Source organism: Varroa jacobsoni, unplaced genomic scaffold (assembly GCF_002532875.2).
Source record: "Varroa jacobsoni isolate VJ856 unplaced genomic scaffold, vjacob_1.0 scaffold_1406, whole genome shotgun sequence".
NCBI lineage: Eukaryota > Metazoa > Arthropoda > Arachnida > Mesostigmata > Varroidae > Varroa > Varroa jacobsoni.
This window is the reverse complement of record NW_019214308.1, coordinates 20,116-148,883: the sequence shown is the minus strand read 5'-3', so window position 1 is coordinate 148,883 and position 128,768 is coordinate 20,116. Positions and strand designations below refer to the sequence as shown.

At 39.6% G+C, this 128,768-nt stretch overlaps 4 protein-coding genes across 6 annotated transcripts in view; 2 read left to right on the top strand and 2 right to left on the bottom strand.

Moving 5' to 3' along the window:
- Nucleotides 1–29,101: 29,101 nt before the first annotated feature.
- On the top strand, nt 29,102–56,231 carry LOC111269680 (uncharacterized). The gene is made up of 8 exons (XM_022849464.2): nt 29,102–29,107; nt 32,022–32,879; nt 40,233–40,430; nt 43,464–43,868; nt 44,373–44,579; nt 50,384–50,704; nt 52,318–52,467; nt 52,850–56,231. The coding sequence occupies exons 1-8, from the start codon at nt 29,102–29,104 to the stop codon at nt 53,447–53,449; spliced, it is 2,745 nt and encodes a 914-aa protein (XP_022705199.1). The 3' UTR covers nt 53,450–56,231.
- Nucleotides 56,232–57,796: 1,565 nt separating this feature from the next.
- On the bottom strand, nt 57,797–82,127 carry LOC111269684 (uncharacterized). Its single transcript, XM_022849472.2, has 9 exons — nt 81,933–82,127; nt 79,039–79,328; nt 78,741–78,890; nt 76,210–76,433; nt 75,261–75,540; nt 63,783–63,895; nt 63,349–63,484; nt 63,014–63,186; nt 57,797–59,182 (listed from the first exon to the last, which is right to left on the bottom strand). The coding sequence occupies exons 2-9, from the start codon at nt 79,325–79,327 to the stop codon at nt 58,982–58,984; spliced, it is 1,566 nt and encodes a 521-aa protein (XP_022705207.1). The 5' UTR covers nt 79,328; nt 81,933–82,127; the 3' UTR covers nt 57,797–58,981.
- Nucleotides 82,128–82,538: 411 nt separating this feature from the next.
- On the top strand, nt 82,539–91,550 carry PCNA (Proliferating cell nuclear antigen). The gene is made up of 3 exons (XM_022849476.2): nt 82,539–82,728; nt 84,472–85,024; nt 90,970–91,550. Exons 1-3 carry the CDS (start codon nt 82,653–82,655, stop codon nt 91,124–91,126), a joined length of 786 nt encoding a protein of 261 aa, XP_022705211.1. The 5' UTR covers nt 82,539–82,652; the 3' UTR covers nt 91,127–91,550.
- Nucleotides 91,551–102,287: 10,737 nt separating this feature from the next.
- The window catches only part of LOC111269689 (uncharacterized), a 42,163-nt gene continuing 15,682 nt past the window's right edge, over nt 102,288–128,768 (bottom strand). For 2 of the 3 annotated variants that reach the window (XM_022849477.2, XM_022849478.2), the window contains exons 6-7: nt 123,099–123,359; nt 119,869–120,582 (exon numbers count right to left, since the gene is read on the bottom strand). In XM_022849477.2, the coding sequence (XP_022705212.1) occupies nt 120,447–120,582; nt 123,099–123,359 (397 nt within the window). In that variant the 3' untranslated portion in view covers nt 119,869–120,446. Of the gene's footprint in view, nt 102,729–119,868; nt 120,583–123,098; nt 123,360–128,768 lie in introns of those variants that run through there. The other variant, XM_022849479.2, reaches the window with a different exon arrangement.

Below are 128,768 nucleotides of genomic sequence, written 5' to 3'. Positions count from 1 at the left end.
GGCTAAACTAGCGAGATACAAGGTGCCACTGGCTGCTGTCCCACCCCCCTCCTAAATCGCCTGCGTTTTGATCAGGACTGACCATAGGTTAATGCAAAGTCTGTGATGGCTGCATGAAAACGGGTTAGAACTTGCTGCACTTAGAATGTGTTTGACCCGGATATAACTAAATCGTCTGTATACTAGATGACTTGATTTGTTTGATCCTCTTGTCCAGTTAGGGAGGGCCTTCACCAAGTGAAGAATAAGCATGGGCTTAAGTCATCTCCCTAGGCCAGGCCGGTTGCCTACATGAAGGAATCCGCCGTCGATAGTTATTCTGTTCCCCTGTAGAATTGCAGCAATTAGGTTGAACATATTCGTAGGGTCGACGACTTCGGCCAGCGTGAGCGTAACCTTGTCCCTAAACATCGAATCGAAAGCTACCTCAAAGTCGATGAGTGTCACCTATAGCCGGTTGCGTGACGAGGCCATTGTCCTCTTGACGTCGACTATGAGGACCCTGCACGCCGTTTCTGTGGAGCGTTCTCTCTGGGATCTATGTTGTTCTATGATGTACGCTCTTCAAGTGGCAGTTTCTGAGTCAGCAGATCAAAAGCAGCTTTCCCCGCCCTGATATCGGCGGTAGGGTCGCTCTATCCTTTAGACATCGCCAATAGAGTAGTATCTCCCCAGTAAACTAAGAATGTACCAGTATTATTACTAACTCTTATTAAATAGTGCCGTCCAGCACCGGACCTGAACGACGACGCATTTTAGATACTTGCTAAAGACCCTATCTGGACCAATGGCTTTCTTACCGCATAGGATAACAAGGCTTTGCATTAGTTCCTGCACTGTGAAGTCTTGTCGAAAGATACCGCGTTATACTGAGGTTTTCTTTTCCTATGGTGCGGTGAAAAAGAGCACCGCGCGTGATTTTGTATCCTGTAAGAGGAGCTAACAGAACAAATGACCGAATTATCATGGTGCATTAGCCACTGATATGGTTGACGTTCCGCATCGGCTCTCGAGCCGCTCAAACTATTATTGCTTTTTTCTCCTTTTTTTTTCTTTGCTCTTTCATTTTTTTTGTCATTCATACGTTTTGCGATAGATCCTTCAAAAAACCTAAGGCTAAATGGTACAACTCAGGCTTTAATTTGAAGGCCATTTGGGCAAGGTTGCAAATACAGTCGAACCACAAAATATATATTTTATAAATATCCAATAGAATAGTATCATATTGATTTTAACGAGATATAAGTAATGAGTTATATCTATATATATCGTATTTCAACTAGTAAGACACATCCGTTATTTTACGTCTATACCTATGTGTAGTGGTAGCTGTGTAGCTAAATCTATAAAATGATCAGTTAACTTAGAGAATAGCCTATTCTTAGATAACTGAAAAGATAACTTTTGTGTGCGATAAGTTTTCTCTCGTTTATTTTTTGTTAGCTTTTATCATTCCACATTTGATTAGTTTTAGCGCTTTGCCGGTACATGCGCCACGATTCAAAATGGCGATGGCGACTAGCCTTCCCTCTCTTCTCTGTGGGTTTTATAAATAACGTTGTACGAGATGGTACAATGGTAAACACCTTCCGTGACCCTTTCGAACTTCTGTTTTAAAGTGAACTAGTCACGACTGCTGTACAAGATCAAGCTAAGTTTTAAAGCAACGGTCTGCCGACGACCCGATTCTTCTACTTAAGTTTAGGCATACAATTTGCTAATAACAAAGGCTGTACCTTTCCTACTTTCCAGTCTGTTAGCCCTTTCACAATACCATCTATTGATTGGACATTACCAGTGGTAGTTAATTGACTGAATTAGCGATAGGAAGAAACATAAAGTGCGCAGTAAATAGTCGACAAAGATTGAACTACATAATAGTAAGATGATAGAAGCGTTTCAAGGGAGCAATCACAATAAAAACGCTCAGCGTTGAAACAAATAACAGCCACCGTTCTTACATTTGAGGATGACTATGTTTTTGATTGTAAAATATGATGGAGTAAGCGGCTCACTTTAATAACAGCATTTCTTTGTACCTTAAAGTCTATGAATAGTAACTGATTTGCACGCATTGTCATTATAGGCTAACGAGCATGTTCAGGCGAAGCAGAGCCTTGTCCTAAAGTCAACACGTAATGCCACTCACAACCAATCAATAGTGACAGTATAGATAGTATGAGATCATGTCTTCACATAGCGCCAGTATAAGTTGCTTTCAACATTTCCAACTTCTGAAACTTTCTTTTAATTGGCAATTTAATCATATTTTGCTATATATTAGGAACTGTCTTTGAGGATGATAGTCGTTACCCAATAGACGTATCGGGCAAGAACGTTGGAGCTTACCTCCATCTCTACGACTTAAGTAGTTTGTTTCCATGTCTATATTTGTATCCAGCTTCTTTTGAAAACATGTGACACACTCATAAGGAATGAACAACGTATTTCTGACAGAGACAAGAGACTACAGCTGTGGCTTTGTATTACTCAATCCTTCAGTGATACGACATCTATATTTTTCCTTATTTTATCTAGATGGGTAGAGTTTGATTTGACATAATGATAACTAATGTTTCTCTTTTTGTTTCCAGGTAAGCAAATCAGTCTTGAGTGATTCGCTGACCACTCAAGACAATTACGATGAGCCATATACAATAACTGGTTCCCTGGCGCCGGCGCGGTGCGCCACGATTTATCGATATTTACTTCGTTTTGATCAATCCATTGTAATCGTCTTCATCTTCGGGTAAAGCTCAATGATTTGGCTTCGTTTATTTTTTCGTTCTACACTGTCATCAAAGATTACGTAGAGAAAATGGCTTCTGAGTGAGGCGTAGCTGTATCAGACGCTGAGTGCAGTAGCGTTGGGACAGTGGCATTAGACGAAAATCTTTTGGAAGGTCTCTTTTCGAGCGTCGTTCCGTCTCATAACCATCTTCCCTAATTTAGCTAATTCATTACGGAAAGGAGATGATTTCAACAACCTAAAGCTCCGGTCGGGGTGCATGAAGACATTTGTATGGAGGCCTAAGGTATGATCGTACAACTCGGGTCAATGCGCGGGATGTCTCTGTTCCACACATTGTATTCGGATCTGGAAAAGTCGGTCTGCTCACATATCCTATTGTTTGCATGCGTCCGTCCTTCACAGATTACCACCATTTAGATGCTACCGTATGATTAGGCCGTCAATAACCGAGATCCGTTTCGTCACACTGAGGTCTCTTTCCACTTTCCGTATTGCAGTTGTTTTCGTTCCATCTCGCACACTTAATTTGCTCGACTAGTAGAGTTAGAAAAAGACTAGAAGTTAGAGATTTAATTTCCCCATGTAATTGCTATAATGGTGGTTTTTTTGGGCTAATAAGAAACATAAAACAACTAAATTGCTCGCTTGCAGATGAATATAAGGACAACGATAACAAAGTAGATAGCCATAAATGAATGAGGTTCCAATAAGAATCTCCCTTCTGATCAGTTACTATTAAACAAACACTACCATCTTCAGCCGTATTTTGGCGAAAGATCGATTATAACGAAACCTTTATACTATAATATGCGAATATATATATAATTGAACAATTAGTTTAAATGAAAGTTGTTTTTACGTGAATATGTAATTCCTCATTATTTTATAATTACTTCGCTGAGCCAGTACTCCTTTGCATACAGAAGTGTGTTGTTTAGAAGGCCACGACAAGGACGCTATTCAACTGCTATGGGTTGTCATAGAAGTTTTATATGAGCGGGAACGGCAAAATACGTTACGTATATAATAGGCAGGTTGAGGGTTTACCTGTTTCATCTTCTAGCGTCTGGATCGTTGGAATTGTTCTTGCTATTTGTTACATCGTATTGAAGGATACTGGTCCGTACAACAATACTATAAAGCAAACCTAACCTGGTATCGCGAGAAGGTCATCCATTAAAATCTACAATTGGTCAACTAGTTTTCACGCCAGTGAGTTACGATGAAAGCGACTTAGGTAATAAGTCGCTTAAAATAAAATTAGAGATACGTTCAATATTGCGTATCTCTAATTTAGGCGGGTGTAGTTTTAGATAATTTGTTTGCTTTGCCCTTGTTCCAAATATATGAAAACACTTGCTTAAAAGTGTACCGGTTTGCAGAAAAAGAAAATACCGTTTAATTATTAAAACTGGCTACCATGTTTCCTTCTCTGATGTTTTCAAATGGATATCCTTCCTAGGCCTCCTAGAAAAATTGACGCGTGTGATAACAGTCGTTTAAGACACACTTGTTTACTTTTTTTGCCACTAGGATACAGCTCTGAATAGCAGGATTTGTAAACGAAATATTTCGAACGATTTTTCAACGAGGTGCTTACACGTATCGGTCTTCTTCGTCGTTAAAGGTTTAGATACGTATAAGGTAAGGTGATTCTAGACTAATCGTATACAGTTTTAAAATCGTGTTGAACAGACACAGATCGAAGGCGTGAAAGCAGGGTAGTTCTGGTCCATCAACGTCCAGCGACCCACATCCTACTTAGATAATAAGGACATATCAAGTGCAACTGTTTTTATGGCGATGTCAATAATTTACACCTAATACGATTGCATATCTGCAGTTCTTAACACTCATGGATCCAAAGAATTAACGAAAAAACATTATAGCTTCAGCAGTTGCTGATTAGATACAAGTGGTAGTGTGGTAGATAGCATTTATTATTACGCAGCAATATACCTGACATTGTTGAGCCGTCCTGGTCATAGTTCGTGTAATAATTCAGTAACGATCGGCAGTTATAGTCGACATGACCTAGACCACGGACGGAAATATAACCGATTTTACTTTATCATTGTGTGTCACTCTTTGGTGGACATTATCACCATTATCATGCCTTGAAACATAAACGGGATATCTTATAACCCGACGCGTATCTGTGTTTTTATTTGGTAAGTTTAGACTATCTGATCCACCTGTGTACGAACGAGATCGCTCGGTACATCCAGGCCTAACCATCTCAAATAGAACACTAACCAGCTTGGGTAGAGCCAGCAATTCAATTTCATTGTAGGCCTTTCTCTATCTATATTCCCGTCGCCTGAAAAGCGGCCGTCAATGGCAGAGGCGAGGACGGCCGTGGGTTGACGGTAGCAGTAGCAGCAGCGATTCGTAACGGTGAATGAAGCGGGGAAGGGACAGTGTGAAACGTGCGATTTGTGCCTGACGTGCTGCTGCTATTGTCGTGGGCGGCGAGGGCTGCATTGTCGACGGCGCTGTGGTAGACGATCGGCTGATGTATTGTGATGCTAGCGCGCTTATGCAGCTAAACGTTCAGCTGGCAGTCAACTATTTACGGCTGAGGACGAGGTGCAGGTCTGATAGTGAATGGTTGTGGCAAGTTTGCTCCTTTGCCCGTCGGCTACGGGTGGCAAATTGGGTACTGCTGTTCGGTGCGTTCCATCCTAGTGGAACAGGCAGACAGGCAGCACAGAACAGCATAGTACAGCAGGGGCTAGACTTTTAATAATCCTTTGAAACGGACGAGAAAGGGGCATTACCCAACCCCTTATGGTGAGCGACCTATCGACGACGGCTATCGTCGTCATGCCATTACTACGATGTACGATGTTTTTCCAATTCGCTATCGATGACTGTACCGTCAAACCGAACGTAAAACACACAAATATATAATCGATCGTACGCGATCGTGGGCATAAGAAGCGAGTATTCTATTCCTACTATTTTGGTGGAATACGACGAACAAGTACTTCATGGACCTCATAATCTTCTACACTGACGTCAATATCGTGTCTTGATAAATTCTAACGTCGAAAATAGCTAAAGCGGTTAAATTGTTCTTCGAAAATGGAACGAGAAGTAATTTCTATACCAGTAGTCCTATACGTATGCGCTGTTCGAATATGAGACGACGCGACGTAAACTAGATCTATGAACATCCACGGCAGATTGACTTGTATAGAAGCAATTTCATTGCGTCTGCTTGGATTATGACTACACAACAAATACGAATGCCCCTTATGCAATCAGATATAATGCTGGGTCACCAAAACATCGGTTTGGTTTGGCTGACCAGACTTGCAAATCGAATACGTCTAGCCACATCCGCTGTAAGTACTAAAATGCCGCCGAGCATCGATCGATTTTCCTAACACAGTTGAAAACCTAGAGTAAGATCAAAGCTAATAAAATGTGTAATCGATCGAACTGTCTTTGCAAGAAGAGCAAAAACGTTAAGACCGAGCCAAGATTTAAGGACAAAAAATATGGATCACTAGGTAACTGCATATCAGGACAATTGCACGATTGTGTAAAGCAATGGGGCAATCTTGATGGAACATGGCAACGAATTTGATTTTACAAAGTCATGTATCATTTCTTCCAGAGCCAACGTAAATTCCTTAGAATGATTTTGCATTGTTGAGAGCTTGTCCTACTGGCAAAGACACGTTGTGAAGGCCTTAATAAACTGAGATACGCAACGCTCCGCCTAAAGGGGATTAGACTTTATAAAACAGATTTAAAAAACACTTTTTATTAACTCATCTTTTTCAAGCCGACCATCACGGTCTTGTCCTTTATAGATTTATTGTTTTGATTCATGCATGTTCAGTTATAAACTAGGTTTATCGCAACCTTAATAGGGAACAGCGAATAGACGCGGAAACAACATATATTGTAATCTCTCCGCTAGAACTCAACTTAATTTTACGGAAGCCATATTTCTACTTAACCGCACTGGCCGTAAAAACGCCACTAATTTACGAGCGGGTAAAAAAACAACTACTTACTGAAGACGAACAAAAATATATTAGGAAATGTTTGTGGAATTAAGATGAAATTTATGAGGAAAGAGACAGATCCAAGTTGTCGATTCTAATTTTTGTTCTATTGTTACGCCGTCTTCTATAACAGCGTTGCAGCTCTCCCACAGATCTTTGAAAAGTGATTGGCTACCATCTGATATGCTTATTTGTAAGCAGATTAATTGAGCGGGAATTTTATTGTAAGCTTATTATTAGTGGTTACCGCCACAGGCTGGTCGTTCCTTCTATAAGAAGGCGAACCCGACCGCTGAAACAAAAAAAAAAAAAGAAAAGATAGCGATGACTGTCTTTCCCCATAGGATGATATTCAATGATGCCGCTGATACTGCTGGTGGTGGGGGGTTGATGATATACGCATAGCGATAGAAAAAAGAAACAAAGCAAATACGAACCCGCACGGACAGACAAACCAGGAGAATCTGCAAACGCGTCGTGTCGAAAATGACGAGTCGTGAAAACGCTAATGGTGGGGCAACAGTTTCTCTCTGTGGTGGAAGGAGTTGAAGGACATTATTCGGTCAATCGGTTGTATCGTCTTTAACATAGAACCATCCGGTCTCTCTGTGGTATTTTACGAGTGTGTGCATGTTTATGAATGTAAGTGCATTTAATTGTCAGTGCTGTGGGAAAAACGCTCGAAGGCGCGGGAAAATAAGTATATAAGGATAGCAAACGAAAGAGGAAATGTCTAGTGTGGTTCCTTTGACGACCGGCGGTAGTGGAAGTAAAACTATCTTACTTGTAGGATCAATAGCGCGGTACTTTTATAATCATCATGGTTATGTAAGTACTAGCTCAGTTTGATGTTGCTACCATTACCGTCGCGATGATATATATTATGAAGCGGGCTTTTGTATCAGTCGAGATGGACTCACTTAATCGCTGGTACTGTTGGATCAAACTTTGGAGTGATCGTCGCATTGTTATTTGGGTGCCCAGCTAAGCTTAAGTTTTGGTTTAACTCTGGCAAACTTAACGAAAAAGTTTGCCAGGAAGGTTTCGATAAGGCACTAAACGACAAGTGGACAATAAAAGAATACCACCGATTTTCGCGTAACGGTCCAATCAAATAATGGCGATCAACTGGCGGAATCCATATGAGATAGATAAGGAACAAGAAAGCGAAGGTGGACACGCTATTATAAGGGTGAGTGAACAAAAGCGCAGGAAGCATGACAAAAGAATGTATCTTTTCATTTGTCCTCTTTCACCTGTGCGCCTGTCTCCGAAAAGGCAACATGTAACACAGTGGCGGTAACGGTGAGGGCGACAAAGAAAAATAATGGATAAAAATTGAACACCTGGAGAAATAGTAAAATAAGAGTGACACGAGACAAAGCACCTGGGGGCAACGTTGTCTGTTAAGCCTCGAGCATAACGCGATGAACCTAGTCACACGACAAGAGAAATCAATAACACGCGTACGCACAAACCCTAAACAAACAGACAGCTAGCAATAGGATATGTAATTGTTTTCTATTTTCAAATCCCACTGCTAACCTTGCCGGTCCCCACTCTCCGTGTTTTCGAGTCTTACCCTGTTACCCAGCAGATTTTGGATGTATTTATACTGTGAAGCCAAAGCGGCACGATGCTCTGAGTCGACTAGGGCAAATGTCAAATTCACTTTATGAACAACGATGGGATCCTTGCGCCTTGGTCATTTTTCGAAATATCATCATCGAAATCATAGATGAGTAAAATAAAAATGGCGTTGATAGACACTAATCGTTGGATACGGTAGGAAGAATTGGCTTGGGTTATAATTGTCGATACGAAACATCGAAAGCTTTCAATATACCAGAACTGGTTGGTAGCATCCGATGACATTTGCAATACGATCCCAAAGCTTGTTCGAAAAAATTCGCGCGAAAAATAGAGGGCGCTATTCTGTCCAGGCTATGAATATTATTATATGCAAAAATAATAAGAATTACGCTCAATTAAAGTCAGAGATTAAATCAGTTATTCAAAATGAGCGATTCCTGAACAGCCATAAGTGGCGTTGCGTTGGTTGGCGTTCGCTTCCATTATCGAGTCAGTCATTGTGATTCACTCAACGACCCAATATTTGTCATAGTCATCATGATTCGGGGTTCGGGTACAACCAGACGTATACAGTTATTTAGACTGTATTATAAAGATAATGTATTTTTACGGCGATATCCATTCGTTATTAACTGGGTTATCAGTAGCCAGACCATTTCCGAATTGATTGGCGTACTAAAGTTTGTAAGTGCCTGTTGTGAGCGCAAGCTATTATCGCTACCACAAGCCCGCACCTAGCTGCTTATCAGTTCGACACCGAACTCGTATTGATGTACGGCAACTGCATTTACAACGACCACAAGGTCTACAATGACTTGCTGTCAAGATACATTATATCGTACACGTACAGGATCATCAGGGGAATACGAGCTTACTTCCTTAATGTCCGCTCATTTGAAATAGTATATTCTATGATAACAGGAACAAGTAGTTGACCCAATGTGGATCTGGGTCAATATTCTCAATTTATCGCATCACAGCATATTCTTTCTTTTCTGCCTTCCGACTATTATGGTAGACGGCAGAAAAATAATAAAACGAAGTTACCGGCCTCGTGTAATAGCTACATAGACCTCTTCTTATTTAACGGGTCACAGCGTCGCGTTGGCGACAGAATACGGGCCTCAAGCAACCCGTATGACCCTCTGTACTCACCCATTTCGATCGTTACGGTAAAGGGCCGTTAACGGGCGATTCGACGCGACGCGACGCCACGCCACCGCCTCATTACGTCTGCAGAATGTACCTGATTTCATTTCAAGATACCGTTCATGTTGTTTTTGCTTCTTTATTTTTTCCGCATCAACATTGACACTCCTGTCATCTCATATCAATTCACGGTGCCCACATGTATTATTTCTGTATGTTTCGTATTGTTTTCAGCGGCTGTAAAAAAAGCGGATAACATTAACAATGATATTAAGTATAATAGCACTTGTTTTCAAGAAAGATAGCACCCTTCAGGTGCAAGCAGCCCCTTGGCAGGGCTTCCATGTTGAACCACTCAACTTCCGTCAGTTGCAGCAATTGAAAGTCATTCATCTAACAGTGTAGGATGGTAGCACTATATATAAGCGATTTGCTTACATTTAGTAACTTCTAGCTATTCCGATAGGGCAGCTTATGCTTATATTGTCTTACAAGACCTTGTATGCGTATCAAACAGACAACTCGAAATTTCACTCTTCAGTGTTTCACTGAACCACAAGTATTTCTTTCAGAATGCAGTAAAGGGGGCAAATCGAGGTCACATCGAGTACAAGATTTTAGATATGTATAAAAAATTGATTAGACAAAATGACTGCTTTTTCTGAAAAAGATCTAGCTCAATAACAATAGTTTTCCTCTCTTCAGCCACCTTGTTCTACTATGAGCGCACATATGGTCTATGTATCCACGCTACAATTAGCTGTAGGCTGACAGTAATTTCGATACCGTACTACTAGTGCTACTAGTGAAATGATTTCAAAATGAAGTTAAAAAAAAAATAAGATGAACAGAAGCTGGCCAAATGTCCCAGAAGGCGACGCTAGGCACACACAGACGCGACGTATATCAGCGCCAAGCCTCTCGTATAGGTGAGATACGCAAAGCTGTCCTATAAAGACACTACATAGTGGCAATAGTGGCTGATCAGGTTAGTAGAGATGCGCAACTGGGTTCGTCTCAGTATGCACCAGAAAGGAACGATGTTCATTTAAAAGCCCTTACCCGAATTATGAGACTAAAAACATCTCTGTACAGTTGTCGCGTTGTATAAGTCTGATCAATTATATTAAGGTACCACAGTTCTGGTGGCCAGCTGGACGAGTATATCCGTTCTTCCATATGATGTAATGCATCTAACGATATACTCATAGGAAAGTCAAATTAGCTTGGGGCAACTACGTGTTCCTTACAGCAGGTGACGTGACCGTTTGCAGATGAACGAAAAACAAAAATCTATTTTCGTTGTCCTTCTGGGCCCGTATGACCCATCTGGACCCGTATGATCCTGCTGGTGATGTGGCATAATGCATTTCAATTGCCCCCTGTCAGGAAAATAGATAAGCAAATCAAACGTTCACCGGAACAGGAGAGCTTGATGAACTTATACTTAGCTGGGATTATAGTTAAGCAAAGGATAGTCAAGGGCAAAGGGTAGCTATTTGCGACATGGCGTTACCGAATAAGAAACTAGTTTGCGGTTCAACTTGGTGCTAACAGAGCAACGCCGACAGAAACTAATAAAATCTAGCCGAGAAAAAGCCCTTCTCTCTTACTGCTAATGCTTTCAAATAAGCGACGACCAAGGGGAACATTTTTGCTAGACTATAGAGCTACAAGAACATAACGCATATATGCTAGAGAACATAACGTTTTGTGAATGGTACATTTGAAAAGTTTTGCGTTGAAGTACCTAGAGGCTAATTTTTTAAACACACGAAATATTCTTTGATAACGGTCCGAATTTCCTGAACTATGAGAAAAAATGATCTGGATACATTTATTTCTAATATGGGCAGAGAAACACTATCAAGACCAAGAATAGCAAAGCTTTTACTGAATAAACTCTCGAGCATGAACTGGAAATGAGTCGCAAGGCACGGTCTTAAGATGGCCAATACAGATAGAATATGCATTTTCTGCTGTTACCTACATGAAGATAAGTACATGAAGATAATCCCTCTTGCACAGTTAGTGAAGTGCATGATGCGAAATCGAAAGTTAATTTAGTGTGAAGTTTCGGGACGGAGCTTTAATCTGAGCTTAAATTTTTGCAGTTGATGCGGTAACATGCTTTCGTTAATTGAAATCACGTATCACACTTTCATAGTAGTGTTCAATGCATAGTATTTTTAACAAATTTGCCCACGGTTATCTAAAAGTACCACAAACACTGTGTCTTATAAAGTCGATGAACGGTCTTTCTTCTATAATTAGTAATGTAATTACTGAACTGCAAGCTCTATGCAACTATCGATGTCTATTGTTTTACGGAATTTTTTTTATGTAAAGCCCTATTATATAAGTACGTACTGAGCTTGTTTGGCCATAGCAGCATTGCAGTTTATCGTCTCATTGCTTGTATGTGCTTAATCATAGGTATCGTATAGACGGTGTTACGGCGATGGCGCTATTGACGCTACGAAATATCGAGAAATAATAAACGATCAAAAATAACTAAGGAGTCTACCTAGGGACAAACCAGATTTCCTCGAAATGAAAGCCCTCCATCATATGAAAGACTAGCTTATCTTCCTACATTTGTACAATAGTTTAAACGTTTTGCGTAATCTTCTTTTTGACAGGAGACAATGGACAGCATCAAAAAATGAAAATAACAAAATGTCGTGGTCACCGTAATATTGTTATCATTACTATTCTCAACGAAGCTTCTAGCTCACGAGTCTGAAACATCTATGCATAGGTATACATAAACTTTTGTTCCATGACGACTCTCTTGGCGTAACACAAGCTCGTCGTAGGCCCGTAACCCATCACTTACCACCGGTGACCATGTCAGTTGCAGAAGCAATATATCCCCCACACGCCTGCCCCTATACAACGAGAGCAATTACGAGTTCCGCAGGGGCGGCGGTAGCAGTGTTCATTACCGCATCAAATGCGATTACAGTATATCGCCGAGTGGGACATTTTTTAAATGTCCCACTCGGCTACTACACTCGCTACTAGTTCTGTATTTGCTAATATCCTGGCCGCACCCTCATTTTAACAAACGCAAGATAACTGACCACAATATCATCTAGCCTTGCCATGTAAGACCACAAAGACAAAATTCGAACGAATGGTTGCCGGCTACTGAACTTGGTGCAGATATGGACGAAAATCTCGTACCGCTGCCACCTAACGCTGGGTGGCGGAAAAGGCCTCTGTTTGGCTGCAGCCTGCGGTTGCTCGAGGGCATTTGGCGGCGTCAGAAGCGGTATCGCCGCTGACAGCAGCGACATCAGCAATGTTGAATTCGTATTGTTCAATCATCGCTGAAACAGCATCGCACATAACAGACAAACGTTCGTGGACAGCTGTTTCGACTTATACCAGCTGGATTTATTAGAGGTGCGTCTTAGAGGACAATTTTAGTCATGTTATTACTATTTCTTCTAGCTGCCACTTATCTTCTTCATTTAGTCTGATTGGCACCTAATAGCTTGACTCATATCGTTTGTTTCTCGACATAATCTCTTAAGTCTTAACGAACTAGCCATTGCCATGTTTTAGCGTTCCTCAGTCAACATCCTTGGTCTCGGCACCCATATTTGTCATCAAGGCTACGATTTATAATCGCAAATACAGTAGTCGCCCGCGTCACCCCAAAGGTCCTGAGTGCTCAATCATACAGGTTATTCATTCATGTAAACATTATACTAGGACTCAATCGGCACGAATCACAGTAAACATATGACCGGTGTTGATCAAACTACTTCCTCGCTGTTGAGTAATGTGTGTTCGTGGTACATTAAATAGCGAAAGTAGTTGTATTTCCCACGAGTATCCGATAAAATGCGTAAATCCTGACGTCATCTGGTAACACTCGGACGTATTCAGTTGAAATTTAAATAGAAATACGTCCGAGCGAACGCATGGTACGCGCTCGTTATCTATCGATACGATGTGACGGCTACGTCAATAGCACGATGAAGAAGACGGTTTGATAATGTATACAAAATAGTAAGAAACAGAAGTTCGGAGGTTAGGCTGCATAGGCAGGGAACCGATTGCTAGAACAAGGTGCTTCTTTGTCACTTCCATATTATCGAAAACGATCTTATGGTGATTCACGGGCGGCTACACTTGAAGTACAATCATTAGAAGATGCAACGGGGTGTCCGCTGTCATCTAATGTCGTACATTTTAACAAATATGAGTTCAGTGTGTAGCGGTGTTTCTGCTCGTTTAATTTTGCATAAACCCAATTGAGATTTACCAACACTTCGTGACATTCAACGGTTCGTTCCGACGCCGCAACATAACTGCAGATAATGGGCAGACACGATCCTGTAGCAGTATATCTAATTTGCTGATTGTAGATTTATATAAAATGTATATGTATAAGTAACTTTGAATATAACTTGTCTAAATTATTCACTTTAGTGATCACGTCTTTTTTTCCCTAGAGCGTTTGCTTTTCTATAGGTAAGATATATAGACACAGACAACACTCGGATCGGCAGATACTAGATGTCATGTTAAAGAGTTATTTATTATATGCAAAAAACTATCCAAGAATCTTTATCAAATACTATCGGCAATACCGTCATATAATAATAAAACTGGAGTCTAATAATACCTATATTTTGCCTTACATCTTTTCGCGCCACCAAGTCAAACTGACGTTGTTAGATTTCGAGGGTTTGTCACAGAGTCGTCTGCTTCAGATGTGGAGGATTCAATTGTTTATCATAATATTCGTGTATGTGAACATCGAGCAGATGTCAGATATGTATTTAGAACACTCCAACCAATTACATTAAGAATGTTGAAGGTACATTTAGAAAATGCGCGTTTATTACTAGAAGAATTAATTTTCTTGGTTCTCTCTTATTAAGATATTTTTATTTTGCTTTATTCATACAAATAGTGTAGCTGTACGAGTGCGCGACTTCGTTTCATACATTGAAAATAAATCTAATTTTCCTTATGAGGCGGGTTGAAAGAGAGGACGAGCTGATGATAGCAGAGTAGGCCATTTCCTGCCGTATTAGATTATTATAGAGTTAAATCAGTACCAGCTCTGGCGATGCCAATAATTAACATGAACGACCGGTCATGAAGAACGTAAATTTGCGAATACATCAGGGTACATAGATCGGTTCAAAGATCTATCTGATGGACATTTTCTATTCCGTAATAGATAAAGAAAAAATGTAGTAAACAGTATCTGAGGTACGCATTGACAGTTGCCGTAATGCTCCATACAAGTTTTGGCACGGACAGAACGATGGCTTTCGTATCCTGCTGTCCAGCCAAACGAGATTCACTTCCCTTTGTACCTCTTTACGGGTGATGTGATAAACCGAAGTGACCGAAAGTTTGCAATTTTTTCCTTCATCATGTCCGCGAAGGCCTTTCTTTTTTGTGAAACTTGTTGCTGTAGTCTTTTTTTTTTTCTACCAATTTCTGTACATACAAATATCCATAGCTTTAGCTACGCTGAACGTTGTTCGACACGGCCGTCCAGTTTTCCACTGAACTCTCCGCCTACGTAATGGAGCAATTTCGTAGCATCCTGGAACTGATAGTGCTCCGCTGGATTCTATCGAGATCCTGTTTTTAAAAAACATCCTCGTCAAATTTGCGACAATTCGACATGCAGTCGTTGGTCCTTGATTGAACTTATTTTCCTAAAGGGATCAGTTTGACGAACGCAGAAATATCGACTTGAACATCGTCGTTGTCCTGTTTGAGAAACGTACAACTCTGTTCCATCTGCTCATGAATAGTAGCTTTCCAATACTTACGCAAAGGCTACTTCAAGCAGCCACGCAAATGCTCCTTGCTCTATTAGTGACGCCATAGGAAGATAAAATGTTAGCAGGAACACATTTCGTTGGCTCTATATATATATATCAAGGAGACATTACGGCCACGATCAGATGGGGAAAGCGATTTTCGTTGTTCTTCAATCCTAATTCTATCTGTTAACCGCAATACGAGCCTTGCGTAAGTCATCATAGCGTCATCGTGCGGACAAGTTTATTCATCTGAAATTTCAGTGCTACTCTGGTTCCGTTAAGTTTATTCCATCGTTGGTTGAGGCACGTTGATAGGGTGGGGTTGTCCCCGAGCCTGCGAATTCGTTCAGCACGATACGTTCACTGCTTTTAGGACAAAATGTACCTAAACTGCCGAAACCTAGCTACAAAATTGACTACTGGCACGCAGAGAATCTGCTTTAACATAAGTGTCGGACTTGACTCTGCTGTCTCACAAGAGCATGCCGACTGGCGTATAAATGCGCAGCGGCAGATCGAAGTGGAGCTATATTCAACTTTTCTAGGTTCACTTCTATGGGCGCTTACAAGAGCCTAACATGAATTCAGCCCTGTCTTAAATGATCTTCCATGTTTGTGCATTGAACCGCCGTCATCTGGAGCTACATTAGAATGGCATTGAAGGTGGTGCTCGAATTCCTTCCAACCGTAACCTTCAATGCCACAGAGGTTGGTCTGATTGCGTTTTTCTTCCTCTGCTCAGATGCACTCTGATTTCTGTTGGATTATAGATCACGTTTCGGTCGATCCACTGCGGAGCTTTCCGCCATCGTATCTATTCCTTCCCATATCGCCGGATCTATAGGGCGTCAATGATTCAGGAATCTGATACACTCTCGAGTGTACATCGAAATCGAAATTACTGATTCGTAATTAATTGGTCAAAGCTGCTATCGCATTTGCCGATCGTACAGGCGACCGACATAGGAAATGTTTTCAATCATCGAATATTTGTTTGTTGCAGAACATTTTTTGCCGCGATTAGGTCACCTCTCTGCTACCTTTCTATTGCAGTGTTCACTACAACTATTTCGCTCCACAAGGTGGTCCAGCAGCGTATTTTGGCGTATATCATTTTTTATAGTTTCATGAAGAGTTTTCAAGTTATGCACATATGTATTCTCAGCTCTCAGGACACGTTCTTTTCTCGAATATAAATAAACATGTCTAGCAGTATGGTATTATCTATAAAATCATTTTTTCAACAATCAATCCACCCCCGTCGATTCGATACAATAAGCTTGCATAAGCATATAATTAATTATATGTATTTTTTTATATATTAATTATATGTATAAATCTGAATTTTTACCACATCGTTTTACCAGGATATGGTACATTTCGTGCTAGGTACTGCGTAGCGCACGAGGCCGAGAAATTTGCTGAATTTCTCAGTGTGTAGCATTTCCGTCGCGAAAAGCGTCATACGTACTTCGCTTTATAGCGCAAAATCATGTATCCACTAGACAAGACAAAACACCTATTATTTACCGGATGTTAGTAACCAGTCACAATTGTCAGCAAATAAATTCCCATTTGTTTGTTTCTGCTTCCCAGATTACCAAACACAGTGACAAGATGTCAATAGCAACTGAAGCACACACTCTGCCATCTTGTTCTCTTTGCAAGAACTCTATAATAATCTACTTGATGTTCCAAATTGATTTTTCTAGTTGACACGCGCTTCATTATCCTGCCTTCGCGAAGTCAGAGGTTAACAGAGCGAAGACAAAAATATTTTTAATTACAGGTCCACCGCAAGTCGACAGTCATCAATAGCCTTGAAATTGACCGCAACCTTTATACTTCACTTGAAAAGCTATATTGTTACTTTTTTATTCAATTGATTTTTTCTTGGAAGAAATAAGCAGAATTTTGGCTTCTTGTTAGTAGATTTCACTTCCGTCAAGTCTCAAGGCTGGTTTATCTCGATTCTGTTATCTATTCACATTTGACTGCTATCGAAAATTTCAGTCATCAACTAGAGATGTTTGACAAAAAAATATCGGGCTTGGGTAAATCTTTATCGAAATCCCGTAACACGGTATATAATAGTAGCATATTTTATAACGGCCAAGCTACCGTTGCATAGCAATCGCTCGTTTTTCTATACAATTGAAATCGATAAAATGAAGGGCGTCGTCAACTGATAGTATAAACGGGAACATCACAGCAATACAGAAACAGGAATTGTATATAGAGCAGCGAATAGTCGTTTAGCATACTGTATTTTCGGTTTCAGCTAGAAATAGATATCTTACTTCATTGCCATACTTGTATCCCAGCTCGTCATGTGGTAATTCACAAATAAACAAGAAAAAACACTACATGCTATAAGCAAACGACAGAGCACCACGACTCTGTCCGGTAGGAAAATGGGCGCAGGCTGCAATTAAAATTCACTGGCAATTATTTTAAAGCTATCAAACAAAAATCACAAAAGGACAGCCAGGCATGCAGTCACCACCCAACAATGTTGTGTTATATCGCTTTTTGGCTTAATTAATTCGAGTTACTAAAATTCAAAATTAGGAAAAAGGCTTAGCGAAAAGTGGCAGATTGGTATGGCAATAATAAATACAAACGGGTCAATGGAGTAAATATCCGTTGAAAGAAATGCTCTAAAGCTACCTCGAATTTAAGATAGGCTTGCTCTAAAGTACTGCATAGATTTATCGTAGATTGGCGTTGCATGTATGATTAGTCTTCATTTCGTTAAAGTTAAATGTGGCGCGCTGGTTCAGACGAAAATCTGTCGGATTCATGAGCTCTTCCTATAAGGTATGTCCACTGTGCAAGTAAGCGGGAGCTCTTCGTAGGAAAATCCAAATATGTGTATATATATATATATGTATATGTATGTAATGTTAGGGCCATATGCGTGCCATTAACAACAACAACAAATCGCCGCCGACGTCGTCGTCACCGGTAAATACCTTCTGACTCTACTTGACTTTTGCCAGCTGGCTCATGTTGTCGTTGCATGTATGTACAGTTATGAAATCGATTTCGATACACATTTGTCCAAAAGTTACACGCATCCATAACACTGAAAGCGCCTATCACTCAGCCTAAGTTACTGCTCATTGAGAACCTCGCTGCGTCTAAAACGTATACATGCTTGGCAGCGAAGACCTACTAAGACCATATATATATATATATATATATATATTAAACCATGTCAGCAATTCCTCTTCGCAGAGGAATATTGCTCCGAAATCAACAAAGAAAAAATTGCTTAGTCTTTTTGGTCATTTGAAAACCTACACGCTTTCGGTTTCGAAGTTATACAGTCGTAACGTCATGTTATGGCTTGGACACTTCGTGTCTAAGAGATGCAATGAGACCAAATACGAAATTACTGCCTGTAGGCGAATGTTTCCGTTGTTGTTCTATTTATGCTACTGCGTGCAGTTTCTTCAGTGGTGGCTTTTCTCTAGAAACTTTGGGCGTCCACTGGCCTCCATGGTCGGAAATCACCGGCATGACTCTTGCTTCTGTTGTTGACGACGCCGATATTCTGCAACCTCTTACAACGACGGCAGCTGCTTCTGGCATTATCCACCCAGTCTACTGCAGCAGCGAACGACAAACGCATTACCGACTCCAGTGCTCGCGCACCGCCGTTCGACCGAAGAGCGGCAGCAGAAGAAAGAGAAGACGGAAGAGAGCATTTTGGCATGGTACCAACGAAACGCACATTTAGCGTAGCCTTTTTACATTGTATATGTCGAGGACTCGGAGCATCGGTGTGGTTAGCCGTGTCACACGTGTACACACGCACACCATATATATACAAACAATAACGCATTGGGCTGTCACAGATTGCCTGCAACTGAAAGCGCTTACCATTTCTCTATTGATGTATGAAGCGCGACACGGTGAAGGCATACAGTCAGTTCAGCGCACTCAGTAAGCGTACCCAGAGTTTTTCCACGGTCGTTCAGCAGAACCCAAGACGGGTTTAGATACCGGATGACTGACAAGTGTTTGAGTTCATTATGTAAATTAGCGAAACTCAATAAATTGAAGCGTAAGAATGGAATAGTGTATAGCGATCTGAACCGCGAGTACCATAGTCGCTTCCACTACTCATATGGACGTCGCTGCTATGGCTGGGGAATGGAGGAACCTCCCACGCGTGGTATTTCGACTTATCGCTTGCATGCTGTATCGCGTATTCGTTTAGCAAATAGTCCATGCGTTTCTGGCGCGAGCCATTACCTTGTAATTTCTATATTGTTTGTTATTGTTGCCGTTGTTGTTGTCCTTGAAATTATACGGCGAAAGCTTCAGATGGCTTTGTGGTGTTCACGGTAATAGCAGTAGCAGTGTTGGCATCGTGCGCAATATATTGTTCGGTATGATAACAGGGACAGGATGAATTCCGCCGCCTCATGTGGTACATACAGATGTATGCACGGCATTATCTATGCAGACGATGTCACCCGTGGCTTGCGGCCGATTCGTGGCCAACAGTGCCATTGAAATCGTGCTGCGTGAAATACAAATCAAATTGTCAGTCACTGTCATTTTGCTTTATCTTCAACTATCGACCGATGATCACACAGCCCCACCCGTGTATCTGCTGTTGTCAGTCTAGTCATTGTAACTTCAATCGGAACGGTCTGATCACACGCGATAGCAATGACGTCGTTAAACGATAAATCTCAAGTCATAGTGTAAACGGCTGTACTAATCCAGCGATCATACCTCTTTCGCAATGCCAGTCGTGAATGAAGTCAATCAGTTTCGACCCTTCGCCTGACTATCTCACATTGTGACGGAATAGATAAAACGTCATCACGGCACTCGAGAAGTGTTTATAGCTCAGGCTAACCATATGATTGTTCTCGGATTTTGACATCATTTTGTCTACCTGTATTTCACGCTTGGCTTTTTTTTTCAAGATCTCCAAGACGCTCACGTGTCAACAAGTGACGTAATAGTGAACTTACGGATAGGCGTTTCATGGCGTTGCTGATCGGAGGACATTCTTTCACAAAGCGCACTTCTACCAGCCTCTGACTGACGTTCTGTCCTCGAGCGAAACATGATGACGCGGCTTGTTTTATGGTATAGGATTATAGGCGTATGCTTTATTGTCATTGTTTCCTGCGAGGGCTGGTCTCCTAGATAAAATAAACTTGAAATTCGATTGCCCGGTGTTCATCTTAGGCCATCTATTTCGAAACAACAAGAGATCGAAATATATTATTAATATATCGGAATAATATGAAAAATCAAAGAAAGATATAGTTCACTTTCTCCTTTCGCTGTTCCGCTTTCTAGCATGTAAACCTAATTTGACCCTTCTGCTTGCCTATCTGCTCTCTGGCTATCAAGTCAGTCCTGAGGATTGTTGCATGCATGTCAAGATGGTTCGCCATTTAACATCACAGAACGGAAATAGAGACAGAAAAATCTTCTACTATGGAGAGCGGAGGTTTTAAATGCGCTAAAGTATATAGGCTACGGTATCAGGCGGCCATACAGTTTTATAAATTTAATATTTTTGTTCACTTGGAGTAGATAGCGAATCTGCTTGAGCGCTTGGCCTTATATGGAGTACCTGGCTTGAGTCACTTGTTGACGGTATGTTCTATCTACGTAATTTATTTTTGATACATTATCAACTTTTTAATGATGGTTGGCGTCACCTAATTGCCAAACAAGGCCTTATTGTAAGGTAGAAGCTTACAGAAAGCTATACTACATCAACCGTTTCAGCTTAAAACGCTCAAGAAATAAGTTAGTCTGAATTCGTCTAGAAAATGGTGAATTTTATATTTGCCTCTTCTCTCCCACGAATGTTTGTATTGCTTTACTAGACCCATTAACATATTATTCTATAAAGACAAAATTGTGTAACAAATAAACCCCGAATGTCTGGGAAAGCGTTTAATTTGCCTACTCCACGCGCGCTCAATAGCAGATATAGGCTACAGTTGATATATATTCTCGCCAAAAATCCCACACACACACACACGCAAAAAATAAGTTGACGTTCTCAACCAATGGTCTGCTTTGGCATACGTAAGAACTTCATCTGCCAAATTTAAGTAGCGGGTAGTGACCTACTATCTATCTATATATATGTACCACTATAGTTGTTGGAACCGCAACTACTGCGGCTAGTGTAGAAGCTTAATTTGACGCTGCCGGTCATCAGCAGCTTTTTTCCTTTTTGATGTGGAATGAAATGATTCAGTTAGTATTCTAGCTACTGGTCAGCTAGTAGGAAGGACTATGTGTAAGGAAGTGGTCGGACGATAGACTGGCGAAGTACGCCATACCATTTCTACTTCCACTGTCGACCGCAGAGTGTTCTTCTTCCCTTTGAAGGCTCCTGTTCCTTCCTTGTTCTGTGAACCGTTGCTTCTGCTGACGTTGTTCTCGCGTCAACAGAGCCCAAACCCCTGCGTCAGTACACGACTCCCACGAAGGACGTTGTCCCCCCTATGATATGCTGCTGCTCTTGCTGCTTTTTCAGTGGCGGGCGCAAACGGGTCACTTTCATGCCTCCCGCTTGAGATGATGGCAGCGGCAATCCTGATGCTAGTAAAAGGCGGTCTAGCTACAGCATAATGACTAATCGCTACCTTACCGCCTGCCAAAATGTGTGACGACTGGTCGATCTGCCGGGCGTCAGCATCAACCGAATCAGCTTGCCAGCGTCGGTCAAACATTGCCCAAGAGCCTCCCAGCTCAGTGGATAGCTGTAGCAGCTGGCGTTCGAACTAAAAAGAAAAAAGCGGCTATAGGACTGAGGTGAGTCCAAAAGTCCTATACTGCTGGCCCTAGGAGGGCAACGAGAGGTCTACCACACTGTGTTTGCTACACGCTCAACAATAATTCGTTGCTGCAGCTGCTGCGTCGATCTTTGTGTATGTGCGTGTTCATGCGTGAGTGAGTACGCGTGCTGATGTTGAGAAGAAACCGGCGGTGAGCTACCGAAATCGTTAACAGAACTGTTTAAAATGAGTCGAACAAAATAACGACGAGAATCCCACACGCGCGGAGTATAATTACTAAGCAAGAAGTAAATCTGACAGCGCTCCGAAACTGCTACCGTAGTTAATCTTTGCACCCCTTCGGTCCTTTCGCCCCCTAGAAAACCTGCCTTTTAAGAACTATGTCACAACGATGCCGCTGATGACGAGTTGCCCTGCTATTGTAATTGCCATTGCTATCATTTGAATAACACGGTCTCGAAAGAGATGTTTATTCTGCAATTTTTTTTCAATATTTATATTTGTGCACGCGCTTTCCAACAGTGTTCTTCTTACTGTGTAAGTGAGATAGATCTTGTGGGCGTATATGAAGCTTTTCACCGAATGACGAATTTTATCCAGCCGTAGTTTAGCGTTGCTAGACAATAAATGTCGCCACTGTTGTCGGCGTCATTTATTATCTAGCAGCGCTAAAGTAAGGCTAAAGTTATTGCAATTAGCCTGTTCGATGTCCGTCTCTTTACGCTAATGAGTATGATGTAGCGTTGAATGTTAGCGAAGTGGTGATAGATAGACAGCCTGATAGTTTTTCGTTTAGCTCCTTTTTTCAGATAGAATGCGCCTTTTCTATCGCTCTCCCATGCCAAACCGAAATTAGGCCGTCAGTCAGCCAAACAACAGCCATAGCACCTACAACTAACAGCTACTTAACACATCGTCAGTATGAACAGCAGCGGCGGCGGCGGCGGCGGCGGCAGCAGCAGCAGCAGCAGCAGTACCACACAAAAAACCATAACCCAAGCGGCTTAAGTACTAACACGACGACAACACCAACAACAACAGGAATAACAACCACTGACAGAAGCCATATCATCAGTCGGCCAGACGGTGGCTACTATGATTGCGAAGTCGCCCCGTTGCCTCCTTCGCTAGGTCTCGCTTGCCTACGCGAGTGGGCCAGGGCTCACGGGGATGGCGGCGGCGGCGGCAGCAGCAGTGACGGCGACGATGGCCGCTGTTTCCGTGCTAGTGGAAATTTGGAAAGAAGCAAATTAGCTTGGGGGAGGTGATGTGTTTGATCTCCTTTGAAAGTTCGCTCGAAACGCGTTGGCCACGGCACTGTCTAGACATCGCGCGTGAGCGTGTAAGGCCATGTTGTGTGAAGCTCGTCAATTCGAAGTCTGCGGCTTGTCACACAGTGTCAGATAAGATGAGAGGGAGAAAAATGTGGAGGCCACGTGTCAGGGACCATACACTCCGCTGGTTGTAACGACGTGTAGTTGTGTGTTATAGTGAATTTTCGTGATCAGTGTGCTGCTTATTCGTGGGTCTATTTCGATTAAACTGTCCGTCGACTGGCTGTTCAGCATTGTCCGAGTGGATTTACTGCCCGGCCACTGCTTTAAACAATGAAGACTGATAAGTTCCACTCGACCTAGGATGACCTAAGGATCTTCCGTGTGTAAAGCACTATCGGAACAATCATCCAGGGGTCCTAGTGGGCGCGGCGCTGGGGCGCGGCACCCTCAAACGCACCGGGCCAAACTGGGCTTTTGGTTTGCTGTCATTGAATATCTTATGTCCCTTATCGGTTCGATTTGGCTCTGGGTGGTGAGTTTATGTGCACGCGTATTTCTCTGTACACAATGATTAAATATCAAATCTATTTGGTATAGTGGCAATATTAAGCACTTATTTGCTGTGCTTATTAAGATGTGCACTTATTTGAATGTTGTCGACGAGCGATGCGTTTTGTGGCGTGATCTAATTGTTCATTAATAATTTTCGTATATTTTTATGCGATATGCTTGTCGTAGCTGGCAATTACCCAAGTATCGGATATATGTTTCGTGCAATTACTTTATTTGGTCAGAGTTGGTGGGTATCGTTAAGTAATTCAAAAAAATATGTAAGATCTGTTTTATAGCCACGCGAGTACGAGGCCACGAGTATGAACGACTATAATAATATAATAAACAACAGATATATATAAATTTCATACAGTTTACCAGATACCAGATTGCTTGACTAGAGCTGCTGTGACGAGAAATAGGGAAGCATTGTGCTGTACGTCAATGACCTTCATTCGAGCTAGGGCTAATCAACTATACGAAAAGACATGAGTTAGTGTTTTATTTCTACCAAATGCTATCTGCGGATAGGCTATCGACAACTTGCTTTACGTGTTGAAATCCACGGCCATAGTCCTTCTATGGCCGGTGGGAAAGAAACGTTCGGCTGCATGGTGTGGCCCAGTATGAATTTGTCCATCGTATCGTCATCCGCTCTCGTAGGTGGATTAAACAAGAGATTAACCTTACGCGGATAGTGTACAGACATGCTGTGTTGAGTCACCACCGACCCACCACGAACCAAAGGTCATCGTCGGTTCGTTAGAAGTATTTCGTCATGATTTATAGCAGCAATCTTCTTTACGATAGACCCAACAGATTTCCAACAGGCGACGGAGTAGTCAAAGACCCATACACTTCGGTGTTATACAATGAGATTTGTGAATGTGTCGTCGATCTTAGCGTAATCTAGATGACGAACAATAATTGTGATTTCCGTTAAAGCAATACCACTTTCTTCATCAGTTACAACAATAGGTCTAGCTAGTCCTTTCGGTTGCTCATCGTAGTCGCCTCTCATTTACTTTATTTTCGGGTGCCTGAATGTTTTTACTTGAAAGAGAGATGTGCTTGGTCTACAGGTTTGTCCTTCCTGGTGGCGCATTGTGCCAAGCCAATGCGCAACACTCGTGAACGCCACTTTAGCACAACTAGCGCCACAAGCGGACCGACCGAACAGAACTAACGGCCTGCAAAGAGTCTACAACGACAGCGATAGAAACGTTTAATCTTAGAAGCGGCCGCAACTGTTTAACGAAAGACGAACGTCGTGCGTTCGTTTCTGATTTCCCTGTTCGCTGCTGCTGCTTTCGCCATCCACCGTCGCCTGTCGGATCTGTCTATAATCCATCTATCTGTATCGCCATGTCTGTCTGTTTAGCTTAGATGAATCTGTGTTGATTGATTGACAGTTGGCAGTCTGTCAGGTACGACGTCAATAATGAACGAAATACAAATCAGAATAAGATGGAAAAAAGTGTTTTGCGACTTTGGAAAGTTATCGTTTGCGACTGTTCGCTTGAATCCGTGTCTTTGTGCACTAAGACTCGCTGTCTTACCGGTAGCGCTATAGTCACCCAACAAAGCGACGGGTAGCCTGAGCGAGGACCTTGGACCGCCAGGAACGCGATTAATCAAAAGGCTAACAATCTGCCATCGGTTCCCTTACCTTCGTCGGCTCTAAAGGTGTTTTAGTATCGATAATTTCGTTGATCGAGCACGAATATAATGGAGTTGCAACCAATAACCAGACAATCGTTGCTCCTCGCTAATTACATTGACTCATAGTACCAATCATAGTCAAGGGGGAAAAGCAGCAGTCAGAAAAAGAGCCCGTTTGTCACCGGTGGCTCAACTCCACGCAACTTCGAACCCAGAACCCGATAACAATAACCTTTTCGTCGGAATATAGTTTTGAGCAGGTGTTGTTTTCGAGCTCTCTCTTCGTTGATGTCAACCTGCTAAGCGATGAATTAGGACAAACGGGTAAAATGCGCTAAATATGCTTTTGAACTATCGCCTTTCGGCGAACATAACTGCCGAAAGAAAAGGACCACTGGAAGTTAAGTGGATCTAAGGTCTGGCCTAACTGTGTTACGCATCTTCGTTGGCCTTGCGATTCGATCTCGCCCCAAAAAAGCGTTCAGAACCATTGAATCCTGGAACATGCGTATTGCTTGCATAGGGTACTCAATGAACAAATAAAGGCAGCATGCAAATACCCAGCTTTTTGAGAGCCCTTGGGACCAGGTTGCATGAGCTTTACTCTCTGTGCAAGCGCAAAAGACACCTGACTTGCGAAGTTATTTTAGTAGACGCACTCTGCAGAAGGTTTACGTAAGAAGGGATACGCATCCCTATTAACTAAAACTTAGAAAAACGACAATATACGAAATCCTGGATAGCGAGTACGCATTCTCCTTGACCGTGTCTGGGCGCATGTAAATCGAAATTGTACCTAGTGTTTTCTACACTGTCCGGTTCTGGATCAGTGAAGGCTGTAGTGTTATTCTGTCTCTCTGTTTCGAGTTTTGTGGGCGGTATCGCCGTTAGGCATTGCATCAAACGCTTGGTTCCCCGTGCTCGAACCCAGACCACAACGCGTCCGTAAGAAAAACACTCGAAATACGAAAAATGTATGATTTTACCTAGCAGTCAAAATGAGAAGAATATGAATCTGCTATCTCTGCGATACATATCCATATATGCTTTCCCAAACGACTAAATGGTAAGAAAGAGTCTCAAACTCATGAAGTCTCACCCGGCTAAAAATCTCACTTGTAAAGTGTCAGGCCAAGCAGGCGACGTTGAAGAGGCCCAACGTGTTGAGTCGCATAGACATAGGCTTATTTTCAATTCATTCCGGCTTTCTGAAGCAACAAAAAAACATATTGGAGTGACCTTATTAATAAGATGATCACCGTCATTCAATAATAGTTAACTGCAACATGCTTTGATTCTTATCTCTCGCACACAGATATATATATATATATATATATATATTATACAGAATTCAGCTGTCCTTGTCAGCTGAACGCAGCGTAATAGCATTCTTTGTTCGAAAAGTCCCTCCGACGATCTTTTCCCTATCATACATTTGTTATTTTAGCTTGCTTTATAATGGAGACGGCGAACACGTGGGAATGTTAATGTCAGTTTGTCAAGATATTGCGTTTTTGTGTACTCACTCTGCGCATGTAGGATATTTATTGCAAAGACGTGTGTATCATGGCCAGCAGCGACAGATTAATCGAAAAATATAAAAGTGATAAACGAAAGGCCAATGGCTCAAGAGTGCAGCACAGATCACCTTGCGCGCTCACCGAAAAGTTTACCGAAAAAGAATGTATTTTTATTTAATGATTACAGTAGAAATCTCATTTAACTTAATCTAGTTTATATGAATGCTGCGTTTCCATAATTTAGTTTTTTGCTCTGATTAACTGAGCAGAACACAAAATAGCATGTCAGCCCTTTTACATGTTTTTATCATTGTAGAAAGCACTGGGCGTCATGTTCAGTGCGGCGGAGGACAGCGGACCATTCAAAAATCGTGATGCTAATTATGATAAATGGATTACGCGGAGCAAACGACGGCCGAAGGCCGCTATTGCCCGACGTCTTCATCAATTTGGCCAACAAATGTACAACAATTACTTGTACGCACTTCAGCCAATAAATCACAAAATGGTTGCGTTCGGTTAGAAAAACTATCAATTTCTAATGCTGTTTGTATTTCGTTGTTGTTCCTTTAATTGTTGTTCTCCCTATCGTCCTGTTCTTGGTAAAAAAAGTTAAATGCTAAAATGTTCCTATCGTTATTACGCGTCGAGCATATTCTAAGAAAGAATGAGGAACTGAAGAGAGAAAGCTGAAGAAAATCAGCGTATTACCCAAGTCCTATTGTCGTTGGCTTTCTGTACGCAGGCAGAACAAGCGAGCAGAAGCATGCACAGGTAACGCTGTAGCGTGAAGTTCTAATCGGCTGTTGACGATTAAAGCGATGCCGATCATAAAGCATTGTGATAGTCAGGGTTCGAATGTGGCGGCACAAATCTGCTCTCGTCACTGTCGGCCGAAGGTGCCAACAAAGTGCCACAATGGCATGGCGCCATCATCTGTTTTTTAAAGTCAAATAGAAAGATTGTACTTGGCGCTGCCACTAGTAGTTTGTAAGTAATTATTTTAGCCATAAATGAAAATATCAACTTGTGTCGCAGTTATCGAATAAAAGCTAAATTAGCTTCGAATATAAACACAATGTGGGAACAGCGAGGCTCCCGTTTCGTGAGCTCTTTATTTAGCTTCTGCTATCAGAGGGTCTATTTGGACGGTTGGGCGACTATACGAATTGCGGATTGGCAATCTCTGCAAGGTTCTACATCGTCACTTATAGTCCTTCAACTGCACTGTTGTATCCGATATTTTGCCCTTTTGGATTGGCCTTGTGAGCGCTCGTCCTTGCCCTCATAGTAAACTTATCAATTCAATGGCATACCTAATGATTGATTCGACGCAATAGCTTGGTACTTTGGCATGGTGCTCAACCTTCGCATCAACTCATGAATAAGAAAAATGTCATCAGATAATGCTCGACGGACATGATAATGACATTGCAAAAATCTCTTTCATTTTTATATATTTTAATTTTCCCGTCAAGGTATGTAACTGAAATTGTCGGTCACACCGACCATTTCCAGCCGGCATATCGCATCCTATTGCATCCTGCGGACATTTTATTGTCTGTATTTTTATTTAGTCTGCGAGCTAAAAAAAAAAAGAACAAATTTTGTATTTGATTAGTGGAGTCCCTGACCCAGTATCACAATTAGACATCAAGTTCTTCAGCGTCTTGTGATATTGTCGGTATTTACGTTTGCCTTTTTCTATTGGAAAGGAAGATAAAAGTAGATGCATTCCCGAACTATTAGGATCTGCTGGTTTACGCATACGACGACGTAAATCTAGGGGCCATTTTGCGTTGTTATAATGGTTGTTATATCTGCACTTGCAGTCCAGTATTATTACTATTATTATAAGTGAAATTATATAAAATTATCAAAAAAAAAACCCTTTGCACCCTACCGTGGCAGTCGGATAGTTCAGGGAAAAGCTAGCAAATCCCAAACGTTTACTTCTGCCATATATGTGGAACATGGAGGTAAGCGGTTAAAAAAGCTGATTGACACCCTTACCCTAAAATGCCATTATTTCAGCAGCCAAAATAAGTAATGGCCATCTGCATAGTCAGGCTTTGCTGTGGCTGACCGCCAGCGCCACTGGTCCATACGGGTGAAGATTTGTAATAGAAATAAAATGCTTGCAAAACCTAATAGAAAAAGTAACGCTAAATTGAGTTACGTTGATGGTACGCCTTTATTAACTACAGCGGCTGCAGGAGAAGCAGCAGTGGTAGCGTGCCACTCGAGCGATATAATCTTCTATAAAATAGATGGAAATGGGTAGATAGATATAAGTCAATTTCACACACCGACAAGGCGCATTTTAACCTGAGCGTTAAAAAATCATCTCTTCCGGTCCATGTTCTTATTCATTTCTTGGCCAGCTTTCCCTATTCCAGCGGGGTTGCCGTACCCCTTCCCCCCTCCAGCAACAACTGTGCTGGTAGCATCAGTCGAAAATAAACGGGCACCATTAACAGCGCCAGCAGCAGGAACCTTTTCATGATTATTTTCATTTCCTTCACTTTGTCTCGTTGCTAGTGACGACGCATGATCGAAGGAACGGCATCAACATAGGGAAAAGCGGATGTTGCTACCCCTGGCGGAAGCGGCGACGACGACGACAGCAGCAGCAGCAGCAGCAGCAACAACAACAACAACAGTTGTTGTATAGAACTGTCAGCCGATGCATTTTAATTGTACGGACTGTGTTTATTGTTTCGTTGCGTCTGCGTTCGATTTCTGTTTTTAGAACGCTAACTTGATTTGATCGTTACTAAGGTTTATCACTTAATTAATTCATGTAATTGGCTTTAAAAAGAAGAAGAAAGATGTGCGACAGCTTTGCTGCTACTGAAGATCGATAGAACTAGCCAGTGCCAGCAGAGGTGATACATTCATTGGCTGAAGATCCGTATTATCTATCGAGTTTTGCATGTGTAACACAGCTCCGTATATCGTTGCCAGAAGCCGTTCGTTAGTGTTTTGTCCTTACTGTGCATTATTACTATATTTACCAGATTCAGCTACGTGCCAATTTCCAATAATAGTTTGGCAACGCGAGAGGTTGCCGAATATGTTGTTGCGAAAACAGAAAATCTGCCCATGTCCATCTACGATGAAGATATTTTACGTTGACCTATTCGATGATTTTGTTTGGTTTGATTGATGTTTGGCCGGTACCGCAAACGACACTTGGAACAGAGTGATTAACTCATAAAAATATATCTGCGTCTGCTGCCTAATAAACAGTATTGCTGCATTCATCTTGTTTTAGCAGCTCAGTACACGATTTCGTCTGGTTATCGGGGATTAACTATTGAACAAACGATATCGTTGTTAAGACCAATCTTCATATTTTCATTGACCATTTATATTTGGATTATTACGTAGACTTTCGATCCGGCACTATAGAACACTGCATTTGCAATTAACGATCAGCCGCAAATCAACATGGCTCTTTCCGAATCTGAGCTGGATCTTCCTCTGGACATGCACACACACATGCAGTCACAGTTTCGGTTGTTTAATGCTATAAGATGATCTGTTGTTGCTGCATGTTCGGGGATGTTGGATTGCGGCATGCGTACTTGGGTAGAATCAACAACCCAACGGAAAGCCGCATCTATGCTACAATTCATGACCGGGGCACCATCACATAATTGCATGGGGATAAGTCGAACGATAACGAGAAAAATAGATGGAGAAGTTACTTTATCATGTGCAAGTGCCACTGGAATAGACTGATTGTAACAGAAGGATCGTTTATGGAAAGTTACGCCTGATTCATACTGTCTTCATACTTCTGTCGTATATATACACGCGCGTGTGTGTATTACTGCGTCGCTTCTAAGAGATAGGTAGTAAGACGTATTTGCATCCAGATCTAAATTCTGTAAAGCACTGGATCTTCGTTATGGTTATTTTTAATAGGTAAAAGACAAAATATTTTGAACTTCGTATTGACCTTTACGCTGTCCTAAATCGGTTGGTAAAGCACATACTGATCCTAACCTCTTGCATAAACAGCGCAACAAATGCAACAGTTCTAGAAAACTGGCTTCACGCTGGACTAATATAAAATATATTCGCTTTATACTACTACATTATTGTTTTATATACGATATACTGTTTTTGTGCAGTGGCATGCAAGATTATACCGTACCCCTGCCTTCATTCCTACCAAGTTTTGATATGGCCAAGTCCAAATAAATCGCTCTAAATTTAACAAATAAATAAATCTAGAAGCCGGTAATCAGTCATCGAAAATAAATATGTAGCACTTTAGCACTTATATTCATCATTGCGTATCTTAAAGTATTGAATAGCTTCCTGCTCTATAACGGTTTCGGTTTGTCGTATATCAGCTAACTTGGCCATATTCGACCATGAACCGAAAGGACTGCTAAAATCAAATTGTGACAATCTTTACACCTTCGACGTTTTAACGTCGTATTTACACGTTCGACGAACCTACCTTAAACACGAAATGAGGTACGCATCATTATCGAAGCATCACAAGGCTATTGCGCCTTCAAACTAAGCTACTAACAAACAGCGGAAGACGGAAATACTCGTCTTTTAGCACGTTCTTTTTTTATTACGGTCGAACGATGTAAGTCATAAAGCTTCTACAGGCTTAGTTAGAGTACGAGCTTGATGGGAAAGTGTTGCTCCACAGAAGAATTCGATCGATTTGTTCATTTGCTTTCCGGCAGCTTGCGCAGAAATCAAAAACAATCTCCAACAAAATGACACTATTAACGAAGAGCAAAGATCCGTTACATATCAGCGTTATCCAATTTTACCGTAAAAAGATGAGTGCAGCTAGTTCCAGCCGAACCATTCTAACCCCATTCTGATTGCTGTGCCTTTCGTTGTCTTTTTTTTTAGCCGTTTGTTTACAATGAGGACGGAGCTGCTCCCGAGCAGCCGGCCGTCCCCGTCCACCAACATCTCCGTCACCAACAACAGCAGCATCCTCCGAACTCGTCTTCGCCCCCTACGGAGTTGCTGCGACAGCAGCAGCAGCAGCAGCAGACGACGACGCCAGCATCAACTTCAAACATCAGTGGCAATAGTAGCGGCCTGCAACAGCACTTTCAGCCTTTATCGCCCCATCTGCATCAGCTACAGGCGCAAATTTTCCAGAGCTCATCGAACCCGCAGATATTGGGCAGCGGCAGTAGTAACAACAATAGCACAAACGGATTCAACGGACCTCACGCAGGTTCCCTCGGGCTCGGCCCTTCAAAACGTATCCAACAACTACTTACCGACCCTTTACTGCTGCCACGCAAGGAGCCCAATCGAGAACACCTGCAACAACAGCAGCAGCCTCTGCGAACGGTTACAGCAGCTGGTGCGGCAACAGCAGCGGCAGTACCACCACCTGGGGTTATTAACAGACCGAAATCTTCACCTGCGCTCGAAAGATCGCCTCGAAAAGAGCGTCGAGAAAAAGGTGAGACAGGAGTTGCCGATGGAACTGGCGTCCACGCGCAGCGAACTTCATCGAAAAAATCGGTGGTCCCCAACGCCAGTACTCATAGAACGAGCGAACCGCAAAGTGCAGCAGGCGCAGCTGGGTTTTCGGCATCGTCTTCGTATAGGAACGGTGATGCTGGAGGCCGAAACTTCCCGCCAACGTTACCTCAGCATCAACAACAGCAACGGACACGAACTAATTCAATCAACCATGTGTTGCCTTTCCTTGTAAAGCAGCATGCAAAAACCCTACTCTCCGTCCAGGTTAGTAGGATCGGAACAGCAGACCGTCTGAACGGGATATTAAATGTTGACATTTTTGGCGTTGTTGTTCAGGTAGGCAATTCAAATAGATCCCCAACGCCCTCCGCCTTCAGCAAGCGTATTTATATGTTAAAATGCACATAGTAATTCGCTTCTAATGCTTTCCTTTTGCTATAGGCTATTCGGACAAACAACATACAATCGAATGATCTTGTTTTGCGTTCATGCTATTAAACATGAGCTGAGAAAACTGGCAGTCTGCTATAGACTGTATTTCTCTTCTTTTCTTGGGAGAACGGCAAGAGTAGGTTTATTTTCACTGCGTAAAAAGCTAACCACATAAGCGATTCAAATAACTACTAGAAGCGTACACGCAACGCACAACTTACATATCTGGTGGCGCTGCTAGAGCTCCATCTGCATCTCTCCATAGAATTTCAGCAATGTCAAGCAGGTACACTATATCTGTGTCTATCAGTGCAGACGATTTTCTCCTAGATGTCGTTTGTTTACGTCGAAGCGGTATTGTCGCCGTAAGCCGATCGCTACGTAATTTCGTTCAATTCGATATCATTCATGAAGGATCGAGAAGCTATATTATAAACGCGTCCATTTTTACTAATATCATAGTAATGTATACGCTAAGATATCAGCGTAAGGCTAATGATCTAGTGGTTTGACAAGAACTCAATAACACCCGAGCACGAATGAATCCATCGCTTAAAAGAAGCTCGATTATATTGTAAACAGATGAAAATAGATATAAAAACGAAGATCGAATTCAGATTTGAATTTATTTAGTTGTTAGTTACCTGTTACGTAGTTCACTGCTTGCCGTTCGCATAAAATGTTCAGGAGTATGATATTAAACTTGTTGTTGCCCAATAGTAACATATTTACAAAATTGACTAAATTGGATTTCGTTAGATAGCTTTCGTAATTATAGAACTTGTTTGATATAATAAAAGTTTTGCAATGCCCCTTCATTAAGTTAACGAAATGATAGATTAAAAACGCCACATATCGCATGATGGAATCATGGCGCAATATTTACAAGTACTAAGTATGTGTTCACGAAGAACGAGGTTATCTGATGTCCGATGCGAAATAAAGCTTAGCATTCAATCTAAACTTGATTGGTATTGGTATACTTTTGCACGGAACAGTACATTGAATGTAATACCGTTAATCGTATGGCAATTGGAAATCTGGCGATTCTATCGATTTAATCTAAAGACTCTTACGTGATTTATATGGAGTTAAAAGGGAAATCCGATGCACCGACATATTTATCTTCATGCGTTTGTTAATTTTTTTACTATAGTAGATTTGCCACGCTTGAGAAAGTTGATGTAATGTGTTTTTTTTTTTAAAATGGATCACTAGTTTCTCTCTGGCGGGTGTGCCTGCCCCTTAATGTAAGCAAGGACAATGCTGAGATGACCTGCCCCGTTCAGCATTATGCACTTCGACTGGGAGAGATTTCGTAGTTTCGACTATTCACAGTCATCCAGTTCTGGATTCGTGAGTAAATTGGCATCGCATAGTTCGATACATATACTGGATTAAGTTCAATTTGTTTAATTCTTCATTTTTTAACCTTCAGTTCCGTAACGTCAACAAACCGCTCTATACTGGCACTTCTCGCTTACTTCCGTTTGGATCTGATCCCATCTTCCTCTTTGCTACCAACTTCTACTTTTGATGATTCTAAAAAAGTTGCTGTCTATTCACCTGCCGATGTAGTACGAGGTTGTGACCGTTTCAAGTAGCAGCTTCGAAACAAGGCCATTCCGTTATAAAGTAACAGCAACAAACATGTCACCGCACCCAAGCTGCTGCTAGTACCATCGAATTATTATAGGATTACTAATTAACTATGGAACAAACAACGCCATGTCTCATTTTATTTGTCATCTATCCTTTCATCAATCGCCCACAGCGGCTTCTGTTAATACGTCTTTTCTAGACCGATATGGGGGGGGGGGTACGTGCGCTAACCACACTCGTTAGCACGACGTCCATCGCGCTCCCTTATGAGCTCGCTTAACTTGGTTAAACTGTCCGATCAGACGACGCTGCTATCGACACTGGGACGGTGATGTTGCGGACGACGGTCTACATAATAAATGGCAGCGTGTAGCGTCGCTTCCATTGCAAGAGTTGATAGCGTTCATTATAACCAGCCGCTGTATTGATGACGAGTCCACGACGCGTCGGTGCCGACATAGCGGCGACATAGGTAGGAGATAACAAGCGAAGCAACTTCTCAATGATAACAGAGGTCGTAGCCGTAACGGAACGAAAAGGGTTGAAATTTTAAAACGACAATTCCGTTGAGGCTTTTGCCAAGCCAAAGAGAAATAGCTCTGAATTCATGGGTAAAGGCCGATTATAACGGCAGCGGCCTCGTTGCGTCGGCGCTAAGAACAAAAGACTGGAAAATATTAGATGAAGATGGAGAAACAAGTTCTATTGTCTCCGTAAAACTATCAGTGGTTCTAATACAAGGAGAAGACTGTTAAAAGCTGAGGCATTTATGTTTATCTTAAGGACTGTTGCTGAATAAATTCTTGTTTTGGTTAGTGTAAGTCTTAATGATATCTGCTTGATAGGATCCTGTTCGATAGAAACGCTGTAATAACATATAATTACATAAAATGAGATTTTTTCAAGGGAATAGACAGTATTTACGTAACAATATTTCCCACTGCCACCAGAGATATTAATCTAAGAAACCCCAAGGTTGCTATACCGGTGTATGTGTATTAATTATATCTTTTAATTGTGCTCAGATGTTTTCCGTTAGCACCGTTTGATTCGTGACGGCTTGCAAAAACATTTCCGCTACTATCCCAAAAAGTGGATACAGCCGCTAGTTACAGCGGTTAATATCCGAGTTTTTGTTTTCGTTTTTGCTTTTCCCTTTCCCTATTCAATCATCCAAAACAGCTTCCTGCCGTTAGCTTATACCTATTAGCCTTTACCGATGTCGAATGTCTTCGATGAGACAAGTTGGTACAGAATATTTGTCGATTGAACAAAACTACGAGCTTCAGCACAGTCACGTTCCATCGATAAGTAAAACCCGGCCACGCCAAGACAAAATTCAAATGCAACCAAACTTGTTGACCTCAATAATCATGTGTGTCATCAAGTGTTTCTTCCATTGCTATTGCTGCTGCGGAATAATTGCTAAAGGAATTAATGCGGTGGACTGAAGACGGGTTTGGCCTGAGAAGACCACACAGTCCCAGATCGTAGTTCTGTAAACGACACACCGACTGGTGACCATAAAAGATCATCGGAGAAAACGCCCCCACACCTCAACGTACGCTTACTCGGTACACGCGTGTACAGAGCAGCTCTGTAGTTATCTTCCACGTTGTTCCCCGAACTCGCTTTTCTCCGTGTTAATAAAATTTTACTCTACTTGTGTTTGCTGCCAGTATGAAGCCGAAAGCATCTTCAGACTGATGATCTCTTCTTTAGTTTCTTTGTCATGTTTGCGTCTTCGATTATTTCTTTAGGCTTTTGATTTTATCATTGTCTCTTTTTTCGTTCGTCTGCTTTCTGCGTATCAATCTTCAGGCAGTCGCTCGTTTCAGCTTTGATTCTTAATCTTTTCGAGAGGGCTGTCCACGTTTTTAGATCTTGTTGAAACCGTTTAAGCGTTGCTATGTTATTTTTACTCTCGACTAGTTGTCTTCCCCCTTAGAATGCTAAATATAAATGATTAGATTTCTCTTCACAATTTTCGACGTTTATTCGTCCACGAACATATTGGCATATGCCGATTAACAAAACGGTGTTTTTGACGATGTCTCCGAAATTTGGGCTTGAAACTTGGTCGTTGGCTCATGGCATAAAGATAAGTTTCGTTTTTAAGCTCTTTATACATTTACTGTTTGATGCTATGGGCATTAAGTACAAAAACTTGATTAACTTCTACCTTGGTGCTTGTGTTATCACCTAATCCATCCAGCTCAACTTATACTAACTTCCAAAAATAGATTGATAGGTGAAATACCATTTCGAGATACTCTCTTAGCAACAAAGCGAACGAAGCGTGTCAGTTATAGCGGTTGACGATGGCGGTTAGCGGGAGAGAGACTTCTTAAACAAATAGGGCAAGGCACATGTTGCATGTTTTGTCGACAGACAGCAGTTTGTTCAAGGTAAAGAGTTCACCCACAAAGACTTTTGCGATCTCTACCAAACATTGCTCTCAGAGCATGGTTCTTTTGGATTTGGGCCCTACGACACAACTTTAAGTATGTACAGGAAGTGCATAGCACGGTACCAGCAGCAACAGCGTCTCATGAACATAGGGAAGTCGTTCACGTGAAGCACCAGTCGCCTTGAGTCTCTTCGGAGCCTCAATTGTAGCACAGCATTTCGATGCGTGACCCGTCGAGGAAGCTTGCCATTTCACCGCCGCCCTTTGAAGATGTATTCCCGGGCACACAATAGTGCGGAACATACAATTTTGAGTCTCAGCAAGTGCAAGAATATCTGCAACTAAATTTTATTATTGCTCTTGTATTATAGATAAGATAAACCCAATGAAACTCGGCCACGGAAGCTACCACGCTGCTATCGAAACTATCGAATGAAGGCAGAACGCTCTTAAAGTGCATGACCAGCTTCAAATAGCTGAGCGTAATGTTACCTATGAACAGTCGAGCCTTTGCAGAGCTCATCAGAGGCAACACACGATGAGCAAAAACAGAGACAAAATTACGTTAGGCGGTGCCTTTGTTTGAAATGCAAATGGCCCCGGTAGCTTCCCACGGGATTTATATAGTGTGGAAAAATCTTTTGCTGACTCGATTCGAAAAACTCGACCGAATTGACCCTTTGTTTTCAAAATGTGCATCGCTCATCGTTGACAAAGTGCGTATATCTTCTAGGAGACACATCGCTTTTTGCAGGAAATTCAGGATGGAGGGTTAGACTTCCGTCACCCCTGCACTAGTTAAAGTTTATCAGTGCATGGGAGAGGAAGATGACAGCGATCGATCCTTATTTCCATTACCTTGCTTGGAAAAAAGGCCAATAGAACTATTCGACACATGATCAGTGTTGCCTAGCTCATAAGTTTTATTATACTCTATGTAATACGCAGTCGTATAGTACACTTTATTTTTGTACATATATAATAGATGTGTTTTAGTTGGCTTGAGGCTCATCCGTGCACGCCCATCCCATGTGACCCCAACGTGCTTACAAACATTTTGGGTGACATTGTTGATCGAGCACTCAAAACGATAATTTGTCGCATATACACAATCATAATTACGCAATCGTGTATAGGAACTATGTATTCATTTGTAGACGAAGTGTGCGAAAACTATTCTAATCGATATTCTTGTGGCCTGTTTGTAATACCCTCCTATCTTTTTCCTTGTACTAACCCTTATAATGAGAACACTGAAAAGAAAATATTTTTCTTGGCTTGGTACCAATGCAGGGGTATATGTAAAATTCATAACCTTCGAGTTAGTTTGATTTGTACACTATTTACTTTAGGCATTACGCTATCAGCATCTCAGACCCTCGTCTATCCTGCATAGGATGCGCAACAAGACATAAGATTGGAAACAGCTTTTTTTTATGTAAATAGGACAGGAAAGGAGTAACGAGTGGGTCTGGTTTTTGATTAAGCATAGCAAAGATATTACGAGAAATACAATTATTTGCACGAACAATGCTTTAAAATTCATCGTAATTGTTACCTAAATTAGTGAATTATGCTAGCAGCGCCTAAACTTTAGCTGTAACAGTAATGTCAAAGAATAGTGCAAGACATCGCGGACTATGCGACCGATCCGTTACCCCCTGTCTCTCGTCTCCTAGCGTGGTTCCTAGCCTATTTAACCATCTACCTATCTAAGTAATCTGTCGAACCATTACCATGTATAGTCGAACCATTACCACTCTGCTTCCGATCGATGTGCGCCTATCTAGCGTAAGATCTCCCGACGAAAGTGGTTCTATTTTACGTATGTTTATCCGTTTGGCCGTCGACATGGCGTTTATCCCTGTCTGTTTCCCTTTGTTTCTATGACCCGCATTCACCAGCAATTCATTTTCCCTGTTTTTTCCGATCCGCTGCTACGTATCGCATCCAACACTGGATTGACGTTTCGACACGAGGGTCGTGCGCGTGTATGCACACATTTATGCGTTCAGCTAGTTTATCTTCATTCCTTTAACTGCAGTTGATTCTAAGAATGTGTCCTGCGTAAAATCTCATCAGAGACGCCGTCGTGTAATCACATTATGTGATCGCGTGTTAGCGTGCGCGTCGATTACTACCCCACCTGACGTTGCAGCGGGGTGTGGGCGTACATGTACATACAGATGTTCACACTGAGCTTATTTGGTAGTGTTTTTATTCGGCCTTTCGTTGGCTTCGTCTATCCACTGACACAACGGCTTATGGTAAATAGAAAATGCAAGAAACGAGATCGTTATATGGTGAACGGCTTGTGTTATCGAATCCTAGACCGATTTCTAGCAAATGTCCGGTTTCACATTTCCCTGTACACGATTCCCTGTACACTTTCGGTCTTTTATTGCTATTTTGTCTTTCGTTTTGTCAATCAAATTATATGGCAAAAAGGATCCTATCAATATTTGCGTTTTGTAGCTCGTTCACTCGTCCGTTAGCTTCCAGCCATTAGAGGTTTGATCGAACTTCGACGATCCAGTCTTTCTAGTCGATCTAGAAGAAGATGATAAAATCCATTTGTTGTTGTGATAATCATAACAACACAGCACCGACAATATCAACAGGTTATAAGCGGTGCAATGGCATCAGATATGCTGGGGTGATGGTAGTATTTTATAATATATAAACAGATTACATGCGATCCACCGTAACGTGTACGTGTTCCGGTTGTTGTACATGAGAAGCTTTTTTTTTTTTTTTCATCTCTTGTAAACAGACATACGCAAGCGAAATATTGGGTGGCATACATCGGTATAAGCGGTATTACTAAACTGATACCGCTAATCAATCGCCAAACATTAAAACAATAAAAACTGAAATGATCAGCGTTACGCGCCAAAATTGAATAAGGAACATTTATACGCATCGTATAAACGTTCGTTTTTCGATTTTTGCACTTAAATATGATTAGGAGCGCAACTGGTAGTTGTGTAAGTTGATGGATATGCGCAGCTTATTGAGTTCGGAAGAAGAGGGAAAGCCAGATGTAAATATAGTGTTAATTCCCAGTAACTAAAATCATATTTGAACTTGTTTCGACGATTCCGAGTATACTAGCTTACAGTATGAAACGTAGAAATATCGAACATCCTTTCCATAATGTTGTCCTGTTTCAGGAACTTCAAGAAAGGGTGGCGAGCCTCGAAGAGCTGAGCGTCAGTCTTCAGTGCGCAATGGAATCAAGTTCCGCATCAGTAGGAGGCTGTTCAACGATAAACCCTGCTCATCAACAATCCAGCCCCTGGCAGACGTCAAGCAAAGCGCCGGTAACCAGCGGTAACGGTGCCGCTATTAACTATAGTCAAGTTGTACAGGTTAGAATCCTACATGTTTCTATTATACATGACAACTTGGACCAAGATACTTAATGTTGAACTCTTGGTACAAATATGCATTTGCTGGACATCTAACGTTTGAGGCAGATTTGATTTTGTTATACCTACGGACCTGTCGTGCCTTAGAACGAAAACTAGTTTTTGGTGTGTGTGATCTTTAATATCGTATTGTTTCGGTCAGGGCTGAAGACTGAAATATTTATTATGAATTTATATCTTCTACACAAAGTCTTCTGTTCGAATGTATAAGTGCTTTGGGTACTTTTCAGAAATAACTTGCTAATATTTCAAAAATGAGCTTTCCTCTATAATTATTGTTTTCTATTTCTTAGTGCAGCATGTTTTGCTGTTGTCAAGCGCATTGACTTGTAGCTATCGTTCGTTCAGATCCCTAGTACTCTTCCGAATGATTCATGAATATAGTTTAACCGAGTCAATGTTCTAGCATCCTAATCCAGTTGGGGTTATAGATACGTAGGCTTGTGTTTGGCCATGTTTTTAGGTCTGTGTACGTATAAGTATCCGAATCGTGCTATCTATCATAAAGATCGTTTCTATCGGTGCTACTTCTACGTAGATACTGAGAGGCTTTAATTCACGCAATAGAGAAAAACTCCTGGTTCAAGGCTAGGCGCAGATTTACTCCCTGTCAGATAGAATGTCTTCTATGCAAGAATGTTTGGGCTTAGAAGTGTAACGGTTGGATATTTTCCAGCATCAGAGCGTTAACGTTTTACTTATTGTTGTCCTGTTTAAACCAGTGTCTGCTTAGTGAGTCGGTGCTCAACCGGCATTTATTATCTATCTGCAATAATCGTTAACAGTATTCCGCTGATCTCTACCGGGCCATGAAATTTTAGGGTACGTTTGCGGTAGTTTAACTTCGAGTGTGTATGATCACAAACTTAGGCATAATATTACTTCTAAATCCAAGGACGCCGTTCATGTTTATTGTCTGAAGTCTGCAGGTAACCGTCTGGTAATCATTACGAACATTCACAAAACTACGTGTTTCAAGGGATTCCTGGAACAAATTGACTTTCTATCGTTCTATTTGAACGGTATTTTCCATTGCTGTTATGTGTCTTTTGTTCTCATTTTAAAATAACGTAGCTTTTATTCAACCTCTGGCAAATCTCTGAGCCTCAAACTTGATCCGCGTCGGATTGGGGGTAGATTGACTGATGGCCCACTGCATGGTTTTGGGCAAGCATACGAGCGCATAGAGACGTCCATCTTCATGATAACGTTATGCACATACTCCTCTTCGCTGATCAACAATGTACTATAATTAAGCATAAAATATATACAGTTCTAGATCTTCTATTTAACCGCTATAACTACTACATCGTACGATGTCATATTACCTATTGTTATTATTGTTTTGCCACTATGGTCACTAACCGTTAGCAAACCGAAGGAACGAAATACATCGGGCTGACATTAGTTGCACTTTCCTGGGCGGTGCCTTTTGCCTGAGCGGCAAACAAAACAGGGCTAAAATAATAGTCCCATCGCTGGCCAGATAATGGGAGAATGCTCTCGCAAACGTTTATAGAAAAGGAATGAGATCGGCAGAGGTGAACCGGTCGGCGCAGTAGCAGTAGCGTATAACTATGGATGCTCCTTTCTCTGGTCAGATCCTATTTGTGCAAGTTGTACGATTTGCAGGATACGAAGTGACGATTTGAAGACCATTATGATGAGGAAAGTGACTCTCATTGTGATAGATTTTACCACCCATCCGTCTGAAATACCATTACGGCAAAGAGAAAAATAGAGGAAAAGAAGCTACAGCTGGCCAAGGATTTTAACGGTAGCTCTGAAGGTTTAGGGCCTTGATTGCCTTCAGGAACAGTGAAATGTCTATTAATCCAACGGTAGAGCCGGTGGCGGTGGCAGAAATTGTGTTTGTTTTGAACAGAAGGATCATACTTGCCACTTCTCAACAAAGGCCTTCCGGTTCTCATTAACCTTTGCCAACAACAACAGCAAATGAATACAGAAAGGACATTGCGTTGCGGTTTCATATAGACAAGTGAACAAATGAAAAGAATACTCTTACTTTGTAAAGCTGAAAGTTTTCTTTCACGCGGATGTTGGGCTCTTTTACCCCCCGGTGGCATGTAATTTTGTTGTTAATTGATTTAGGCAGTGCATAAACGCATTTCTCTCACCTCCATATTTGAAAAACGACCCTGTCATTATGTGAAGAGGGCTTTAGAGACACCCTTTAAACCTTTTTATGTCGCCACATATCAAACACTAATGACGTCCTACACGAAATCTTATTAGAAGAAGAGCGTATTAGTGAAGAGCACCCTTAGCAACCAATTATCGTTGTTTGTTCCCAGTGAACGTAGCGATTGCGTAAGAACGTCATCTCGGAGAAACGAACAATAGAGGAAATCTTAATATAGCTAGACAAATAATTTACGCGATCGACTATCTGTTCGGGGAGTTGTTTTCATAAGTTTGTATCCGACCGGTGTAGTTACTATCTGTTTGCATATGCTGCCGTATGCTCTTCTGTCGTTTTGCGTCCTGATACCACCGTCGCAGCAGCTGTTCTTCGTCTCAAGTAGATACGATAATAAGTAAGCAGTCGTACGTTTACCCGCTGCACGGATATGGATCAGTGGTTCTTGGCAGCGATTTCGATTAGGGCTTTCATCCTGCAACTTCGTGTGCCATATATTAATAGTGTATTTTCTTTTAGTCTAGAGTACTGCCTACGATCTATATGACCGTTAAACTATTTCATGGACAAGTATATTGGACAGATTGTTAAAACTATTTCCAAAGACGGAATTACTTCACTAGATAGAATACAACGACGAGAATATCGCATTCGTGCTAAGTGGCATCCCCATATTTTCCATATAACGATATCTGTGTCATACTTTTATTATCTGAATAGTAAAAACTTCATAATCACGAACCTTGTTCCACTGCTAGTATTAACGTTTTATTTCCTGTTTTGTTCTTCTTGACATCGTGTTTGCTTCGCAGAATTCGAAATCGTCGCGTTCGGCCGATTGCGGTGGCAGCAGTGCAGGAGGCGGAGCGGAAAGCGACAAACAAGACAGCGGACTTGGGGTTGACTCATCATCGAGCCATTCGAGAAACAGCCAAACTCCTTCTGCGTCAGGCTCCTCACAGAGCGGCATCAACAGCCATCACAACCCTCATACCTCATCGTCTACGCTTAACATTCACAATACTACAGCGACAACGACAACAACAGCAGCCCACAATACCACTTCACATCTGAGCCCATCCCATAACCTTCATCACCCCCATCATCATCATACGCGGCCGCAGCATTTGACGGTCGCCGCTCATGGTACAGGACAGACCAGAGTTAACAATCCGCATCAAAATCAGGCGGACGAATTGCTCGATCTGCTCGATCAGGTAGGAGCAGTGCAACGATAGCATTCTTGCTAGACGTGACCATAATTATGGTCCCGTTAATAAACGCTTGATATTTCTGTGTAACTATACGAAAGCATTGTAGACACTGTCTCAGTATGATATGATATGAAAATAGAAAAGAGTAGAATTTCTTATATTTCATGCCCATATCCATCAAACGTTTAGAATTCTAACAAGTGTACCGAGGCAGAGATATCGCTCACTGTGGAGTACATTTGCACACCTATGTTGCTTTCAAATAGAATGCAATTTCGTTCCGGTCTACCTCACTCATACGCACTGATTTGTTCACGCTGGTAATAACCGAGTCCACTCCCAGGCTACGATCCTGATTATGTTTACGTTTGTACGCACGCGTTCTATCATAACTGACCACTCATGTGAATATATAAAATTGTCGTTTCCCGTTGATACTTCTGCCCGGCCCATTTCATGTTTTACTATCTTGGACGTTCGGTAAACGACCTACCTGTCTGAAAAAAGATCTGCGAGCGCGGCAACCACCTTCGGGATTTCGCATCCAGTCAGCAACAGCTGCAGCAACTCAATTCAGATTTGGCGGGCATGGGAGACGCACAGCTGCTCAAAGAGAACCGCGAACTCAAGAGGCTACTACACAAGACCGAAGATGAGAAAAAAGCTCTTAAAGACCAGATACGAGCCTACGAAAGCCAGCTCCATCGCTTACAGGTACGAAGGTTCCAAGAGAACATTGTTCCACATTTACTTATTAGCGAGGAACAAATATTTACATGAGTAAACTAACTTTGCTCTGCTATGCATAATTTTAAGTTGTAGAATATCCTTGATGCCACGCCTTCACGTGAAGAATTATTGACACCCAATCTGGTATCCACCAACGCTTCTTTGTGCTCTATAATTAGAAGACGCTTGTAAAAGGTGTAATAAGATTTGCTTTTAGTAGATTCTCGGTATATATATATATATATATATATATATATATATATTTTAATACGAGCATGTTACCGTAGTTTAAGGGTTATAAAGATATGTTACCATTGTGTCAGTCGTTCCTTTTGTATTTAATATGATCGCTTTCTGAAAAATCCCATTAATGCTAATGTCCGATTAAGGCAACGATGTCACCTAACCTATACCTTGTATTCATTACCCGGACGCGTTGACTTTCTCACAGAGTTAGAACTGAGAGAACTTGATACCCATTTGGAGCCTTTTATAGCATTAGCTTTAGATATATAATTTACTGTGAAACGCAAATATTCGTTACTTCTCCCAGGAAAACCAGCGTAAGCTGTGTATGTCTCTGTGCCATTGATCGCACCAGCATACCATCCTATCAACGATGGTATTTTTAGAGCTTGTGTCAGGAGAAACACACGTTCGAACTTCCGTGTTTATACCAACATAACATGCTTTGCCTTGTTTCTCTTCACGCTAGGTTAGACTATTGAATCAACTTTTCACCTTCGCATGGGATTATCTGTGTGCCCATTTTGATGCCACCGCAAAAAGGTGATATGTATCTATCTTTAGGCGTTGAGCAAGTCTTCTTACTTATCTTATTTAGATTATTTGGCATCTTCAACTTCCTAGTTCCTAGGTTCTTACGGAGCAAACCGTCAAGGTAGCAACATGACCACAAGAGGTTTGTAGTAGATAGATATTATTTTGGAAGCCAATTAAACACTGTATTTGCAGACAACCATGTCGTTCATCAAAGGCAGGTTGAAAAAAAAGCTAAGCCTCTCTCGAAGTGTTGAGGAGAGAAAAAAATTATTTGCAAAAACTAATCGACCCTAGTTTCCCGAACCCACGGATACAGAAATGTCCTTGCCAAACTACTCTTAAGAACTAGACTCACAATATACACAGGGAAAAAATATTGGCCAGATCCGCGTTCGATATAGAGTGATTAGAATAGAATCAGAAAAAAATTATCAGAAAAAAAATCTGACGCGGTCTCTGCGGGAAATAAAATTGGTTTTAGTTGCATCGGTACTGGGTGTTTCTTGTAATCTCTATGGCTTAATGATGAATCTCCAGTGAAATATGGAGTGCACATGTGGACGGTGAGAAAATAAATATATACGCAAGGTCAAAAAGTAATCTTGAATACGTTATCTAAGGAAAATCTAAAAACCGGTTCCTTTGCCTCGCTTGCTGGCCTATGACGATCCGCATTTCCTCAGCGCCTGCTGATCTGTGAGAGGTTTCGCAATATTAAAAAATCGTCGGATGAACGCCCTGATATCGCCTTAAAAATTAGGCAGCAATTTTAATCTCATGTCAAAATCATTTTCTTTGCGGACGGTGGCCTACGTCCACTTCAAATATTAGACTCGTATTTCCTGGTAACAATTAGAATTAGCATACTGTCTTAGAGGTATCACTGAACTAATTACTTCTTTTGACACGGTTTTCCACGTACCATTTTTTAGCGGGGAAGCAGTAACAATCAGATTGAGAATATCTATAGTTTGGATTGTGACGACGCTTTTCAAGGGAATTCAAGGAACATGCAGCCCGCCCTATATACAGCCCCTTCCTTTATACCTAATATTTACATATACGAATATCCGATGCCTTGACGCAAAAAGGTTTTCCTGATTACCTAAAAGATATATTTTTTTTTTACTTATTTTCTCACACAAAAATTTATGCATTCTAGTTTGAAGATAACTGATAATTGTAGGGTCGTTTACCGCGAAGCTTTGAGCTATGGATTGAATTTAAAAAGGAAACACAACCGAGTAAATCGTTTTAAAAATAATGGATATATTTTAATATTATTAAGTGCCATTGTCTATATAAGCAACACAGTTAAAAAACATACCCAAATAAAAAATTGTTATTCTTATCATGTTCGAAACGTTTAGGCACAACTTTATTGAAAGTCTCTATAGCGTTGTTGATTTGTTCAGTTATCTCTTGATGCCTATATTGAAGCAAAACCCGTAAGAGGAACAGAAGTGCTGACGTTACCAAGAAGATAACAAACAATAGAAGATTATTCTTTTCCTCTGAGAATATTACTTCGGCAAAGGAGCTTTGGAAGTAACGACGAAGTACTGCCATCGAACTCACTATTAGCCAGTGCTGTTATCACTTTCTAGCAGAATCATCGTGTTTTAGTTTTAAAATTCGCAATTGTTCTAATGCAGTTAAGATAAGATAAAACGTTATAAATCAGTTATATAATGACGGATATATGAGTATTGATTGTACTTTACTCATGCTGTTATTACGTTCTGTTTATTTTCTGTCTTTGTTAAACATCCCACTTTTGTCTTATTTCTAATATATAATACTTTTTGGCAACTAGGTGTTTTTCGTGACCCACTGAAATACATGCAAGAACATCTACATAAGAACAAAAGTAGTTTTTTCTACTTCGTACTTTAGCTGATACAGCAGAAAGTTTGCCAAGATAATAATGGGCATTCGTCAAGCTGCCTCACCGATTGTAGAATATTTGCACCATTCTAGCCATGATGAAAAGCTCTTGTTTTCATTCCTCGAATATATTCCGTTGCAGACATTTGTGAAGTGTATTTGTCCCTGCGTTACCCGCTGTTTTTTCTTGCTCCCCCGCCACTCTTCGTTGAACCCCAGTCGTCGCGGCTACAGCTTGTATACGACAAATTCACAAGACAAAGCGGCAAGCAGCTAACGATACGCTAGTTATCATTACAATATTTGCTTCTTCCGAAATGCAGGCGCACAGGTGCTGAGAGTCAACAACGATCGATATAGAAACGTGTAGGATTGTTTTATGATGTTTTTCGTTCACTTCGCGCACTCCGAATAACTCCCAACAGGAGAACATTGATATAATAGTATACATTTGCATTTCAACTAAGCGAACTGACCTAATTTTAGGGTTGGCTAGCAAAAACAAATATCTCAGAGGCACTCACCCGTGCTTATATAGTCGTAGATGTGTATCTATTCTTAAATTATACTGTTTGGACCAATACAACTTCACCACATTTATTCGGCAGGGCGTTTTTATTCCGTCCGGTGCGTTCAACTTCATCTTATACTGTGTAGATCTTATCGTGACCTCTAGCGGTCCGGCCGCGCTAGATTCCGTTGTCTTTAAAGCCGACTAACGGACAGCCTTCCATGTTGCCTTTACAATCAGACTCCCCGTCGTATTGATTATCGTGTTGCACATAACAGTGCACGTAGAGATCGAGGCCGTTCGCCTCCTACAAGTTGGTAGACGCCGCAGCTGTGCACATATGCACGTACTTTAGCCCAAATTCTTCTTTCCGGAAAATAACATATTATCACACGCTGCTCATGCTTAGGTGACCCTAACGACGTTTAGGTCTCAGACACCTGCAAAAGGCATGGCTCGTAATTTCTTTGCATCGGAACAGTCAAGAATGCTTCACCTAAATAAGATGCCATTTTCCAACCTTTTCACAGTACACTAATAACTGGTGCCCACTCCGTGAGGTCAGGATCATTATAAAGACTCGTAGTAATCGAGGTGCTTGTTAACCTAACGGTCCAAGCCGCACTCCAGTAATCAAACCGCGGTCGAGTTGCTAGTATGAATCAGCTTTAAACAATACATTCGAGTACTTTACTACTGTTTGACCGTACATAAATGAGCGACGCATAGCGCTCAACCGCGTGTCGCCTCATATTGTATCGACGTATGTATCTCTCTATTTTTGTATTCTCGTAATACGCGTGAAAATCGTCGTTGGCCTGTTTTGGTGTGTAGATGAAAAAGCAAACAGTGCACCACACACGTCTAACACATCCATAGACGTATGTCGTGTTGCTCATCGTCCTTCATCAGGAAGTCGCTGCTAGATATCGCATTGGGTGGAGCCGTCTGATTCGATGCCCCCTTCTGCACCTCCTTTCTTGCTTGCCAGAAGCGTTGGCTATCATTCGGTCCGGTCGAAACATTAAGACTAGTCATGCGTTGTGGCGCTAAGTAAAGGGAGGACTCATCAATGACATTTAGAAGTAAACTTTTCCTGACCTATTTACTAGCTGGTCGATACATCGAATGCCCTTTTAATATATCAATATTGTGCTCGACAGTATTAACATAAATTGGGCGTACGAATGCAGAGGTTGTGTGCGGGTTTGCCTGCTGTCCTGGCCGTATGGCTACTATGGACGAATGGTTCCTTGCAGGCAACGAAAACCTGTTTGGTACACTCCAGCCGGATGTGTTATTTTCGTCTGCATCGTCTACCGTCAGTAAAGGCTTGTGAACCACTGGAAATCGGGCAAGGTCACGAGTCCAATACGTTATCCGAACTCCCAGACGGTTCCTCTTTGCTTCCCTAGGTATCCGTTCATTCGACCCAAGCTAGTTCAGTCTATTTTCGGCTCGTGACTCCTTTTACTCTGCTATTGACGAATCTCCCATAGACACATGTTTGTACAAGCGAGCAACTATATATCCATAGGAATATGGTCAGCTGTCAAATTATGAATGCAAAAACTTCTTTTTTCTCTCGAATGTACTGACAGGCTTATCAGCGGGATATCGCAAAAATACTAACCGAGCTAGACTGGAAACATTCAGCATTCAGTAACAGAAGGACACCCGTGAAAGTTTGATGGGCATTAATGCCATTGAGCAGTAACATTGACCGCGTATTGTATATTTTTTCTGCGGTAGAATTGTGAGCTAGGAGCAATAGAATCGTATACGTGAAAGATCGCGCGGTTAGTCGGAAGAGTGTACGTTTCTGTATTTGTTCCGTTATAATCCGATGGGAATAAAAGTGTTCATTAAATGTGCTATTCATTAATCTGACAGCCTACCGGATGACAGGCATAAAGAGCAATTCGATGATGTCTTATCTTGTGAAAAAGACTGCTTAACTGATCAGGACTTGCACAATGCCTCTGCAGTACTGCAAGAAGTTAGATGAGCATTTTCTCAAGACAAGAGTGCGAAGATAGCACTTCGCATCGATGACAACGGTATATTCCAACCTTTTCACTGAATGCAATTAATGAAACTTGCGAGTTTTAGGTGCTATATGGCCATGAACTATTACTTAAGAACACGGCTGAGCTCAGTTATGCTGACATAACTGTTCATAGCGGAAGAGTTTAGCTGCACATAGGCGCAAGAACGTGTGTGATCGGTATATATTTTTTCTCACGAAAATAGCTCTTATGACTAAATTATATAATAATACACATATATATACGAAAAACATGCTTAAATATTGGGCTTACTTACTGTAGGTAACTTAGCAGTCGCAAGATGGCATACCCTTTTTAGAGGCTCTTCTATTTCATAGCAATTCAGAATCTAAATGTGTTAGAAAGCCAACTGATATAAACTGCTTTACTTTTAGACGATCCTTAATGTCCTTTAACTTTGAACAAACATTAAAGTGTAAATTGGATCAAACTTCAGCTTTCGTACGAATATTATAGTTTTCTGTTATTCAGACAGATTTTCCTAAACAACTCTTTTAGCTCGTGTTAATTTTGTCATTTGCTCTGGTCGTACGCTTAAGGGTGAACGGATGGCATACGAAGATAAGTTGTCTGCAGTTTGTTTCGAGAAACGACAGCTTGAAAGCCATGTGAGGGCACTCCACGTAAGCTGTGTGGCGGGTGGAGGTGGCACAGGCACTGCTGGGAGCTCTCTAGGAACCGTAGTTCCCTCCAGGAGTTTGGCCGCTGCAGGTGTTGTCACAGGTCCTGCTTCCGGCCAGGGATTGCCCGCAGGATCAACAGGATCTGCTGCGGCCACCAATTCTGCCAGCAGCGTTCATCCAGCGGTCAATTCTAGTCATCTCGGGTCGTTTCATGACTCTCCCAGCATAAACGATAAGGTTCGTTTATATGAATGCTTACAAAATATTATGTAATTTTACGATAGTACAGCTACTAAGTTACTTTTCGTTTTAGCAAATTTCTTTTACTTTCACCATCAGATGGTAAAAATATAATATGCTCCCGTGTATAAAGATGCTCTTATAGCGGTCACCTAGTCACCTAGCCAAATTGGGTCACATTTTCCGTTTGCGAAAAAAAAACTTCAGAAGTTGTTCGAGCTTGACGTGCAAAACTAGCTAAAAACCTTATTAGGTTTATTATCAATCTCGTATGCAAATAGTTCTTAGAGATTCGGTCTAGGTTTATCAAAATACTTAATACTTAATTTTAACACACCAACAAAGAATTAGAATTGTTATAACACACTCTTCGCAAATGTTTTTTAGAGATTAATTAGCTTAGGATAAAGACCAATAGTGCGACCCTTTTTATAGCAACAGTAAATGTTTAGCCGTAGAATTGTTAAGCAATCACCTTACTCAACCTTTACACATATACATTTGAAATGTACACATATACATTTGAAAGAATGACTGTCACACTCCAACATAGTACAAGGAAGCCATTGAGAACAAATGTTATTTGTTCTCAATGGCTTCCTTGTATTAATATTATAAATACTTTCCATATACGTGGTATAGAAGCAAACTTCGATGAAGGATTCTGTACATGGATGGCAGTACACATCCGTTGTATATGTCTGCTTGTCTATGTTTGGAAACGTTTCACCGAAGAGAAAGGCAACCTAGCGTTTCTATGGGTTGGCGTCAACAAGTCTGTTGCCACCCAGAAAGTAAAAATGTAACCCCAGAAAATGGATAATGCTAACTACACCTTGCAGGATATGTTCATTAAAGGGTACGTTATCACTATTATGCATATCTACGAAAACAGTGTGTTATTTTACTATGCATTTTGCCTCGTTAAGTTTGCCCAGTATCAGTAAAGCGGACACTTTCTCTCGGAAATAGCCAAACATTGATTTCGACAATAGAACGAAGCCTATTGAATCACGTGTTTTATTCTTGTAGGAACCGTCTAAACAACTGGTTACGTATAAGTAGGCTCTATATACGGTTGGACCTAGATAATATTTTGCCATAAAATACACAAGTAACATTATCTTCGGCACCTTGATACCATCTGAAATGACCCGATCCGGTGTACATTGGCGACATATTCGTACGACCTGTTTCACTCCGATTTCATGCCGCATTTTCCTATTTAGAATAATAGTCAAATACGGCAACATAGAATCTATGAGGAATTTTCGTGTTTACTAATGACGCTCGTAAAAAATGTGTCACGATGTTATTGGAGCCGGCAGCATCTCTCAGAGTATGCCAGTCCTAGGACAGAGGAAATTAAAAAAAAACGTGCCTTTAAGCACAGACATTACCTAGACAGGCACATGTACGTGTAGTGCTATTTAAACGAACACCCTATCTAACTGTACAGGATAACTAACGTTATTGAGAGCTATAAAAACATAGAAATGCTATTAAAAAAGGAAAACAATACACAAATATGGAATAGAGGAATATCGTATGATGAACAATAATAGTTCAAGTTTTAAGCTCGTGTAATTCAATTTCGATTGTATGTCTAGGTGTCCCGTGTCCTTCAGATAGACAATCCTTTGGAACTGCAACGCCAGTTGATTGAACACATCATGGATAATGCGGCTCTAATTGACAGACTGCGAAAACTAGAGGCCACGTGGGCGAAGCGACATCATGACTGGGCAAAGACCGAAGAGGTAGGTCAAAAACTATAGAAAAAAAAAAGACAATTTCTAGGTAGCAATATCTGGGGCTGCCTATAATAGATATTTTTCTTTCTAACTAATATATTTGATATTGCTTAATATAAAATAAAATAGATTGGCATAGGTTGTCCTGGTATGTCAGTTTTATCCATTTTTACATCATCTACGTTAATGCTAAAATATTCTATGCTTCAACTTTTGTCTACACTCAGCTGATTCGAATTTGCTGAATCTGTGTTATCTATAGTGCGTGGTAATCTTGTAATTAACGCAGGTTTTCTGTTTTTTAGACACTTTTACATTGTTTATATCTCTTTGTTTTCCTATTCTTATCGTATGCATCAATATACATCACGCTGTTATTCGCTTGTAGGCGCTGCAATCGCACGTAGATGACTTAATGGGTGAGCGGGACGAGTGCATATCCGCATTACGAAAAAACCAAGTTGATTTACGAAGACTTCGTTCGAGACTCACGTTTCTTGAAAGCGCCGTCCACAAATTTGACGGAGGACCGACGCACGGGACTCACGACGCTCGAGAGGCCCTCGATCAAATCGATGAGATGGAAGCTGCCCTCCCATTACCGCCATGGATGCAGAGTTCCTCACCCCGTCTCGTACAGAGCTACCATAATAATCTAGCAATCGGGCTAGGCGAACGGAAAAGCCCGCATCATTCGCTACCCCCACGGGTTGGCGTTAACCAAGCGGCCAACGCTCATCTATTCCGCAATGAAGGCCCGGCCTCGTTATTGAGTAATCAGTGGCGCCGACCCGGAGCTAATTCACCGCAAGACCTTATGTCGGTACATGACGACCTAACGTCGCATATCGATCAGATATGTTCCGAGTTCGACCCGCTCAGTGGTAAGGAGGGCCAAGCACCGGGAGCCACACAGGGTCATGACTACGACTCCTTAGACTTATCGATGCCGCTTCAGCCAACGAAGCTTCACAGCGCGCTGACTTAGTATACTTCATTGAATTCTGACGTGAAACGCCTGATTATTAAAATAGACAAAGCTCTATGGCCCATTTAGAATAGGTAGGTAGTAGATAGATGGAATCGATGCCTGCACCGTATCTGTGGTGATAGAATACCTCATTATAATTGAATCCTGTAAACAAATTTCCGAGGATCCGATGCTTAATGATCCGGTATCAAGCCTTCTTTATATCATCCTGATTGATCCTTTTGGCAATACGTAATGTTCCCCATAGGATGCTACTAATTCGTTTGATGATAAATTACACTCTATTAATGCAATTATTTCTTGTCAAAAACAAGATCTCGTATTGTAGCAAAACGAGCGATCTTGAAAAACTATGACAAGATGGAATGACACACCTTTTCCCATATGGTAGTTGTTCAGAGATGATTTACGTACACAGGTGATTTAATTAAAAAAAAAAAAAGGAAATGAGGGAACCAACTTGCGGAAAACTGATCCAAGCGAATATAAACCTCGGTATTGACCGTCGTACCATGTAATCTATTTTAACAGCTTTAGAACCAAATCGTCTCACACAGCAAAATGATCAGCGAGACATAAATAAAAATACTATAAGTAAAAAGTGAGTACGAGGCCGTATACCAAATACATACGCGCTTGACATGGGCGTAGCCGGTCGGCTGTCTGTCTATAAGACATCATGACAAAAACAATAGCTGTTGAACATCATGTTTTACACAGAAGCATACACATACATACACACTCATATATCAAATGAGGGAACAAGATATGAACTATAAATAAATGCTGTTAACTATTATATTCTGTTAGAACGACGACGACGACTAGATTGATAAATGAGCGGGTTCGGATAGACAAGACTTCGTCGGTCCTGAAGAGCCTACGCCGGATTTACTAGCATAACAATAAGTCTGCGGTGATTACTGTGTAGCTTTCATGTTAATTAATGTATATTTGTTGTTAAGGTTTCGGCGGCACTGCCGACAGGAGATTGACTGCCGCAATTTTCACTTTCGTGGCTGAATCCGATTCGTGGGTGGTGAGATATTGGTCGTTTGATTTGAATTTCTGCACGACTACTTTATATTATTTCTATTATTAGTATTATGACCACCATATTGATTCGTACTGTTTCTGCTTTATACGTATACCGTTAGAACTGTAGAATCGAAATTAGCGTAGCTTCATTCTAATTTGTGGATCCTGATCTTCTATCACACTATATATATATAGCTGTTGTAGCTTTGTGAGTTCTCGGATGTTAAATAGCATTTGTCATCTGAATCCTTTTACATATCTGCACACGTATCAAGGTACCACATATGTTGTGTCCATTGAAGATGCACCGTGGATGTTGTAACCAAAGACCTGCCGTGTCTTCACTGTCCGCTCTTGAAGCTTCGAACGACTTTTTTGGAACTAACTGCTCGAAATAGTTTTATCTTATTTTTAGCAATCAGATAATCGGGTTGGCGACCGCGTGGTTACTAAGCATCGGGTGAATTTTTCATAATGAACATCTGTTCAGTTAGAAAATAGCCATATTGTTTATAAATTTTCACCTTGAAGGAACAATTGTTTAGATCTTTTTTCAACGCCCGTGGTTCGCACAAATCAGTGATTTGCGTCGCTTCGTCGTATTATCTATAGTCCTACAATTACCTCACCATACCTGTATGTTGATTCCCCATCTAGGAACATACTTTTTTTTTTAGTGTTCTTAGATTGAGCCCGTTGCAATCACATGGCTGAGTGTTATTATTAAAAGTCGACTTGCGAGGTCGCCAAAACAGTCACAGATTGACATTATCCTCAACGCGCGGCGAATACTAACAAGCAATTACAATAAAACTGACACTGATGGACATAAACAAACAAAAATAAATAGGACACCCGAACGAAATAAGGACGAGTTTACTCGAGAATGTGACATGGCGACGCGATATATATATATATATATCGAAAAATGAAAAAATAGGTTTAGGTACTCTTGGAACCCAGTTGTACTGACACATCTGCTATAGTTGTCGCAGCTTAGCCACAACCGCTGTTATGGCTTTTGTGGTTCGCCCTTGTGGGTAGATTATAAGCACTGAAGAAGCGTGAAGATTTACTCGTCAGCTAGAAATCTTTAGAAGTTTATTATTGAATAGGGCGACGACGATGATGATGAAAAAACGTGAAAGATGACTGTTATTATTATAATTATTATTGCAATACAGACCAACGAAGAAAGTGAGACAGGCGTATTTGATTTAGAGCGAGCGAGCGAGCGATAGAGAGGCAGGGATGAATAGACAGGCAAATACAGTGAACTGATATGGAAAATAGGACGACACAAGCAAGAATGAAAAAAATTTTAGAAAAAATGCTGTCATTATAATATGATGAGGAAGCTATTGACAACAAATACGAACAAGACGACACCAAGGCCAGGAATCTACAAAAGCAGAACTGCGTTTGTGTACCGTAGGCGTGTACGACACGTTCCATTGAAGAAATGGGAAATATCGTGGATTAGAAAAAAAAGAAAAAAACGATATTATTGATAATGTCATACACAAGGAGATAACTAGCAGATGGATGGTCAGGACAATGATAGTACTTCGGTCACCTGCGCTGCGTCGCCGGTGTGTACATATTAATAATAATAATATAAAAAAATTATAAATACAAAATCAATAGACTAATAATAATAATAATGGTGAGGCAAATAAAGCGAATCAACAAAATGCCCGAAAGTCACCAAATAAATAATCACTTTTTTAGTGGTAGAAAACGTGCTATGCACTTATTGCATGAAATGTGTTCTTACAGATAGAGCTAGTGAATCGTTAATGGCAAAGTATTTATGCATAGCTTGTCCATATAGCACGTTCTGATAATTTTCATCATAGTTTTATCTTATCTAGACATAGCGTAATTTATAAACAGCGTATGGGTTTTTCAGGACAAAAAATTAACGTCTAGGCTACGAACTTTACGTCTGGTAGGCACTCTAAATAAAGGGCTAGACCCTAGTACGCAACGAAGTGTGTTTCTGGTCGGGTTTAAACATAGACCACAGTGTGTCCCTAAGATCAGCAGATAAACATGTTACCCCTTAAGATATCACTACGATCTCTTTCTAACACGCATTTAAACTAAGTATCGTTATGTAAATGTAAGTATTAAGCGATTTTTCTTACATGTATGCACAAAGGTATCTCGATACACGTATCAATTAGTTGCTATTCGCTTAGAGGACGACTTCAGTTTAGGACTAAACAGCTAAACAACTGGTACTTAAGTATTCCTACCTTATAATGAATTTTAAGTGCTTCCTCTCTGGCGCGACACTGTTATACTGACATTTATCACACTCTCATCCAATCAGCACAAATGCTCATCCAGTCTTATACAGATGTATGGTTGTCTGAATGCAAGTTCGATCTTGCTGAAAGGAGTACCGTGGCTTATCAGTTGACATGGTATCGAAAGACTAGGATCGTCAGAAATGCACTTTTACCCTGTTCTAATTAATGACGGGGTTCTAGAATTTGGCATACAGAAACCTGTTTCTATACCTCTTACAGTTGCGTACAATATGATAAAACATAAATTTTAGGTAACCAAGGATATCCTGGCTAACAAATTCTTTTGGTCTAAGGACACTAGACAGTATCTGCGCTTATAATCTAAATAACAGCCTCGTTCTTATGCGATAAACGAAGCACCAACTATTAACTACAATTTCTCGACGCATATTTTATACAACCGTAGTATAGAATGAAAAACAAGATGGCACGTCGTGGTACTGCTCTGGTACCCAGAGTTGTTGATAGCATACGCCGGTATTAAGCCGTAAAGATCGGTCTAGTTCCTACAGGATGTAATAAACTTATCGTGCTATGCCTCGGATTCATTTTCATTTTTCTAGCGAACATCGCATCGCAAATTCATGCGGTCAGAACCCGGGTTATCATGGACGACTAACACTAGACAACTGGAACAAATGGACCGCTCTATAGCGTCGTTTTTGTAGCTAAAAAAAAAAAAGACATCAAGCAATTAGATTTATATAACGGCGCGGTTTTGAATGATCATTAGCAGTAGAAGGTACATTTACGACCTACTTTTTTCATATTTTAACTCTTTACTTTTGACCTCGTAATTACAACAATCATCGAAAATTTTGTAGCGGGAGCTTTAATCACAGATTAAAGACCAATTGTAAACTGGGCGTTCTCTTGGCTATTGATTGATAGATATTTCCTGTAACTAATGCGAAATTACCGACTATGGCTAATGCAGTCTATGCAGGATTCATTGAAAGTGTGGCTAGTGGCCTAAAAGAAAAGATACTTTCTCAAGGTCACAACGGTGCCCCATTGTGTTTCATGTTTATTATATTTTCAAAAGTGACTAAATATCTCCGGAATTGTTGATAATTTGACGGATGAACATAAAATAAAAAAACCTTATTATGAGTGATTTTCTGCAGCTAAATAGAAATCTCACGTTTGTCCACTCAGAAAGAAACGATCTTTTTTTATACATTATAGATTGCATGCATGTAGCAATAATCAATTAATACAACTGAAAATAAAACAGTTAGGCTCGATACAGACCCAAACAATGGAAATTCGTTTGTATGAAATAGGTCCTAAACCGATACTAATGCGACTACTGTGAGGCGTTCTAAAATTAATGGGTGCCCCACGTACCTGACCCAATCTGAAAGTCAACAAACGAAAGGGGTGACAGCGGCCCTTTGACCTGCGAAACTAGCTTATAGGTTGAATCTGATCATACCAGAGCTTCTTACTTTTGTTATTAAGTGAACAAGGAAAAACCGCTAAGCGGATGTTTAAACTGGACTCTTTTTTTAAATATACTAGTCAATTCAGCTTACTCAAATTCAATGACTAGTGAAAAATACAATAACAAATACCTTATTCTTTTCAGTTAAATGAGCCTTTTCCCACTTTCCAAATAGATTAGAAATTGCGTTATGTCCTTCCTAAAGGACACTAGATCGTCCCAATATTGTCTATTACTGTTATTTATTAGGTATAAAATAACTGTTACATACCTATAGTTAGCATTTCTCTGTATCGTAAGTTGGTATTCACTACAACATCAGCCATTCGATCCCACACCAAGTTCTGAGGCCGAGATAACAATGCAATAATACTATATATAATTTTCATTCAGCAGAAGCCAAACGTACGTAATTGAGAAAAAAGCGCAACAAAAGCGCAAATTTGCTGGATGGAGCTAGGAGTTAATCAAATAAAATATAAAATACTTCCTCATTTTAAGATTCAATTGAAGTTCTGCTTTTTGTTTTCAGTTATCACGCATCACCTTCGTACATCACCACACGCTTATTAAGTTGACCCTATATCGATTGACTCGAACAGCCATTGAACTAAAGCGCTATGAACTGCTTAACATACAGCAGCTCAATCCCAATTACCGAATTTGAATATCTCTATCCACAGAACTTAACTACTGTAATTGTTACCAGCTTGAGAACTTTGACATCTATTTGCTCCGGGCCGCGTGTCGCCAATTCGACGATCGACTCAATCTGCTGAACTTGGGAGCGTGCGGTCTGTATTCACGATTACGGAAACCTGTATTATGTTTAGAAGCTCTGTTCGCGATATCTCTGAGATGCGCAGGAATCTCCTGATCAGCTTGAGCTAACACACTGATAAGACCCTTCGCGAATGGCGCATCCGCCTGAAAATGCAAACCATATTGCATATACTTACTTTTTGTTTAGCCTGCTAGTTTAGCACGACTTTTATGGTACTATTACGTGTGAATTTTTAGTTGACACATTGTAACGGGAAACGACTTTGTGTTTAACGTATAGACCAGTTCGTCTGTTAACACGACGGCAACTAAATTCAGCTTTACTTCGGCTTTGTTTGTCTGTCTGTTTGTTTATTGTTGTTGTTATTCTTGCTGTTTTTAGAGTCTTTACTGTGTCCTTGTATAAAGGTAATACTTCTGGTAAACTTCGTAATTCGTTCACAATGGCGACGCTTTGCTATGTATAACGATTGTTTAATATGGGTTCCTCCGCTTAGAATTCCGTAAAATCATGTTTAGCTTTGCTCATTTCTTTAATGTATTGCCAATCTAATATTTGAGTTCTCCCGGCGAGTTGCACACATCAGTGAGAAAAGTATGGCCTCTACAATCCTAGCCGATAGTATATCGCAATGAAGCGGCACCAACTGGAAATGATACAAATTAATGTACTGACGTTCACGGCCCCATATTTTTGCTGTCCATCATAGCTGAATATAGGTGAATTAGATCTGGGTACAGTATAATGATACTCAGGAAAAAATATACTTACATATATTTTATTTATTTAGAAAAAGATATTGGACACAATCCTATGGGGCCGTATTTGCTCTGGCAAATCTTTGCCTTATAATCTTTGTTTTCTTGAGATATCTAAATATGTTACACATTACTAAAAGATATCGAAACATTTTCCCGTACTGGGACGTAAACGCAATGTAGACCTTGCAGGTCACAGGGTGTACTATATTATGCTTGTATGTATTCCCATAGGACAAACACTCCTCGATCCAAGACCAGTCTAATCCGAAATTGCGTATTCATATAGAAAAATTTGACATATGAACTTTTGTGAAATTCCTCAATGTTAGTTTCCTACATCCCTATCAAGTTGCAAACTGATCCTTGAATTTACGTAAAGCAATTTGTTTTCTTTTTGGCTGCTTTTCAGGCTAGGCAAATTGCAAAGATTTGACCATAGAAGATCGATCAATTTAGCCTGAAAGGCTATGTCCTTCGATTTCGACAAAGTCGCACAGAGACAAATATATCGTATATTTCGCTGGCAAACGACAGTTTCTACAGACAGAGATCAGCAGCAGGCTTTTTACTTACACAGCTTCGCAATATCACTATTCTAACACTATTTTATGCTATGTACTTTAAAGTTATCTCTAATCGTCACTGTTTTATATCAGTTCAATTTCAAGTTGAAATTGTGGTTTACGTGACTGACCAGGTCGATCACGCATATTACAGATGTTTTTAATGAAAGCCTATAAATATAATTCAAAAACAACTACATCGTGCGAACTTAAACATTTCCTGTGAAACGTGCATGAAGCTCTCGATAATTTTACTTTCTAATCATAAAAGGAAGCTTCCCTTCGTTTCAAGTTTAATAGCAAGTTAGCTTATGGCTCTAATACGCGGTCATATACCAGGCACTGATCCTCTTGTACTACTGCTTCTAGTCCTGTCCTAGAAATACTACACAGAAAAACAGTATACTTTGGTTGTGCTTAGTAAACCGCTACCTAACTAGAGCTAAAATTCTTCGCTGCTTTCTTCACTGACCGTTTAGCACAGTGTCACAGACTGAGCAGGAGGTTCCTATTACTTACGTTCTATGATTGTAGCACATTACTCATTCTTCTTTCCGCCTCTAGCCAAAGCCCCACTTTAACGCCTTTGGAAACGAACAACGGCAATAGGATAAGGTGTGTATGAGAAGAAGACTAGCTGGCCTTGGGCATCTAGACGGAATGAGAAGAACTGCTTGAGGACTTACGTAACAACACCTGACTATGCGCGCGAACGCAACAGGAACTCTACAGCCCACCTGTACAAACTACTTCAGAACGATGGACATAGGACTACACTGAAGTGAGCGGTACCCTCTGAAAAGGCACTATTTCATACGTCTTCGACGGTACTAGTAGCAACGTCCGAAAATGATGGCACCCCGCCCCCTTTCTCTCACATCTAAGCGTTTTTTTGCCAGTTTCCTTTTTACGATGTTAAGTAGCTCCAGTTAGGGCCTAACAGCGGGTTCTAAAAAGATGCCCCCAGCGAGAAGGTCTCAGCAGCGCCGTCGGCCGACTTAATAATAAAGCAGCAAGGCACTTCTCTGTTTTGCTTAAGCCTCATTAACATAAACGCAATGATATGCAGGGATGCACAGCGATATCAATTCACAACGAGCATTTAAAACAAACAAAGCATAACGTACAAAAAGTACGCGGTCGCTAGAACCGCATCGTTTAACAACTCATTGGTATGATCTTTTTAGCTTTGTTGCATTTTTTTCCTTTCGTGTAAAGAGTAGATAAGGAAAAATCATTGGAGACAAGAAAAAATACATACGATTTTGAACAAAGCAAATAATCCTAAAAGCATTGATTTTAGCATTGTCGAACAACGAAAGCAGTTAAGCGGGATTAGAGGGGAATGCGTCCATATATTACAGACTGCGACATAGCAAAACTTGAACAAACTTTATAAAAAGTTACTTGCGGATTTCGCCATCACCATCAAAAAGGAGCAAATGTTTGCGTTACTTCTCTACCTACGACAAAAATATAGCTCTCACGAATAGTGGCGAGCAAGAAAGCATCGACTTAACACTCCTTAATAATGGTATTGAACGCGACACTTCATCTTCATGCCCGAATGCACTACGACGCTCAAGTTGTCGCTTGTTAAATAGGCACACAAAGCCGCCATTCTTTGTCTAACGTGAAGATAAGCGCATTTAAATTCTATGCATTATAACAACAGTTAAGTAGATTTCAACGCATGTAAGTTATCCTGTCAATTAAGCGAAGTTCGATGAACAAGCAACGAATAAACAAAGTGGTTAAACGCGTAAGAATTGTGACGAAGTTCAATTGAATTGAACTTCGATTTCTTTGCTTTCTGATCGTTATGCTTGTCTAGTCCTCATGAATGATCCCAGCAATTAAGCTATCAAAGGATTTAGACCATTTTATTAATTGAAAATTGTCCAGAACATTTGTATCAGAATGGTCCGTATCCTGGCACATGACAGCCGGATTAGCCGGGCTATTTTCTTTATTATTTTAGCTCTTTTCTATGCTTCGTTCACAACAAATCCGCTGGGGTAGTCAAAGAAGCGTGCGCATGCTGAATAACTTTGTTTCTTCTAGACCGACTGACACTGTTCAATAATATATATATATATATAATAATAACCTATATATATATATATATATATAGGTATATATATACCTATAATATTATTTTTACCCAGTACAGGTGTTGCGTATTGCAAACTATGGTCGTACAATGCTAAGAGCAAATAGACAAATCTTAGATTAGAACCCATATCCATAGAAAGGTACATTGGCGAAGCAGTTGCCTCGAAACTTATCACTTTACGTGCTGTTTTTAAACAAGTTTATCGTAGCGTCAGACAAAACATTTGTTAGTGTAATGCTAAAGTGTTACCATAAATTTTTAAGTAATAGAGACGAAACGAACTAGTGATAACGAATTTCGAAATTCGTAGTTCCTGTATCAGGCCTGGTAAGCTTGGCCTACTCACTGGCAGTCGGAATTCGCGGTCCAGGCCACGCTGGGAATTTAGGATAGCGCGAAACGTCATCTTCGATAACGTAAGATACAGAATTATATGGAACTTTAATTAATTATTGGCACAGTGCGCTTCCCAACTCAGAGCGTTCTAAGTTCAGAGCGTCATCCGATTATTCGCCATAATGATAGGTCACTCACCTCGGTAAAAAAGGTTATCGCCTCGCCCTTAGATCCGCTTCGGCCAGTTCGTCCGATACGGTGTATATAATCTTCAACTGTCTGTGGGAAATCAACGTTAATCACAAGGCTGATGTTTTGCACATCAAGACCTCGGGCGGCCACATCGGTCGCGACCATCACATTCGTAGTGCCTACGTAATCCACATAAATGACAAACATATCATTATAAATGGTAACATATCCGGAATCACTGTGTAACAATCGGCAAAAACGACAAACACTTTTAAGAGCAGTAGCATAACGTCTAAGAAGAACCAGATCGGCCACTGACTACAGTAGAATATTCTATTTACCCTTGAAATGTTGAAGTGACCTCTCTCGTTTAGCTTGGCTGAGATCGCCATGAGATTCAACGCAACGAATTCCGGACTGAAGCAACTCTCGGGCTATCGACGAAACGGTTCGCTTTGTGCCGGCGAATATAAGGATCTGACCACAGAAAATAGGACCCAGTGAATTTCTATCTTGTGGTCCCTAAGGAACCAAACTTGACTTTAGCATAACAATGGAAAAATTGAAATACTGAGAGAGATCCTTTAATTTTATAATTCAGAGCACTGCGGGTTAAGTGGTAGTATCATTTCTATTCGAATTTTAGAAAAATTAATATCACGGAACCGAACCGAGCAACTGTCACTAAATATATTTGTTTTGTCAATTTGATTTACAAGTTGAATACTTTATACGATCGGCATAGAAAGCCAGTCTTAATTGTGGGCCAAGCTACCTTATGAGTGGGCCGTGAATGAACAATATCGAGAAGCATTGCACGTTTTCTGTTTTCCGGTATAACTCGGACTTCCTGCTTGATGTTCTCATTAGCACATAATTCGGTCGAGCCTGTAATGAGTACCAGAACAGAAATCACAATTGGTTAATAAGTTACCGCAGGCCCAAACAACGCCGCCACTGAACGCGCACGCGCAGCCCGTTTACGCTATAACAGTTTGATTTAAATTAATTTAATTACGCTAATTCAGTACTTCCAAGTCGGACTGCCTTTAGCAGTATAGGAAAACGTAAATGGAGTAGAGATTTTCAAGAAATCACGCCAAGCTAATATTACCTTCGTGCATAAAAAAAAATTTGATAAAAATATTTAAAGCTTAAAAGATCCTTTTTTCATATCTGGCTTCCAATTGCAACGAAATCTTTCTGGCACGCCGGTTTTTTTTTTTTGTTAGATATACATCAATGATACAAGTAATAATACGGAGCTACACTGGGCGTAAGCATTACGCGTGAGTACGGACTCTTCTAATATCACTGCCGCCACTTGTGTTGTCCGATATGAGGTAAAAATCCATCTCCATAAGAAGAAGTTCAATGGAAAAAAAAAACGAATATTTTTCATTGTTTTGATATGTGCTCCTTTGTTTGGGGAAACACACTCCGTTACGCTAAGAAGCATCATAATATGCGGCGCTTCCTTTTCCTGGAGCATTAGCTCTTGGATATTTGGAGATCTTATACATAAACGCATAGCTCATACTTCAGGACGTGTAGGCTATAATGGTTTGGATAAGGTTTCGGCAATGATATTTCCATCGACCTAACGATTAATTATGGTAATGCTGACGATGCTGCTGTCACAAATGGAAAGGGCTACAGTTTTGTTTTTTTTCATTGACAAGAAATTAATGATTTTCAGACTAATGCTCATTGTTGTTCGGTAACGACGGCCACATGAGTAAATAGCATGACCTAGCGCTTCAAAACGCTGTTGCGTATTTGTTGTGTCGTTCGCTGTGAACAATGCTATCTTGTGTCCGACCTGTGACGATGTGGTATTATATATATCAGGCAGGCCTCCGCATAGCAGAAGGTGCCGCGCACAAAATCTGTACTAGATATTCTTCAACAGACATGAAGATTATTTAGCTTATTCTATTACCATAACTCTTACTGCTGTTACTATCATCAATATTTTAAGCACCTAAGGTATGAGTCATTCATTCCTGGTGTTTGAATATTATTCCGCCGCACGGAAGGTGTAAGTGCAGACAAAGTATCGTCCACAAAAGCCGGTAGAGAACTTGAATCGAGGGGTGGACTCATTAAGATCTTGAGCAAAAACGCTTGTTCCCAAGCCCAATGTTTACGGCACTATCGCGCAATGCATGGTTAAGTCTATCGTACTTCTTTGTTCAGAAGGGCATAGGCATCGTAGGTCCACATCTTACTGATGCCGCAGATCGAACGGCCAACAATCGAAGGAAAGGGAGACGAAATACAGCAGTTCACGTTAGAGGTGACAATCTGCGACGTAAATTTGTTCTTCACGAGTTTTTGGCGGGTGACTGAGTTGGGCCCGATTATACAGTGCGCTTCCTTCTGGATGACCCCCCATTGTAATACCTCATGCTTCAAATTCGGGGTGTAACAATACATAAGGAGAAGAGATTGAGAGCACGCTGCGGATTAAAAAGCTTATTACGATTGAAACATTGCAGTCTTTAAGGCCTTTATACCTTGTTTTGTGGAAAAGTTTGAAAAAAAGACTGATCCTGTTGCCTGTGAGCTTGAGCGCGGTCGGATGGTCGGTGGGGAGAAGTCGTTCTGCAATAGCTGAAGATATTTTAGGTCGTTTTAGCTGAACTTTTTTAGTGAACGAATTTAGCTGCTTCACATGGGCGTACGAGAAACCTCACGTCATTTGCGAATAATAACTTTACGGAGCTGCAATAATCAAATACTGTGTACTTTAGACAGGAAGTACTAATGTATTGTAGATAGCAGCAATATGTGATTTCGACGAGATGCTGTCGCCAAATTTCTGTCCATGTTCATATCTTAGAAGTCGTATCCATACGAAAGATGTCAGGCCATTACATTTTTTACAGAAAAATCAAACCGCCGGAATTTACCTATGTGTTTTACAAAATCCGCAGTGGTACGATCGGTGTGAAAGAATAGATAGAATGCCTGAAAAAATCGTACGTCTCCCAGTAAGGCGGTGCATATGCGTACACTAGCTAAATCGTCCAAGACTGACAGCTTGTAAGTCTCACTATGTTTTAGAATTATCACATGTGGCCGCCGAACAGCCCAGATTAAAACCCGTTTATTATTATTACGCTTATTACGTCAAAGCATCCACACAACTGCGACAAAAGAAAACTTTCGAGCGAGTCTAAGGTGAATTTAGGTCCAAAAATCGAAGCTGAAATCAAGACGTACAAACCATATCGAATACGCAAGACCGTTATACCACTGGCACTATTAACGCATGCAAAAAAAGTCGTTGCATGAGCTTCTAGGTGAGCACGCCAGCGAATTATTATGTAACGCTGTGTTCGACACGTTTAAAGGGGTTCTAAAATTTGGTATATGTAACTAGGGCTAGTAGCCTGTTGTACAGTTAACTCATGTAGCTGCTTAACCCAGCTACTTCCTACGACTAATATGATTACTTCCATAAATGATTTAAATAAAGGAACAGGTCGACTTTATCCATTAAGCTCTAGATTCTGCCAGAGAAATTAATCTCTCAATTTGCACCCAAATTCAACGACTATAAGTAAAATAACGCTGACACAGTGCATAACTAACTAACTAACTCTTATTATTTTCCACTGATCAAAAAACATTTCGGTTGGAAATTAAGATCTAACTAGACATCGTAGACAGAGGATATCAATAAAGCCCTGTTCACTACTGGTGGAAATCAACACGTTGCTTCGATTCGTATGACTTACAAACCATATATATATATATATACAAGATTACCAATTATATATAAGGTACCAATTTATATATATACCAATGGCAAAGATACAAATTATATAAGATACCAATGGCAAATATGTGCGTAGCGTCTTGAGGCCACTCAATCGCAAGCCAACCAATAGACAATGATGTAAGATATACAATATTTGTCCATATATAGCGATATATAACATAGGGGTATTTGTCCTTCACAACAAACATTTAACAACGATCGCAAATAGGTACATTCACGTATGAAGAGGTTCTGAGAAAAGTCTTCAGTATAATTGACTTTTATATGATTGAAGCATATATTACCGTCGTAACGAGCTGCATACCTCTTGAAAAGCCTTTAAACTTTAAATAAATTTAGTGTACATATATATTAATCATACTATACAAAATTTAATTTCTCATCTTTAGACCAGCTACATCTACTGTCAAACAGACTACACCAAGGTACCTAAATGAAGTCACACTTTCTTATGGAAACTGGAAATGGATATATATTTCTACCGCCGTCTTTACACTTTTGTTAAGTCTATTGCACAGCATAAGTTCCACTGCACACCAATTCGTAACTAGTGTCTGGTCTTTGTCGCTTCACAATCATTATAGCTCGCTTTTATGGGATCGTTACCTTGTCAAAAAGTACACCTCACACCTCACTAGGCTGAACAATTATCTTTGCTAGGCTTCCTTCCGAAGATAAAGTAGTTATAAGGTACCGTTTTCAGTGTTGAAGGATGCACTCAACCACCAAGCATGTCGTCAGAGATTTACGCTCGTATAGATTCAAGCGTTTTGGCATTTTTCCATATAAACAGTCCGCGTTTGGCGTCACTTGGTAAGTCGAAAAATGAGCAGACAAGGTCAGAATGAGGGTGGGCGAAGGGACCAACGAAACTTACCTGTTCGGCTTGGCGAATTACCTAGCCCCAATTTCGTCGTCGGCGGTGCGGAGCACAGAGGATTTCCTCTACTGCTGACGCCACTGAAGAAATTCCTTTGAATATTTCTAGCTTTAATAAGCTTTCTTGTATAATATGCGAAACCTATGCTTCATAAATTGTCGCTATCAAAACGGACAACGGCTGTGCCGAAAAATTATCATTCAAGAAACTAATTTTACTTAAATCAATAGTCACCAAATTATGAAGAAACATTCACATCGAAATATTCATCGGCACCGCAAGCTCTAGTTATTTAATCTGAAAAAGGCACCGCTTGTAAAATAAAGCCTTATTTCACTCTATGAGAAGCTGGATTAAGTAGTCGGTAGTTGATTTGATTATAAAACTTTGATGTATACGATTAGATATGCATCATTAAATGTCTGATAAGCGGAAGATCGTGCTATGTGAGTATACAATGAAGCTTATCTGTCGCGTGTTTATTGAACAGAAAATAATGTTAGTAATATGAGGTCAATGCTATTATAAATCGTTCGCATTATATGTACGGCATCAGATTAAGTATACGTAAGGCCATCCGCTTCGACAATGCTCGATACGCCACTAACCCACCCTACAGTCAGTCGCTGCCGGCCGTGCCTTACTGGTTCTCTATTTGGACCAGGCAGGGGCCGCTAAGCAGGGAGACGTTACGTTCACAGTTTGTAGTCACGCCATAAAGCGGAGCTGAAGGTTGTCTTATCTAAAGGCTTCAAGCTCGTCGAGCCTTGGCCTACGTCCTTCAACTGCTCATCGCTGTTCTTTATGCATAACGCATACGTCCATAATCCGTTTACAACATTGGCAAAGTCAGAGTTTCAAAACGAGAATAGTGCAATATGTTTCATTAATACTTAATAATCAATAATAATTGACCTTGTTGGTATGAGCAATACGCACACCGTACTTTAAGTGTCAGGCACTTCAAAATCTGTTTATCGATGCTTTTTTAGTGTCCCGACTGGTCTCCACAATAGATAAGTCAATAAGCCTTTAGTACTACTATGAAATAATATCAGCCAATTTTTTTTTATTTATTATTATTTATAAAGACTTTGCGCTTTCTTAATCAACAAAATACAAGTCAACGCTAAAAAACATTGACGATAATGTTTGTATATTTTATTAGCTGTGTCAGCTCAGCTCGTTCATAGCTTTGCCTTATTGTTCGACTGCGAAATGTCCTCTAGAGCATACTGCATATAGTTAGCACTTGATGTCGTTTCTTCAAGCCCTCACTACGCCTCAAAGGCACATCGCCTCGTTTCTCTATACATTAGGTCTATCACAAGCATACGTCAGGACGTGATTCAAGGGAATCACTAGCATAGGACGAGGCATAGAACAGCTCTTATAATTCCTCATAGGCTTATAGTAAAAAAATGTATTTTAAAGCGCATTTGGAAATATAAAAAACTAGTGGAAGTACAGAAACAAAATCGCAAAAAGCTTTTCATTTACGTGACTTACAGCTAAGAAAATAAAAAATAAATTTGAAACAGTAAACAACGTTCCGGAAAACAAGTTGTTGGCATTTCCAACAAGATCTTAAATGAACTTTTTTTTTCTTGATAACACAGTGGAGCCAATGAACTAAAGAACTCGTTTAACCATGCATTCGGAGGGAACAAATGATTGAAGACGACAAGTTTTATTTTTAACAAGATGAAACACTGACACGCTACCATCGTGATGGAAGAGCATAGTTTAAAAACGCAGACCGGTTTTACGAAAGGGGTACATAGAATACCCTGCTATTGCATGAACCAGACCAGACCTTACACCAACGGATTTTCTTGCGGAGATATCCTAAAGATAAAGTGTAAGCGAGAAAACTGACAGCATTGGAAGGTCTAAAGGTCGGACCTGAGCAAAAGAGGGCAAAAAAGGAATGTAATTTCCCTCTTTTTTTTGGTGCAATACCATTCATATATATATATATATATATGTTTTTTTCTTTATACTTTTCTATTGTACATAGTCTTTCGACAGATGTTATTTTTCTGTCTCTAGAATATACTATCTTGAACAGCAGTCGACCTTTACCAAAAAGTAAATGCATCTGAAGGGGCCCACAAAAGACATTGGCATTGCGCCATAAAACCCTTCACCTAACCGTCGTTTGCCATTGATAGCCCAACGACGGCCATTAAGGGTAGCAATGTGAAGATGGACAGTTTTAACAGACGTTACAGACGGCAGAAAAGCTTAAAAAACAACAAGTTCAGAAAAACTTTTCACGCGGCAAAAATCGCACAAAGCAGCACCGATTATTGTATGTCGGTGAGATAGCAAAAAAGCATGGCAGTAATACATAATATATATATAAATACTCTAACTGACACAATTAGAGGTCACGGATTAACGGTGGAGGGGCAACGAGTAAAGTGAGCACACTAACGCAACAAGGATTAGTATCGAATATGAAAATAGTGGTTTGTTCAAGTTTGATGGAAAAACGCCACTCTAACAATATGAGTCTCTAATGCATGCATATTTTTCTCAGTACACGCATATGCTATTGTAATTAGTTAATATATAATAAGTTGTAATTAGTTGTAATAGGAGTTCTTCTACGTTGTCGGTAGGGACGATTTGATCTCGAGTGCGACGCTCAGTAATACTTAAAGTACAGTACCTTTTTTACAATTTGTGTGCATGTACACTTTAGCGATTTTGTTATTCCACAAGTTGCTTATTTTTAACCTCATTATATACTTTTTATCAGATAAAGCCAATACAAGCGATCTCTTCGATTACTAAGATGTTTGGACTGCATCGTTACAGCCGTTATTGATTTATTCTCAAATACACGCGTACATGTTTAAGTGGCAAGAAAAACCGATCAGAACTGTGTCAGGGTTCAAGTCTTAGGCAGAATTGGTTAACTATATTTAGTTATAACCTGAGGCAGAGAGAAGAACCCACATAAGCAAAAATATAGTAAAAATCTAGTTATAATAATTCGATTCCATAAGACCGACATTTGCGATGCTGGGAAAGATGAAAACTGAATAAGATAGAAGGTAGGTGTGCCTGAAAAAGAGCAGGTCGGATTATACGAAAAAAACCCAATAACATGTAGGACAGCGAGCACATTTTTATTGCGGCAAACAAAATTGCAGACTTTTATATTCACAATAAGACCACCCCGACGTTAGGGCGAAGGAGGAAAGAGGGTGCGAAACATACGACTGAAGGCCGAGTGCTCACATCTGTCGCTTCTCGCCATTAAACGCACAATGGTTAGGAATGAGAATTATCTTTCCACCGGCAGAGCTGTCTACCCGCATCACTGCCTAGAAGAAAATGGGCGAAGGTGACAATGGCCGCCCACATGATGTAATGCGTCATTGGATCTACAACAGATCGGGTGTCACGGACACCATCAGTTTTCAGTTCAGAACATAGCAAGAGAACTACACCATTATGGCGGAGAGACAGCAGTCCGACGCACTGAACGTACTCGAAGCCATAACCCTTTGATGCCGCCGGATAGGTACTCTCTCTCTCTGTCCCTCTCTCATTTTTCTTTATCACTGCCTCGCAATTCCTCCTCGTGTTTCCGGTTCTCCTAAAACTCGTTGGAAATTGGACCGGAATGTCAACGATACCATGGGAAGACATTAGCCGCTGAAGATTTGTTCATATTTGTCTGCGCTTGTACAGCTCAGTTTACACTACTCGTTGTACCGCTTTGTGAACGGGACAGTGCCACCTACCCAAAAATTGTCACTCTTCCGATACGCTTACTAATTTGCATTTAAGCTGCTGTAAATTCTGTCCAAAGTAAATCAGGATATTTATGATCTTTTAGACGATAAACGATAACATCTAACACAAGATCCTTCCCTAGCTCACCCAATTTAGCTTCTGATATCATGATACAGATTGATTTTTTTCCCGTATATTCCGTGTTGATGGTGAACTGATTTTAAGTGGGACTATTTATTTCCAAGATAAAATCATTAATAGTTATTTTTACGTTTGAATGTCACACTATAACTTGGGTTACCTTAGCTTAATAATCATAATTAAACTTAATCCTTCGTATGTTGGACCGATGTTACCCTTTGCTATACTTTTGCCTGTACTAACGGCATTTCTCCCTTTTATGACGGCTTGATAATTTCCATTTGCAGCAAGTTAATAAGCAACGCACAGGATAAGATCGGCAATTGCTTGCAGAAATAAGCACCATCCATTGGAGCACGTCTCCTTCTCGCTGCATCGAACAAAAATTATTGCAAATTTAAGCCTAGCATGCACTGTAGACAACAAGCTTCATCAGGTACGCTATCCTGGGACAAAATACTTGATTGCTAAACCGGACGATGAGCCGTGGCTCTCAAAAAAATTCGAAATCTAGGGTCAAAACCTTTCACTTTACACAAAAGTATAGGAACCTAGCGGAAATCTTACTTTTGTTTAACTATAACTTCTGAAGGATGCATAAGTTAATATCTGGACATGAGGCGGAAACCGCAACGAATGCAACTGGTTCTCCTCGATGTGTAAGTGATAGCCATGCTTCGCATACTAGCTAACATCTGCAATATCAGTCGTAGTCCGGTTGGCAATTAGCCCATCGCCTTTGCTTGTACGCTTCGTTCCCAACTTTATCTGGTGGTATGAATACAATCTTATGGCTGTGTATAATCCAATATTGGTGTTTTCCAAGACAGCAGGGAATTCTAGGATAGTACAAACATTAGAAGATATAGGAAATGTCGATAGAGGTTTTACGTAATGTAACTATGTCTGCTGAAATGCGCCTCTTTGTTTTTGCCAGTCCGCGATACACCAATATACCCGGGTGACTTCCCTCCCAGAGAAATCTTGTGTGGTTCACTTTCTTTAAGGCGGCAATAAATACCTTGTGATCTAATATACATTTGCATAGAACCAGCAGTCAACGTTATCGTCAAGGAACGTACTGCTCGGAGCTGATGAGAAAAATTCCTTTAATTAGTGTTCGTTATAACTGGGGCTCCTTGGCGTTTTTTGATTTTTGACTGAATCATAATTTGCTACAGGATACTTACGCACGACTATGTCTATACAATTCCTGAGATTTTACGTCACTCCACGGAATAAGGAAGAGAATAGTACAGTATACGTAATTTATCTTACTAGCTATAATACAGTAATTTTTGATCGTTTTCTCTATGTATCCAGATATATCGTATGCTCTTTATCTGGTCATACTGTTAATGGTAAACATACAATTTTCTAAATAAGTATTATACCCATTCTACGAAATCCCCATCTGAATTTCGGACGTCACTATTGCATAGATCATTATCAATACACCTAAATTCAATCGTCTCGCCCATACAGGTTTACGAAAAGAAGGGCGGAGTACATAAATTATTGACTGCTCCCACTCTCGTTAGTTTTTTGTTGTTGAAATTCATTGCATTCGTTACACAACCGTAATGACTCAGGTAGTAAGAGCTTTTCTTAGAATCGTAGTTCTATTTGCTATATTGTGTGATGTTATATGGACTACAAAGCAGGGTGTTATTTAAGCAAATTCTTGTAAGAGTTAAAGCTATAACTGCAAGAGAGCCATAAATACGAGAATGTACACATAATTCATATATCTATTAGGTATATCACACGTTGAATGCGTTTCGTCATATAAGTCTTTACATGTGATTAATTTTTTTGTTTTGAGGTTTTTTGGGTAAACCAAGCACTCATAAAGAAAAATCGTTATGGCCATCGTCGAGTGGGAAATATGTAGATTAACGCGCATCGCTGGCTCAAAAGTACCACTTGTATTTCTTTCAGGCCGTTATTATTCATCGGCAAACCAACCACGAGGGTATGCCCGCGAGCAGCAAGCTGACACTTGCAAGTCGTTTTTTTTGGTTATATAGCTGATTATGCATTCTCCTGCTAAGCAAAAAATTACTTCTATTCGTCATGTCACCCAGTCCTATCCAGAGAGAAGGTCGCAAGTAGCTTTCATCTCATTCGCACATCGAGAGCCGAAAATAGAATCGCTTTAAAAACATTCATGGCATAATTCACATAAGAAATAAAACGTTAAGTTTCCTGCTACTTTCGCCTTGGCAATATGAGAAGAACCTGCGAAGACTCTGAGGTCACATCGGCCCCCTATTTACGTTTACATCTCCACGCTTCGCCATCTACCTACCACAAAGTAAATGCATCACAACCACTCTATAGTAGTATATTACTTAAATCGTAATGATATACAAAGGATAATATTATTAGACTTTTACTTATGTTAAACTCATATAAATTTGAAACATGCTCCATTGACACGTACGGACTTGAATAACATAGGAAGACCTCAATGGCGTATATCCGATCGACTTCTTATATAAACCTTTATATATATATATGGCCACAAACTGCAATAATAGGCATCGAGCATAGAATCAAAATGTACATTCTGGGTTCTCGTATCCAGCGTCTAAATCTTATTTCAAACACAGTATAGTCTAGGATGTATAAGCTCTTATAACATTAAATATTGTATCGATTAGAAAAAAGGCCATTGATGCAACTAATATCGCTCTACGCATAGTTTCTTCTTCCTTTATGTTAAGGAGATGTAGACTTCTAAACTCAACGCAGTTACGGTCTATTAGAATCGGTGCTACCGGTTGGAGCATATTTGTAACCAAGAGTCCCTTTTGCAGTGCTGAAGACCATGACCCACCTCACAGAATAAAGCGGGCAAGGGCCAGCTTCTTAGGGGCCATATGCATGTGAATTTTATCCATTTAAGTAAACAATCTTTGACGTGGAACAGATGAAGTGAAAAGGGAAGACAAACAAAAGTTCCTTTTTCAGGTTTATTACTTTACAGAGTCCACAACGCAGTAGCAGACCAAGGCAAAGTTAACACGGCGATACCGCCACCAATATGAACGAGACCGGTAACAAAGGAACTGGAAAAAAATCCGAAGAGCCGGCTGCAAGTAGCAACGTTCCGAACATCTACCACTAATAGTTAAGGGGGTCGATTTTTCATTATCGCTGACAGAAGTTCCCCCGGGACAGACTTGCCGTCAAGTCAAAAGAGACCGAATCGTTAAACTATAGTGAAGCCTCTCTAGGAAAAATCAAGAAACTTCGTCCCTCATCTTTCTCTATTACCAGTGGACCGCGAAACGGTTCACCACTTAAGAGTTTCGAAATGATGAAGCATGGCAACGCTCGAAAAAGGATGGGTGTTCACTTTCACCCACCGCAGACGTAAGAAGTTTGGAGTTGTGAGAAGAGTCATCACAACAATTATCTAATTATAAGGCAATACACTCATTATCATAGATGGTTGAAACTTTAATTACATTTCTAGATTCTATCCTTGAAGAGTGATTACCGAATACATGTTTTATGAAAGGGAAGTCTTTCACGTGAAATTGTAACTAACTAACTTGTTATAGTTATCATATTGAGCCCGAAACCCTGCTAAAGCAATACATACTGCATCGAATTTCCTCTCGAATTTTGAGCTAGCGTTTTCTTTGTTGATCTACTATTACTGATGCTGTTAATCTTACCGATATTTATGCGGGGAGAATCTCGCTCCATAAAATCCGAAGCAAGCATACGAACATCCGCGGGCCACGTGGCGCTAAACATCAGTGTTTGTCGATCTTCTCTCATTCTTTCAACAATTTCACGAATTTGAGGTTCAAAACCCATGTCAAGCATTCGATCGGCCTCGTCCAGAACCAGCATGCTGGTATTAGCCAGGGTAGTCACACGATTCTTGAGTAGGTCAATTAAACGACCAGGTGTCGCTATACATAGTTCGGACCCAAGTCGCAGTCCCCTTATCTGTGATGGTACAGCAATAATCCCAAACATATATTCTAAAACTTATTTTATTTGGAAACTGATTTTACGCCCACACACTGACACAGTCTTATTATAATATTCTAAGCACTTCTTAGTACACGATGTGATTTATAAAATCTGGGTATCTATCTCGAATTGTCACGCAAATAGGCTACATAAAACAATGTACATTATATCAAACACTAATTCTGCTTTAATAAATTCGCCAAGAGAAATCCAACCAATGAAAAATAATACTAGAAAGGCCAAGGGGTAGTTGGAACAAAAGAGATAGTTCTCCCTATCATTTCCTACTTACCATAGTGACCAGAATAATTTCTGGTCACTATGGCTATTATCACAGCAGTCTTTCTCCTTCTTCATTGGTTCAATAGTACAAAACCACTTCATATTCTCAAACATGAAAAATGTTCGTTATCACTTCTCTATACTATAAATCAGTTACTTTTAGGTATACATATATTCTCGATGTTCATGGCTTTTAACTATGACAAATCCGCTAGAGTGGTAGACGATCATTTAAACGCATCAGTGTAATTTTTTGTGTAGAAGATATTTCAACGTTCGCATTTGATTTAGTACATTTTGCTGGAAGTATCGTTGTAGAAGTATAGCGTTGAATCGAAGTTGAACGAAATGATGACTTGCCTGGAAATGCTTATCAGATCCACCGTAGACGCAAACATTTCGAATCCCAAAATGGAATGATAGCCACTCCTCTGCTACTTTGGCAATTTGCTGTACCAGCTCTCTAGTTGGAGCTAGAACAAGGGACGTGGGTCCTTTTAGGTTGCTCTCAGGTTGAGCCTTGATGTGCAATGCTGAGGGTAGTAGGTATCCGAGCGTTTTTCCCGACCCCGTCTGAGCAATACCTGTCTCGGCAATTCGACAAAAAAAACATTTTTCAATAACGTAGCAGAATTGGAATGAATAAAGTCGAGTTTAATCTAAGAAATAAGCAACTTGTTGATAACGATTAACAAGATTAATCCTTAACTCGACATTGGTAGGTCAATTATTATGGAACGTTGGAACACTTCAGGCGCACGAAAATACGGTAAAAACAGCTGAAAGACAAATTCACTAAGGCAAAGTTGTTCTACAAGTATTTGGAAGTTTATGTCCAAGAAATTTTTTATCAGTACCCGATCGTTCTCGCTAGTGAATTCGCCGGTGAAAAAATCATTTAAGACCATACGTTGTCGGGGCCCAATTTCACATATTTCAGCAAATGTCATGATCTAAGTTAAAATGTAACCATAACTGTGGCGTTTATTGCACTAAGGGACTAACATTAAGCGTCCAAAGGTATACATTTAAATAGCAAAAATGATCAATGTGTAGCTTAGTACACATCTGAACTCTCAACGAATCTCAATGCATACAAGATAGTCAATTATAACGCGATCAAAGTTCATCTTTCAAACTTTGCACCACTGATTTATTTGTGGCTGAAATTATACTGGCGGTGCAGTAACTTTTTTTTAACAGTAGAATTTCGCAAACTTGCATGATTTTACTTCGAGCACCAATAGGACAAGTCAAAAAAGCCATTACTTTTAATCGCATTTTTCCTAAAACGGTTAGCATTCTAGCACGAACGCTATTTCAAACTCCACAGACTCTATTTCTTTCAATGTAAAATTTCGTGCAAAAGAACGTTTCAAACGTTTCGGTAAGGCCAGAACGCTATGCTTTTCAGTTTGGTCATTCAGGTGTGAAAGCTTCAAACCACTTCGTTTGTTTAGAATATTTTAATGAAGCTATTCAGTGTGTATGTATTTGCAGCCATGAAGAACTACGAATTCCAGTAAATGTGTACGCTAACAGTACCCTTTGACATGTGAGTTTTCCTTTTTGAAACGAGTGTACGATATCATATTTTCACTGCCACCCTTTTAAGAAGACTAACAGGGGACGCTTCATAATACAAAAAAAAATACCTAGTGGAATAATTACGCACAAAATAATGTTTGAACCCTGGCCTAGTAATAGCTAAATGTGTTATATTATACAATGAAAATCTCTGAGTGACCTCAAAAAACCCAAGTCAAATTTATGAATGCTGGTTCACAAGGAGGAAGAATTTATTTTAAAGATTTGTGGGCTTCCGATTTTGCGGCCATCCTTGAAGCTAGATAAGTTTAAACAGGTGGGCTTGCCGGAAGGTGCCACTTCCCCACAATGTAGCTTCCAAATTTGAAGTTGATTGGACTCCACTTTCATTCTATTTGGACCATTTAGAGAAAGTACAAAGCAACGTTTGGCAATTTCATTAGTCATCTTATTATATATAAAAATCAATTAGTCTTCATAAAAAGTTGCTCGTAGAATGTACTAAATGTTCCCAGATTAAGTAAAATATTACGTATGAACACTGGAGCTACAACGACTTGTGGGCTGATTTCAAAGACGGTCTACAGTATATCATGTTTAATTTTGAAAGGCATTTAGCAGCTCTAGCTAAGAAAGGAGTTGATTCGCAATTTTTAACACCATAACAATAATTTTTCATAGAATTTAATGATTACTGAAAAGAAATTTCATGAAATATTGACTGAACAGTCGGAGAAAAAGACCATCTGTATAAAGTCCCACTGTGAGTTTTTGACCATATATATGTGCTGTCCTTCAGTTCTTTGCTGTTATCGACTTCTGGCTCAAACTTGAATGTCTATTTTAAATCAATTTTAATGATAACCGCAATCAGTTTCTAGTAATCTTCCATGCTTGCAAAATAAGGCAAAAAGAACACGAAAGAAGAAGCTTTGACAGGTTAGAAAAAAAAATATCAATTAACATTAACATAGATATTAACGAAAATCGAACTATAAAAAAGCTTTTAAGGACGAGAAATGTAACCAACATATATTCCATCAGATGAAAATTGCTTCAAGAAGGCAAGAAAAAGATCTATCATATACCAGGCAAAACATTCATTTGTTTGGAGCTTTGCGAAGCCGCAATTTCCCTACGTCAATAAAATCATCCTTTAACCCACTTTCCTTAACGAGGGTAACGCTTCTAGGCTCCCCTTGTGCTGTTCCTCTGTGACACAATTTTACTTACTTAGTAAATAATCAAACCTTTAATTAGACCACAGTGTCTTCATTGTACAAGCACACATTAGACCACATCAAAGAGCATTTTGGGCTAAAAGTGAAGGACAGGAAACTTACCAATCAAATCTGTACCAGACATAACCATGGGCCAGCATACACTCTGGATCGGTGTGGGCGCTGTGATTCGTTTTTCAGTAAATTCTTTAAGTACGGGTTTCGGAAAGACCTCTATTTCATTGATGGTCAGAACAGGTTTTAATAGGTTACCTGGGGAACAACAAAAATGTTCCATTGTACGTCTTATCAACACCAACTACCATTAATACATGTTTCTTATTGTTTGCCTCTAAACCTCATAGGCAGGCGAGGTCGACATCTCTATGTATGTATACTTTGTTAGATCTTTCTCATTTACCATTAACGGTGATGTTGTGTTTCTTCATAAATGTTTTTATTTCTTCGTCAGTTCTCGTCGATGTTGTGAGACTTTCCTTATAGACATCTTTAACGACCTTGCGTTCGTGAGCGAAACCTTCAGACTTCTCCATCTCCTCGTCATAGATTTCTTCATCGGACAGAGAATCATATTTGTTGCGGCTGAAGGATTTGTTATCATTATACGGCCGTGGTCTATAACTGGCAAACGCTTCAGATCTTATGCTCCACAAAACTGGCCGAAATATGAACGCACGAAACTGGAACATTCTGTTTAAAGAATAAATTACACATGTCAACAACTAATATTCTTTAAATTGAGTTTTACATTAATCCTTTACATTTAAAACTTTTCCTGCGGCTGACTCGTAGTCTCTAATTTTTAAATATTAAGTCAATTCTGATGTAAGCTAATCACTTCTCACATTAAACTTCCATTCAAAGCACCAAGGAAATGAATATCACTTGTTTCTAACTATATCATTCGTACAAATAGGCATTGATTATGACATAAATCTTGGTTTGCCTTTTAGGATTGGAAAAGCTCATACTAGTCCACTAATATAATTAAACATACTCTTTTAGCCATATACAGTAAGCTGAATGCAATACGACGTCAGAGGCATTGATGCCACGTGGTGGATATGAAACTTAAAGTTTCATAAAAAAAAGTTTCCACACATAAAACACACCTTCGCGTTGCGTGCAGAGTAGATTTCTACCAAACTGTTAATTTATGTTCAGTAATCTCGTAAAGTCAACAGTATGTTCCAGAGGGCCGTAGGAGCACTCGTCATAGATTCAGTGGGTTCGTCGGTGAACTTGATTAGAACCCCAACTAAATACCAAAACAATGTGAAGGATAGTTGGCTATTTAAAGTATCATATGTACCTTAATCGTATAAAAAACCTTTTTAAACATTTTATTATTCAAATAATAGTAATCAAGTTATTAAATTACAATTGAAATAAACAATGAAAGGGAAAACTGCTTTACAGCATTGCATTTATATGAATAAGACCCTAAGAACCAAATATATGCATATGGATTTTTCTATTTAAGCTTTTTGTTATAGATGTAAATAATGAAACCCGCTACACCAACTGTATTACGAAACCAATAAAATCTGTTCCGTGAAGTAAGTACCAACAACAACAACTTTACAGGTTTTATATATAATCCATATCTCATTTCAGCGACTCTAGTGTAATAATGTTTTCGGCGGCAACAGTAACGTCACTTACTTTTGGTCTGAAGTGTTTCTACTAGAGAGAAATAAAAACTTAGGTCTTGCTTGTGAACTGCTTTGTACATTATTGCAATTCAAATAAAAAATGCACAACAAATATAAACAACACTTTTTTAATCTTCTATTTAACTCCGCAACTTTTTACAAAACTTTTAAGAGACCGATTAATTTGACGAGGTCTGGAACTCGGGACTTCAGCTATTAGTATTCACCTTTTTTTTTTTGTAACAATTATGGTAAATGCTATTATCAACGTAATGAATGAAAACGATCTCTAAAGCTAGTCGGACACGAACCTAAAAGGAATATATATAAGCAATTACAATCAAGTGGGTTAATAACTGACCTGGTTAACAAGGTAATCTTTGTTCCAATCCAAATTTCTGGAATCATTCTTATAGGACTTGTTGTTTATCGGTATATCAAAGAGGGGAAACTGATTCACAGTGCTGAGTGGGTCGTTTGTAAAATCATCGGGCATGGATAACATCACGATGTAAGAATTAGAGTTGCTGAATAGTGTAAAGAAATACTGCATTTGCAGACGTTCTAAGAAACTGAACAGTGTCAATAGTCCGTGTTGCACTGATGCAAATTGCTTTAATGGAAAACTAAAAAAGTTGTTTTTATATATAAATCTATTTTTGAAATATGTAGATGTCTAAGAGCGACGCTCACCCATCGAATACTACGCGAGCTCTTTTTATAGTCTTCGACTAAATTTCAGCTATGTACGAAGTCTATACTTCAAAGAGTAATCCATTTTTGCATTATTATAACTGTGCATAAGCGCAAAACTCGAATCATAATATAATTACTATTCTGAAGAATTTATTCACGGTACATTATGGTTCGTATTGTTGATACTGCGATAATTAATCGCTCAAATATTTAAAAAGAGGATTCTTTGCTGTAAAACAACTCCTACCTATCTAACCAATCTAGGTTCATAATTATAGTCTGATTTTTGTTACATGGTTCAATATTATCACACCGAAACTGCTAAACCTGTCGGATGTCGTGTTAATTGAAAGTGAACTTCAGTGTACTTCAACGCCCATCGAATCCAATTCACCATCGATGTTTTCTATGTTATCAACATATCTAGCAGCTACTATTGTTATTACATATTAAATAATTGTCCAATTTCTAAAAGTGCTAGTAGATTTCTCGTATCTCAAAATTGCATTTCGTATATCGAGCGGCTGGAATAAGGAGACTCAATGATAAAGATCTTGATATAATAGTTTCTCTAACAGCAATACAGAACGAACATATTTTTTTAAATCGTAGCTAAAATCACCATTTAATACAATGCATAGGATGGAGTCATATTAGTGAAATCGCACGAATGGGTCTGAATTGTTTGCGAACATAGATGCAAACAATTACAGTTCCACAGAACACTTCCCGTGGCCGTAACAATTGAAAAATCTATATATTACGTTTATTTTTTGGTATTCAACATGCCACCGTGAAAATATATTGTACGCTAGAATGTAATCTATATTTGGTGGCGTGAACCATAGTCGCTATCATTTCATATGTACTAATGCTCGAAGTCTCTATACTGTTTTTCTGGCGTGAAAGTGACTTTCACGTTTTTTCATTATACCGTACTTACATTGCTATTAACTGCTGTTTACGGCTGAGTTGTTGAAAAAGTGCCGCAATAGTTCCACGCACACACAAAGCACAGGAATATTTACAATTAATATAATTATTATAAGATATGAATTAATCTTTTATTTAGTATTAATGTAATAATTGTTCACCTCACTTTAGAAACATCGCGCACCTTGTTGTTCTATTAGATTCGGTTAGACACGAATTCTGAACGCTGAATTCCAAATGGTGCCACAATCGTACCACAAAACAAATTTATCTAGTTTTTTTTTTAAGATTTCCTTACTTTACTCGCATTGCGTCAAATTCCGTATATGATAGTGATAGGAAATTCTGATTTGAATCTAAAAGATATAATAAATGAATAGTAATAAAGAACTTTTATATAATGAATAGTATTTGGGGTGTGCATTGGTTTTTTTCGTATTATGGTAGCACTCAGTAGCAAAAAATTTTCTACACTCGATCTTACTCAATAGATACCATCATACCCTAAAAAATTTTTAAGACGCTTTACAGTTTTTTTGACTTAGAATAGATTATGTGGAGGACAGTTAGTGTGGTACCGAACAGTACCACACTTGTTTGGCGCCAAATTCTGACATGTTCCGGTTTCGAAGTGGGTTTTGGCGGATAATAGCGCGCTTAAGTTCACATCGAATTGCCAATTAAAAGTCTAAACGTTTCCGCGGTTTGAATTTTCCACAAAAGTAGCAAAATGTTTGAGGCGAAACTTAACCAGGGAGCTGTCCTCAAGAAGATGCTCGACGCAATCAAGGACCTCATCAACGAGGGCAAGTAGTTGCTTGCTAAGCTCTGTATACCTGCATACTGTTCAATTGTGTTTTTTAGTAAAAATATGTAGATTAGAGCGCAAATTTAAGTTTTCTTATCTAATATCTACAACCACAAAGTAGGTGCGATACTCAAGATCTGGCCAGTTATGACGATATCGTGTCTTGTATTAAAAAGTAAACTAGCTCCGGTAAAATAGCCTACCAAAGGTGAAGTATGCAATTGGTCTACGAGTCTTGGTCAGATGAGTCAAAGTCGCTTAGTTTTGGCCGCTGGCAACAGCAGATGATACGTGAAGCACAAGTTCGATGAAGTATTAGCTGGAATTTGATTCAAACAGTAAATCTCGAATTTGCAGAGTAACGTCCGTAATTGAAATGGAACGAAATCTTACGAATTGAATCATATCATATTGTTATTCCAACCTATAGGTTTATAAGGTATAGGTTTGTAGGTACCCCAAAACTGATATAAGTCATGCTTGTATCAATATTATTTCAAAAATAAAGAAATATTTAGAGCTGTAGTGTGCCTTTGCGAACTGCACATTTACTCAGCGGTTGTCTGTTATAGTACTATATAGAGTTGGTGGCCTGGATAGGCTGACAAATGTGCGTTGGCCATTCCGGCTATAGGAAGGCACTGGTTGTAATTCATTTTATAAATGCAGAGCGATCGATGTCATCATTTCACCTTCCCTTGGCGTTAGAAACTTCACTTATTATTGCATAGTAATATTACTTGGGGTGATCTATTAATTGCAATGGCGAAATTACCCTTACCTTTTTACGATCAGAAAAGGCATTGCCTCGAACAAGAACATTCTGTAATTGTCTACGTTCCGCCCCTGAGGTATTTTTTTGTTTCTTTTTTATCATTCGTTTAAATCGAAGCCTGACTAGGCACAAAAATACTATAACAGCTGAAAGCAACTAGTTGTTGAAAGCAATTTAATTAAAAAAAAGCAAAGTAAAAAACGGCGTAGCAAAGTAAAAAAAGTCTTGTTGTCTTCTAACGCAGGAAGCTGTCGAGGCATAGACTTATTTTCTAATTTCTATCAAAAACATATGTTGCACAAATAAGTTATATAAATATCTAGACACGTTAGAGCATGTGCAGAAACATTATGGTTCGATTCTTTATTATTATAATTTATTATATTATTATTTAGCTAAACATATTATAACTCCGCAAACCCACACGTTTATGCTATAGCTCCATATATTTGCATCAAGTAAGTGAAGAACTTAACGAAGTGACGAATCAAGCCTAGCTCGACATTAATTAATATCAAGATACAATAACTAGCTATTAACAAGAAGGTCCTAAACTGCGCGTTTTACGAAATTGAAGGACTTCTAATGAGAGTATAGTCAGTAGTATTTTAGGTAACCTAAGGTCTAGTCGCAATAGCTGACAACGGGTTGGCTCCAGAGGATTTTAAGACGGAAGATTCATGTTATTCAACTTCTGTAACTTCACACAACTTAAAAAAGCAAACGCACATTTTTCCTGCTTTCCTGTCAACCTGATAAATGAAGTGGCACTCTTTCGTATGACATGCTGTAATTAAATACATTCACATACATTACTAATAGGCTAAAAACCATTGAGACGTTAAATAATATCAAACAAGGGTGGTCCAAAGTTCACTCCGTGAACACATTTTTTGTATGAATAGTTGAAATAATGTCCACTTGTTTACACTATAAGATCATGAAGTGTGACTGATTATATTGCAGGAACATGGGACTGCAGTGCGTCGGGTATCTCACTGCAGGCAATGGACAATTCTCATGTGTCTCTCGTCGCACTTAACCTGCGCGCCGATGGCTTCGACAAGTTTCGCTGTGACAGAAATCTTTCAATGGGAATGAACCTCACATCGATGGCGAAGATCCTTAAGTGTGCTGAAAACAACGATATCATCACGTTAAAGGCGCAAGACGATGCCGATACGGTCACATTTGTTTTCGAGTCGCAGAATCAAGATAAGGTATCCGATTTTGAGATGAAGCTTATGAATCTCGATTCAGAACACCTTGGGATCCCTGAGACTGATTACTCAGTTGTTGTCAAAATGCCATCAGCTGAGTTCCAGCGTATTTGCCGCGATCTCTCGCAGATCGGCGATTCGGTACAGTTGACTTGCACAAAGGATGGTATCCGATTCTCAGCTTCTGGTGATCTCGGAACCGGCAACATCCAGTTGAGTCAGACGGCTGATGTTGAAAAGGAGGAAGAGGCAGTGATCATCGATATGCAGGAGGCAGTTACGCTCACCTTTGCTCTAAAGTAAGAAATGCTCTCAGTGAGACTTAACCGTTGCGCAATATATTACTAGTAGTTAGCTATTATATTTTGCCGCTTCCAGCAATAACTAGCTGTAGGAGCAAAGTAAGGAGCAATAATACAAGGGCATTTTGACTGAAGATACGTAGAGGTTGGGAATTGTGCGTGTTCATACTTAACTCTTGTTATTGCATTTTATAGTCGGCGTTTATTGTTTCGACTACCGAACAGCTTAAGACGGCTTCAAACCGTGTTGTGTCCTTTATGACTTACTGCCGAAACTGCATAGTCTCCTTATCAAATTTTCGAAATCAATTCGTATGCCAGTGCGTTGACTGTTTCTAGTTTTATTCTACTGATCATAAAATTATCTTCCTGCAGAGTTAAAGCCCTCTGCGACAACTGCCGCTGCTACCTCTAGGCGGGCTGCATGAAAGCGGTGTGTCTCTATGGAGGCTATGGGAAAAGAAGATTGACACGAACGAGCCGAAGCCGCTCCCAATACAAGATTCTAGAGCAAATACGAAGTTACATAATTGCGTTAAAGAATGGTGTTGTCTAAAGTTCTCTGGTAGAATATAGAATTCAGGAAAACCAGAAAAGTTTGCCTAGAATTCTAATGTTTATCTTTCATTTTTCTCTCATATTCAGTATTCACTACTACATTCAGTATTCAGCAGGCTTAAACGCATCGGCCTGTCTTAATTGCATCAGCACTCGTTCAGTTTCGAGATTGCAATGCCGTAATCCATGTGCAGATAACAAACAAACGAACATTTTGTGTCTGTTTGTAAAGACTGGAATTGTATTCATGGGCATGATTGAGGAGTTTATCACATATGTCGCACATTTTCAAACATTTTCATGGAACTGCCTCTATTTTCAAAGATTGTATCGTTCTATCGTTCGTTTATACTTTTTCTCCGGCAAATTTTCACCGTTATCGGATCGAAACGTGACACAATAAAGAATGACAATGCAATGCACAGCACATTATCCGTTATACAATAAATACATTGTATACTTGCGGCAGATACGGCTACCATAATCATTGCGAACAATCAAGCTTTCAGCATATCGTTGGAATTACCGGTGTTTCTCCTGATCGGCCGTCGCAGCCAGCTTGTATGTTGATTTGATGGAGCTTAGGTTGTGCTAGAATATTAGTTGACTTGATTAGTTGACAGGTTCCCCTGCGCCGAGATGTGTCTATCTGTGTGCAGGTTTACTTGTTTTTGGGAAAATCCCTCTCACTATTTCTGTTCGTTTGACGTTGTCCTGTTTGTTTCCTGCTTCGCACCGTTATACCATTCGTTTCAAGTCGACAATTCAACTGATGGACAACTTTTCATCTACTTTTTCGGTCGGTAGCGCTTCGTTTTGTCGAGCTGGCCCACTAGTGCCCTCGATCTGCCTGTGAACAGCAAGATGCACCAACAGCAAAGTGGGAATTGTTCCATTTGCTCCCTTCCCACTTCGTCGATGGCTGCCCTTGCTGTTGCTTTTGCCTCTGTACTGTTTTTCGGTGTATAAAAGCAGTGAAAACAGTGATGTGATAGAATGGGCACGACGCGTGCAGAGAGTGCGCGAACCATCACGGTGCGTGAATTTTTAGTTCGGCTGTTGTTTGGAAAAGGTTAGAGGGTGGTTGAAGTAGCGGGATTTTTAGTTCAGTCTTCTCGATCCCCGCAGCAACGATCTTTGCGCTGCGGTGGAGGAGGGAAGAACACAACAAAAACGTGCAATCATTCTGTTTTCGATTGCAAACCCTACGCTTCTCTTCTCCCTTCGCAAACTTTCAATACCTTCGCTTTAACCCACGTCCCGTGTGCGACTAGGAAAAGGATGGCAACGGTGGAACAATAGCAATTGGAACCCACTTCTGTCGTATCGGTGCTGTTGTGAACATTATAGTCGCCTTCGCATAATACCAGTAATTCTTGTTGCCTCCAAACAAAAGAAATCCGCCGTTGTAAAATCCAATCGACTTATTTATCCCAACACCGTACCACTTATTGTTTTTTTATAGCATGTAATTTATCGGTCTTAAGACAATTTCTCTGGCGGATAGATCCGAGCCATATCTAGTATCCACCTTCCAGATGCCAGGCAGTGTTTCAATATGCAAGATGTGTCTTCGAATACAATGGCAGCACCGAGCACCATAGAAGCTTCAAACACAAGACCCAACTTATGAAAACATTTCCCAAGAAGCACTGGCCAGCACCTCAAAAAATGATTTTAGCACATCTGGACGTGCGACGCTGAGTAAATCGCGAAGTCAAAATAACCCGAGAAGAGCGGATGAAGACAATACAGATAGATCCAGTAAAGGAAATGATGATAAGACCAGCGGCGACAAAGTTGGTGATGAGATGAAACGTGACAACTATGGCGAACGAAATAGGAGCCAAGGTTCAAATAGAAAATCTAGAGATAAACGAAAACAAGAGTAGAGAAAAGGCAAATGGACGGTACACTGGAGTTCAGCTGCCAAAAAGAGCCAACAGCAAAAACCATGACGATATCTCTTGATACTGAGAGTTTTCCTATATGGAATTGTTGTTCATATGTAACCAGAAATCTACTTCTACTAGATGATGAATTATTTTTGTATGTACGTAACATTTAAGTACGCAACAAGCTTACCAAACTAAACAGACAATTGCCAGCTGCTAAAAAAGTAATCTCGAAGTGGAAATGAGTACACCTCTTACTGATATATGCAACGAGCATGCCTCTTGAGGAGAAAGCGCTTCATCTGCAGTGGAATATATCTTGTCTTTCTATTCCCACATTGATGTATGATTTAGACAACTTAATTGGTAAGTTGTTAAATTAAGTTCACAAAGATTACCGTTGCCCTTCTAAGTATCCGTGACATTAGAGCAAAGTGCCAATATAAACAATTAGCACAATTATGGGCAAAAGACAGGATTGACGTTACGCGCAGCTCGGGAACTTTTCTACAGAATTATAATGTTGTTGCCTTTATGATTCATAAATTTCAACAATTTGCGATAGATTGCCCCGTGCGGCGGTGGTGGTATGTCTCTGTACGTCGGCGAATCTTTTGAAGTGCGCTGTCTTTCGTCACTTTTTCTTCACAGTTATTTTCGTCACTGGATGTGCATGAATGTTAAAGTGCTGTTTGAAGCGGCTATCGTTGAAGCGTATCGTTATTGGAATTTACTCCGACAATCGACAGAACTGCTACGTATTGATTGGAATGCTTAATGTTATAATCACTCTCACAAGAAATACTCACTATTATCTCGAGTGACTCGAACATAAATGTACCGGTTGCAGATGAGAAATTATCAGTTTGTCTACCGTGTTTCTCCTTTGAAAGTTTACTAGCTGTAATTGATCAAATAACGATAGAAGCATCTGAAACGTGTACATATCACATATGTTTGCCTTTTTTCACCAATATTTTGTTTTTTTTTTTACAACCGCCCTTGAAGTAAATCAGAGAAGTATGAGGAGAACTTTTAAAGTGCAAATCATTTTAACCGATACTAACATCAATAAACAACTTTACAGATGCTGATTTCACGTTCGACTCTTTAAACCGTACCCTATATAATATTTATCATATTTTCCCTTTTTTTTTAATTTTACTCATTGTACATGGCCCACACCTAAAACCTTTTCGGCCAAGCTTTATCACTTTAGACGCACTCTTAACAAATTAGGAATGGCATGCTGTCAACAAATTCCGCGGCCATACTTAAAATACTTGTCAAACAAGTGCTAAAGAATCTGATGTCATGACTTTTGAAAGCTATAATGAAGAAGCTAAATTATCTGCATTTTTTTTTTGCATAAGTGGCTTTGATTACGACAGCTCAGCCAGTTTCACCACTACCGCATGCCTCGACGCTCCGTTCAGAATGTTATTTAGGTACTCCAACAAACCAGAGATCTATACCCATGACATACCTCAATCTGAAAGTGCGTGAAAAGTGTGTCAAACATTAGTTCGAAGATAATTTTTTCAACATGGTTCTGTCTTAAAATTGCACTGCTGTTCTTCGCACCTATGATTTGGTTTATCATATCAATATCTACATTATTCGCTCCTGTAATAGATACAATATTTATAGATGTCGCAAGGGCTTTTGATCCGATATACCACGAAAATTTCATAAATAATTTTCTGCTGTGAGCTTTTACTGGTAGTACTCGATTGGCCCAAATCTTACTTGACCAACCGCTTTTCAACTAGACGCATTGGTCTTGAAATACCCTCATTCATATGATTATAATGAATCATTAAAACGTGAAATTCCGCAAGGTTCAGTTTTAGGCCCGTTTATATTTACCTATTTATATGGATGTGCATTCCTCCTTCTCTACATCGGGTCCCGTGAATACAGATTGCATGTAATTTATTTTTCTGCCAATCTGACCTTTATAAGACAGACTTGCAATTTGTCTTCTAATGCAGACATCTGCTGAGAATGAAGTGGCTAACATTAAATCTATCCACACTGGACCTTTCTGCAATCATTTTTAAATCGGAGTGTGTCCCTTTCAAAATATTTCAGTGCTCCATCAACATACAAAGCAGATCAATCAATCTTAACAGGACAGTCAATTAATTAAGCTCATTCGCAAGGTGAAGCTTTACCTTTGGACAACGATTAGACTGGGAAAGTTACTTCTTTAATGTATGCCTAATGTGTTGTTTTTATCTAGTCTTTAAGCTACAGGTTTCCCTCAACACATACTTTTATGCCTTTATGGATTGCGTCTCGAACCGATGATTACATTCACTATTGTGGTTTGGGGCAACACATTCTTTTAGCATTTAAATATTGTATTAATGTTATAGTACAATGCCATTCGGACCGTCCTTGGATTATTAAAGTTCATTTATATATCAAGGTTTTTCAGCGAGTCTAGAATTCTTACTATTTTACAGTTTTACAAGTCGAGTGATGTACTAATCAATGTGCACATCCAGAGTGAATAAACTACATTTAATCTCCATCGCCGCCAACTTTTTTGATATTTTCTTAAAAACGACTATAGGGCGCTACTAGCTCAATTAGCTGAGCACAGAAACTATGCAGTTAATTCGCTCAGTTATCAACAATAATTTATTTGGAATTCTTTATCACCCATATATCCGTTGCATAGAAAACCAGAAAGAGTTGCTGAGACTTATTAAGCATGGTACGCTGATTTGCTTATTGCTATATGTTAGTTACATTACATGAAACTGGAATTAGTTCTTGGTTGACCTCAGCTTCTTCAAACTTCAACAGCCTTAGGCTTGTATATTTGTATTTCCTATTTAATGTACATGCTTATCTTTATCTCTCTCTGACGTAAAGTAGAAAGATTAAAAAAAAGAGATTTTTGCACCGCTTCGTAGCCAATTTGTAACAATATGTTAGTAATCTTTAACCATAAGGTAGTCCAGATAATGGAAGGACGTGTATAACAACGCAGAGAAATTTACCCCTAATCCAAGGTTTCGCGATTGTCCAATAACGATTGTTACTTATCGAAATCTTGTTTCCGCCGGTTAGATGGGCTTACCTTCGTATTTAACAGATAACTTATTGAGTGTTGGTTATTTTCGAATTGAAACAAAAAGGCGGTATAGCTTACATTTTGATTGTCTAAACTACTAGTACTTAGATTATTTATTCGCGTTTCTGACAGGTATCATTGAGTCTTTGTAATCTGTGGCACAAGAATTGTCTCATAATGGCCATTGTATTGCGCGTACTGCAAGGCAGCCATATACAGTAACTACGTAGACACTTTGAAACCTATCCAGACCCGGTCATGTTTAATAATCAACATGCAACTCTACTAACACCAAACTAACCAGTTAGATACTGGCGAATACAGTTTACTTTTAGTGTGTGCGAATACATGTTGCGATGACTTGAAATAACCTTGTTATGTTGTCATCATTCACGTTTCAGATATCTAAATTCGTTTACGAAAGCAACGCCTCTTTCGACCCAGGTCTGTCTTTCAATGTCTGCTGACGTACCGCTCGTAGTTGAGTATAAGATTGAGAATATGGGACATCTTCGATTCTACCTTGCCCCGAAGATCGATGACTCCGAGGATAATTAAATAGGAATAATTGCGACAATGATGCTAGAAGTAAATGGACTGGTTATTAATGCCCATCAATATTAGGTTTGGTAGAAAGCTGGCAGTTTCCGATAAAAGTTTCGATCAGTTCTGACTGAGGCATTGTTTTCTGGTAACACAGATTCGGGCTACATAAAAATCTTCCCCGACTGTGTGAACGATAAATCAGCCGTGACAGGATAGCGAACGGCGGGGTCAGCATGAACCTGTTGAAAAAAGAAAACTTGAGAAAAATATAATCATAGTTTTGTTTACAGTGGTCACCGATATTTTATATAACTATATATTTACACGATTTCTTAACATGCAAGCGTTCCACAATAGTTTCCATTATTGTCGAACAACAACGCCACAAGTACCAGACATAATAAGAAAATAAAATGTGTGTATATTTTTGTAATTACTTTTGTCTACTTATTTTCTTGTGTAATTTGAGTTAGGGTTAATTAATAAAAGTGGAATTAGTTCGTACAACTTTGACTACCTGTTTGTTCTCGGCAAACAAATGAGTCCGTTTGTGTTACTGTTCAAAATACTCGAAAGAAGTTCGCCGAGATTACACTGTTTTGTTAGGCTTACGTTCTTAGTGGTAGTTAGCCGTCACGTTAAATTTAAAATAAGTTTTTTAAGCCCAATTAGGCCTTACCATTGCACATACATGGAGTTTACATGATAATTTCACCCCAGAGATTTTTGATGCTTCCACGTTTTTCGTTAGGAACCGAGCTAAAAGACGTCCTTTTTGGAAACAGAAACAGAGATACTTCACAATGTACTTACGTCGCCATTAATTAAGAATAGTTTTTGGTAACTTCTAGCATAAAAATTAATTTTCCTAGACTCGATTTTTCGTCAGATAAAGCCCATTAACTTAAATTGTGCAAATGTAAATCACGGTTTTTGTAATTTTATGTAAGTATTATACAATATATAATAACTTGGTTTGGAGATATATTTGAAAACATTATAAAATCTTTTCTGCCTGTGCCTTTTTATTTTTACACCTTGTTCAACGAAACGTATCTAAAGCAAGTAACTGCTTCTAGCTGTAAGCTCTAGCAAACTCTTTTGGCAAAATAGGCGGTGGAATTTTCTTTATCGGTTTCTTAGAGAAGAGATCGCAACCTACCCGATAGCAAATGGGTTCGTCTGTTTAAGTAGCCAGCTCTCTCTTCTCAAGCGTTTCCTGAAAGCCCATGGATTGCACGCTACACTGCGTCGACGAAATTGACAGATCTATCGGCTCGAGCTGCATGCTGTCCAAATGCAAATATTAGTAAATTTTTCAGGCGACATTCTACTCAATATCCATCTATCAAATAAATTTCGGGGCATCTTAACAAACGATTAATCGCTATCCCTCTTTATCTTTTACAAAATTCTGCAAAAAAAGGTAATAAAATGTAAAGTAACTCGTGATCTATGCTTAACTTAAAGGACTGCATCGTATGAGCCGCATCTTACTATAAACTATAATAATACCAACGATATTAGTACTAATAGGCTACACAAAAACACATTATGGCCTAATTCCATATTTGAAACCATTTGTACATAATAGTCCCACCAGCGATACATACTGCATAACCAGTATAAATAAAAAACGTCATTTGTGTATAATAGAACTTGGTGTAAAGAGAAGTTGATTGGCAGACCATCGTTAAGACTTAATTTACTCCACTGTTAATTTTTCTCTGTCTGCGCTTGAAAATAAGGCAAGTAGTGGATTTGTGAGGAAACACTACGCTTCCACCATTTAATTATGTCGTGTCCTACAGAATTAACGCCCCAAAAAGCCCCGCCGCGAATCTGTTTAAATGGAATTCAACTGGGAGCTAGTTTCGTATGGCCTATGATACGATCACTGACAGATATCAAAATATCTTAAGATAACAAATTTCCGTTGTTATGAAAAGTGCCTTTTAACGAACGAGGTATGCATTGAGTAGAAAATCGAATTCGTTGTGCTAGCCTGTATATAATCAACGAAGGCTTATAATTAATTCTTAGTCTGGCTCCCGTATGAATTTCAAAAGAAAGGCCGACTCAATTACTTTACTCTTAATATAAGCATATGGTTTTTTAGTAATCGTAAGAACATTAGTAATATGATCGACCTGAATCTACCGGGATGGAATTCAAACATTATGTACGAATCAGAGTCAAGTTATGTACGAGATATCCAGTTAAAGCTAAAACAGATCTATCCTATTGTTTCGATCTACTGTCACTTTATAGAAAAGGGCCATTTAGATCCAACTGTATTCGAATTATTTATGCAGAATTTATGCGCAAGCAAAGCATAATCCAAACTCGACTAAAAACAACAGTCATAATTGACAGCGCTAAGAGAGTTCAGCTCTTAAACCCAAACACATTGAGCCACTCCGTTCCCTCAAATCATCAATCCATTCCACGAGTCAACAAAACGAGTCTATTGATTTTAGAGACCCATCTTAGAGACTTAAAGTGATTACCAATTAGCGCAATGAAGTTCTCAGTACTAGGTCTTGATGAGATATTTGTCTTTACTATGGTTGTATCAACCTTCCGTATTCGCCTTTTACAGACCCACGTATTCGGCGCGGCACAAACAAACTTATGATTATAAGTATATCAATGCGCGCAAGTGGAAGATATTTCATGGCGTTCAAATAGTATAACAGTTTCTTTTTACACACTTGTATTGCAATATTATTGCCTATGAAATTGTCGATTATGTTTTTTTAGTTTAATTTACTTTTACCAAGTCGTAGCGACTCGGTGATGTGAGTTTCAATTTTTAAAATTTCAGAACTTAAAGTTGAAGATTTTAGTGAAGTTATCCAGGAGTAATTAAAGATCTCTTTGCAAGCTTGTATTAAAGTGATTCTAAGGTAACTGGACATGTAAGGCAACGAAAAATGGGAAAGAACGTAATAAAGAAAAGAAAATGGAGTGCTTCGATGACTCACATGGACAGTGCGGCCACAACCAGTTTTTATCAAGCAAAATCCAATACAACATGTGCGTCTCTAGTCTAACGATTAGCGTAGCTCAGAATAATCAGGACCTCTGCTTGTAAATCCGACTTGTGTGTGTCGCCGTCGAGGTAGCTCATGCACGCACAATGCAGTCACCACGAAGTCAGTATCTTGAGCTGTACATTCTCACAAGTTGCTGTCTTTGAATGTTTTTATCCAATACAAAACAATACTCACTTAAATAGACATCACAGCATAAGTTTATTGACGTCATTTTAGCTTATTCGTACGGCCTACATATAACGAAGCGCGAATTTTTTAAAACAGTACACGAAGAATTCTACATATGTTATGCAATCTGTCATGTTTAGAATAACAATGTAGATGTAGAATAACAAAATAAATTTAATCAAAAAAATAAAAACCGTTAATTTTTTGTTTATGTGCATCATTTAGTTTTACAATAGCCGGCCGCTACTAGTATCTGTTTCTAATGTTGACCTAAGTCTGCTCGGTAATTTTTTTCGAGATCTGCACGACCGGTACAAAACAAATTATTAATTATTAAACAAAACAAATTATTTTTTTTTAAATGTGGTTACCATTTAGAAAATGTGGGTCTACCGGCGAAATTGCTCCTATAGTCAAAGAACAATTTCCCTATATACTTAAGAAATTAACCCAAAGAGGAGTTTAGGTATTTCGGATACAATGGACTATTAAGATATCAAGTACAAATTTAAAAACTGATTTTTATAGTTTTTTCTAGTGTTTTTATGTATTTCGGGAGTAGTCATTGTATCATATACAGCTTGAGTGCCATCGAAAATACCGACAAGAATAGATATAGGGTATGTTTTCCAAATCATTTTATAGGATTTTTTTATTTAAGCGAATAGGTGCTTGTAGTAAGACATTTTTAATGAGACTTTTTTCAAATATAACCCCAATTGATCGACCAAAATTATTTATTCCTCAGTTAAGCAAATTATTAGGTATAGGTTCTCAGGAATACGTTTATCTCTTAAAATATTCAAGATATCTCCGCCACCTAAAATTTCTCACTATTCAGAAATGCAAAAGCGACTTCTAATTTCCGGTTCCTGATACTTTGTGACTTTTTTTTTGGCTCTTAATAAATGAGAAACATGAATGAATTGGATCGCCATCTCTATTTCATCACAAAAGGTTTGAAAAACTTATTTACTGTAATTGTGCCAACGAGAACGTGCGTGCAGGAAACACGAATTTGCCTTTGGATTTGTCTGCATACTGAAAGCAAGTTTCCAATCAGTTCCTTTGACTATTTTACGTCGTGCTCTTATTGATGCTCCGCACAGTATCAGGTCGTCTGATATGGCTGTATTTTAGTGTGTATGTTGTTCGACAGGCAATACGGGTTCAAGTTTCAACTAAAAACAGTAAAAAGTTCAAGCTAATTAAATCTTCTGAAACCGCATGAATGTACCGTCCCGCTGAGTGGACGATCGATTCTTCTTAGCAGAGATGAGGACAATAAAATACGTAAAAACAGCCTGAATATACAATTTGTTCAGTTCTATCTCTAATTTAGGAGAGCTTTAATTTAGTTGAATATACTTCCTCTACGATAATTCTATGCCCAAGGCTTGTTACGGTAAGTGCTCCTATGTGCACAGAAGCACACCGTAAATACAGTTTTAAGCTGTGTGTGGGTCTTAGTAAAAACCTGATGCATTGTACCTCGGATTAGCAATAATAGGATAGAGAACATTTAGGGGTAGCGATAGAATTTTGACAATACCTGTTATTGTGTCGATCGTTTCGCAGGTATTATATGACCTACAAAAAAAAGCTGTAATCTGTGACAAAATACGACAAGATATGCCAAGCACGATTATAGTTCTTCAATGTATTATTGTTATTACAGGCAGTAATTTTTAAAATTTTGCCAAGGTAATAATCTTTCGTCAGCTATCGTTGTATTTGTATCGATGTACCGTAGAGCAAAGTGGTGCACAGATCAATCTATTCCATGCGTGCATATGAATGCAGAAGTTGAAAGAGCGCACTTTCGTGAGGTACCTTATTATTAGCGGGTAATGATATAACTCTGTTTACTTAGGCGTTTATTCATACGCATGAGCCGCTGCCAGCCACATGCTAAAGAAGGTTTAACGCAGTTGTTACATAGGCATAAAATAAGACACTATCAGTTGCATAGTAAAATACCTATTGAAACAATGCCCGCTAAATACATTATACATAACTCGTTTTCACTTTACGAGGACGAAAGTTACGTTTTCGTAAAGCTAAAGACGAGTTATGAATATAAAAATTGTCACAGTATAGCTTTGCATTGGAATAGCTATTCTGGATAAAATGTAAGTTTGTGGTTAAGTATATATATATACGACATCTAAGGAATCGACATTGACTTCGAAAAATCTATCTGAAAAAGGTTATGATTACGTGCAAGTTTTTTATACACTCAATATTTTTTCAACAGCTACACCTATCTATGTAATGCATATTGATATACCGCAAATAATGGTCCGTACGCAGTATTAACTAAACTGCCCGACTCTCTTATATAATGCGATTAGACAATTACAGAAGTTATACCTGTCTGAGTCACTTTTTTTTCTTTTTATCCAGGTTGTTTAATTCGTCTTTCCCGTCAAATGTACGACCTGTATTTTATTTATTATTTCATTTAGATAGATGAGAACTATTGAAGGGTATCGAAGACGCATATTGCTACGCGTCATCTATGGATACGTACTTATTTCGTTCTTAGATCCGTTTAAATTCCTTCATACAACTTGTGCTTATTATGTGCAGGTATATAAATATTATATGATGTACGCATCGATGTAATAATTAACGACTTCATTTCTTAAAGTTCACATTTCCGTAACTTATGTGAGTATGAGAATATATAGATTATATGTATTCTCTTCTTTTTGTACCTTCGGATCCATATTCCATATAGCAGCTGTTGTTTCCATATCAGGTTGTTTTATCCAGTTAGGTATGTTTCGAAATACTGATGAGTTCCTTTGTCTTCTTCGAGTCAAACAATCGCTTCTAGCGTCTAGCTGCTTTAAAAGTACGTTTCCCTTTTACCAACTAAGCACTCAGATCGTCCGTCTAACAGCCACAGGAAAAACAAGTAAGTTGGTAGGTTTCTGCTTTTCTGATTCTAGCAGTCTTTCGATTGATTTATCTTAGCCTCATGGCCGCGCTTGTCTACATCTGTGTGTAGAAGTTGAGGGTTGAGGTGGCTGGGCGCAATAGGCGATTTGTAGTCCGTGCGGCGGTGAAGTGATCTTTTTTCTTTTATTTGTTTGATTGTATTCCTTTCACTTTGTACTCTGCTTTCCACCACACTGTCTTGCGCTCTTTATTCCCGTCTTTCCGATTCTCCTTCTCGATTGTTTTCTTACATTTTCTCCTGGGTTCTCTTTGATTCGAGCTGCAGCTGGCATTTGTTGGCCGTCGTGTCACTCTGTCATATGCGTTCTTAAACGAGAACCACTGCTGTAACAGCTGCTCATGTGTTCCGCCGCTCAACAGATTCGAAAGGATCAAAGGCTTCGCTTAGAAAATTGTTCTATTACCTGTTTTTTGACCGCAGATGACGTTCAAAGCAATCGAATCAGAACTTATCACACTGTCAAAAATCTAATCCTTAATAAAATATTGGCTAACACGGAAAGTTAGAAAGGAGATTTTGAAGATTTCCAGAAATAACGAAATATCTATTTATCTATCTAATATATATCTAAACATATCTAGAAATTAGGGAGTTAGCGAATTCGATGAAGGTTTTGCTTTGTAAATTATTTTTATGAAAATTAGAGGAAATACAACTTTGCAGTGTCGACTGGTTTTACCGTGATATTTTTAACACTGCGAGCCCTTGAATAAATCATCGATAAGCGGACGTCTATTTCCACCATAGGTTTCGTGTATATAACTATGTTTTCCTATTGCGTGTTAGCGATTTATTTTGTGTCAAGGGTAACATTTCGTTAACTCAAAGAGAATAATATATGACATAGGTAAACGTATGGGCGAAGATGCTGCCCAAGCAATCTGATCATATTCCCGTCTGACTTAATGTTCTGTGACTGCATTCAGAATACCCGTTCCGTAACCTCCTGTTCGTTTTCTCCCGTTTCTGTGTCAACACTGCTATTGCACTCTCAACACGTATGTTTGTATGTGAGACGAAATATAATTCCCTTTCAGGACTGTTGAGAGCATTGGTAACTGGTCTATCGAGCACCTAAAGCTCGAACCGTAATAAAACAAGCGAAGAAAACAAATTCCATCTCGAAGATACACACGCTATTGTTTCGTCATCAGTCGTGTCTCATGCTGAGATGGAGCTGTTAACAGCTAAAGTTGAAGATGATCCTTCGAGCGGGCCAGACGGTTGAACGATTGCACTGACTGCGACGCTTTACTAGACTGAGCCAGACTCGACATCTGTTTTCTGAGATACGGTTGGTATATGTACTTACTAACAGCAAAAGTTCGAATGCTGGAATCTACCTAAGATATTAGCTTGTAATACATCATCCAGTTCTACATGAGCGAAACTAGGTATACCGAAAAATCCCAACATGTTCAGTCGTTAAGAAAAGAAAAAAACACATTATAATTCGTCTCGTATTGAGTATGAGAATACTATGTCGGACTAGACTAAAGGTCCTGAGCGAGTTGCCCATTGTAAAAGTCATATTTACGGATGGCCGCATTTACAGGAAAAATACTCATTGAGTTTTATTAAAATACGTATTTAGATAAACCTTTCCCGTGCGGCTTTTAAATATAGTTACTGTCGTGCTAAGTTTCAGAGACGAACTAACGCGCAGATTTAGGCGCAGTGTTTAAGAACACTGAAGTTCTAGCTTTCAGAGTTAATCTGGTGTATTTAGTTATTTCTCATTAGCGTATTTTCATTATAAGCAAGATATTGATAGGACTTTTCTGATGAATTCCATTCGGACGAGCAAAGCATTTGAAAGAACTGTCCGAGCAGCAAATTTTGAGTTTCCTTATGAGAAAATGTTTGTGTGTTCTATTTGTTTTGCTGTGACACGCTTCATTGTATGTGTTCAAGTTCCATCGCAGCTGATTTCCGGCACGAAACAAAGTCCGTCTATACTCGAGTTTGAGCCCAAGGTGGCCTAATTGAACCTAATTTTATTTTGAACATCAAATCGTTATGGGGGCAGTTTTGAGTCGCACCCGGCAATATCTTCTCGTAGCAATTAAGCTCGGAAAAAACAGGTGACATCAAATCCTTATCGGTTATTTTCGATAATTCGCTGAGTCATTTGAACGACTCCAAAACTTGGCTCTCTATGTACATCTGCTAATGATTCGATGATATAAAATAGGATTTAATAACGTGTGCAAGCTCGTCCTTCCCTCGTCTTGCTACGGAGTACTCCTGAACGCTGCAAATGTTCTAGGCTACTACTGCATACATTTTTGTAGCTGAGGTAAAACAGGATATTTATGAAAAGGAATTAGAGTATATATATACAGCTAAACAGGGGACTTTCTCATAAATTGTTTTTATGACTGTGTGTAAAAGGAAATAAATAGTTGAGCAATTTTTTTCCATGTGATAAAAGTGTCATTCCTACTGGTGATATTTATTTAATATAATTTTCACTCGTAGCAATTACGTCTTCAATTCATCATGTTTATTCAATAACTAACTTGTTGATGGTAATCGTGCGTTAAAAGTTATTGGTAAATTCGTTAACGTATCGCTACATATGCTACATGCTGTTTGGTCACCGTAATGTTTTATTATATATTCATCACTTCCTAAATGTAAAATTAACCAAAACACGGCCTTTATCAAATGCTGCCAGTAGAAATACAGCTGTACCTATAATAAATATTGAATACTGTTTTGGCAAGCTTTGTTCGTTCCGTATTCTCTTCGTTTCACACGTTGAGTTTTCAAATCTCGTTTCTATACATATCCCATTTAGGCGCCCTCTGACCGCTTTTCTTCGACGAAGCGGCCACCAGGCAGAACGCAAAACATATGGAGCTGCTTGGCCGTCCGTTCCTGCCTTGGAATCCTTTGAGGAACACCAGCGATGGTACTGATCTTTTTCTTTACTACGTAAATACTGTTGACTAAGAAAATAGAGCCTGTACATATCTATGAAACATGGTATTGCTTGTCCTTCTAGGGACTTTTCTATCCAATTATCATTTAGGTTTTTACTGCTGCTTGTGCGAACGTCGACATTTGCCGCGCCACTTACGCCGCCCTTCCCGGTCTGACGATTCGGACGCTTTTAGTTCATATGCTAATGATACTGGTTTACGTATATAATATATGGTTTATTAAGGATGCCGACACTGAATCCTATATCCTTAAATGATGATACTTAACATACTATTGAAAAACATGTATCGAACGTATTATCATGACTTTCTCATATGCATGCGGCATAACTAAACACGTTTCTGGTTGAGTATTTTTACTCGCCGCTAGTGATTGGTTCTGGCAAATTAGTGACTGATAGAAGCAAAAAAATGTATTTGTATACCTTAAATTGCTAGCGGTCTGCTTTAAGATGCGATACCAGGTAGCTCTTCCCTGTAACCATGCATCTACCTATAAACTGAATAGATTTAAAAAAATCTAGATAAAAGAGGTTTAAATAGGCAGATGTGCAACTGGGATCTACACCTGTTACATTGTCTAATGATCAAAGAGCATCATTTAGATTAAACGCTTGAGTGGAGCTGCAATGTACCTGATCTCAATTTGGGGCAGTGCTGAAAAGAGGTCGTCTTACAGGTTTCTACCGGGATGCTGATTTGGCCCTCTTAAACGAACTCGGATCAGGCTGACATGTCCTGCCACTTGTAACTCTAGAGTGAGATAGATTAGCATGACCTTCGATTACATTCGGCTCGGCTACCCAGTCGGCCTGTAAAGCGTTGATCAGAGCGCGTTTGAAGGCGATGCGGCTTAATCCGTCCAAGAAAAGGCGCGGTTACGACGTGCAGCATGTTCTTGAACAGTGACCACGATGTTGTTTCTATTGGTTGAAATAATATTGACGTCGTTTTCTAAACAAACTTAGACGAAAGAATGTCTTATAGTCGAAACCAGAAAGAAATCTACAACATAACTAGATATATATAATGGATGTCGAATGTGCCTCTTCCCCGTTCCGTGTCTGATGATATAACAACATGTCTCAGATCTGTTTCAAGTGAAGCTACACAGAAAGACATATTGATGCAAAAATCGATACTCGTAGTTTTCTTTAAATGCAAAGTAAATAATTATTTGAGAAGAATATTTTGAAATTGAGTAAAAAACTTGAATACCTCTCTGTATCTGATTCAACTAAAAACACATGCAAATTTTTTGCCACTTTATCCATAAAACCATATTATAATCCTTATTATAAACTCGTGTATATTACTATCTTATGCCATATTTAACTTGTAGATTTACTTGACAAAAGCGTAGATGATGACGAAATAAATTAAAAGCTAAGTATTATTTTTAAGGGAAATCTCTCCTTAGAGTTTATCGGTTAGGCTAGTCTCAGCGTCTTAGAGCATTGTACCATTTTACGGCAGACTTCCACTGTATACGACGATGCCTACATAGCTTAGTTCTAATCTCTTGTCTCCTAATCACTTCGAGCGGTCACACTCAACTCGTATGGCATACAAATTTTAGAATAAAATTCTGGTTTCCATTTTTCCTATGTGTCCTTATCAAGGTCACTCGTAGGACATGTGTCGTACCATTTCTGTGATAAAGTTTTATTTATCATTCTGTGATAAAGGAAGGCTAAACGTTAATTTGATACCATTTTCTTTGTCGCTGAGCTGAGAATGGCGGTAGCGTCTGCTACCATTTCAGAGGGGGGCCGATAGCGAGGTGTATGGATGACATTTTACATATTTTTCTAAATTGAGCACTACGCGCTAACTTAAACAGAATTAGTACTGAGCAAAACGTAGCGTAAGCTATCATAGTTTTTAGCGCATGCGTTTCTAGAGCATTACAGTACTACGTATACGCTGTGACTTTTCAACACGAATGATGAATTTGTCAAAAAAAAAAATTGTAAACATTTGCATCTGAACATTCGCTAGTTTTATTGATACGCATAAATCGACGTCTCGATATTTTTTATCATATCTGTGCTTCAAAGAACTTAAAGGCATTTTTGCGAAATATATAAATTGTTAATGTGATGTAACACTACGGGCGCTATGTAACAGACTACGATTATTCCCTCCTCAATTCGCAGTTAACTTAGCAAGTCCGCATTCCCGTTATAAACATGAAAAAACAAAGTTCGGCAATGTATTTGGTACTATATGTACTCCTGAACGTGATTTTTTTCAATTATCCACTGTTGTATGCATAGATAATAATCTCCATTGATTAAAGTGAGGAGTACAACGTCAGCAGACAATTACATGTTATCGTTTCAACTGCCTACAGAAATACCATGCCCTCCTTTGAAGAACTGTACGCTGCACACCTGTTGGGAACGATCACACCTGATCCGAATCTGGGGGTTACGAACAAGGATTGATCCTGGCTCCTATTAGAGTAACTGCAATGTCAACACAATGGAGCTATCTATTAGTGACTTCATGATAGGTTTTTTTCCTCTCGATTAACAGTTTCCCGCAGTGCCGCCATATTTTACCTTGCTTCATTAGTACGAGAGAAAAACTTAGTCGCCTGAGCCTCCATTTCTTCAAGTTTTACGTGCAGTATCGGTGTTAGGCATTCGATCAAACGATCGCTCCAAACACGAAACGATGTCTGTCTATGTCCGGGTTCAAACCTAAGATTAGTAGGCACGGGCCTATCAAGATTGGCGCAGGGAAGGTCAATCAATGAGGCAAAGCCTACTAGGACGTCAACGTGGATTGCTATCAGTCCGTTGATTCGAATATCGGTAGGAAAGATGAAGTCTGTTTTGGTACATTCATATTTTGGCTCAGCTCGAAAAGTAATTACATCACAGCAGATGACAAAGTTACCAATAGTCGAGATAATCTGATTCTAAAGAACAGCTAACGGTTATGAAGATAAAAACTCGCACCAAGAAAACTATAGAGAAGCAAGATGTAAAAAGTAATGGTAGTTTTTTGCGTAGCATGTGTCGAACTAGAGAGGGCCTTGAAGATCGGAGCAACACGGTACCGATCTTGCATGCTCTAAAAGCAAAATTATGGAGATTCACTGTTCATTAGTAACTGATGGATAGAGATTAGATAGGAATTAGTCGAGGAATAAAATATACTGAATGAATAATATCTGTAGAGGGTATGATTTCAGGCTTAAATGCGTACATTTTTGGGACTACGACCATTACTACTGCTGCTAACGCATAGCTGCAAACTAAGAAAAACTATTTGAGGTTAAAATTGCCAACTACGCGGAACCGGTCTCCAGAGTTCTGCAGGTTCACATTGATCGAGTGTTGAAATCCGACGACATTCAATACCCCAGCGGTAATTTGTTTTAAGCTCTCAGTCGGTGACTTAAAATATAAATGGCAGGCCAAGTCAAAGATGATCGCAAGCGTTCGAGATCCTTGACGCAATCGCCATTTCCAATGACGAAAAACCATGATCATTTCGAATGGATAAAATAACTGAATCAGTCTATATTTTGATGGTCATTTATGGTGTTGCCTTCTGCAGTCGTATGATTAGATTAGAATTTCGGAATAAGAAAAAATACTGGAGAGAACCGTTCTATCTCTAATAGAAGTTTTTCCTTTTTTTTTTTCCTTTCCCCCTGGACGACTAAAGCCTTTTTGTCTATGGCTATCATGTCGCTATATGTTTCAACTTTCGCATGAACCGCAGCTTTTTATAATGTAGAATACTTAAACGAGAATGCAATTTGTATTATAAGCTTACACGTAACCTTGCGTATGCCTATGTGAGCTTGTCTGATAAAATTCACTGCTATGCAATGAATTTAGAATATGTGACAGCCGTTCTACTAGCTGCTTAGAATCAGGGCGTTCTTATAGGTTGTTTTTTTTTGGCAAAGCCAATAGCCGCGTGTCGATGAATGTCGACTTAGTCCATAGTGTATGCCCAAAAGGTTCCTATGTTTATATCCTCTCATCGTTGGAACGGATTGGGTTAAAAAAAGGTTGAAGCGCCAGATCAAACGCGAAGAGAACGGAAACATGTGTCAGAAGTTTGACTCAAAATTGGCAAATATACTTCTGACTGCGATATTTTCAATACAGCGTTCTATGCTGCCTATATACGATTGGACAAAAGTTCTGCATAGCTGAGGATGTGGGCCTCGTTGTGCATGCAATGTCAGGCAAAGGGTGGTATGCATCACTTGTGGGCAAAGACTTATGTGGTACAAAGAACCCTATACACTTGAAGAAAGCACGATAAAACACGTTGGAATTGTCACCCTACCTAAAAGCTTCAGGGCACGCCGTCTTAAATCAGTTTTACGAAAATAAAAAAGATGCCCGTTTCATAGAAGCAGATCAGATAAGCAAACCTCTTCTTTTTTTCTTTTTTTTATTTTCACAGAGATACGGCGTGAAGCTACATCTGCTCTCAATAGATTCGGTGAGTCATTCCCGAGGTAAGCGTAGGTTCATCCAGGAAGCTGACATCGAAGGATTTCGCCATCTATACGCACGAATACCCGCCTACTAGGGCCCAAACATGTTGCTTTCCTAGTGGGGCTTGCGTGGGTCTCTGTACGTTAGTCTATGCCGGCTGCATATAGCTCGTCAGGGCACGAGCTGTTACGTGGGGAGACCTCAACTTGCTTATGTTGCTTTGCCTCAAGTGTCAAAGCTTTTCCGCAGTTTGCCGTTGGTGGCGCTCCTAAAAACCTGAGGGCTGCAGCGCTACAATCGATTTTTATCATCCCGCACAACTTATGCAGAACGTTTCAAAGATCATTCTGCTTCTCGTACAAAAACACATCTAAGGAAATTTTTCTCGGTATCGCTATTCCTAGCTCACTTCCAACTTCATGGACTTTCAAGGCATATAGGAACTCTAGCCGGCGCGTTTCTACGTATACGCGATGTCGTTCATCAGATGTCCCCATCTCCATGGTTACAGGCCATTGTTAACGTTTGAGAGCGTGTGTGCCACTTTATCTTGTATTGTTGATATAAACCCGAATGGTGGACAAGTGGAGACATTTAAACAAAGCCGTTGAACGTTGCTGGAACACAGGTGCGTATAAGAGGCGATTTGCACGCAACGATTAGTTTGTCTTAGGTTCGGCTTTTGTTCCAAAATGTATTAATCCGATTGTGATTTAAAGACACGTTCCACGGGCGACACAGGCGAACAGTTTTAAGAACATTCCTTTAGTATAATATTCATCTATGATTAAGTATTTCCTTCCTCTGTCGTGGACATTTCTCTCCAATTCTTTCCGTATTTTTCCCAAGTATTTTTGATACAGGGCACGATTCAGCAATGTTGCCACCTCAGATGAGCAGATCTTCTGTTGGCGTGCTAGGAAATTTGTGTTGATCCTTTCAAACTTAAAATCAGGTTAATTTGAGAGGTATTTTTGTAAGACCTGTAAGGACGACGCTGTTTTCGAGGTGCACATAGTTAAAGGATAGTTAGCGTTTTTAGTTGTACATTTTTCAGTTTTTTATTGTGTGCAAGCATTTTTTGTATGCCTTCTAAAATGTGAATATTGACATCAGGAGGTAGTTCGCTTTATCCAATAAATTTCAACATATTTGACTAGTATTACATCTAAGAATATTGGCTGATATTGAAATTAAAGAAACTATATTGTAAACGTTGCAATCGATTTATCTAGGATGGGCGACTCGGTTGAGTTCTCTTGAAACGTCTTAACACTTCAATAAACCTTATATTTGCAATTGGCTACTTGGTTACAATGAGGTTAGCGTGCTTTGAAGGCACGATATGCGATGTATCTTTTTGCTGATCGTTACTCCTTATCAGTATCTTTCTGGTGACCACCAAAGCAAATGAGAGTCAACAAGTTGTGAAAACAGTTTTTGTTTATTGACACATAGAATGAACCCATTTTGTGCTATCTTGCCAATGTAGCCATATGCCTACGCTTTACGACACAGGTATGTATTCCCGTAGTTCTGGTTAATATTTATTTATTTATTTGTTCGCAATTAGAATGGCATCAATTTTTTTTTTGCTGATAATTTTGCACTCCGTACATAACTAAATAAGTCTTAGACAATTGTCTACTACTGCCTCATTTTTAGATGTACTGTCAGGTTTTATAAAGGCCGTTCTACACTGATTTGACTGCTGGTCATTTAGCTCGAGTCTGTAGCATACCAAATACCCGTACCTAGCATTTATTATCTATCAAAAATAGGTCATCGAAGCGTTCATTTTCGTTTCTCCGAACTCTCGTTTTCGTAGAAGGGTGTTATGAAAGGGGCGTAATTTCGTGAAGTATTCTTCAACACGCTAGGGGTGCAAGTAATGCCAATGAAAAATTGATTTTTTCTTATGCATGAACTAATTGAATCCAACAAAATTTATACAACGTTCGCTGAGGCCAACAACAAAGTTTCAACAGGCGATAAACAATAACAGCTAAAAGATGCTGAACGTGTGCCTTGGGCAAAACAAAACTCATAGGTTATCGATATTTTGATGAACGAATCCAAGGCTTGCGAAAAGCCGCGTTTAGTGAAAATATGCCATTGCGCTCATAGTGTTAGGACAAACACGGTTAGAATGTATCAATTCGAGAATTTTCTCCACGTAATTAATTAGCCTTTGCGAGAGCTTGTGTCACAATTCTTATGAATGGCGTTTTTCTAAAGCTTCAAAAGATTCGAGACAAGTCCTATCATCGTTGAAGTTGGGCATTCAAACGACATTAAGAAAGGCAGAAGAGAAGGGTTTCTTCCGATAATAAGTTGGACGTTGGAAGAAAGGGGAAGAGCCGACGCGTTACAAAACACTGCTGCTATGTTCTTCGATGCGAATGAAAAATCTTAACCTTTCTTGAAGTTTGGGAAAAGACCAACAACGGTGGATTGGCAATGTCGTTGCAAAACATTTTTCGACGGCCTTAAGGCGGTGTTGTATGGCGGTATGATGAACTTCCATGATGTAAATGATTTACTAGAAAGAATGGAGATTCGAGAATAGACTAGAAGGGCCCATCGCAGGACAGAAATGGCCGCATTTTCTTGCGGGAAGATATCTCGCGGATTTGAGTGTTCTACAATGGAAACAAAACATATGCAACAAGAACGAGAGACTGAATAGCGGAACAGCCACACGAAAAGGGCAGCAACATTTCAATTCACGTTTTGAACCCTCACGTACCCTCAATCCGAATTGTCATCTATCGACAATTTGATTTTGTCTCATTGAATAACAATAGTATATAGTCGGGTGCGATTGAAACAAGCGGACTTTTCGATACCGGTCTGAACTGATATAGAAGAGCGAGAAATACAGCAGTTGGGTAGTTACTGTTCGCTTTGCGTAGAGGCGGCAGTCGAAGTTTTCCAAGAAAACCCGTGCTGTTTCGATCGTTCGAAGGCTACTTTTCCTTGTGTCACGTGTTTCCCTAGCTAGAGTGAAGAGTATAACGATGGATCATTTATGTCTATTGAAGGAAGCTACGCTACGATCAAAGGAGATCAGTCAGAATAGGAGGCGTCTATCGGGGTCTCTCTATTATTTCGTGCTGGGGTTCTAATCTGACTTTTTGCATGTTGTTTGTTCGCCAAGTCCGGTGCACACCCTAACAAAGCTTGACGCAAACTTCACGAGCTCTAAAAATGTACTCTTGAAGAAACCGAGGCAATAAGCTAATCGAAAAATGTTACCGATGAGTGAAAAAATCTCTTCACACCTCTACCTCGAACAGCGTGTCGTAGTCCTGCGCGACGATTCTGTTTCTCTATATGTACCCCGACGAAGCTCCCATACTAGTAACTTTTTCCGTGTAACCTTTAAAATGGACCTTTCTTTTTCTGAGTGCTGTATAGCGTCAGGCTTTTTGTGTCCTCGACTAAAGTCAGTGGCTGGGACTTGTGAAAATGTCAACTTAAATGCATTAGAGGTTCGAAACGAGGTGTAAATAGGATCTGTTTCGCCATTTAGAATAACGCTTAGTTAGCTTAATACCGGTTCCTTTATACAATGAATCTCCTTAGTAGATATTATTTAGAACTGTATCTAAAAGAACACTACAAAGATTTGCCTTGAAGAAATTATCATTGCCGGTAGAGCGCATATTATTATTAAACGACAAATAGGACCTCAACCGAACGACAATGGGGCATAGCTAAATCTCAACCTATATCTGTCTTTTTTAGCTGAAATGTAGGCTCAACTGTAATCGCTGCTAATATCGCTGATAAATAGTGCTATCGATGAAGGGTGTTCAATTTGGGCCCAGCTTCTGTCAAACCCCATTCTATGTAAAGTATAGAATGGTCTTTTTCATGATTATTCGAATAATCTTGCTATTATATAATAAAGAGAAATGTTTTGTTCCACGGTCAGTTATAAATATAAATAACTGAAAATGAGGTCTGCAGTTTTCCAGAACTTCATTTCTTGCATTGTCAATGTTTTATGATTGACAAACGTAGAGCGGCCCAGGCTTAGCAAGAGCAGACAAGCTCTTTGATATCGACAATTTTTACCATATAAAGTATTTATAAATTAACGCAGTTCAAACAATTTTCTTCTTAACAACTTCTTCACGTAGCATCTCGTTGTGTACTTTTTCTTTTTATTTTGCGTCAGCCTTTATGTAGCTATGAGACCTGTCGAATGCTTCGTATTTTAGAGAGCCAAGTGTCCTCACTTTGTGTAAAACGTATAATGAAGCTCTTGGTAGTACTGTTTCAATTTTGACTTCTATTCTCTGTCCTACCAAAAAATCCAGTGACACATTTTTACTCCAAGTCCTTGAATAAATTCGATGCAAATCTTAAGACTGCGTTCGAAAGCCATGTGTTTGTCAAGCTAGCTAGACAAGGGTATCGGCCTTTATTGGTCAGGTCTATATTGAAAAGTCCTGCGGAATACGAGCCGTTACCAATTAACTACGTAAACTAACTACTACATACGTAATACCCAAAAGTGCTTTCGTTAATTACCGAGCTCGAGACAGTAAGAATTTTATAAATAATTAATAGTATAAGGAAAATCGATTTTGAAGTAGAGACAAACAGTAATAACCTTAGCCTATTGATCTACCAACCAGCTAATTGGATTTTGTTTCTGTTGAATTGAAAATCATCAAATCTACAAGGTTGAAGATATGCTGAATCTTTCTGCAGGAGCATGTCCATTGCTTAAGCTAGCTATGTCAAAATGAGAAAGTGGTGCCGATTAGCAGCCGGCTATATTAACGCGTTTGCGTTTTTTACAATTTAATTAGTACCTAAATTAGAAATAATGCGGTTGCAAACAATGATTTTCAGATCGGCTGATCCACTTAATTTGCGATACTCTTCCTTGCTCTTCCCTGCGACGCTGAGTGAAACACCGATTAAGCACATTTCATCAATTAAATAAGCACACTTTCAGTTTATTTAGATCGGCTATGTCAAGATAGCAACTTTTGGCTTTTAATGTCATAACAGCTAGCCGTACATATCCCAAGCTTAGCGAGCTTTTAGCGCGCTTTATTTGCTATCTGTTGTGCGGAACTGCAAAAAAAACACAGACTGTTAGGGCTGATTGGTGGCAAGGTGCGCATAGTGGCAAAACAAACAAGAAATTTAGCAAAAACAAAAGTCTTACACATTAACTATCAAATATTTGTTTTTTTCTTGTTTGAGATCAAGTAATAGAACGTATTGCCACCATTCAACTAGTCATTTGTAGTTAACTTGCGACCATTCTTTGAGAATGGGCCCACTGCGGGGAACAGTTGAGTGTTATTGATTGTAGAAACAGACACAAGAGCACCATTTTCAGATAAACAATGTTTTGGGACTTCCAAATCGCTTAAAAACGCTCTTAATAATAGTCTGCAGATGCTCCGGGAATCGATTCCGTTTATTACCTGTTTAGGCGACAAACGTTTCAGTAGTTTGTCGAATTCAATATGTCAACACGAACTATGCTAGAACACGTTTAATGTTTTCGGAATAGATATAGAAAATTGTGAGTATCTGACAAACATAGAAAAGCAACACAGAAGTGTGGACGACGAAATTTGTGATAGTTGTATATGAATCCTAAACTTCGGTTTGAACCAAGTCCATTGAACAGCGTTTGTGGGGCACCACGTGTGTGAATTCTCCAGTCCAGGATAGTGAAATGTCCGTGATTCGCCCCGCTCGGCTCAGTCGAAGCTTCCTGTTGGGGGCAAGATTGATATTACTCAAACTGGAGACGATTTACGCATCAATTTGTTTTTTCCAAATTTACCAGGCTTTCCTAAAGTCCGCATTAAATTGTCCCTCTGAGCGCGACTAGCTCTATAGTGGAGTGTGTTCATATACTTTAGACAATCATTTTTAAGCTGCGTATGTAATATATGTATAACTTTGTTCTATGTGACTCTAGCGGCGCTCGGCTTCAGTTACACGCCAGCTTCAAGCCCTGAATGCTAACGGAGATTTAGGGAGTTAAATTTCCTCGATAAAGGAAAAGGGTCACGTGCGAACACTTTCACCATCTTTTTGTACGCATCCATTTACCTGTTTCACTCGGTTTGCACGTTAGGCTACTTAAATTTTGTACTTGGCCATGATGTCCTCCGATCTCGGTTGACTGGGCCTTTTGGTCCTTAGTTGTAAATTTGGAGCTGACTGAGAAGGAGGTTGAATATTTCACAGAGTTTATTGAACCCTGAAAACGGTGTTCGAGCAGGAACTTCAAATTAAGGCTAGACAGCAGGATCTCAGCAAAGCTAAACGACACTACCATCCATAGAGGTTGCTTCATAAATGACTGGTTTGCCAAATCTTCATAGACTCACATTGTATATTTCTATTCTTGACTACAATACACCTTAATACTGACGATGAAGTTCGTGAAGTTATTTGATGTCGAAAGTAGCACTCGGTCCTGTTTCACTGACGGCGATCGGTTACTTGTACTATGTGCATCCATACAACTGCGATATTTTTATTGCTGGCGTGCACACGCCTGCAAAAGTATATTTTTTCTTAAGCTCTCGTTGTTATTTCAGCGACAAAGGAAATTACCTCAGCATAAGCCGCTATTTTTAGACGACCTAGTCACTTAGATCATGAGCTGTCCGTACACGCAATCATAGGGTAATGTCTGTTGCATTTAGTCTATACATATTGGATTCGCAAGCTGAATAGAAAGACTCGTAGATAAGATCACTTCAACACTAGCAAACAAAAAAGACGACCGAAGATCGGCTTTGCTACATGCTCGAATGCCTGATCCAAGTTAGCCTCTCAGAGTGTTACCTGCCATTGAAAATGACTACCGATAGGTTTAGCCTTGCTGTATTTATTTAGCCAACAGTTCTTCGTTTATTCTATCCGAGTGAACGCTAGGTCCCTGGCACGTCTTTTGCGCCGCACAGTCTCATGCTAACCCAGCTAGTAAACGGAATGGCGAGAAAAATAGGCGACTTCCAAAGGATTCGGGAGACACATATTCAACAAGGATCCACGTGCCCACATTTGTGTACCCGCCTGTCAGCCACAATAGACCCCCGTACAACTACAGTATACATATACGATTGTTATCGATGACCCAATGTGACTAAAGTGTTTATCTTGGTTTCGTTTTGAGACACGCACTTAAGAGTACAGACGGCAACGGACAAACGGCAATTAAGGGCAAACTTTTTGAAATGGACCAAGATCCATTTAGGCGATCGATGTACATTGAAGCAGGCTATCCACGGGCCGGGGCCGTTTTGACCGGCGCTAGCTTTTTAACCATTTCGCACTTCATTGAGCTACGAGCTTTGATACATCTTGCGATTACGTTCTGTAACATCTCACGCTTCTCGGACTTAACAGATCAAAACTGTGGGTTTTAACTTCACTGTAGGAAGCGCAGATGCTCAGACGGTCATATTATTGTTTCTAACCTGATTGTCTTATACATTGCGTATCCGTATAAATGAATAACTATTTAAGTTCAGCGGAATTTGAACAATGGAGGGTGGCCAACTATTATGATGGTACACCTAAGCGCGATGTTGCTATTGTCGCTCGCTCTTAGCAGCTGATGATCGTGCCACCCATGACACGTACGTTGGCTCGGCTACGGACACCTCAACCTGTTGCTGACCAAGCGTGCCCACCAAAAGCTATTGTATTCTGCAGTTCGACGCATAAGAAAGGGGTGGTGAATGTATTTTTTCTTTTTTTTTTTTTGTATATACTTGTATAGACAAACTTTAATTGCTTTGAACTGTAACTCGCTATGTTTGCTGACTGAAACTGAAAATACAAAACAGCCAGACATCTTTGGACTATTATACAATGTTCTTACGTCGCCTTTTAAGCCTTTACTGAAGGAGCTAGGATAATATCATCTATAACAATAGTTTATGCAGTTGGACAATACATTTTTTTCTAAAGGAAGTCTCCTTTAAGACAGTATCGTTGCTGCATCACAGAACCTTACTGAAACGGACTTGGACTATATGAGGCACTTATCTCTGATTTTAGGAAACTCGAGCTTTTCTACCTGTCAGATAACATTTCCTACTTGCCTGCATCGACGAAACTTTTTGAAGTGTAGGCCTTTGCAGGCCTATTACGTCTCTCAATCATCCATTGTATTGAAGTTTTTTGTTCCTTTACGTAGCACTGTAGCCTCTACTTACCGTACAGATGGAACCGTCATTCGGACTGAACATACAGATAACAGAATAATGCAGACTAAGAAATGTACGCAATATTTTCAATGTACGTCCTTTTAGTCCAAAATAATTGAGAATAGTGCAGGAAAAGAAATTAAAAATAGAAACTGCGTCCACGTTATACGGATGCAAGGACTACTGCCTATTCTTTCCAGCCATTTTCTATGAAGATCTTTCATTCATGCTGTTAATGTACGGGTACCAGCACTGTATAATAATCTCAATATATTGTATCAAGTGCATTGTACAATGATCTCAGTATAAACGCATTTCCGTTCTATTAGCTCCTTATATGAAATTGCTTGCCACAGAAATGCTATAATGCAGCGAAAGTTCCAGTTTTCACTCAATTACAGACCCAAATGTAACTTCAATTGTGATGTGAAAAAAAAAAGGGTAGAAGTACCTGCTATACGAATCGGTGGCCCTAAGTTTGGCCTGTACAAGGAGTATACCAAACGTCGTAAAACACAACAATGGGGCTGTTCGGTGTAAATCCATACTCTATTTACTGCACGTGTAGTTTGGATCAAATGAAAAATCCGGATATAACTTCGAATCCAAACATTATTAAGTACTTTGTTAAAGTACTGTATTATAGAAGAAGAATTGTTAGCATTATACTGTCGGTGACGATTTTAATAAGCCTTTGAAAAACTAGCGTAATAAGGAAGTTGATAGCAAATCAGGCATCTTATAGCAATTTTTTAGAGTTAACATTGTTTATAGCCTTTCCCTATAAGAATCGCGCCCAACTTTTTGTTAAAAAATCATTACATTTGTACCTTAACTGTATGGAGCAGTAACTTCCAAATGCAATTGGTAAATGAGCCGAAAGGTATTGTGCAAACATTACTAATATTAATCGTGCTGCTTTGTGATCTAAGCGTTGGAACTTGGCCCTTGAGGCAAAATGTAAGTTTAAAAAAAATAAAAATTATTTTAAAAAGTAAGAAAACGACCAAAAATGATCGACTGTCTAGAATTTTGGATTACCCAAAAAATGCTCGAAAATTAATTTTCGGGTTCTATAATGAATAGGCTTGATCTTATCGGTAAATTTATTACGGGTGAACCCTCGACATTCCTTTTCCCTGTTCCTATAAGTCTTGACGATGTTCCTTCTTAGGGGACATGAGTAATACTTTCACGTACTAACCCAACGCCACCAGTGCAAGCCCACCTCGTGGGGTCGAACGAACAGCTCCATCTATTGGACCTGCTTCTGCCAATCACTGCTGTTATCCTTTACGCCAAATCAACCTGGGTCCTCTTTTATTAGTATTGCGAGCAGTTATGTAGTACCATTGGGGTAGTGTTTGGTTAAATTTTATAATAATTTCCTGCTTGCAAATGCTTGCGCATAAGATTACCCCACAAAGGTTTCGCTTGACTACGATTCAATGTAACTAAATTGTTTACTTAAAGCTTGATATCGTCACATAGTTACGGCCCCGTTCATCTTAACCAGCTCCAAGCGCGTTTCCGTTCTTTTGTTTATAAAGTAGTTGTCACAATATGTAGGTTTGGGAAGTTTCATATTGCATTGTCATTACTACACATATATCTATCAATATGAGTAACAAAGATAAGACGGAATCGCAGAGATCTGAGCATCGCTGATCTTTGTCTACTTTATGTTCGTATACGTGTAGCATGCATAACGATGTACAGTTGCTGTACATCGTTATACACGCTAGCCCCCGGTGACTCTGAGCACCACAAAGCACAACAAGTTGTATTATGATCTACTTTATAAGCAGGAGTTGTCGTCTGTCAATCGTACTTTACGAACCATGATCTCGATTTCTCGATAGTCTCAGAACCACTGCGAGAAATGGAATTGTAAATATAAAAAAGAAAAAAATAGAATGTGCGCTCCGCTTCATGGACGCGGTACACCCACCTTTCTGCTAATTAAATGGTGTATGATATATGCTGCATGATGCTTGTTTTATGTATAGCACATTAGCTTCTGAGCAAAAAAATGTGTTCTCAATTCAATGCCCTATTTTTACTAAAACTTTTTATGTAACACTACAATTACTATACTATGCTTGCTGAGCTTAGTCTAATAGCTTTACTCTGGTTGGAAATCTAACAGAATTATAATATATATATATATATATATATATATATGTATATGTACAACAGAGCTAGTTACTTTCTAGGATTTACTAAATAAGTAAGAATAACATGAGCCAGGCACAGGTGTTGACAACTGCATTTTTCGGAGCGGCATAGAGCGATATTAAATTTGATCATTTATAAGTCTATATTACAGCTGTTCATGAGTGCCTAATAGAGACGTTAGTTCTTGGTTTTAGTTGGCCTGAACGACACTGGCGCTGTCAGCCGAAAGCGTACTCGAACCTGGAGGATGAGACTGATCCGGTGAGACTTAAAAAATAAACGTAACTAGGTGTAACGGCGTATTTTACCAGATGCTCGTTTTCTCACTTGCAAAAACTATTTCTAGCTATTATGAAGCATCGTACCTGACCCTTAACTACAGGAGACTAGAGCAGACGCGTCCGTCCTGAGGGATTGCTGCTTATATTGGAAAATCTACGCAGTGCAAGTGGTAATCAAGTGGGTAGAACGATGTAACTGCTAGTCGCGATGAGGTAGCTTAGGTCACTAATCGGTGAAAAAAGCACCAAGGTCTTCTTATGTATGCAGCTAACGAAAGGCTACAAAGCAGGCAGTATATACAATTTTATAAGGTTATTTGTAAACGATTTAACGAAAACGAAAGCAAGGTTACGTTAGAGTAAGATTCATCTGAAATGGTGCGCTGGAGACACGTTGCGGTCTCGTAGACATACCGTTCGTTTCGCGCTGGGTAACATTTACAGCACAGAGAGATATGACGCAATCTTTGTTCATTCTAAATTGAACATTGTTTACGTTTACATCGATTATACTATAATTGTATTAATTGTCTAACTATAAGAGATCCTATATTATGTTGTACCCGCAAGGCATGTTTTTTTCCTAAAAATCCTTTTTTCCATACTGGAAAAACACATTATCTAGAAATAATGCTGGCCTTTTAATACGTCAATAATGTGTCAAAAAGTATACGCAGCTATGTCAATATTTAGGATGGGACTAGTGATTTGTTTTGCACTCTGAACCCTATACCGATTAACACAAACATAGAGGACCACATATTGATTCAAACATGGATAAGGTACATAGGCATTTTATGTAATCGTACCGTAGACCTAAATTGCCTAAAAACCGACACATACGGATCCAGGTTATTGCACCTTCTAGCTTAACCTCAGCTTTGCATTTTTTATCTTTATGGTTATTTAGATGAAAACCCTATTGGCGTTTGGACACTTAGTGCTGTTGTATCTATTAAGCTATAGCGATTTAAAGCATGTGGGATTGGAAAACTTTGGTAAAGAATAAGGCTGAACACCTTCTACTGGCATTCTATTATATTAACAACAGACTATATCATAATACAGAGTACTGAATGGTGAGCTGAATGGTGGACGTACTATCAGTACGCTACTAAAATGAGGTACTAACGGATACCTCATTTTTATAGACCGAATATGTGTTTTCATTGCCGTCATTCGAGCGAAAATCGACAAACCAAGTTCCTAATAACATAAAAGCTATTAGAGCTTCAAACTTTACATTTGTTGCACTCAGTTGAAAATCGAAAATGTAGTTTCATCGCAGTAGATTTTCTAGTTAGCCAACATACAACCTTAAGGGTTCTTCTATCATTTCTGTACGATGTTGCTCACACCATATGCCAAATAATAGGCCATGTGCTCTTATGGCTCTGCAGTAGCTAGAATTAGTATGGTCATCTTTAAATTTTTTGCCTAGAGTAAAGCAATCCTTGACAGAGACCTATAATGTTAATTGATCACTAGCCAGTGCGGCATTATATATATATATCTTAATGGGTTGTCTGTTTATTCAATCGTCACGTCCGGACCTACTCGTAGGCAACAGAATTCTCGCTTCACTTCGTTTAAGCACTCGGGACCATGTGTCCTAGTGGCTTTGTGGTACCTAATATTAGCTACCTAATAAGGTTAACCAGGCGTAATGAAACACTCATTGTTATCTTCAGGATGACGCGCCCTGATAAGGAATATTTTTCTTTTCCAAAGGACATAATCATATTTAAAGGTAGGCTTCGACCTGAAGGTCAGCGCGTATCAACTTGAATTGGCTTTAATGCACGATTACGGGTCGTGAACGGGCTATTGTTGGGAACACGCATATTTTGAGGAGGAAAGAATTCGACGGTATTACCTGTTTGTCACTCAGACCGTACAATTATATACCGCTAATGGACACCCTGTCGTTTTATTTTGTACCAGATTTTATCGAGATTCCTGTGCCAAGAAATATGAAGACCGTTGCTCCCTCGATGATGCTATGCTCCATATACGTTGCCATTGTACGCAACTCAATATCTACCCTAGAAACAAATAAATCCCTATAATTCACAACTCTCAATAATATATGTATGTTGTGAATCAAAATTTTAACATTTGAGCAGTATCTTTCACCGATTTCTCAGTTCATCAACATCGGAATAAGATTTACTTGATGAAATCAAGTAAATTCTAATAAATAAATATTACAATAAACAGCAGATCGTTAGTTTCCTTGTGTATAAAGACCCGACGCAGTGACACTTTAGATGCACAATATTGTTCAAGTTCGTTTACTTTTATAGAAATACAACTGTCCAATCAAAATATCACTTTGGATTGCAAAATGTACGTTTGCAAGACTAGATAAGTTTACAAGACAAGTGCGCGTCTTAAATGTTCTACTTTACAGAACTGTATTTAACTTTTTTTCAAATATGCGAATTTCCTACTGACAGATATGAGATGTCGTGGTCCGTCCGTTGATTCCTCGACGGGTTAAGTAAATGGTGATTCTAGTTAAACTTATCTATCTGTAGTTTTTTGTCGCTCGTCTCAGAGCAAAGGACAACCATGCGGTTATACCGTAGCTCAGATGAGACTCAACGTGGCCTTCCGTCTTTGACAGACACTAGCTACGGATAATCCAGGAGCACAGAGCCTTGATGTACAAGGACAAACGAAATTCGGTTTATTCAAATTAGTTCTCGAACCTATGTCCGTAATTTTCAGCCAGAAATTCCAATGTAAAAAATAAATAGGTGGTAACTATTAAAAGCGAAAGGTGTGAAATGATGAAGTGAATGTGCCTAACGCTGGCAGCACCAAAAAAAGACCAGAAAATGCCGCTGTACTTAAATGGCTTTTCAAGAGCTAAATCGTTATTGTTTTCAAATTGCAAAGCTCCATCTTCAAATTATGCTATTGTATACTATCCATGTTTTTTTTTCAGGCCATTAAGGTGTTTCCCTAAAAGAATACAAGGAAAGGCTTTGTTGCTAGTACAGATTTATAAAATTTATTTATAAAGATTTTTAAGACTTATGAAAAAAAATAGCATTATAAAATACATTTATGGACCGTTGTTGTCAAAGGACCGAATAGTAACTATGGGCCTAAATGAAATGTTCTAAACAATAGAAGTTTAATTGACGTTTGCTAATCTAGCTCCCTGTATTTTACGTTCCTCTCTGAATAGGTGGACTTTGCCGTAGAGCTGCAATTTTCCATCAAGCTACTGTCAACGCATACAAAACTTCTAAAAGTAAAACCTTCGAAGCGTCGTCTGAGCGGAGTCTATGGAAGTGGAACTTGGATGAGACGATGGAAAATTTCTCTGCTCAGACACGCCAAGCCATTTAGAAGGAAAAAAAACGTTATTACATTGTACACGCTATAAATAGCACTAGGACTAACGAAGCTGGTCTAAATAGTCCTCAATCAAGTCGGGCGTTCTTGTTTTTGGCTTCTAGAAGGAGAACTACTCACCACATTCCCGACTAACTTCCTAACTTCGTTGGTTCTTGGTTATTGAAAGATGATGTCTACTTCGCATTACGTAGCTGTCGGACGTCGCAAAAGCCACTCCGACCATAGAATGGTCTAAATTTAGAAAGTAGGCCGAACTCACATCAGCTCATTATCCGTCTATGCCGTTAAAGCTTTCTCGCTGAAGAATTTGGCTTATTTCGTAGTTTTGCCATGCATTCCATAGAGTTTTATTGAGCTCGTAATTGGTCCGGGGGCAGGTGCTTCACCTATCGAATACTACCATCGATAGTCCTTTGTTTGTGATATATAAGCAAAATATGAATATTGCTATAATAGTGTTGAAAAATTAAAAGGTGCCACTATTTCCGTTGGCTGACAATGGGAAGACATTGGCGGTAGACCTCACACAGGCCGACTAAAGTCAAAGATAAGGCAAATTACTAGGACGTTTAGTTTAATGAAGCATTCTATTTGGGGTTAGCAGAGGTCACGAACACGCCTTTGGTTCTTAGCTGGCTTCAGAACACAAGCCAATAAGCGCGCCGAAGCAGCGATTACGGAATGGAAATTTGACGGTCTCGAACGATCCGCCGCAGCAACGCAGCATATGTTCCACGTTAGCAAAAAGCTTGCGTTTTCTCCAAATAATGCGAGCGGATATTTAATAAATAAATAGAATTTCTATAAAAAAGCGAAACTGTACCCCCTGTCTACTTTGCACAGAAGAAAAGTCATTTTCTCAACCCGACCGTAAAGGGTACTCAAAGTCAGCATATTTAGATATACATACATATATATATATATATTTGGTCCCGAGTATTGCTTCTTTAGAGCTCAGTTGGAATGATTTGGTCATAAATGAAGAAAGAAAGATTGAAAACCTTATAAAGTCGCTCCGCTCTAACGCGACTATAAGAGATACGTTGTAACTGGTATATACGCAGAAGACAAATGCGACTCATAACAGAGGAAACGTTTTTCTAAAATATATTCTGTCTTTATTAATATCATTGTCAGTATATGAATGTAACATATCGCATGAAACAAAAACACGTCCGCTCTTCATTTCATCACATGGCTAGCAAGACGATAATGTATATACTTTTATATAATGGAATTACCTAAAATAGCATAAATAAAACACAGTACATTTGTTTAAATATGGTAAATACGTGGCTCAGTATTATACGTATAACCTTGTCATAGGATTTGGGATTGGTCTTAAATAATTTATATGTCAAGCGTGTGTTTCTAATGTGTGTATATATAATAGCTATATTCTATTTTTGCTGTCTTGAATATAATAGGATCGGTTTAAGAATAGAAAAACATGCCTAAATAGATCACCTCGCCCGGACGCAACATTATTCTGCTTTTTAACATTAGTTTTTCTTATTATGCAAAATCATTTCTTGGCGATGATTTTAAGTTCTCTAGAAGAGTAGTACGCCAGCAAGCCGATTCGATACTAACTATGTTGTTTTATATAAAGTCCCTACATCTAAGGAAACTATCATATCCTGTAAGACGTCACGGTGACGACCGAGACGTCGTTAGTTGATGCCGATACGTTCGAGAATACGTTGGCCGATGGCCCCTGGACATGAGCGGTAAACGAGCCCGCAACTCTGGCGGCGAAGAGCTGTGAAGATGGCCGAACGGTACTTGTCCATGCCTGGAATATAGGGACTATACAGCCCAACGAAATTGGACAAATACAGAAAAAAACAGGGAGGTAAACGAACTAGGAAGTTCAAAAGTGATTACGTCACAGTGGTATTTGCCGTTCATTGACACCATCGTTGTCGATAGAAATACTACTACGAAATAGTAACGTAGAAATAGATCGTCTTGACGATACGAACACAAGAAGGCGTATTCCGAAGGGCATGACAATGTAACTTTGACTCTAGTGGCATTTGCCTCTCTTCCTGATGTTACCTACCTTCCTGATGTTAATGTTAATAGATTTTACTCTAACACTGCTAGCCAAACTATAGTTCATTTAGAATTGACCATTTAGGAAAAATTCATAAAAAACAAAGAGGGTCTACGTGCAACTTCCTTTCAGATGGGACGCGTTAAGCCAGTGCTGTTCGTTAAGACACTTCGCGCTCTTCTTCAAAGCGTCAGAAGGTCGTCATCTTAAATCGTTTCGCATAAGAGACACGGATCGCGGCATAAAAGCGGCTACTACATAACTAAATACCGACAACGCGCGCATAAAATCGTCTTGACTAGAGTTTCCAGCCATTTTCGCTAGCTGATGGAGAGGTTGGACCTTAATGTTTATTTAGATTTATTCCTATTGGATAGCATTACAAACATTACTCCTATGACGTTTGAGGAAAGTACACAACCGTTACAGACGCACGTAACGGACGGATGAGAGTTTGGCGCGCAACGAAGACGCCATGTTCCAGCTGTCGAACATGTGCACGCGTTTGTACGTAATAGAATAGCCACACCTGACCCAGCAATTACGGATTCGATTGAATTACTCTATACATAAATAGGCTTAAGTTAGTAGGATAAAACACGATCATCGTTAAGTGTTATGGAATCCTTTCGCTCGCAGATGCGGCGCTGTCTAAGAGAAAACGGGAGATATTACTCTATATGCGAATGGTAGTTTCTATAGGTTATTATGCCAAAAATTCCCTCAGAACAAATAACTTTTTCTATATGTTTGCTTTGAGCTCAGATAGCATATTCTGGTATCGTGCAGGATATTTGCGCAAGACCATCACCGGTGCGGCCCTGTGAACCTTGCCGTTGACTCGGATGCTCTGTACGGTGATGACAATTTGATCGTAAACATAGAGGCAGCAAAAAGGAACTAGCTAAGCAATGGGCTTTTGACAACTGTCGAGTAACATGTATTGCTTCAGACGGCACCTGTGGGCGTCCTGGATGTAGTTTGCTAACAGGAATATGAAAGATGTCACGATACGACGGGTGCGTAAAATGCTTTTTCTCGCCTACCGAAAAGCGAATATGCGGCGATTTTTGAGTTACTTTTAGTTGTTTCACAGCCCTTATTGAAAAGGACAATTCTGTTGATGGCAGGCATAGTAACTGGAACTTCCTCGCCATGGCACTTAGATTCTGGTAACCGTTGATCATCAAACTGGGCAGAATATTCACTGTGAAACACTTGTTCTACTATTAAACTATAGGCAAGCTATAGACGTTAGTTTTATGGTGACTCCCATCTGTAATCAAGATTGGGCTAAAGATATTCATTTTTACAGCAAGCTTTATTAAGTTGTAACGAAATTCACAGTAAGGCTACGAGAAAAACCGTTTCAAACTTGTATCGTGTTCATGAGTATCATTCGAACATCATAAGTATTGGGAATCCGGAGTCTAAACTCTAACCTAGTCCACAATTTGTGCTTAACTTAGACCCGAAATAGACACGCAGTCCGGATAAAGTTAGGCCCGCAAAAAAACCAAAGGGACAAGAGCTGCAATAAATAGCGAGCAGAGTTTCAAATTTTTTGAAGCTTCATCGTAATCTCTATTTTTTTTTTATTTTTTCGAGGAAAACATTGCCTTAACACCCAAACAAGCGATCCTACTTATGAGTGCATTCGAATAGTTCAAAAATAACATTACTATAAACAGTTTACATACATATCATTAACCGACAAATATGGTTAATTGATTTTAGGTAGATAGATATTTTTTAAGTAAATCTCTCGGATCATATAAAAAGGTTTCTCATTTGCCCGCGGGTAGTAACAATCCCTTTGCTATTTGAAAGGGATGTTATTTACGTGGCTACTAACGATAGAACAAAAGCGCTACAACCGAGTCAAGCTGCAGGCGTATGCTGTTCTTACATGCGAAAAGAATCAACCGATCTTAGGTCATTCGTTGACTTGCACACGCATTGCCCATTGACAGGGAACTTCACACTGTTGGCGTGGAAAGCATCTGCCAAAGGTCCCATTTAAACAACCCGACGACTAGAGAGAGAGAGAGAGAGGTATATTCCGCTAGAAATTGAGCTAAAATTTCCCTACAGTGATAAAGGTTATATTAAATAATGAACAAATGAGTACAATGATGAATGAACAATCTTGTTATTAGAACTATTTCAACACTTTGTAGGATCTTCCTGCAAAGGAAATGGTATACTGACACTAATTGAAGGCTGCAAGTTAAGAACGTAGAAGTGTCTATAGATTGTCGCATACCTGAAGAAATTGACGATGAAGCCAGCCACGCCTTTGCTAGCTACGAATTGCTCGATCTCACAAATGATTTTCTGCTTGCAGTCGAAATTTCGAATATTGAGTACCCGGAACATTTCCTCAGGAAAGTCAATTTCGTTAAGGGTTCGTAAAGAAGAAAAAAAAGCCTCCACCGCCTGCTTAAGGAAACGCATTTCACTGGCGCGTAATTTGGCCATGGTGTCGATGTTATGTGACTTGAACGATGTCTGTGCATCACCGGTCCTGGTAGAAAAAATAACACAATGCTCATAGAAACAATGGTCCGCCATTTGTGGATGAACATTTTTTGCATTATATTAAGTATTCATATCATACTTTAAGGCTCTCCGTTGAAACGTCGTTTCAGATTCTACTGAACCATGTTAGCAAATCTATATGCCATAGCACTGAACATTGTTACGGACGTTTAATAACTAGATACAATTCTATTTATTGCTATAACAATTATTCAGATTGAGTAACTGTTCACGTACCAAAATCACCAGCTTCAATCCACGTAATCCAGTGTACGCTACAAGTGTTATAAATACAACGAGGAAAAAGGGCGTAATCTTCACTGCGGAGCAAGCGATCAAAAAGTTTTAGCCGGTAAGTAATCAAGTTACTTCTAGTTAATGCAGTCCATCATCAACTGCTCAAGAAGCACTAATCCACAGGCGGTGGTGGCAATTTAATCCCTCGAGAAGCTGTGTAGTTATCCAGTACATCCATCGTTTTCTCTGTTCAGCAAAGCCGTATGTAGCATACTAATGCGCAACAAGAAACTATATATCATTGGCCGGAATTATTTGACAAAATGATGGATTACGCTGCATATCGCAACCGAAGTCAGTACGATTCTTGTCCGAATGGCCCAGTAGGGACGCATGTATCGTACAAAGCTTCAAGGATCACGAAACTGACGGAACGCATCTCGTATAATACAAATATTGCAAAATTTTCCAGTGGTGTAAAATACGTGATTGTTAATAAAAAAAAAAAATAGAAAACAAAAGCAATAGACAAAAACAGTCATTACGTTCACTCGAATACATTACTGTTTGCAAATACGACGTATGTCCAATGTATTATGTGTCCGTCCAAATAACGTCCTGATGCGAAGAACTACAGGTAGCATTTCATTTGCCGCAAGAGTGCGTTTCACTCCGCTCTGGTCTATTTGGCCGCATTCCAAAAACACGACGCTATAGGTCCAGCTGGGTTGGACAACGGAGCTGTTAGGTGATCGATGCTCAGAGGTACCCAGCAGTACCCATCTTGACTGACATATTCTATTTGGATAGATGCAGGCCTAGAACATCTCTGCCTTTAGTGCTTAGCATCCTTCGATAGGCTATCATGACTGCAAAGCTCAGGAAATGGCTTTTTTTAAGGACTGACCAGCTTCCCTATTTACGTTGTTGTGATGACTTAAAAGGAAGGTCCACATAATGGTGCAGTCCTTAACAGTAAGAAGTTCGACACTTGTGATCGGAGATATCGTTCACATTTCTACCCTTCTCCACAGCCTGTATCTATATGATATACGCAGCTCATGCTGAACACATTTTAGGAAATAAGTATTGCAACTACAGTAACCTCAAAGGGTAGAGTCACTTCGGTGAGTTTATTTTAAATAACTCTATGTATGCTGCTGCCAAGATCCAGACCCCAGTGTTAAGCCAGTTAATATTTTCGAAATTTTCTAAATATGCCATGATATAATAATTTTTCACATGATACGCTCATATTTTCCCAAATTTACAGTCAACAAAAGCTGTAAAATCAAGATCGATAAATCCAAAGCTGGTCTTGCCTAATAAATGTTTTAAGCTTTGTGTCCGGAATTATATTAGCATTGCATGAGACAGCTAGGCCGTACATGTTATTACCTTCTCAACAAAAGTAGTGATCTTCATTCAATCAGTTAGCAGTCCCAAGGTAATGACTATAATGTTACTTTTTGAAAAGTTTCAGCATTTAGAGATTCTTTATTGATTAGGCTTAATTGTTGTAAAGGGAAAACATTTCTCTTAGCAAGTTCTACAATGTCCTAAATAATCTATTTTGAAAGGCTTTTAGAGCAGCTTGCATATTTTAAGTTATTCCATAAAACTGAAGTCAGTCGGTACGTACAGCATCAACAAGTTTTCTCATTTTTTAATGACACATAAAAATTAGCTCTATAACAATTTTCCAGCCTGTTGCTTTCTATTACGAAATATGGGTGTAAAATCCTGTAATTTCGTTCGACGCACTAGAAAAATTATCTTTAGGTGAGGTAATGTAAATTTTTTACAACTCAATGCATCTGTTCAGTAGTTCTGTTTGACCTTATTTACTTCTTAAGCCATTCTTCTGTTACGCTTGATGTTACGGCTGCTGCAGAATGTTACGCTTCGAACCGACTAGCCTGTTTCTTATTTCTTCTTAACATTTGTTTTTAACATGAATTTCATCCACCTATGCAATGATAATTCTCCAGTTTTGATGTATAAGGACAGTGTACATACTGCAAAACCAAGCTATCTCTACCAACCTAGCGGCCGAAATTTCTAATTTCTTCTCGAAGTTGCTTTTTCAACGACGCACTTCCCCCAACGAAATCCCCTCAAAAAACGAAAAATTTCGTGTTACTTTTTTTTAATTTAGGCCACTCTTAAACCAACTATTTCGCCACACACATTCAAGCGAATTCAATCGCTTGTTTACTCACAGGTGTACAAACAACTGAACTCTACAACTGAACAAAGCCACCCAGACTATACTTCGATAGATGCCCTTTGTCGCGAGCCGGTAGAAGTCATGGCAGAAAGTGATGGCCTCAAATCGTGTCTGATGACGACACGCGTCTCCTGGTCAGATTTTGTGGAATGCCGCTTAAAACGTTAAGGAAGGGTCTTATCGCACACGGATCTGTTGGTGAAGAAAGTTTAACTTTGCTGATCCTTTGAGCCCTGACGTTCTAGTAAGTCGACGAAATAGGTAGCGGCTACTTCTTTCACAGGAACAACACGGGGTTGTCGCTGAAGACCAACAGAATTTAGGGCAGCCTTTTCGCTCATTTAAAAAAGTCAGCCAGAACTGGTCGCAAGTGCTCAATAATTTTGGAACCGTCTATGGGCCAAAACCAGAATTCGCTTCTTCAAAGGACCACGACCTCCCAACTTTTCTAGGCATGTTACCGTCGTGTCTCACCATGCACGCTCTCGTCATGCCACGCTTATTCTTCCAATTATTTTGGTTACGTGGGACTAAGTTCTAAGTTCGAGACTATTTGCTATCTTCAACGTCACAGGTTAAAAATGAATCATTGTTATGAGTGAAGAACGTTGATCTTCTAGATAACGCAGCGCCGCAAAGTATGTCATATTAACACGTACGAGCGATCTGATACTCGGCACCATATCGTTTTACATACTCCGTTGGGATTGCATCAGTAGCTGACAAAACCTGTAGCATCATATGTGCCAGGTCCTTCATTTTGTCGAATCGAGTTTTTCTACTCAACTGCAACGGTGGTGTGTAATTGAGCAGTCGGGTTAATGTCTGAAGAAAGGCCTTAGCAGGGAAAACAATGGTAGTAGATTGGTCATATGCTTTCATTAGAGGGGAGGGTTTTGGGGAAGACGGACGCTCAATTGAGCCGTCTAGTTACTGTCTTTGATGTAACGATCATCGGATTGTGTTGTGAGATTAACGCATTATCTAACCCACTTAGCCTCATTTAATGTGTCCTGTTGGCCATTTGCCTCCTGCCAGGCTCTACCTGATCTTCTTAGCGTGATGGCTTAGTTGGTAGTGTGTTTTGTAAGCTGCATCAGCTTAGTACTGACGTGAGCTTCTAGAGTAACTGTTGAGAGTAACTCTTTGCCTTTTTTGTCACCTTACATCATTGTAATGGTAGCGACCGTAACTGCGTGCAAACATTAGCGAGTCTCACGCATGAAACAACACATAGCGATGGGTACCGTAACCATTGCAACAAACAACGCGTCTCGCGCCTATCTTCATTAATTAAAGCCACACATGTTGTGGGTCCATATTTCAATAAAGCAGCAGTCCAAATAGCTAGCAACCGGTGGGAAGAAGCGTAGCGTATGGTAATTCACATTGGGGCTGACATTTTCCAATGAAGGGTTGAAGCGGGCTCGCTCATGCCGCAAACCCTCTACTGAATAAAACCCGTAATAATATCTTATGACTCAGATCCGGGATGTATTCATAAGTCGTATCTCATTTAATCACAACCTAAACGGTGACTCCCTATGGCGGTGGCGAAGTCTATAGCCTTCTAATGGACCTGTGCGTGAAGAAGACCGCCTGAAACTGAAAACCTAACGACAAAGTTATTTTGCAAGTCTTAAAAAACACTAGTACATAGAGGTCCCAAGAGTACTACAAGATTGTCACACGGGCAGCACTCCTCTTGGCAAGTTTCTTGGAGACGGAAGGCAAAAGAGATACGAGCAATCTGAACAGACCCGCCAATGAATACAAGAAAAGAAGTACAGGACGAGCAAGAAAATGAGCAATCTGCCAGTCTTCGGTTGGCGCCAGGACGTTTATCGGGCTATGAATGAGAAAAGAGAGAGGAGCTAATCTTTTACTTAATGCAGTTTTTTACGAAATACGGTTTCTCTTAGAAGGAAGGCCGTATTAGACGTTTGCGTACTATGAATGGAAGGCGAAGGCGACGGCGATATCTCTCATCACACTAGCTTAGTGCTTTGCGCTGAAATACACAAGGAACAATTACACAAACCCTGGCTCTATAACTACTCCTAGAGAGAGGGCTTAGCACTTCCTAAGATACCTGTCTGTTCAAAAAGACCTGTGACCTGTAACTGAAGCTCATGGTAGAAAAGAGAAATTTGCTCAAAGCAGACAGCACCCAAAGGTTGGGTTCGCTAAATAAGTAGAAAGAATACAATTCTGCTTACGGGGAAAATAGGTCGTCTGTCGCCCTCACCTGTAGGAAATCAAGCAAGATCGCTCTGGTAGACCTATCTGTTCGCTCCAAGCAGTCTGTAGTACTGCTAATTGAAGAGTCGGACTGTTAGAGTGACTTATAAGAGAGAAATTGAGAATTAGTGGTGCTCTCGGCGGGCGTTAGATATACGTCACTCTGTTAGGCCTAGTGATATCTATCCACCTATTCACTATTACTTGAATGCTCTTTGAAAAATAGATAACATCGTATAGGTTAAGCTTCGATTATAGGTTGTATCGAAGTTGTAATTGAGCTTCGATTATATTCTCCAGCCCTTATTGAGAGAAAAAGTTGATGAAAGTTGCGATAAACTTTTAAAAACTCTTTCGCACTGCTCGTGATCTTTATAACTTTCATCTGACGTCACTTTGGCGAATTAATATCTCAACTCAATGTCTAGTAGCTCAAATTAATATCCAGCTACAGTTCAATATTTAATAGTATCGTTTGTTGAATTTATGTTAATTAAGAAAACTAAACATTGTAATAACAGTAGCTAAACAGTTTTATATTGAATCTCTTAGAGTGCGCGTTCTACCCCTACAACCTCTAGGTTACCTTGAGGATTGGGTCCCAAGCATATTTGATTCCATTGTAAGGTAAGTCCGTAAGTCCAAGGTTTTAGGAAACGAGGCGACTAAAAATGTAACCCCGGAAGT

Bases quoted from the DNA above. Each gene is read 5' to 3' on its own strand.
- LOC111269680 (XM_022849464.2), top strand. The intron at 40,431-43,463 runs GTTAGAATCCTA...TTTGCTTCGCAG, and splicing joins ACTATAGTCAAGTTGTACAG to AATTCGAAATCGTCGCGTTC. The intron at 43,869-44,372 runs GTAGGAGCAGTG...GTCTGAAAAAAG, and splicing joins TGCTCGATCTGCTCGATCAG to ATCTGCGAGCGCGGCAACCA.
- LOC111269684 (XM_022849472.2), bottom strand. From the start codon at position 79,327: ATGTTCCAGTTTCGTGCGTTCATATTTCGGCCAGTTTTGTGGAGCATA. The intron at 63,485-63,782 runs GTAGCTTGGCCC...TTCTGTGGTCAG, and splicing joins ATTCACGGCCCACTCATAAG to ATCCTTATATTCGCCGGCAC. The intron at 59,183-63,013 runs GTGAGTGACCTA...TTGCATTTTCAG, and splicing joins CGATAACCTTTTTTACCGAG to GCGGATGCGCCATTCGCGAA.
- PCNA (XM_022849476.2), top strand. From the start codon at position 82,653: ATGTTTGAGGCGAAACTTAACCAGGGAGCTGTCCTCAAGAAGATGCTC. The intron at 82,729-84,471 runs GCAAGTAGTTGC...ATTATATTGCAG, and splicing joins CAAGGACCTCATCAACGAGG to GAACATGGGACTGCAGTGCG. The intron at 85,025-90,969 runs GTAAGAAATGCT...TTCACGTTTCAG, and splicing joins ACGCTCACCTTTGCTCTAAA to ATATCTAAATTCGTTTACGA.